The sequence below is a fragment of the Squalius cephalus genome, assembly GCF_949319135.1.
Source record: "Squalius cephalus genome assembly, chromosome: 8".
Taxonomy (NCBI): domain Eukaryota; kingdom Metazoa; phylum Chordata; class Actinopteri; order Cypriniformes; family Leuciscidae; genus Squalius; species Squalius cephalus.
Genome location: NC_137129.1, coordinates 1,814,421 through 1,958,599, shown reverse-complemented (window position 1 = coordinate 1,958,599; position 144,179 = coordinate 1,814,421). Strand labels below are relative to the sequence as shown.

Genomic DNA, 144,179 nt, shown 5'->3' with positions numbered 1-144,179 from the left:
TTTACATCTCATTTAGATAAGCCATACCCCCTGTAAAGCACAGGGGGAGCAGAAAGGTCAGGAAAATGTGCCATTAAAAAAAAAAAAAAAAAAAAAAAAGTACTATATAAATAAATGTCTCTTAGCATCTACCGCTAAAACTGTATAGGCAGCTCTAGTGTACACTGAATAAAAAATTAGATAAACTCTAGACAATGTTCAAATCAAAAACCGGATGTGCTATGTGATATACGGATGGGACATGTTCCCACCACTTTTTAAAACATCTCGCGACATGAATGTACCAATTCTACAAATAAATAAAACATCTTCAGATAACTGGCAGAGCATTCATTTCGTTAGTTTTTTAAAAAAGATACTAGCGCTGAAATGTGTTTTTTTTTAATCAAGTGATCAAAGTGGCGCAGATACAGTGTTTTCTCGTGTGGCTCGCGCACACACCACATTGTCTTCACTCGACGCGCGCTTCAATCCGTTGCATTGCTGATACTCTCTATTCGTTCTGTTGAAATAACAAAACATAATGCATACGTTTGCGTGTTCCTGCTTGATATACAACCACTGATGAAAATAATCGTTTTGATGAGAGAAAAAAACTATACGAGTAAAAAAAACGACACGAGGGCAGATTCGAACTCACTCTCTGACACGTCTGGCGAAAGCTCTACCACTGGATCTCACATCTCATTAGACGACAAATTAAACCCCATGTAAGCTACAATTTAAATCGATTGCTGGACATCGTTATGTTATTGGCGTCCATGTTCATTGAATTTTGAAATCAGATAGAGCCGGCCAGAGCGCTGCATAATAAGTAGCCACGCCGGCTTATTCAGTATGGAAATACACACCGACAATGTCACGCCCCTACTGCGTGCTAGAATCTCCGAAAAAACAGCCGATTTCAAACTCAAAATGTACGCTTTTAAATATACCAATACTGCTATCTCAAACATGAAGAGGCTTCTTCGTGATTCTGCAAAAAAACGAAAATCACCAATTTTAAAACAAAAAAACGATTCTTTCTCATTTTGCTCGAAAGTTGTGCTGCCGACTTGTGTCCCTGGTTTCCGTGACGGGTCACATTTGTCAGAACAAGACATTTAAAACACTGCAAATACTTTTGCTGCTAGTTCAGTTTATTTATTTGAAATGAGTTGCAACATTTGATTTCATTACACTCAATTCACTTAAAATTGTTAACAAATCATGCTTGAGTTGGAATAACATGAATATTTTTTTGTTGACAGCTGAAACTGCACAGTCGATTTCCCAGCATGCTCCGTATGGGATTGGGATGCTAAACTCAAAACATCCTACATTAAATTAAAGTCTGTCAGTATCAGGGGCGGCTGGCCAATAGAGGGCGCTAGGGCTCTTTAAGGACCACGTGTCTGTCCTGCGCAAGAGGTACAAAGACCTGGAGCGCGTCTGAGCCGAGCCCAGCGCAGTGGAGACGGGTCACAGGATGATACTGACTTATCTCTACCGCTACGCTACTGGCTGCTAGCTTGTGATGGCCAGTCGGTGGACAAGAGAGGGGGTTTTGCCTCTTATGACCAGTTCTCAACATATGACTGACAGCTTGATGGATGAGAAAACATCACAGATCTGTCAATCATTCCAGCTGCTGTTTCATTGGAGGAGTTTGTAGCGTTAAGGTGCTGTGGACTAACACACGGCAGCGAGTCGCCAAACAACTGAAGTGGTAATTACATGACCAATAAAATAATTCCGAAATGCAAACTGTGTGTGGATGAATTTGTAAAAATATCTTTTATTTTGATGTTTTCTAAAAAATAAAAAAAATAATAAAAAAAGTACTATCCAACATGGGTCGTTAACAAATAACATGGGCATTTCTCTTTTCAACATCAAGAAATTAGGTAAAAAGCAATTTTTTTTGTGACAAACATTAATTTTTCAGACAGCTTAAAGCTGAATTAGGTTATTAGAATAAATAATTTAAGTACATATATGGGAAAGTGTATCAGATGCACAAGCAAATGACGATTCTTATGAATTGTTCTCCAACCCTGGAGTTACTGGTTTGAATCACTCTGATATCTGACTGAATAAACATCTACTTACCGATTTGAAAACTGGAATTACTTTTAAATGCTAATTCAGTGTTTTGATAAAGCTGTTAATAATCCGAGCATTGGGATTAAACCCTGTAAATGAGGCAGGAGCTGAGTCTGATCTCATCTGTCCAGATGAACGAGCAGTGAACGAAAGACAGTCTTGACTGAAGATGGTCAGGCGTTTATGAATATAGGAGTGTCCAGGGTGCTCAGGGAGTTCAGTCAGATGTTTGAAGGAGCTCTTTGGGGTCGGGATTTCAAACAAATTTAGAAAAGAAAAAATCCAAGGCACTCTTCTTCAAAATTATTTAAAAAGCCTTTATTTTACTGGCTATTTCATAATAGAAAAATTAAAAGACATAGGGAGAAGCAACCCACGCGTAGCGGCGCAAACAGTCTTCATCAGGGTGTGCTTTCCAAACAAACAATTTACCCGTTTGTGTGTGCTAATTACAAACACCTGAATGACATGGTGAGTTACCACATGAAGCGTGCCAAAATAACACATACAGAGAGAGTCCACTAGGTGGCCACATTGCGAATCAAATCCCAAAACAAATGTACAGTATATACAGAAAAAATGATCACAAAAAAGGACTGAAATCTATTTCTTCGGGGTACACTGTGGCCTGTAAATCGTATATATAGAATGTTTCTCTCTGTAAACGTAATTTTTATCGGTCACCACACCGAATATTCTTTTTGATCGTTTCTAAACCCTCATTAGGCCGTCTGGATTGCTGTTGTGCACATTTTGGAAGTGTTTTGCCATAGGATATAATCCAAATTAGCTTTTCTAATGGCATTTCTATGCTCCGACACTCTGTCTTTAGCCCTATTCGCACAGGATAAGTATTACCTGGTGACCTCTAGTAATTTGTAATAATTGCGGAGGTCGTCTGTTATCTTAATCCCGTGCGAATCGGCCATGTCTGTAATTTGTAAAGTAAAAATTCCCCCGCAAATGACCTACCATATTTCGCCGAACACCGAGGTCCTGTGATAATATTAGCCTCGTGCGAATCGGCATCTCTGTGATTTGGCGGGGTCGTTTATAATTTTTTCAAGGTTTTTGTTTCCTGTGCGCTTTTTTATCCAGCTTTCGCGAAGAATGGAGGCTGCATTGTGTTTTGATAGTATTTTGGGTGCTGGGTCGCTATAGACCATGATACGATATACAATCTGCAGAAAAAGAAAGCTGAAAACCATCAGAAGAGCAAAACAAAAATAATGATTAGATGGAGATGGATGACATATAGCAGCATGTGGTAAGGAACATTCTTCTGTTTATGATCATACAGCTAGACCTATAATAACAAGACATTTCCAAGCAATAGCCTATTGACATCCTATGCGGGAGATAAGTCAGTAATTTCGAGTAAAATCACAGGCTTCGTTTATCCCATGCGAATGCGCCACACGGAATTCAGATGTGGGTGGGTAATTTCTAAATTACACGAGGTTCCCAGATAATTCTAATCCAATGTGAATAGAGCTTTTGAGACGTCGCTTGGTCCGGCCTACATAAAAACATTCACATTTACATGATAACCTGTATACCACAAAAGTAGTAGCAATTAATGAATGCTTTTATGTTATACGTCGTATCTGTCTTGAAATTACAAGTCGTATCTGTCTTGAAGGTACTTACCCCATTTGTAAGTACCTTTTTACTTTCTGTACTGCCAAGTAATCTGTTTTTTTGTCAGAAAGATGACTAGGTACTAGCCTATCACGTAATGTGGGAAATCTCTAAGCTAATTTTTGGAGGTGCACAAACACTTCTCTAAGCACAGGTCACTCTTGGTAAGATTCCAGTTTGAGTGTATAATCCTTTTTATGGGATTGGCCAAAAAGCTATATTCTGTCACAAAATAAGCCTGATTTTGTAAACAGGATCGTTTTTTATTTTTCTGGAGTAGCTCTGATCTAGGAATAGACTGGGATTTCTGGTAAGCGTTATGCACAAATTGTGTGATAGCCCCTCTGATTAGACATGACTTTAGCTTGCACTTCATTTTCATTATCAGTATCACAAATACGTCTAAGACGTTGGAACTGGCCAAAAGGTATGTTGTTTTTGAGCCTATTTGGGTGGAAGCTACAGGTATCTGCATTTAACATAGTGTTCCTATCTGTTGTTTTACGATACACGGTAGTATGGAGCTTCCCATCTTTACCATTAGAAATGGTTAGATCTAAAAAGTTAATAGTCGTTTTGGAATGTTCCATGCACAAATTTACATTCCTATCATTATTGTTCAAGCGATCATGAAATTGTAACAATTCTTCATAAGAACCACACCATATCAAGAGAATATCATCAATGTACCTCCCCCACCATTTTATCTTGTCATTGGTGCTGTTTACGTGGACAAAATCCCTCTCTCACAAACCTAACAAAGGTTAGCATAGTTATAGGGGCAAAGCATGCACCCGTTGCAGTGCCCCGAACCTGAATGTATAGTAGGTCTTGGAAAAGGAAAACATTATTTTGTGAGCTGAATGGTCATGTGTTTAATAGGAAGCGTACCGTGGTCATTTCGTCTGCCGGAAGCTAGTTATTTTAGTCGATAAAAGTTTTAAATATGGATATTGATCTTACACGAACACATCGCTTCACTTCAGAAGGCCTTTATTAACCTCAGCAGAGCCGTGTGGAGGACTTTAATCATGGATAGATGCACTTTGATGGACTTCAAAACAGAAACAACCATTCACTGTCATTATACTGTACAAATTTCTCTGATTTTTGGGTTAGTTTTATTGTTTTATTTTTGTGCCAAAACTCTCCCCTGAAGCAATTGCCCCTATTTTCCTTAATATTATTTTTGATATTGATATTTCTGGTTTGGTTATTGTTCCTTTTTTTCCTCTTTATAACAGAAAATTAAAATCTAATATTGGTTGATTTGGTGGTTGTGTTGTTGATTCTGGGACAGAAGGTTGGGGAGGGGGAGGGGGATATGTGGCGCATGCACAAACTGTGGTAATATTGGCAGTCAGATATTACCGACCTTGGTAGTTCAGACTTGCCAAGTTGGACTCAGGAGATGAACTCTCGAGGACTGAAGTCTGGATATCTATACATTTTAAACAACAATAAAACAGATAGGAAACTCCCGCACACTATCGTAACTTGCAATTTAAAAATAATATTTATTAACGCACAACGTTTCGGTCACATCTACTGCAGTCAGATTCACCCGTGTTCACTCTGAAGGAATCACTCACATTGGCTGTGCACTTGTAATGACACATCAAGGATGTTAAGAGGCTAAAAGCAGGTTTAAAACTTGCCCCATTGAAGTCAACAGGGTGCAAATTTTAAAAAGAGGATAACACGGTGTAGGCAACACCGATTTTTGTCGTTGTTCTCTGTACTGACAGCACTCCAAATTTACAAAAAAATGAGCTCAATGTTAAAATTGACCGGAGTTCTCCTTTAAGCAAAAGAAAAAGAAAATGATATAGGTTTGAAAAACCTTGAGGGTGAGTTAATGAAGACATCATTTTAAGTGAACTAATCCTTTAATGGAACCCCGCTCCCTGAAGAAGGGAACGGAGACATTACGTCAGAACTGATTGACACATTGAGATCTCGCCTGAGAGCCCAATCACCTTCAATTAGTAACTAAAACAAGCCAATGCACACTGGCGAGCAAGATTTGGTGGTTAGCCACTCCCCGTACATACTGGTATTTAACCCCCTGAGGTCGGCAATCACGCCGGCGTGATCTGCTCGCTTTTTTCCTTATCAGTGCAAAAGAGACTCAAAATACTCTTTTGATTTTGATTTTACATGCCTGTACTTGTGTTAAACATCAATCGATCCTGTTAAGTGTGTATTTTTTTGTGTATACTCACAATAAAAACAATGTGTTGTGCTTTGAATTCTTTGAAGCTTGAATTCTCTTCTTTTTAATGAAGTAATTTTTATAAAAAACAAATATTCTCAGTTTATGTAATATGTATGAAAAGAGAGAGATGTCAGTTGTTCTCATCTCATCTCATTAAGTTTTAATGTGACCCCGCCCACGGAGAGCACGCGCAAACGCAAATGTGAGGCGATCCATGCACACCTGTGAATGCCCACATCAGCTGGATAACACACACCGCGAGTTCACTTTCAGACTCATGTACTTTACGACGCTGTGAGGAATAATACTATCTTGATAATAATCCTGGAAAATTTACCTCAGAAGTTCTGGAAGTTTCATTTCGAGGAGCAACAGATCCAGCTGAGGAATAGGTCAGTTCTATATTTGCTTTGTTCTATTTGCAAGTGTCTGTACACGCAAAAAGACTGTTTAAATATGAATCGCGTTTCTGTGTGTGAATGAATGAACTTCTTTTACCAAATTATGTTGCTATACTGAGATTATACTGCTATACTGAGTAAAAATCGACTACAAAAATTTGATAGATTATAAAGTTTTTACTGTAAAATACTGCCACATCAAATAAGCTTATAATGTTGCCAATTTCTGCTCATATGTTATATATATATATATATGTTTTGTCATCATCTAAGATCAAATAATCATCTAAGATGTTATTATAGTGTTTGTTCCAATGTAGGCGACTAATGAATTCAAACTAATGAATCCTTAACTTTGAAATACGTATGATAAAATGTATACTTTAGTTTTTACAAAGAAAGATTACACTGGAAATATTGTTAAAATTTTAATTGTTGTAATTGTATAACCTTTTTAATAAAATAGCAAAAATATATACAAGGATAGATGTAAACAAAATCTTAAAAGGTCAATATAAACCTTCTCTTTAAGAAGTGTTCTCTTTATTGTGTTTTAATAGTGACACATTTGGGTAGAGAATATATTCCAAAACTTTCTGAAAATACAGTATGAGAATTAACTGCACAATTACTAGAAATGTTTACCTTGGATATTATACAATTTGCAAGCACAATTTGTGAAAACAACAACTGTGTTTCCAACTGTGAACCAATTATATATATATATATAGTCCTTGCATTCTTTCCTGTGGCTCAGTCACACACCTGAATGAAAGGCTCATTATGTATGCAGCTCCATTATGCGGGGGCATTGTCTCCCTCAGGTGTGAACCACTCAATATTCATGATGGTGTTGCATTGTTGACGCCCCTGCGCATATTGTATTGTATTGATGTAGAAAACAGAAAAACAAAGATAAGTAAATACACAACCCCCTGGACCAAAAGGGTTAAGAATCAGGTTCATTTAAAACCCTTACAAACCTTTACTGAACGTGCACTTGTAACAGAGATATATATATATATAGTGTGTGCGCACATCTCCACTTGCTAATAATGATCTTTTAAATATTCACACTGAAAGATGATTGGATAGAATAAGGGTTAACATGGTTTCCTATTGGCTGGCTGGTTCTCGGTGCACCCTGTGTCGCAACTATCAGTTCACGTGTGGAAGGCCAGAAATAAGTCGTGTGATTGAGAACTCTGTAATTCCAACCCGTTCTCATACCCAAGGCGTCACTTTCAACCATGCTTCAATATCTGACGCTCAAAGCACCCTTTAGCGTCCATATGAGACGCATAACCCTACCACAGACCTAAACCTACCCAACCGAAGCGTCACATATTGACGCTAAAGGGTGCTTTGAGCGTCAGATATTGACGCTTCCGAAAGCGTCAGTTACATGACGCCTAAACCTACCCATAACCGAAGCGTCACATATGGACGCTAAAGGGTGCTTTGAGCGTCAGATATTGAAGCATGGTTGAAAGTGACGCCTTAGGTATGATAATGTGTTGGTAATTCTGTCTGTAATGATCTGTCAATGAAATGTGTGATATATGAGCAACAGCATATTTATTAGAGACCAAGCAAAGTGTTATACATTGATGAAGAGTGTGAAATGTGTGTTTTATTATAGCGCCAGCACGAGGAGTGTCATATGCAGAATTTCTTCAACTCGTTACACAATGTTTTCTCAGGTACATGTTATGTTTTGATTTTGTGAGAATGCATTATTTTAAACCATGGTTTATACGTTTTAATTTGTTCAACTGTGTTGCAGCTATCAGTTCACGTGTGTAAGGCCAGCGCACCGGCGCGAGGAGTGTCGAATGCTGAATTTTCAACTCACTGTTACACTGTTTTCTCAGAGAATAAAATTGATGGGAGAAGATTTCTTGAAGCAAGAGTTTTATTGAAAACGCAGAGAGGACTTTTCAGAGAGACCAGTTACACTGAAACTCATTTATCTTAAGGATAAAAGGTGCATAGGCAAGATGAAAACAATGAAAAAGTGCAATATTAGAATTGCTCAGAAAACAGAAGTTTGGTATTTTGCTTGTAGGATCAGTGGCGTAACATCCTCTCATTCCACTTAATCTGGCAATGAAATCAGAAAACCATTAAGGCAACATGCATATAATATAAATAGTACAAATGTCTACACACCATCTCTCTCTCCATTTATTGCTCACCTGCAAACACCTCAACCTCACACAGTGTGAGATATTCATTGCGCCCAGGTATAAAAATGTTCACATATCGGCCCTTAATAGGATTAAACTTAAATGTTTGAGTGTCTCCAGCTGGGATGGACACAACAGTCGCAGCCCTGTGAAGCATATTAATATTCTTCCGTCAAAGGCAAGTTTGTATTAAAAGGATTTATTACAAGTAATGTTACTCATTCTCTAACCACTTGTGTAATTAAGAGAGAGACAATACTTACAGCGTATTATTGTTGCCATTATTTTCCAGGCAGTTGCCGATACGGATCTGAGCTCCATTTATCCTCTCTGGAACAGCATCTCCACGATTAGTGATGCTAACTCTGGTTACCTCGTAGGCTTCCCCCAAGTCAACTCTCCACCAGGGGTCCCTGTCCCCGTTAGTATGACTGCATGACCCACCACTCATAACTGAATTCATGTTGCCATCGACAGCATTTTGAGCTCCTGCTCCATAGTATGTGGAAGACTGGACAGCTGTGGCTCCAAGAGCAAGATTCCCTGTATAACAATAACTTTTTTTTTGTACTTATACTTTAGTTAAAGTAAAAAAAGATAAATCCCAATAAAATGGACAAATGAATGCTAATCTATGTAATATTTTTACACGTTTCATCACAAATCAATGTCCATATAACTTTATTTGTTGTACATGACTGTACAATATCCCTTAAATGTTCGTCTTGCAAGGAATTTTTTTTTCTCGGAAGCTTTGCGTTTATTACAAGCACATAAAATATTTCTACTCATTTCAATATTTTGTCAAATGACTTCTTTTGTGGCTAGTAGCCATGTAGTAAGCCGGGGTCTTGATCACCCTGTCGGGTTTATTTTGCGATAACATCCGTCTTGATGTACATTATCCCTTATTAGCAACCAAATGTTAGTAAGAATTTTACACATGCGTTATTAACATTGAAAGTAATGAACACTCACTTGGGCCACAAGTGTACGATGATTTGTCCAAATCTGTTAATAAAATAATAACTGTTATACACATTAATAAGTACATAAATTCTATCACAGAGTTTCCAAACGTACCTCTGGAATCAGCGACACACGGCCCAGTAAAAAGTATTAGAAATACAACCACACGTATGGCCATCCTGATAGAAGACATGACATCTCATATCAGCATATGAAAGAATCATTTTCGATTTCTCATTTAAACAAAGAAACATAAATTGCTAATGTAATGATAAAATAGTATAGAAGAACCTCATGACTTAAAGGGAGTGTAATGTGACTAACCTGACTCAGTTCTTCGGTTTTTAAATGCCTTTGCAGAGTTTGCTGTATTTTCATTTTATTTTATCTCATCTTGCTATGATCAAAACAGCACCAATGCTATATTTTCTAAATGTCATAAATTAACAAACAAGTATTCATTACGTCAATGAGCTCATCATATCTGCATTAAATTACTACATTGTTTAAATGAATACATTTTTAGCTAACTGTGACTTAGCATATACATTTTCTTAGTACATTTACATTTCTGAAATGCATAACTTAGTTACCTCTGATAACAGATCAAGTTGTATTATGGACTCATGCACGTTCTGTAAAGCTGCTTTGAAATTATGTGTATTGTGAAAAGCGCTATACAAATAAACGATTGACAAAATTGGACAATTTTAAGGAGTAGCAAAAAACATTCCTGTACTTTTCAAAACTGCCGCTATTGTAATTGGTGGCTCTTGATATGAGATTATCTATGAGAAAAGTTAGAACCATTTCAATGCAACATTTTTGAACTGGTGGTGGCGCTATAGAGTTTGTCCTGGACACTCCAAAGTTTGTCAAAATTACTTTCCTTTACCATAACAAGTTTGCCAAGTTTCAAATTTTTCCTACTTACGGCTGCCATTGACTCCCATTAGGGAAAAATAACAAGAAAACTAATGGATTTGAATTATGTTAGAGTGTAGATTGAAGAGTGTAGAAACATTCAACTCACCTGGAATTCATCAATGTATCAACCTCACAGAAGACCTTCACAATTCAGCAGTTATCTGCTTTTAAACAAAATATTACCGTCACGGAGTGGTGCAGAAGAGGAAGAGGGGTCAAAAGTTCCAATACAAACTGTTACTAACAATTAGTGATGAGAATCTCATTCATTGCGTCTGTCACGTGACAAGTGAACGAAAGACTAGGAAGGTAAAGGTATTTTTGACTGCATTATAATGATTTCTTAACTCAGAATATGATCAAGATTGCACAGGTGGATGTGTTCGGGGAACTTGCCTGTTAAAAGTATAACATTTAAAGCCCCTTAAATGAACAAAATGACTCAGAGATTCACTAATTTTGATGAACAAGAGAGTCAGTAAAATGATCCAAACTTCACATCACTACTAACAATACAGTGCAAACAGGTACAGACAGACAGGAGATACACATACCTTAAATACAACAGAGATCAGAGCAGGACTGACAGAACAGACTGACCTTAAATACAAACACAGATTCCACTGATCAACAGAACACAGGTGAGACAGATGACAATAATGACTAAACAGGTGATACAACTGAACTGATAATGACGGTAACCGTAGAAACAAAGGAGTGGCGGGAAAAGAACAAAGGCAAACAGGAACCAATCAAAACTCAAACTGAAAGTCCAAACAAACGCTGACACGTGACAATTATGTTTTTATATAAACAACAAATAGCAATTGTTTATAAACTATTACTATATTTATTTGTTATCCACTATATTATTCATGTATTATTCCTGTCAAAACATTTCAAACCAAAAATGTGCTATTAAACATAGATATAAATATTGATACGAACCAGCAGTCTGAAGAAGGTTTAGTTGAATAATTTTGTGCTCAGAAATGATGCTCTATTTATTGTTGAATTAAGTTAAATTAATCTGATATCTGTAAAATAAACTTCAAGTGGATCCATTACAAAAGAGTCCCCATTTTATAAGCTGTAACCTTTACATGTCCTCCTACAATATTAGTCTTGGTTAATATGAAGTTAACTTTGTTTGCATATATTAAGTCTTTCTATTTAATGGAGAAAATCACAAAAGTGTGTAATTAAGGTTATTAATTTATGAATTATAAATGTATTTAGACAATTATGATGTGATCATTTCCATGTTTAACCAAGACTAATATTGTAGGAGGACATGTAAAGGTTAGGGTTACAGCTTATTAAAATGGGGACTCTTTTGTAATGGATCCACTTGAAGTTTATTTTACAGATATCAGAGGGTTGTTCCATAAAAGACGCTTAGAAAAGCGGGGATTAAACTCCAAAACCGGACTTGAATGAGCCTAACAAATAAGTTGGGGCTAAAGTGGTTCCATAAAAGGTAACTGAAGTTCACGCAATCTCACTAATTTGATCCAGGTTTATCAAGTCTAGATAATTGCGTGTGCACGCGTTTCTGAAGCAGCCCTAGAGGTCGATCGTGGATCAAATCGATCCACCATCAAACAGCGTATATTTTGTGCTGTTTTATGCGTTTGTGATATGTCCCCCCCCCCCCCCCCCCCCCCCCCCCCTCCCCCCCCCCCCCCCCCCCCCCCCTCCCCCAGTGCAAAACTTACATTTTACAGTTATATTCTCCATCTGTAAATGTTAGAAAGTCATGCAAATGTATCCATTTTGCTGCTAATCTTCATATTGAACGAGCGCTGCTGCGCGCATGCGCGTCAAATGAGCGCAATAATTCTGACTAAAATATACATTTTGCTTGGAAAATTAATACGCAATATTTTATAACACTAGAAATATCTTCTAATTATAATAATTTATCTTTAGGATGTTGGATACGTTGCAGTGAACTTCTAGCGAACAGAAGTACTTCAGTGAACAGAAGTAGCCTAATTCAGGGAAGATTTTTTTTAAGATACAAAATATATAAAGATACAAAATATAGTTTTGGGTATAGAACCTATGCTACTTAATAAAGATGATGTATACTTATTTAGAATGCTGAGAATTACAGCTATTAATGCAATACTTTTTTGGAGAAAGCAAGAATCCTCAGTTTTAAATGAGTAGATTTAGTTTCTAAAGTACACTATGGAGAGGATAACATGAAATTAAGAGCAAATGTATACATTTTGAAAAGATATGTGCAACTCTAAAATCAAAGAATATTCCATAAAATAAAGGAATATATTAGCCTACATTAACTACATTTTTATATAACCCTCCCTCCCTTTTATTTATAGTTATTTGTTTTTGTTTTTTTATAAATTTTTATTAATATTTATTTATTGTTTTTTGTCTTTTCCCCCCTTAAATCATATGTAAAGTGTCTAACTATGTACTTTTTGGTTATTGTTCTAATCATGTGTTTTTTAGGCTATGTGTTGGTGGGTATTATCACAAAAGAAAAAAAAGTAGAAGGAAAAATAAATAATAAATGAATATTTATTGGGGGAAAATATGATGTCTTTAAAGGAACTGTCCATTTGTATAATTGTGTTAAATGTGTTTGAATTGAAAGCCACAATAAAGTACATAATATATATATATATATTTTTATGATAGCAATAACTGTAAAGGGACTATTGTAATGGGGTAAATCAAATGTAGGCTAATATACTGTCAATTACTAAGCTCAGATTCATCTTACCAGTTAAAATTTATACTGTGCTTTTGTGATTATTTATTTTTAATTTTGTGATTTTAACTTCTGCTTTAAAAAGCTTTTTTATTATATATAATAATCATAAACATGTAATACAGCTGCCAAACAAAACCAGAGAGAAATGTATTCATAAATCTTTAAAACAATCTAATTAAATCTTGGGCACAAAACATTCAGCCAGTAAAAAAAGAAAACCTGTAGTATATATAATGCATTTATCTATCTATATATCTATATCTATCTATCTATCTATCTATCTATATATATATATATATATATATATATAGTGTCTAATTTATAATTGTAACCTTATTTAAGTTGATTTTCTGTATAATGTGTATTTTTTTTTGGACTAATAGTGGTTAATAAAGTCCAATAATGGTATGAGAGAGTGTCAGTGGTAATATCATTGTGTTCTTGTCGTCAGTGTTAGAGGATCAGTGTAACAACTGAGGCTTAGCTTGACAGTTAGCCTGCCCTGGACCAGGCTAGTTTCCCAGCATAAGTTGCCGGGGTAACTGAGTTTGAACTATTTTAAGTTTGCTTTATGAAACAGAATCCACCGACAATAAGTCTGACTAACCAAAATAAGCCTGGCTTGTATTCTAATCTTGTTTTATGGAACAGCCCCCAGATTAATTTAACTTAATTCAACAATAAATAGAGCATCATTTCTGAGCACAAAATTATTCAACTAAACCTTCTTCAGACTGCTGGTTCGTATCAATATTCATATCTATGTTTAATAGCACATTTTTTTGGTTTGAAATGTTTTGACAGGAATAATACATGAATAATATAGTGGATAACAAATAAATATAGTAATAGTTTATAAACAATTGCTATTTGTTGTTTATATAAAAACATAATTGTCACGTGTCAGCGTTTGTTTGGACTTTCAGTTTGAGTTTTGATTGGTTCCTGTTTGCCTTTGTTCTTTTCCCGCCACTCCTTTGTTTCTACGGTTACCGTCATTATCAGTTCAGTTGTATCACCTGTTTAGTCATTATTGTCATCTGTCTCACCTGTGTTCTGTTAATCAGTGGAATCTGTGTTTGTATTTAAGGTCAGTCTGTTCTGTCAGTCCTGGTCTGATCTCTGTTGTATTTAAGGTATGTGTATCTCCTGTCTGTCTGTACCTGTTTGCACTGTATTGTTAGTAGTGATGTGAAGTTTGGATCATTTTACTGACTCTCTTGTTCATCAAAATTAGTGAATCTCTGAGTCATTTTGTTCATTTAAGGGGCTTTAAATGTTATACTTTTAACAGGCAAGTTCCCCGAACACATCCACCTGTGCAATCTTGATCATATTCTGAGTTAAGAAATCATTATAATGCAGTCAAAAATAATTTACAGGGAACATAATTACTTTACCTTCCTAGTCTTTCTTTCATTTGTCATGTGACAGACGCAATGAATGAGATTCTAATCACTAATTGTTAGTAAAAGTTTGTATTGGAACTTTTGACCCCTCTTCCTCTTCTGCACCACTCCGTGACGGTAATATTTTGTTTAAAAGCAGATAACTGCTGAATTGTGAAGGTCTTCTGTGAGGTTGATACATTGATGAATTCCAGGTGAGTTGAATCTTTCTACACTTCAATCTACACTCTAACATAATTCAAATCCATTAGTTTTCTTGTTATTTTTCCCTAATGGGAGTCAATGGCAGCCGTAAGTAGGAAAATGATGAAACTTGGCAAACTTGTTATGGCAAAGCAAAGTAATTTGACAAACTCTATAGTGCCACCACCAGTTCAAAATGTTGCATTGATATGGTTCTAACTTTTGAACCATTTGATCTAGAAAAATAAAACGTAGTACACCTGATTCCTCTTATGATGCTGATCACATTAAACCTCTTATATCAAGAGCCACCAATTACAATAGCGGCAGTTTTGAAAAGTACAGGAATGTTTTTTGCTACTCCTTAAAATTGTCCAATTTTGTCAATCGTTTATTTGTATAGCGCTTTTCACAATACACATAATTTCAAAGCAGCTTTACAGAACGTGCATGAGTCCATAATACAACTTGATCTGTTATCAGAGGTAACTAAGTTATGCATTTCAGAAATGTAAATGTACTAAGAAAATGTATCTGCTAAGTCACAGTTAGCTAAAAATGTATTCATTTAAACAATAGTAATTTAATGCAGATATGATGAGCTCATTGACGTAATGAATACTTGTTTGTTAATTTATGACATTTAGAAAATATAGCATTGGTGCTGTTTTGATCATAGCAAGATGAAATAAAATACAATGACAATAAAGCAAACTCTGCAAAGGCCTTTAAAAACCGAAGAACTGAGTCAGGTTAGTCACATTACACTCCCTTTAAGTCATGAGGTTCTTCTATACTATTTTATCATTACATTAGCAATTTATGTTTCTTTGTTTAAATGAGAAATCGAAAATGATTCTTTCATATGCTGATATGAGATGTTATGTCTTCTATCAGGATGGCCATACGTGTGGTTGTATTTCTAATACTTTTTACTGGGCCGTGTGTCGCTGATTCCAGAGGTACGTTTGGAAACTCTGTGATAGAATTTATGTACTTATTAATGTGTATAACAGTTATTATTTTATTAACAGATTTGGACAAATCATCGTACACTTGTGGCCCAAGTGAGTGTTCATTACTTTCAATGTTAATAACGCATGTGTAAAATTCTTACTAACATTTGGTTGCTAATAAGGGATAATGTACATCAAGACGGATGTTATCGCAAAATAAACCCGACAGGGTGATCAAGACCCCGGCTTACTACATGGCTACTAGCCACAAAAGAAGCCATTTGACAAAATATTCATTTTGAGTTGAATATTTGATATGTTTGTAATAAACGCAAAGCTTCCGAGAAAAAAATATTCCTTGCAAGATGAACATTTAAGGGATATTGTACAGTCATGTACAACAAATAAATACACTGCTCAAAAAAATTAAAGGAACACTTTGAAAACACATCAGATCTCAATGGGGAAAATATCATGCTGGATATCTATACTAATATGGACTGGGTAATGTGTTATGAACGAAAGGATGCATCATCGTTTGATGGAAATGAAAATGATCAACCTACAGAGGATTGAATTCAAAGACACCCCGGAAATCTAAGTGAAAAACTGATGCAGCAGGCTTGTCAATTTTGCTGAAATTTCATTGCAGCAACTCAGAATGGTTCTCAGTAGTTTGTATGGCCCCCACGTGCTTGTATGCATGCCTGACAACGTTGGGGCATGCTCCTAATGAGACGACGGATGGTGTCCTGGGGTATTTCCTCCCAGATCTGGACCAGTGCATCACTGAGCTCCTGGACAGTCTGAGGTGCAACCAGGTGATGTCAGATGGACCGAAACACAATGTCCCAGAGGTGTTCTATTGGATGTAGGTCAGGTGAGCGTGGTGGCCCTTCAATGATATCATTCCTTCATCCTCCAGGAACTGCCTGCATGCTCTCGCCACATGAGGCCGGGCATTGTTGTGCACCAGGAGGAACCCAGGACCCACTGCACCAACATAGGGTCTGACAATGGATCCAAGGATTTCATCCCGATACCTAATGGCAGTCAGGGTGCCATTGTCTAGCCTGCAGAGGTCTGTGCGTCCCTCCATGGATATGCCTCCCCAGACCATCACTGACCCACCACCAAACCGGTCATGCTGAACGATGTTACAGGCAGCATAACATTCTCCACGGCTTCTCCAGACCCTTTCCTGTCTGTCACGTGTCAGGGTGAACCTGCTCTCATTTGTGAAAACCACAGGGCACCAGTGGCGGACCTGCCAATTCTGGTGTTCAATGGGAAATGCCAATCGAGCTCCCTGGTGCTGGGCAGTGAGCACAGGGCCCACTAGAGGACGTCGGGCCCTCAGGCCACCCTCATGAAGTCTGTTTCTGATTGTTTGGTCAGAGACATTCACACCAGTGGCCTGCTGGAGGTCATTTTGTAGGGCTCTGGCAGTGCTCATCATGTTCCTCCTCGCACAAAGGAGCAGATACCGGTCCTGCTGATGGGTTAAGGACCTTCTACGGCCCTGTCCAGCTCTCCTAGAGTAGCTGTCTGTCTTCCTGGAATCTCCTCCATGCTCTTGAGACTGTGCTGGGAGACACAGCAAACCTTCTGGCAATGGCACGTATTGATGAGCCATCCTGAAGGAGCTGGACTGCCTGCGCAACCTCTGTAGGGTCCAGGTATCGCCTCATGCTACCAGTAGTGACACTGACCCTAGCCAAATGCAAAACTGGTGAAAAACAGTCCAAAAAGATGAGTAGGGAAAAAATGTCAGTGGCCTCCACCTGTAAAACCATTCCAGTTTTGGGGGTTGTCTCACTGTTGCCCATCTAGTGCACCTGCTGTTAATGTCATTAACACTAAAGCAGCTGAAACTGATTACCAACCCCCTCTGTTACTTAACTGACCAGATCAATATCCCAGGAGTTTAACTGACTTGATGCTATTCTCTGATTAAAAAGTGTTCCCTTTATTTTTTTTGAGCAGTGTAGTTATATGGACATACTGACTTGTGATGAAACGTGTAAAAATAGTATTACATAGCTTAGCATTAATTTGTCCATTTTATTGGGATTTCTTTTCTTTTTTTTACTTTAATAACTAAAGTAGAAGTACAAAAATTGTTTATTTTGTTATACAGGGAATCTTGCTCTTGGAGCCACAGCTGTCCAGTCTTCCACATACTATGGAGCAGGAGCTCAAAGGGCTGTCGATGGCAACATGAATTCAGTTATGAGTGGTGGGTCATGCAGTCATACTAATGGGGACAAAGACCCCTGGTGGAGAGTTGACTTGGGGAAAGCCTACAAGGTAACCAGAGTTAGCATCACTAATCGTGGAGATGCTGTTCCAGAGAGGATAAATGGAGCTCAGATCCGTATCGGCAACAGCCTGGAAAATAATGGCAACAATAATAAGCTGTAAGTATTGTCTCTCTTAATTACACAAGTGTTTAGAGAATGAGTAACATTACTTTTAATAAATCCTTTTAATACAAACTTGCCTTTGACAGAAGAATATTAATATGCTTCTTCACAGGGCTGCGACTGTTGTGTCCATCCCGGCTGGAGACACTCAAACATTTAAGTTTAATCCTATTAAGGGCCGATATGTGAACATTTTTATACCTGGGCGCAATGAATATCTCACACTGTGTGAGGTCGAGGTGTTTTCAGGTGAGCAATAAAAGGAGAGAGATTGTGTGTAGACATTTGTACTATTTATATTATATGCATGTTGCCTTAATAATGGTTTTCTGATTTCATTGCCAGATAAAGTGGAATGAAAGGATGTTACGCCACTGATCCTACAAGCAAAATACCAAACTTCTGTTTTCTGAGCAATTCTAATATTGCACTTTTTCATTGATTTCATCTTGCCTATGCACCTTTTATCCTTAAGATAAATGAGTTTCAGTGTAACTGGTCTCTCTGAAAAGTCCTCTCTGCGTTTTCAATAAAACTCTTGCTTCAAGAAATCTTCTCATCAATTTTATTCACTGAGAAAACAGTGTAACAGTGAGTTGAAATAATTCAGCATATGACACTCCTCGTGCTGGCGCTATAATAAAACACATTTCACACTCTTCATCAATATAACGCTTTTCTTGGTCTCGAATAAATATGCTGTTGCTCATTATATATCACACATTTCATTGACAGATCATTATAGACAATTACAGAGATCTCAATCACACGACTTACCGCTGGCCTTCCACACGTGAACTGATAGTTGCGACACAGGACGCACAGAGAACCAGCCAGCCAATAGGAAACCCTGTTAACCCTTATTCTATCCAATCATCTTTCAGTGTGAATATTTAAAATATCATTATTAGTGTAAGAACTGATTTTCCTGTTAAAACAAAGCTCACCCTGCAATAACGCCATAAAATGCACCCTGGACAGCAGATAACAAAGGCAGAGCACAGAACCTTGTCCTGCCCAAACTTATCTCATTGTCCCCTTGTTTGACTTCAACTCATCCCCCCCTCTCCCTCCTCAAGGAATGTCTATTTAACACATATGGTGTATCTTGTGAATGTTTTTCCTTTTCATGTTTGGTGTCATTTTAAAGGGCACAGTGTGATTGGTAGAATAGTCTTAATTTCATTGCAGTCATTGGTTTAATGAAAAAGATTGAGAACTTAGGAGAATCATGTATCTCTCAGGCTGATATCTCTTTGCGATATCTCAAGAAACCAGGTGCTACCCCCCTGGGGTACATGGATTGTCCCAACCAACTCTAAACAACATTTGTATAACCCCTGTTGTTCTGGTCTGGTATTTAAGGTGAGGGAATAGAATACACTTTGGGAATCTTTTACCAGGATCATCCCCCACACAGTAATGCATGTCAGTATTTTCCTGTTGGAAAATCCTGACACATTACTGTGTGTCTTTGTCAGGAGAACATTGCTTACTTTTAGAGTCATCTTTGAGTAAATTATGTTATGTATTTTCTGAATTGGCTTTTAATCATTTACTTCTGTAATTGGCATGATACATTTTTACCTGAAAAATAAATGTTAACCTTGATTTATTCTGTATTCTTCTGAAATCATTATTTCCAGTAGATTAATGTGTAGTCTGGTGTTTCCGCAAATCTTTGTCCAGAATAGATCAAACTGAAGGCACTTTGAATGGACCATGGGGCACATCTTAGGAAGACCTTCTGATTTCTGACTATTCCCTGACTTAGCATGTTGTATGCTGCAAATATTATATAAATTACACCTATGGGTCTGTAGTGTGCGGCCGCATAGGGTAAAATATTTGTACTGCACCCTCTGACTATTTCAGGACTGGCTAGTTTGTGATCGTGAGCGCGCAGTCGCGACGTGACGTCTCAAAGCGACACTAGGTCCGTAATGAACGAATAATTGAAAGTATGGGATAATCAGAATAATCAATTCATTAATCAATTCAATAATCAATTCATTAATTCTAAATTAATTCATAATCAATATTTATGATTTATTTTCATTTGAAATTGGAGTCAGATTACGCATAGAGCTAAAGTAATACTAAAACTAAGTTCCAATAAATTAAGTGAACTTCACTGGATCGCTGAAAAGACATACACGCTTTAAACCTTCGCCAGGCCGTTGGATTCCGTCGTTGGGCCAATGGATGGTCCTTACAAGAGCTTACGACTGATGTACAGCACCGGCCGCTCCTCACCCTCCTGGGACAGGACCGTGCCCAGCCCTCTGTCCGACGCGTCTGTCTGTAGGATAAAAGGGAGAGAAAAGTCAGGTGCAAGAGCGGTCCGCCACACAGAGCAGCCTTTATCTGAGTAAAAGCCTGCTGGCACTGTTCCGTCCACTGAACCATACAGATGTGGCCTTTAAAAATGCGCGTCTCAGAGAAAAGAATGCCACAAGCACTTCCGAAATTCTGCGGGATCGTGCAGAAGGGGGATTAGGTGTTGGACGCAGGAAATACTAAAACCTGTAGATGGCAGTCGTGTTTCATGTGGCCATACTGAGTTGACGAAGTATGACGAATACAATGTTTTCTTTTGCCAGTTACATAAACAGTCACATATTCTTCATAAAAATCCGACTCAAACGCGCATCATTTGTCTTATTTTTTTTTTCCTGTGTACTTACAGTAGAAGAGACGTGATGTAGGCTATGATAACTGAGTCTTATAACACAATAATTTGCGAAGACCTTTAAAGAGACCGAGATCATTTGCGCAATATCATTATCTAATTTTACATTTAGTTCATTTTTGCATCTTAACGTTTTAAATAGTTTTAACATGGTTGTAATGCGCTTTTCTGCATTACACACAGTACTTTTTATACTATCATGTTTCCCTTATAGGCGTCGATTTCGGTGGGGACGGTGGGTATGCACCCACCAGATTTCGTCATGAGTCATTTTGTACCCACCACTTTTAACTTCAGTCCATATTAATTTGACTTTTGGTTCGATTTTTTTTTTTTTTTTACCGTTTTCAGTGGTTATGAGGAGCTTAATTAATTTAACCTGAGATGTGCGTTATATCGCTTTTTGATCATTCTTTGTGTTGTCGAATTTTGACACAGTTTCATTATTTGTTCATAATAATTTGATTCATAATTATGTCATTTTTTTCTAAAAGTAAAAAAAACAAAGTTTTTTCTAAAAGCAATATTCTAAAGAGATACAAAGACATTGTACGTGTACCCACCAGATTTCGTCATGAGTCATTTTGTATCCACCACTTTTAACTTCCGTTGACCGTTTTCAGTGGTTATGAGGAGCAATATGAGAGAAAAATTTTGTAATCATTGTCTGACACAACAAAAAAATATATAATATTCATTTTATTTTAATTTTCGTGTTCGCATTTATGAGGGAAAAAACAACGTGTCAGTTTACGGTTATGGACGTGAGCGCTCTAAAAGCGGCAATAAAAGTCTGCTTTAAAACTTTCACAGAGACCTCAAACAGAACAGCTGCCTTTCTTTAAATTGAATTTCGTTTTGTATTAATTATATCTTAATTTTAATCAATGTTTCGTGAACCAATTGCCTGGATTTAAGAAGTAAATATAGCAGACAATCACGACATTGGAGGCGCCGGGCGATATCTCATAAATGAACCGAAACTCAGCGTGTAATGCACATTCACATTTACAGTGTATTTAGACACATTTAGACACATTTGAGTGCGGCTATATTACGTAAACGCTCATGATCCATAAGTAGGCTAATTAAATTAATATAAAGGGGCGATTTGTCCACGAATTACTTAAATGAACAACTAGCCTAGTATACTAGTCGACTACAAAAAAAAAAACTTTTAGTCGAAAGCAGCCCGTATTCCACATATTTTCGAACCAGGCAACAGGACATCTGTGTTGAGCGAGGCCGTGGACCCTGAGCGGAATGAACGAGCGGAGCGGAATATTCAGAAATGCGCTCTCCACTCACGAGCTCTGATCGGAACAAACCCGAACCTCACTGTCTGCTGAACTTGCATAATCATCAAAATATAATATTTTCTAAAGAAGAATTTTAAAACTTTATTGGTGGTAGTTGAGAAGAATTCCTCTTTCCATATCTAAATCATTTCGAGTGCAATATAAATGTATCATATTGTTATTCTTATTATATAAGAATAATACGTATTTTTTACAACATTTTTAACATATAGAGAATACAAGTTTAGCGTGTTGTGTGTATTTCCTAATTATAAGCTTTTGGTGAAATTGCAACAAAACTAAAAGAGTAAAAGTGCATAAAAACATAAAAACATGGCGTCGTCTCAAGAAATATCTGCGTACACACTAAACCACTGAAACCGACTCAAAACGATGTAGCCTAGTATACATACCAGACCAGGCACTGTAATTCTGCCACAGACATACACTAAAAACGGAGAAGACTTAAAGCATGCGCATAAACCTTGCGCGCTATACAACAATAATATTAGGCACAGTAGCTTCTTTTTTTTCTTTTCTTTTTTTATCAAGAACTTTGTTGAACAATATGAACAACCATAAATGGTCTGGTACAAAATATGAGTCACGATATTCGATAGTTAACGGATGCATAAAGCTTGCCACAAAGAACTGGCAAAAGTAATCATGTGTCAAATATAGCAAGGAGACATTTTAATTGTTTACTAATCAACTAGTGTTTTATGTGTCAGTCAAAGATGTTGACAATGCTGACTCGTCATCTTCGCAGATATTGTGAACGTGCCTATAGAGAGAAATGCACACTTACAAAAGAGAGTTGTCTGTTTCTTTTCGTTTTGAATTGTTTTGTTTAAAAGTGGACATTTCAAGCTTTCTAGATACATTTCTGAGTTTCGGTTCATTTATGAGACGAGCTCAGTTCACGAGCAATGCAAGTTATATCGCGCCGGTGCCTCCATTTCCTGATTAAATCGTCTTAAATGCGTCTCCGTGTGGACAGAAACCAATGTAATCTTCCTGATTTAATCACGTAAAACACAAGTCTAAACACAAGCACCACTCTTCTGAATGATGGTAACCACAAACCTCCAAGAGTTTGTAAACCAATTGTTTGTAAAACATATTTAATATTTACAAATTCAAAAAAAAAAAAAAAAAAAAAAATGTTTTACAGTGTATAAATAAAACGACATGAAGAAAGTTATTTCCAAAATGTAATTAATTGCACAGTCTTTGTTTTAGCTGCTTGTTTTAGCTGCTACCAATTGCACAGAGTCAAGAAATTACAACCACCCACCCCCCAGGTCTGCCGATTCAACCCCCAATGCTAATCGATCTCCTCTCAGGGAATCAAAAGAAAACCGGTTTTTCCAGTTTTCACCAGCGTGTGGGCGGGGTTTTAATCCCTTGCAGTTCCTTTGTTTAAATGCTATTTAAGCAAATCTACTATACATAGCTTTAAGTTATTTCAAATTAATGTTTATAGCTTAATTTGTTGATATCGCGTGACTTAATTTGACATATGTTGATATAACCAACTGACATTGTAGATTCCATTGCATGCCAGGAAGAGGCTTATGCTTTGTTTTAAGTAATGAGCATTTACTATAATATAGCCGCACTCAAGCGCACGACCGCACGCATAAAGCTTGCCACAAAGAACCGGTAAAAGTAATGATTATGAATGCGTCTAAATGTGTCTAAATACACTGTAAATGTGAATGTGCATTACACGCTGAGTTTCGGTTCATTTATGAGATATCGCCGGCGCCGGTGTCGTGATTGTCTGCTATATTTACTTCTTAAATCCAGGCAATTGGTTCACGAAACATTGATTAAAATTAAGACATAATTAATACAAAACGAAATTCGATTTAAAGAAAGGCAGCTGTTCTGTTTAAGGTCTCTGTGAAAGTTTTAAAGCAGTCTTTTAGTGCCGCTTTTAGAGCGCTCACGTCCATAACCGTAAACTGACACGTTGTTTTTTCCCTCATAAATGCGAACACGAAAATTAAAATAAAATGAATATTATATTTTTTTTTTGTTGTGTCAGACAATGATTACAAAAATTTTCTCTCATATTGCTCCTCATAACCACTGAAAACGGTCAACGGAAGTTAAAAGTGGTGGGTACAAAATGACTCATGGCGAAATCTGGTGGGTACACGTACACTGTCTTTGTATCTCTTTAGAATATTGCTTTTAGAAAAACTTTTAGTTTTTTTTACTTTTACTTTTAGAAAAAAACGACATAATTATGAATCAAATTATTATGAACAAGTAATGAAACTGTGTCAAAATTCGACAACACAAATAATGATCAAAAAGCGATATAACGCACATCTCAGATTAAATTAATTATATAAAAAACAGGGAACATTTTGTAAAAGCAAAACTGAACAAAATGCATACTTAAAATAATTGTATTAGGCTATGTGTTACCGAATATTTAATACCACTTCCCCATAATGTTGTAATTATTTTTTTAAAACAACATCTGTCAAACTGTCAATCAGATACCTCTTATCTGGTCATTTTTATTTTATTTTAGAAGTCATAACTGTTGATCACCCTTTGTATGGAATTTGTGAATATGAATATTTAGAAGATTTACAAACTGTCGGCAAGACCTCAAACCAACCCCGGACATTCTGAGACTAACGTGGAAAAATCTTTATGCTTAATGCATTAAGACAGTTCAATTAAAATATTTATCAATAATGTAATGGCAAATCAGATGCGCCCAAAATATAAATGCTACGCGTTGAGCTGCAACATTACCTCACAAGAAATATCTGCACAAGAACAATCACACAAGAAATATCTTCACGAATTAAGAATCTGGGTAAGTCGCATTATTTAATTGCATTATGTTAGGATGATTTTGTGTATATATATAAAAAATACTGCTGGGTTTTTACAGGCAGAGTCACGTGTATTATGCTCACACTAAATTCTCTGTTGCACTTATATAAATGCGCATTGCATGCACAATCATCTTAATAGTTGTACAAAAAAGTTATGCGCTACTGGCAAGAACGTCACTTTGCTGTTTTAATAAAAGCAATGTTAAATATTCTGCATGCACTCATCTCCTGGAAACCACAGCAATGACAAAGCATATAAAAATTCGTAAACGTTGTCCAATACCCCTTCTTGTCTTAATGAACCTTTTGCATTTACAAATATTTTCAAATGTCTGTATAATACAGTAGCCTACTGTAAATATTTGTGTCTATTACTATTTATAATTTATATTTTATTGTGGATGTTTTCTCACAATCGTGACGTAATGAAGTAAAAGAAAAAATCTAATGTAAAGTTGTTTTTTATGCGCCACCTGGTGGATATTCTGTGAAGCGAAACACATTGAGGGAATTTGTAAGTAGCGCCCCCCGAAAGCACTTGCAGAATTCTGCGAGACTCTACGAGACGAATTGCCGAATGCCGCGGGAGAAAACGCGCGTTTTTAAAGGCCAGATCTGTATCTGGTACTTCCTTTTTAGTTAGATCAGTCAGCGGGCTGGCGAGGTCCGAATAATTAGGTACAAACCTTCTGAAATATCCCGCCAGCCCCAGGAACTGTCTAACCTCCTTTTTGGTCTTTGGTCTTGGACAGGTCGCAACTGCTGCTGTCTTATCAATTTGGGGACGCACCTGTCCATGACCTAAGTGGAAGCCCAGATATCTAACTTCCACACGCCCAACTGCACACTTCTTCGGATTGGCCGTGAGCCCCACCTTCCTCAGTGTCTTCAGGACAGCCCGCAAATGCTGCATATGACGCTGCCAATCCCCACTATAGATGATGATATCATCCAAGTAGGCAGCGGCATATGCAGCATGCGGCCGGAGAATTCTGTCCATCAGATGCTGAAAGGTCGCCGGAGCCCCGAACAAGCCGAAAGGAAGAGTGCCAAATTGGTGTAATCCAAATGGCGTTGTGAAAGCTGTTTTTTCTTTGGACATAGGAGACAAGGGGATCTGCCAATATCCCTTTAAGTCCAGTGTCGAATAAAATCAAGCAGTACCTAGCCGATCAAGCAATTCGTCAACCCTTGGCATTGGATAAGCGTTGAATTTCGACACAGCATTCACATTTCGGTAGTCCACGCAGAACCGTACCGAGCCGTCGGTTTTAGGTACTAAAACTATCGGGCTCGCCCAGTCACTGTTGGACTCTTCTATTACCCCCATGTCTAGCATTGCCTCTAATTCGCTTTGAACCACCTTTTTTTGTGTTCTGGCAAGCGATACGGCCGGCTGCGTACGATCATGCCCTGCTCTGTCTCAACGTGGTGCTGAATGAGGTCCGTCCAACCAGGCAGGGGCGAGAACACATCAGTGAGCTGGGAGGGTGAGAGGTGGTCTCCACCAGGGGCCAGGGCGAGAGATTGAGTTTTTAGACTCGCATCTGGACCGAGATCCTCCTCTCCGTTCACCACTGTCGCCAGCATCACTGATTCTACCTCAGTCCATTTTTTTAATAGGTTGAGGTGATAGATTTGATGTGCTCCGCCCCTATCTGTTCGAGCTAACTCATAGTTGAGATCCCCAATTCGCCGTGTGACCTCGAAGGGTCCTTGCCACTTTGCGAGTAATTTTGAACTAGAAGTAGGGAGTAATACAAGCACTTTATCTGCTGGTGCAAATTGACGAAGTCTAGCCCCCCTGTTGTACAGCCGACTCTGTTTGTCCTGAGCCTGTAACAAATTCTCCATTGATAGCCGCCCCAAAGTGTGGAATTTTGTTCTCAGATCCAGGACATACTGAATTTCGTTTTTACTATTTGAAGGTCCGTCCTCCCAAGTCTCTCTAAGGACGTCCAACACCCCACGGGGCTGACGTCCATAGAGAATCTCTAAGGGGGATAACCCCGTGGAGGCTTGCGGGACCTCCCGTACAGCAAACAAGAGGGGTTCTAACTACTTATCCCAATTTTTGGCGTCTTCTTGTACAAACTTTCGAATCATGTTTTTCAATGTGCGGTTAAACCGTTCGACCAGCCCGTCAGTTTGTGGGTGATAGACGCTGGTTCGAATCGATTTAATGCCCAATAATTCGTAAAGTTCGCAAATTGTATGTAACATAAACGCCGTGCCTTGATCGGTGAGAATCTCTTTCGGGATTCCCACCTGGGAGATTAGTTGAAACAGTGCGCTCGCCACGCTCTTAGCGGAAATAGTGCGGAGCGGCACTGCTTCAGGATACCGCGTTGCGTGATCCACCAGGACTAAAGCAAAGCGGTGTCCCCGTGCTGACCGTTCTAATGGCCCGATGAGGTCCATGCCAATTCGCTCGAAGAGGACCTGCATTAAGGGAAGGGGGCACAAAGGTGCTTTTGGGTTGGCCCGGTGGATTCACCAACTGACATTCACGACAAGACGCGCACCACTTGTGCACATTCTCGTGAATGCCCGGCCAGAAAAATCAGGCCATGAGACGGTTTAGTGTAGCCGTTTGTCCTAAATGCCCGGCCATTGGATTGCTGTGAGCCGCCTGGAAAAGCATTTCCCGGCGGCTTTTAGGTACCAACAACTGAGTTGTATCCTGTTTTGATTGGGTGTCTTGGGTCACCCGATACAACTTATCTTTTAGAATTGTAAAATAGGGATAGGAGAGCGGTTGGTCAGGATGGAGCAGCTGGCCGTCGATAGAGCGGACCTGATCAAAGGCATGTTTCAGCGTTTAATCCTGAGACTGCTCCAGGGGAAAATCATCGCGCTCTGTGAGAATGGTTTTTTCCAGAGCGCTCTGTTCCCTTGAACCAGCTCCCAGCGATCCCGGCTCAGCTTCACCCACCTGAGCAACGGCCTCCTTCCTCGTCTCTTTCTGCCCAAGAGGCATCCGCACATAAATACCCCAATAATTTATTAAATGCTGGCCAATTGGTTCCCAGAATTAGCAGATGCCGGAGGTACGGATTAACCGCCACCTCTACTCTATGCTTTTGTCCCCTAAATTGAATTTCCACAGGCATTATGTGTCCTGTTCCTGTGCCTCGTCTGCAAAGTTCTTCGTCTGGATTTCGTCAGTTTCTTCGTGTCGTCTGGATGTTCCACGGTTCCTGGTTTTTCACTCGAGCACGCTGATCACCGCACCACCACCGGATCGCCATCTCGTCCATGCTTCATTTCCACCTGAGTGTCTGTCCCTGACCTGTGTCTTCATCTGACCTTTATAATAAACTAAGTTTTACTTGCATCTTGCATCCTCCTGTTATTTCCTCACAGAACGATCTGACCTGACCATGGATGCAGCAAGCACGTCCCAGATCAACGACTTCATCGCTCACAGTATCTCACGTATGGACCAACAAGAGGAGAGCATCTCGGGCACAGGTCATGCGGTGCAAGCACTCGTGAAGCAGGTGTCCGAGCTCACCCAACAGGTACAACTTTTATGGACTCCCACTGCGCCCCCCACGCCGCCCGTTCCCCCACCACCAGCACCTGCTGCAGCAGAGAGCCCAGAGCCACGCCTACCCACACCAGAGGGATACTCCGGCGAGCCTGAATTTTGCAGAGCGTTCCTCACGAGATGTTCCATGCATTTCGCCTTACAGCCACGCACTTTCCAGAGTGAACAGGCTAAGGTGGCATTTGTATTAACCCTGCTGTCAGGGAGAGCAGCGCTTTGGGGAACGGCGGTGTGGGAGAACGGAGACAACTGCTGCACCTCGTTCCAGGCACTCTCCGAAGAAATGAAGAGAGTTTTCGATCGTGCAGTGGCGGGTAAGGAGGCGGCCAGATTACTCGCCGAACTGCGACAGGGAGAAGGCTCCGTGGCGGTCTTTTCCATCCGGTTCCGCACCCTGGCCGCAGAGTGCCGTTGGAACGAGGAGGCGCAGTGGGATATGTTCCTGCATGGGCTGGCTGACCGCGTTCAAAGGAGATTTATGCTTTGGACTTACCGGAGACGCTGAACGGACTGGTGGAACTTGCTCTGAGAGTTGACGCTCGACTGAATCGTGTGACCAGATTGACGTGTCCCAGCCGTCCACAGCCCAGCACGGAGGACCACCAGCCCGGTGGTGCGAGTGCGGTCAGCCCCGCATTCGACCACGAGCCCATGCAGGTGGGGAGAGCTCGGCTTTCCCGGGAGGAGAGGGAAAGGCGGAGATCCCAAGGACTATGTCTGTACTGTGGCTGGGCGGGCCATTTCATCCACTCCTGCCCGGTAAAAGAGCAAGCCCGGTAGTAAGTATGAGGCTACTATCGGGTGGGATCTCCGCCGAGAAGACCTCATCACCATCATCGACCCTCCTCCCGGTAAGACTGAGATGGCGAACATCGACGCACTGCACCAACGCACTACTGGATTCGGGAGCGGAGGGTAATTTCATGGACTTCAAACTTGCACTTAAGCTTCAGATCCCCATCACTCCTCTCTCGCACCAGATTACTGTCAACGCACTCAATGGTCAAGAACTTCCCCGGATTACACACTCTACTGAAAGCATCACCCTCATCACTTCTGGCAATCACACAGAACTCATTTCATTCTTGCTCATGGACTCACCACTTGCACCAGTGGTTTTGGGACACCCGTGGCTTTCCAGACACAACCCCCGTGTCGACTGGAGCACTAACACTGTTTCCACATGGAGTAACCACTGTCATGAGTCCTGTTTAGTGTCTGCTTGTCCCTCTGTGTCTGGTTCTGTGTTTCAGAGTGAGGCAGCGGATTTGTCTAACGTGCCCGCGGAGAACCTCGACCTGAAGGAAGTGTTCAGTAAGTCTCGTGCTGCTTCTCTCCCTCCACATCATGACTGTGCGATAGATCTACTGCCAGGTAAATCTCCGCCTAAGGGCAAACTTTACTCTCTTTCTGTTCCGGAGAGGGAGGCCATGGAGAAATATATTTCTGATTCTCTAGCCTCTGGGTTCATCCAGCCTTCCTCTTCTCCTGCGTGGGCGGGGTTCTTTTTCGTTGGGAAGAAGGATGGTTCTCTGCGACCTTGCATTGATTACCGAGAGCTGAACAACATCACGGTAAAGAATTCTTATCCTTTGCCGTTGATGTCTTCAGCTTTCGAGAGGTTGCAGGTAGGGATGTCAATTTTCACAAATTCCCATGATCGATCGTCATTTAAATTAACGATCAATTAATCGATTAATCGTTAGCTTTAATACTGCGATATGCGTCTACTGCAGTGGTGTATGGCCAACAGCATGACAGGGTCTGCAAATGCTGCTCAAAACGCTGTTCCTCACCAAATCAATGAGAATGGTTTTAAATATAAATAAAGGGCTAGTAGGATTGTAAAATGTTTCGATGTGATTGATAATTAAATTAATTATTTAATAATCAAATATAACTACTAATACAACGTGTCACCAACGCCGCCTCATATGCGGTTAGAATGTGTGACTTGTGACTTTAGTTGCTCTTCCTGGAACAACTGCACGCGCTGAATGAATCTGCTACCGTTAAACTGGAGCACTTTGCTAGCACGTTATTTATCTAAAAGAAACACATCCTATATGAGATTAATCAGATATATTCTAAATAAACATAATATTACAAATTATATCTGCACAAAATGACACAAATTCATGCACAAGTGAACTTGAACTAAGTTACGTGCCATTCATTCAGAATGACTCATGTTGTGGACGCGCTCTTCCTGGAGCAACGCGACACGGCAACTAAACCCAAATAATTCACAATGTTTTATTACAATAGTGTTCTCTTTATAATGTTATGTAATATTACAGTCCCAATAGTCATTATTAGTCGTGCTCTGCCGTTTGAGCTGCGCGCGCTGAAGCTGACGCTTTACTACAGAGTTAATTCTTAACCAAATGCATCCTATATGAGATAAATCAGATATAGATAGGCCTACATAAAATAAACAGTATTACAACTTACATTTGCACAAAACAAAAGGCTGCGAATGCACACGCAAACTTATAGTCATGATGAAGGTGTAAAATGGTCCCAAACATAACTCCGGCGCGCTCGCTTTACATGTTTCGCGGTTGAGCAGCGCACACGCGCATGAAGACCTGCTTAATCGATGATCGATAAGTTGTATCGATTAAATGTATTATCGACAATTAATCGATCGTCGATTAATCGTTGACATCCCTAGTTGCAGGGAGCATCTATTTTCACGAAACTGGACTTACGTAATGCATATCATTTGGTTCGCATCAGGAAGGGGGATGAATGGAAAACCGCTTTTAATACCCCTAGGGGGCACTTTGAATATTTGGTTATGCCTTTCGGGCTTTCCAACAGCCCAGCGGTTTTCCAGGCACTCGTTAATGACGTGTTGAGAGACATGGTAGATCAGTTCATATATGTTTACCTGGATGACATATTGATTTTTTCTTCGTCTCTCCAGGAACACGTTCAACACGTCAGACGAGTGCTCCAGAGATTGTTAGAGAATGGGCTTTTTGTCAAGGCGGAGAAATGCGCGTTTCATGCAGTCTGTTCCCTTCCTAGGGTACATCATCTCCTCTGAGGGAGTGCACATGGATCCTGACAAGGTTAAGGCTGTGGTAGATTGGCCAAGTCCAGATTCCCGTAAGACCCTACAGCGGTTTCTGGGGTTCGCCAATTTTTTCCGGCGTTTCATTCGCAATTTCAGCCAACTAGTTGCACCTCTGACTGCCTTGACCTCCCCCTGAACGACGTTCAGGTGGTCGAACACTGCCGAGGCAGTGTTCACCAACCTCAAGAGTCGCTTCGTTTCGGCTCCCATTTTTGTCACCCCTGATCCCACACGTCAGTTCGTGGTGGAGGTTGACGCGTCAGAGGTGGGAGTAGGAGCAGTGCTTTCACAACGCGCTTCCTCAGACGACAAGATGCATCCCTGCGCGTTTTTTTCTCATCGACTATCGCCTGCCGAACGTAATTATGACATTGGTAACAGAGATTTGTTGGCAGTCAAGTTAGCGTTGGAGGAATGGCGTCATTGGTTAGAGGGTTCGGGGGTACCCTTTATCGTTTGGACCAATCATAAGAATCTTGAATACATCAGATCTGCTAAAAGACTCAACTCCAGGCAGGCTCGGTGGGCTCTTTTTTTCGGACGTTTTGATTTTGTTCTCTCGTACCGCCCGGGTTCCAAAAACATCAAACCCGACTTTTTGTCTCGTATTTTTGATCCATCCGAACGCCCGGTGACTCCCGAGTGTATTTTACCTGAGAAAGTTGTCATCTCCACTCTGGTATGGGAGGTCGAATCGAGGGTCAAGACAGCCCTAGAAGGGGTAACGCCTCCGCCTGGTTGCCCACCGGGTCGTTTGTTTGTTCCGGGGGGTTACGGTCCGACGTTATTCGATGGGGTCATTGCTCCAATGTGGCTTGTCATCCAGGAGTGACTCGAACCAGTTTTTTAGTTAAGCAACGATTCTGGTGGCCATTAATGGCTCGCGACATTCACGATTTTGTGTTGGCTTGCTCAGTCTGTGCCACTGGTAAGACATCTAACCAACCCCCAGATGGGTTACTTCGACCGCTGCCTGTCCCTTCGAGACCCTGGTCCCATATCGCTCTAGATTTTGTCACCGCCTTCCCGCCCTCCAATGGCATATGACGGTTGTTTTAACCGTAGTGGACCGGTTCTCGAAGGCGGCACATTTCATCCCCTTGCCCAAATTACCTTCAGCCAAGGAGACAGCGGTCACAGTCATAGATCACGTCTTTCGGTTACATGGCCTCCCGATGGACGTGGTCTCTGACAGAGGTTCCCAATTCATATCCAAATTTTGGCGTGAATTTTGTAAGTTACTGGGGGCCACGGTCAGTCTGTCCTCGGGCTATCATCCCCAAAGCAATGGCCAGTCTGAACGAGCCAATCAGGACCTCGAGAGAATGTTGCGATGTTTGGCCAAGAATCCGTCGTCCTGGAGCCAACAGCTTTCTATGGTGGAGTACCCCCACAATTCGTTACCAGTGTCATCCACGGGCCTCTCGCCATTTAAGTGTAGTTTAGGTTACCAGCCACCAATTTTTCCGAGTCTGGAATCCGAGGTCGCGGTCCCCTCCCCTCACGCATTCGTCCAGAGGTGCCGCCGTACTTGGACTAGAGCCTGTGAGACTCTACTCCAAGCAGGGGGGCGCATGAAGGCCAAGGCCGACCGCCACCGGTCAAAGCCTCCCGTTTACGTCGTGGGTCAAAAAGTGTGGCTTTCTACCAAGAATATTCCGCTCCGCTCCGTGTCTAACAAGTTAGCTCCCAAATTCATTGGCCCGTTTCCTGTCACCAAGATTATTAGTCCGGTGACAGTCCGATTCAAACTCCCTCCTGCGTACAGGAGAATTCACCCCGCCTTCCATGTGTCTAAAGTCAAGCCCGTGTTTTATTCTCACATTAATCCGCCTGCCCCGGTTCCCCCCCCCGGGGCGACTCGTAGATGGGGAACCCACATATTTGGTACATCGCATTCTGGACTCGAGACGGAGGGGACGCGGATTTCAGTACTTGGTGGACTGGGAGGGTTACGGTCCGGAGGAGAGAAGTTGGGTACCTGCTAGAGACATTCTGTATCACTCCCTTATCGATGATTACAATCGACAGGTAAGGATGTCTGGGAACGCCAGGAGGCGTTCCTAGGGAGGGGGGTACTGTCACGGTTCATGAATCCGCTGTCTCATGCTGATGTGTCTGTGTGAGTGTAATTGTGTGGGTGTGGTTACTCGTTGTGTTGATTAGTGTCTCCAGCTGTCATCAATCCCAGTTCCCTTTATATGCCCAGTAATTTCACTCTCATGTTGTCAGATCGTTGTGGTTGTTCCTCGGTGTGTGTCCTGTTCCTGTGCCTCGTCTGCAAAGTTCTTCGTCTGGATTTCGTCAGTTTCTTCGTGTCGTCTGGATGTTCCACGGTTCCTGGTTTTTCACTCGAGCACGCTGATCACCGCACCACCACCGGATCGCCATCTCGTCCGTGTTTCATTTCCACCTGAGTGTTTGTCCCCGACCTGTGTCTTCATCTGACCTTTATAATAAACTGAGTTTTACTTGCATCTTGCATCCTCCTGTTATTTCCTCACAATCCCTAGCAGCACATGAACCGATCATCTCTACTAGCTAAATAAAAGTAAATAAACACGAATGAACAATGTTGAAAGATACAGTACAACTTACCGAAATGTATATTCCTCAAACATAATATCGATCAATCAGTGATTATCAACCGCAGAAAGAGGTAAAACAGCTGGAGAACAATTATGTCACGTAACATTTACCACAGGAAAGCCATTTAATGACCATAATATATAGCCTAGCACGTTAGTTGGCTAGAAAAAAGAGCTATAGAGAGTATTTTGCTAAATATGTGTACTATATTACATATTTATTATATTTTTCATATCATTAAATAAAGTTGTTATAATAAAAAAACGCATTATTTAATTTGAGTTAATTTAACAAAAATTAAACAGTACTGCCAGCTGATAGGGCTCTCTGTATGTTTACAGCATTAGGTGACATTATTTTTTTCTTGAGAAAAATTTTCACCTATCTTGTGTCGCTAATATTTATCCAAATGAGTCAATATTGAAGTAAATCACAAGAATTTAACTGAATTGAAATCGTGAAATTTGTCAAGCAATAATAGAAAACCGTAGCTTAGGCCATCCTTAAAAATATTTTGGTTTGCAGTGTAATAGCAATTTTTATCTCACTGGGAAAAACAGCATCTACAGGTGTAAGGAACACTCAAAAGGCAAAATTGTAATAAAGAAGAAAAGGCTTTATTCTCTGAGGATTCTTTTCACAGACCGCAGCCACCCAGCCATGAAAAACAGACAATCCCACAAACATAATAAAACTAAGACATTTTATACAGGTTTCTAACATCTTGACCACACCTACTTAGTTTTCTGTAACTTTCCAAAAGATACCCCCTATCTTCAACTGGCCTGGACTGGTTTTCTACCCCCCTGTGCAGGTCACACTGTTCTTTGTCCCTGAGAAGCCAAAAGGCCTTCATCTGTTAGAAAACCCTCACAGAAGCACATGGTCAGATGCTACTACACATAGTTAAATGAAATCAACAAGTTTAAATGAATAAACACAAGAATGATGAATTTTTCATTAACATCTCCCCCCTGTTTATCATTCTCTGATAACCAATAAAATAATAAAAATTCATTTCTATTTTCTAAAATTAATTAAACCCATTTTACTATTGAATCCCCAAGAATATAATTACTTCAAGTCTTTACATCACAGTCATACCCTTCATATTTGATTTTCGTATACCTGATCACTCTTCTTTAAACTTGTAGGAAAAGAAAGGATTAAAAATGAAATAAGCTTAGGCTGTTTTTGTAAGGATAGGCCCTTAATTTTGTAGCAAGCAAGTAAAGGTTTATATAAGGCCGGGCTAGGTGAACAAGCACTGTTATTGCACCCCCAAAACTATAGTTCGGACCCTCGGTCACCTCAATATAAACAAGAAATAGTGTAGTTATATTTAGTAGGAAAACAACACATCAGTTCAACACATATCAATTTCAGCAACCTATTACACAAAGAAAAAGGAAAAAGTAGATACAAAAATATCCCTCAATTCAAACCCTGTCCTTGTATGCCACCTCGTAACACGGATGGCTACTGTTTTTAACCCTCTTTATACATTATCATCGTCCTTAGAAAGAAAGAATTTAGAAAGTAAGAAAATAAGAAAATAAGAAAATAAATAATAAAAATAATAGAAAACCCTTCCAATTTTCGTTACATTGAATAGATTCTCTACTTTCCCTCCTCTGCCTAATTTTGTTCATCCTTTGGGATAGGCTGTCATTTTCGCCAATTGAACAGACATTCCAGTTTTCTCGTATTTCCCCCATGAATAACAAAATTATCAGAATAACACATACAATCATAACTCCTACAGCCTACATCCAGCACTTTCCATTAATCCACGCCCATCTACATATTTCCTTAACCGTATTTTGTTAACCTTTAATTTAATCGGGCAATGGTTTTACTTAGTAAGCTCTATTTAATACCCTATTTAATAAGATCTAACCAAAAGAGTCTTATGATTTTATCCATTCTATCCAATGTGGTTGTTAAAAATTAACTTTTACTTTTCCATTACAGACCGACCTTATTTTGCTTATTATTTTCTACTTTTCCTGAAAACATTTGCACCAATCAAATCATTAGATCTATATCAATACTATGCCCTAGTTTGATTTAATCAAATAACATCATCAAAATCATCACAAAACAGATTCTTCTGTTGAACTCAAACCCTCAGTTGATCCACATCCTCCTCCAGGCGTGTTGACCATCTCGTTGCCCCATGAACATTCCGTCTTCACCAGGGTGACTCTTTACGAACCGTTGCAATGGGCTTTCCATCGTTGGCAAGGGAGGGTACGTTACTAGCACGTCCTTGACCCCTCACTGTCCTTCGCGTCGGCGCGTGGGGTTGCTGAGGTTGGTTGGTGTAGTCTAAGGTCAGAGGCTTGGACGGACCCAGATGTCACCCTCTCCGACCATTTTCCCTAGACCTTACAAGATTTTCCCTTAGATCACGATTGCACCTCCACTGGAATGAACCATTTCCTGCCCGCTGTCACCTGTGGATGCAGACCCTAGCTATTTTGTTGTTGACCGCTCGTCTAGCCGGTCGTCCCTTTTGGTGTGACCGGTTGAATCAACAGCCTGAAACATATTGTCACCAGATAATTTTGCTCATGTTAATCAAAACAATATTTATACATTTGGAACAGAATCAGTTCTGTTCGACACAATCCATCCTGACATCCTGCAAAAGGAAAGTTTTAAGTTATGCGCTGCGCAAGGTGTGGCACCTCTCTGCCACAATAATAACCCAGTTTACTGGGCACAGTCTGCCCTGTATCAAAAGTCAGCATGCTCTGTAAAGAAAACCAACGTCGAGGTTATTGTCAGATAGTAAAGTACACATAGTTTCTTTTGTCTTTTGTGCTGCCGCGTCCTTCGCTGCCGAATCTGCACACTTACAGACAGCAATTTTGTTACGGAGAAAAATGACTTCTTACAGGGCTTTTACCCAGTTAAACGCAGTGTCCTCCCAACATTTATTGTCCTGCTGCAATTCCATTCATCAAATTTGAACCCCTTGGTATGGCAATTGTTACCATCCCTTTTGATGCATGATGCACTTAAACTTCTTGCATCAATTTAACATAATGGTGTTTGGGTAAACAAAGTTTGCAACACTTACCCAAATGTTGTCCTTCAACCAAATTTCCTCCAGACATCTTTTTCCTCTGAAACAAAGTATTACGTTCTTCACTCCAAGCCACAATCTCATCTTCTTATCTAATAATTTGAAGGGCACTGGCCCTGAGTCTCTGTTTTTCAGGCCTTTTATCTAGTCTCTTAAGTCAGTCATCTACAAACATTTTCCAATGTCAAAGTCATCAATTGTTTCTATCAGGTCAGGTCGTGGTGTACAGACTTGGTCAGTATCAGTCAAACAACATTCTCCTCTCTTTGTTCACAATAATCTACAGAGCTTGATGATCAAATTTCTTTCAAATTTGTCATTTGCCTTAACCCATCTGTAATGATAAAACTCTCTTTCCAGAGGTTAATGACACAACACACTATGGGGACAGAATAGCTCCCCTAACCTAACACATACCAAACATGAATTAACTCTCACAAAACATACAATGCTGTCACCATCAGACACACACACACACTGACACCTGTCTATGAACTCATATTCATATCTTCTGGTGTTTACTCTAAACATATTTAAAAATTAAACACGATTTTAAACTTCTCATTTTCCTGTAGCTTTTATCTAATTTTACATAGTCTCTTAACCAGTTTCAAAAGCCTGTCTGTTCATTATTCTTTTTCTCTTAGAAAAGTCAGCTGGGTTGTTTTGGTTCGTTATCATTATTTTGCTTCAGCTTGCTTTAGCAGGCCCATAACAGAAAGACAGACAGAGTACCGGCCCTTCCTCCACTCAGCAGTCTCTCTCACTATACACAAATAATCTTTTCAACAGCCTACTAAGACTGTAACTTATACAAAATCTAATAATAAATTAATTTCAATAACCTTTGACCATTAACCTTTATCCAGACTTTTCTTGAATCTACAAGCTGTCTTCACCTTTAGCCACCACCACGTCTAATGACCTTCAGGATTTAAAACTTACAAAACATATCTTACATATCTTAAAGACATATTATTTCAATATCAACTTCTATAATATTTTCCCTTGCCCATAAGGCAACCAACATCATGTTCCTGATAAAAATTAAGTTTTGTTACTGTCTCCACAACAAATAATGACAATCACCTCACGGTCTCAGCTGGCTCTTGAAAGCCCATTCCCATCAGCTCTTTATCTATAATCTTCATCAGGGTGTTGTCCCCTGGCATGGTTGCAAACACTTGTCATAATGAAAAACAAGCCATACAATGAATGCGGTTTCTTGCAAGTGGTATATAGAGGAACTCACATTTTCTGGGTCAGACATGCCGTAACTCCTCACAGCCCATCTGGCCTCTCAATGATCTGCTGATGCTGGTGGCCACTCAGTCAATCAGCGCCACTCTCATACCCAACTCACATAAAACACCGCCATTCTGCAGATACCCAGTGTTGGCGTGACCCTCTGTCTTAGGTTGACCTCTGGCCCTAGAGAATCTTACCCGTCTTTGAGTGATATCACTTCGTGCACACTGGTAACCGCTCTTCCCCATAACAGAATCTTTGACCATTTTCTTCAACATAATCAGTTCTGGAGCTTAGGAAAGGCACATTCAAGAGTCACCAGAGCCATTCGGACTGCCTAATAGTGTTAACACAGGGAGACAGGTTAATAACAACAGTATTTAATCACTTAAATATTTTAAACATCTTCAAATCAGCAAAATCGCAATACTGAGCTTATACTCAGTGAATTTAGTTATCACAACGTCCATTCAGTGTACTGTTACATCTGTGGCCGGAGCCATCGGCCCTGCATGGTGGAGACTAAAATGAGACAAAGTTACTGGTCCTAAACTAGTCAAAAATGTCACTTCTATCGTTTAAGACTTCTTTAAAGTCATTCAGTTTTACTTTTAAAACATTTACAAATTTCCCTTTAAATGTATGAAATCTGAACTGCCTTGTAGCATGATTTCTTTTAACATCCATGTCTATGGTTTTCAACTAAAACAATGTGCCTTGCACAGGCTCAAACAACAGCTTTCAGCTGACATTGAATGAGAGAGACTCTGAGGCATTCAGGACTGGTACTCTGCACTCTCATAAACTTCTAAAATCAAACCTTATCTACCATCTTTTAACTTTAGCCCAGCTTAAGGTATCTTTGCCAGAATTTACATGTATTTTCAAACAACTATATTTTACATTTGTCCTTTGCCCACATCAGGGAATTTAGACATCACATTACAAATTTCCTCTCAGATCGTGTCTCTGTCGCACTGGACGTCTTAGCCACAGCACACACCAGATTCCGATAAGCAAACCATTTCAGCCAATCACAAGCTTATCTTTTGAAAGCAAAACATCAGCTCCTAGTTCTTTCATGGTCAACACCATTTCTCCACGTTCAAAACACTAACAATTAATCTAGTAATACTGCTTCTACTTATTTGATCACATTTCATCTCAATTTTAGTTGTCAGGTTCTCAATTACCATAATTTAATACCTGACTTCAATGTTTTCTCTAGGAGTTTTATCAATCTGCTTCTATGATTCATACTAACTTTTGAGGCTGCGCTCTCTGCTCGTGATACATTTTTTTGTTATCATTATAAATCATTTGTTAGATTCGTCTCTCTATATCATCTAAAAACCTTATCAAAGCGTTTCATTCAAAACACAATCATCCTTTTAGTGACCGGTACTTTTAAAATATTTTACAACTCATTTAGTCTTGTCTGTAATTTTACGTAAACCGGTACTTTTTATAGTTCTTTCCTTTCAAAAGGAATTCCTTACACTCAATCTTCTTACAACTTTCAAAAGTTCCATCTATCAACTTTCCTTTAACTTTCTTTTCTCCCTTGCACATTCTTTTCACTTTCTTTAGCACTGCGTTCACATTCTTAGTTCTTTCTCAGACGAAAACTTTAATATCGTCATTTAAATACTGTTCTACTTTCAAAAACCCACATTAATACACGTCACTTTCACGTTATCACTTTCTTTTCTGAGTGTCCATTTACAATTATGGGCTAAATGGCCCCACTGACCACAATTAAAAAAACTCTCTTTACCTATAGTTTGATCATTGAGCTTGCAAACAGCTCCAACTTACTGCACACCCTTGAAGCAGTGTGTCCCAATCAGGAATGTAAACAGAGCCACTGATAAGCAGTTCTCTGTATTATTTTACAGTCCACCAGTGTGGATTCAATCACAATAGCCAAATCATAATCTTCATCATTATTATTGGCATAAAACATAAAGTTTCATAAGTTGCAACGAAAATCATTCAACATATTCTCAGGGGTTTTCACTAAACATTTTCTTTTTTAACTTCACATTACTTTGAAGTCAAAGCTTCAGGGCACAGCTGCTTACAGCGTTTGCTCTCTTCTGTCCTACTGTTTGTTTCAGGACTCTTCATAAAGTATAAACTCATCTCTCAATCCCTAAATCGCACAGGCAGCCATTATAGCTGCTTGCTCCTTCAACTCTTGTTATGAAAATTCTCTAGACATCATTATTTTACCAGTAAAATAAAATTGTTTCCCATTCTGCTTAATAAAACTTTTGTTCATCTTTATATCATGTTAATCCCTGTTAATCATACTCAATGCCCTATTTTTATCTAAAAACATACCATTTTTAACTTAATTTGACTTAACAGGCGTTCATAAATTGTTCCATGAACTCTATCTTCCCCTACATGCTAGTTCCTTCTGCATCTGTTCTCTTTTATCTGCAATCCAACAATTCTGTTTATAATTTCCATCAGGAAAAACATTCTATCTTTCCCTATCTTTTTCAGTTCAACAAACTACTGTCTGTTCACAGTTTTACACACATGCTGAACACGACTACAACAACCTTTTTGTTAAACAATTATCCGTTTCTCAATTTCTTGCATGCATTTCTAGCTGTAATTTTTCATTTGACACAAAATAGGTGTGTAAAAAATATCTAATTTACTGTTAGATGACCCCATTTTGGCTGAGTCCCCCCCTCCTGGATTTTACTATTCGACACGTGTCTTAGTGTCTGTCAAACGTCTTCGACAGACCCGATCTTTCCCTTACCCCAAGATCGGTCGGGTGGTTTGTAATTACGTTTCACTCAAAAACTTCCTATAAGCACTTTCCAGCGCTCGATTAATTCTGATTTGACGTGGCTCTTCCGTCCACCTAAATCGATTTGATGTGGCTCTTCCGTCCACCTAAATCGATTAATTTTTTTGGGTTACTAGCGCTTTTGAGTAAAAACTAATTAATCAATAACTGTGATTCCCCTGAATCACCTGTGGGCTTTCCGTCCACAAACGAGCTAAGTGAGGTAGAAACTGATCCGAATTCCTCAGATCAATTCTTTCCCTTACCCCAAAAAATTGTGATTCCCCTGAATCACCTCTCGCTCGTACCAAAGGCAGACACTCAGCCAAAATGGTTCACGTTCACTCACAATTATCAAATTACACTCAACTTCAATAAAACAATTTGCCGTGTCTTACCCAGAGATGCTTTTTTCTGTTTTTCCCGCAATCCGCGGATTCTTTATATTCCTGGTGGGAGCTTCCTCCACTGGCCCTGAATGCGTATTGGCTCTCTCTCCCGTAATCTGTTGAGTTTCTATCTCAAACCGTCGAGGTATGAGACGGCCGCCTGGTGCTGCCGAGGTCGTGCACTTTCCCGTCAATCCGTTCTCAGGACCAGGAGAAGAAGCGTCCGCACAGGATCCCAAACTTCTGACACCAGCTGTAATAGCAATTTTTATCTCACTGGGAAAAACAGCATCTACAGGTGTAAGGAACACTCAAAAGGCAAAATTGTAATAAAGAAGAAAAGGCTTTATTCTCTGAGGATTCTTTTCACAGACCGCAGCCACCCAGCCATGAAAAACAGACAATCCCACAAACATAATAAAACTAAGACATTTTATACAGGTTTCTAACATCTTGACCACACCTACTTAGTTTTCTGTAACTTTCCAAAAGATACCCCCTATCTTCAACTGGCCTGGACTGGTTTTCTACCCCCCTGTGCAGGTCACACTGTTCTTTGTCCCTGAGAAGCCAAAAGGCCTTCATCTGTTAGAAAACCCTCACAGAAGCACATGGTCAGATGCTACTACACATAGTTAAATGAAATCAACAAGTTTAAATGAATAAACACAAGAATGATGAATTTTTCATTAACAGCAGTAACAGCAAAAAAAAAAGAAAAAAAAAGGGTCGGTAGGTAGGTCTATATTTTATTTTTTCAAGATTCAATGAAAAAAAAATTGTCATGGTGATTACATAGGTATGAATTTAAACTAATTTGCATATCGTGACGTCACTGACTGGGTCAGAATCAAGAAAGAAGCCACTAGATATCAACTAAAGTGGATTTTCAGAGGGAAACAAATAAATTAAATTGACTTTAGAATTCACAAAATGACAGTTAATTGCATTAACATGCAATGTAATACCTATGAAAAAAACATGTTAATGTGTTACATTAACAATGCATCTCTATTACAGTAGTTACAGTAGCGAAACTCACTGAGTGGTCAGGGGTGTTCCCTGATATGCTCACACAAAAATCGCTGCAAAAGATGCTTTCCAACAGGTTTTATCGTAGTTTTTGTCCAACTCCATTGACTTGTATTGGATGTGCTGTGAGGTACGGTATTACTCCGCCGCCGGAAACGGAAATGGGGTTGTTTGTATTCTTTCTGTAGGGGTGTCTATTATTCAAGCTCTCAACGGAAGAATGTACGGGTGTGAGGCGTTTGGAAAAATAGGTCCACAGTTTTACAACGAATGGTAAAACACCTGTTGGAAAGCATCTTTTGCAGCGATTTTTGTGTGAGCATATCAGTGAACACCCCTGACCACTCGGTGAGTTTCATGTCTTTGTAAACGAAAGTTTAATGCATTTTAGGAAGGATTGTTCCAGTGCACCTATGCACCCATTGTGGAGGTGGGGCGGTGCTACCACAGAAACCAAAAATTCTCGGGACAGCAGCATGTGTCCAAATTTCAATCTTAACCGTTCTATTTCATCAGAAACGATCTGAAAACAGGGCTTTAAGAGTAAAATACCGAACTTGTCCTTTAAACAACAATGAAACAAAATATGTTACAAAACACCACTCTGCCTAATTACGGCTAGATTAAATTACATTAAAAACAGTGCGTTCACCCCCTCCTGGGAAAAAGCTCTACATGCACATCTGGCAAGAAAAGCACGGGGCGGGGCGAGATGATCTTTGTGTCGCGCTCAGATCCCAGAAACCAATCATCCAGCCGCGATTGCTCAGGACGAGTCCAATGCTCGAAGCGGCCCGGGCAAGCACGGCTGTCAACTCTGAATTTTATTCAGCATGAGCAAACACCGCCAAAGCGGAAAGCTCAAGCACCATCTTGCTCTCCAGAGGATAATAGCCCTCTCTCCAATGCAGGTATCGACATTTGATCCTCATCCAATGCGTCGAATGATGCACTTTGTTGCCATGATAGGAACCTGTGCTTTCATCAGCCAGCTTGATGGCACACAACACGCTAGAGGAGCGGGAGAAGAGCTCTCGCTGTAACCCTCAGGTCTCTCAAAGTGTTAGTGTGCTTTACACACACGACGGGCTGGATAACAGCAGAGGGGACTCTAGCCTTTATGAGAAAGACGAGTCGAGTCCAGGTCATGATCAATTCAATTCACACTTATTTGTATAGCGCTTTTGACAATACATTTCGTTTCAAAGCAGCTTTAAAGAAAAGGCATGTGTCTACATTACAATTTAGAGTGATCTGATATCAGAGGTGGCTGTGTCCAAGTTATGTAATTCAGAAATGTACATATACAAATATCACAATGCATTAATTTAAACAATGTATTAATGTAAGGCAGAAACAATGAGCTCATTGAAGTGATGAATCATGATAAGAACATGAACCATCTACGAACACAGTCTCAGCATGTTAACCTCACATATTAGCTTCATGAGTCCATTTCACATCAATATAGTTACATCCGAGGACATATGTTTATTATAGCCTTGTGTTCTATATTTATGAGTATATATTATAATAGATATTATCAGAGATTTAAGCAGCACGGGAACTGTTGAGAAGAGAGACTTCCTTCCATGAGATGATTCCTCCTCCTTCCCAGAATCATGTGTAGGTTTATATTGAGTTGTTTCTGAGTAAGTGAGCTCAGGTTTTTGTGATGCAGGGTTTCTGGATTATCTTTCTCCAGGTAATTTAGTTAGTTTAGTTAGCTAAGTCCAGGTTAGTTTTTTTTTTTTTTTTCATTTTGGCCAGGCTCTCCCCTAAAGCTATCACCTTATTTTCATTATTTTTCTTTTTTATATTGATATTGTTGTTGTTACTTTGTGCCTTTTTTACTCTTTATAACAGAAAATGAAAAGTTAATATCGGTTGTATTGGTGGTTGTGTTGTAGATTCTGGGACAGAGGGTTGGAAATCCTCGTTCTCTCCATGGTTTTCTTTTTCTTTCTCTTTTTTTTTGTAAAATGTAATTCTTTACCTTGTTACCAGCTCTTCATCCCTAGATGGGTAGCTATGTAACACTATACCTCCTCCTCATTGTAAATATCCAAATTTTTGATCCAGAAACATACAATACAACATGCAATGCTGAAGTAATTTATTGATGTAGAAAGCAGAAAGATAAGGAAAGATGGGTAAATACACAAACCCCAGGATCAAACTGGGTTAAGAGTCAGGTCAGGTGCATTTTAAAAAACATTTCAAACCTTTACTGAATGTGCACTGAAACTTATCATTTATCTTAAGGATAAAAGGTGCATATAGATAAAATGAAAACAATGAAAAAAGTGCAATATTAGTATTGCTCATAAAACAGAAGTTTGGTATTTTGCTTGTAGGATCAGTGGACTGTGGCGTAACATCCTCTCATTCCACTTTATCTGGCAATGAAATCAGAAAAGGAAAATTATTAAGGCAACATACACATAGTATAAATAGTACACACCATGTCTACACACCATGTCTCTCTCACTGTAAAATCAAAACAGTGATTCTAACTAACACTTTTTAGTTAACTTACTTAATTTCTTAAAGGGATAGTTCAGGATTTTAGACATGAATCTCTATAGCTTCCCCATAAGCAGTGTGGTGCATTGACCATGACTTACCCCCGACAGCGTCCTGTGAGCCGAGCTCCGGTCCAGTTTTGGTCAAGATGAAATTAGTCCGGCAAGTTTGCTGGGGTCACGGCAATAAAGCTTTTTTCTTCTCAAATCAATATGTGTTCAAAAGAGTGATATATTTGCGTCTCTAAAACGTTGTCTATGGAGAGGTCAGACCTCGTAATGGCTTGGCACTATTTTCTCCCCTGTCATAACACTGCGCGCTGCCGCTACCTACAGCCAGCTGCGAGCTGCGCAGGCGCACACCACTTTTTCAGTTGTTCGGCAGTGTTTACAGCAGTGTTTACGTGCTCAGAACAGCTACACGAACGAGCTAACATAGCTACTCACCAAGAGCGATCAGTTTGTACAAGCTTTGTAGAAAATGGTGCGGAATTGTGACTATCCGGACTGTACAAACAAAGATGTGGCGCTTTCTCCTCACACATTTCAAAGATTTCCTGTGGCAGATGTTGCTCTGAGGCGACTTTGGCTCATTGCTCTGGGCTTCAATGTGAACTCCAAACTGGCGAAGATAAAGAAGCTATCCTTTTGATATCCCAAAAGATATCATTTTGGCTGTGTGTCGAAGTCAATGTTGTCATCGTCGCTGCTGTAGTCAGACATGTTATCGTTCTCTTTACGAGCTGTAAACAAAGTGACACGTGCGCGGCTCGCAGCTGGCTGTAGGTAGCGGCAGCGCGCAGTGATATGACGGGGGAGAAAATAGTGCCAAGCCATTACGAGGTCTGACCTCTCCATAGACAGCGGTTTTGTGACGCAAATATATCACTCTTTTGAACACATATTGATTTGAGAAGAAAAAAGCTTTATTGCCGTGACCCCAGCAAACTTGCCAGACTAATTTCATCTTGACCAAAACTGGACCGGAGCTCGGCTCACAGGACGCTGTCGGGGGTAAGTCATGGTCAATGCACCACACTGCTTATGGGGAAGCTATAGAGATTCATGTCTAAAATCCTGAACTATCCCTTTAACTTAATTGTAAAAATCTAGTAATCAGTACTATTCACATATGTGTTTTTTTTACTCAGAAAACCCAAGTAAAGATTAATTGATTGGTTTGAGTTTGGCTTTTGAGGAGGGGAAAGTATTAATGGACTTTTCACTATAATTTAATCCACTTCTGCAGTTTATTTTTCTCTGCTTGCATTCACTCATTTCCCAAAGTCATCTTGAGTGTTGAATTATCAATACAACTGAAAAATTTGAGAGAACATCACATAAGCTGACTTCATAAATTGATGATGATTTTCCTAAAATGTTTTAGTCACCATTATGGCGATTAGCGTTCCATTTGGTTGGGCACTTGGAATTTAATTTACACATAAACATACACGCACACACACACACACACACACACACACACACACACACACACACATATATATATATATATATATATATATATATATATATATATATATATATATATATATATATATATATATATATATATAAATAATGAATGAATGATGTATAACATAACTATATTTCATGTCAGTTAATGATCTTTTATAATTTTGTTGCTAACACTTTGAAACACCTTGTGAAACTTTTAATTGGGTTTATATAATCCCTCTATATTTGTGGTCAATTATATTACAATTATACAATTGTAACAATTATATTTTATTTAAAGTAAATTATCAAGTACCCTCTACAGTTCTTTTTTAGTTACTATAGAACTCTTGTGTAAGTGAACTATACTAACTAACTAAGCATTTGTCAGTACCACATACTATTCCTTTTTCACTTTACTTGTTTTTTTTTTAAGGCAATCAGTTTGCATGCTTTTTTTCTAACTACAGTGCTCCTTTTATTGCTCACCTGCAAACACCTCGACCTCACACAGAGTGAGATATTCATTACGGCCAGATTGATAGGTACTTTTCTGTTAATAAAATAATAACAGTTATACACACATTTAAATTCCGGCCAGTTAATAATACCTAGAATATCAAAATCGACTGCTGGCGGTAGATCCTTTTCCTATTTAGCACCAAAACTTTGGAACAGTCTTCCTAATATTGTCCGGGAAGCAGACATACTCTGTCAGTTCAAAGCCAGATTAAAGACACATCTCTTTGACCTAGCATTCACATAATACATTATAGACTTCTATAATCCAATGTTAGGCTGCATAGATCAGGTCAGCTGGAACCGGGAACACTTCCCATAAATCCTGATGTACTCGTTACATCATAAGAAGAATGGCATCTACGCTAATATTAGTCTCTCTGTTTATACCGAGGTTTACCGCAGTCCGCCGGATCCAGGCCGTATCCAGATCTGACGAAGGACCTTCGCCTGGACCCGATGACAACGCAGTGCTGAAGTGCCAACTAGTCTCTCCCTATGGAGGATCCCACTACCACTCTACAGATAAAGCGTCGTCAGGAAAATTCGTTTCGCGTACCTACCCCGAAGTGACAAAATAAAATAAAATTCTGTATCAAAATTATAAGGAAACACCAGTACTTTGTTTAGGCTTGGTTTGTAGGGAATTCCAAACCTGCGCACATATATTCAACACACATAACTATAGAACCAATTATTAATGCGCATGTGAACGCCATCAGTGTTTCTCACAGGTTCGCGTTTAAAGTCTGTGTAGAGGGAATGGTGTCGTCTTAGCGGCCCCTAATTTAATAACAAATGATCGTTGCAACGGAAGCGACTCAATCAAAACTAACTTTAGCTGGAAAATAACTTTATTAAAGAACCGCTATAAAGCCAAAACAATCTCTGTTACCTTAAATTATACGTTTATCTCTGTAAAGCTGCTTTGAAACAATCTACATTGTTAAAAGCGCTATATAAATGATGATGACTTGACTTGACATTAATAAGAACATAAACAAATTATATCACAGAGTCTTCTCTCTCTGTCCCTCACCTGCAAACACCTCGACTTCACACAGTGTGAGATATTCATTGCGCCCAGGTATAACAATGTTGACATATCGGCCATTAATAGGCTTAAAATAAAATGTTTTTGTGTCTCCACGTGGGATGGACACAACAGTTGCAGCCCTGTGAAGACACACAGAGAAATAGAGAAGGGCGAATCAAAACGGCATGAAGCATTATAATATACTCCTGTCAAAGGCAAGGATTTATTCAAAGTAATTTGATCTTATTCAGTAATTTTCTAACCATTAGAGTAAGTATTAAGAGAGAGACAATACTTACAGCTCATTTTTGTTGCCATTATTAATATCCAGGCTGTTGCCGATACGGATCTGAGCACCATTTATCCTCTCTGGAGCAGCATCTCCACGATTAGTGATGCTAACCCTGTTTACCTCGTAGGCTTTCCCCAAGTCAACTCTCCACCAGGGGTCTCTGTCCGCATTAGTATGACTGCATGTCCCAACACCCCAAATTGAATTCATGCTGCCATCGACAGCATTTTGAGCTTCTGCTCCTTCGTGTGTGGAAGACTGGACAGCTGTGGCTCCAAGAGCAAGATTCCCTGTTTAACATAAAATAATAAACAATAACTTTTCTTTTTTTACTTTACAGTTAGAGGAAACAGGCAATGACTGTATGACATCAAATTGATCAGAGATGCATCAGAAGAAGGGAGGCAGATGGCATAAAACATATTACATTACAGTATGCCATGTGATACTGTTAACAGATTACCATGGTAGAGACTGCCACATTACTGTAACTCACCCTTCATCTGTAAAGGTCAACTACAGAAGAGATTCAGTCATATGGCACAGTGAAAACATTTACTGTATTGCCAGGAAACTCTGTTCTAGCACAAAACCTCATGGCAGTTTCATAACTTCATCACACCTTTTGATAACACACTAGATAGATACTATTACTATTCATAAAGAGCAGTCAGAACTCCTTAAGAAGGATTTCAATGAACTTTTTGAAACACTTAAAAGACTGAAAGTTCAAACATTCATCAGTGGACCACTCCCAGCAAGAGGAACAAACAGGTTTTCACGGCTGCTTGGGCTAAATACATGGCTGCAAAAAACCTGCAATATAAAAGGAGTAAACTTCATTGACAATTTCAATCTTTTCTGGAGTCAGAGACAACTGTTTCATCGGGATGGCCATCACCCAAACAAACTTGGTTCAAGAGTGTTAAAGGACAATTTCTACTTCTCCCTCAATCATCCTTCTGCAGTTTGTGCCAATCCACTCAATCTGAGCGGCACACACACACCTGGACACAGTATGAATGACCACGGGACTTCACTTCAGCAGCAAAATGGACATGCGGTTGACATATCACACAAGGACAATGATAACACCACTCCGCCACAACAACCTCTGCTCACGGACACAATCTCAGCTGAGCCCTGCCCACAGAGAGACATATCAGAACTGCTTGAAGTTTCAGCACCCAAGGACGACTTCCTGGAAAACAGCCAGGGAAGCCAGGACAGCATATCACAGCCTCCTATAACACCAGAGCAACAGCCCCTTTCACCAGACACGCTATCCCTCTCTCCAGCCTCGCCTCTTCTGTGTTTCTCACAGAAAATGGAAGAACTGGTGTATGCTGGAACCAAACTATCCCACTCTTTTGCTGCAAGCCCCCAGATACCAACCAAAAAACGACAGGCACCATTACCACCCGCACCAAAGCCTGCGGGCCCAGCTCGCCCTCCCCCTCCTGTGAGAGCTCTTCGGCCTCTGCCACAACGCCAGGGCCCACACCCTCCTCCATCTGCTCGAGGTGAACTAAAAACAACTGATACCAGCTCTCAGTGATGTGTTTTGGGTCCCCGCTCTGATAACAGTAACTTTCTCAAATGTTTACAGAACAAGCGGGAACCCAGTGTGCCTGTATCTTTCTCTATTGCTGTTTTATTACAAGATAGAAAATCTAAGGCCTTCAATAGCCGTGCAGCAAACCTAACTAATCTGGTGCCTATTACACGTCAAAGTAAGATTGATGTGGGGACAAAAAGTAAGACTGTTAAGTTAGCACTTTTAAACATTCGTTCACTTAAAAATAAATCACTTCTAGTCAACGATTTAATAACCACAAACAACCTGGATTTTATGCTTCTAAATGAAACCTGGCTAGAAGACAGCTTTAGTGCAACAATCCTCAATGAAGCAGCCCCTCCTAACTTTACTTTTATGAGTGTCTGCAGAGCTGTTAAGAGAGGTGGGGGTCTAGCTGCTCTTTTTAAAGATATCTATCAATGTAAGCAAATATCATTTGGGAATTACCCTTCTTTCGAATATCTGGGTATTGTGTTAAAAGGTGCTCCACGCATTTCACTTATCATTATTTACAGGCCTCCAAAATACTCTCCAGCCTTTGCTGAGGACTTTACAGAACTGTTATCAGCAATTACCTCAGAGTTTGACTGTTTTGCCATTGCTGGAGATTTTAACATCCACATAGATAGTGCAGAAAACAATATGGCAAAAGAAATCAAAAGTGTTTTAAAAACTTTTGATCTGACTCAGCATGTACATGGACCCACACACAATCGTGGACACACTCTAGATTTACTTATCAGTAAGGGTCTAAACATTTCATCGATTGTTATTAAGGATGTAGCACTGTCTGATCATTTCTGTATTTTCTTTGATATATTGATCTCTCCTGCCACTGAAGCTAGATCTGTGTCTGTCAAGAAGAGATGCTTAAATGAGAACACTAGTGTACTATTTATGAAGGCTATATCCTTAACACCAAGCATATCTGCAGACTCTGTTGATTTTCTCCTTGATTCTTTTAACTCAAAAGTTAAAGGTATAATTGATGATATTGCTCCTGTGAAAGTCAGGAAGAAGAGTGGCAGACAAAAAGCACCTTGGAGAAACTCAACAGCAGTGCAAACTATGAAAAGACAATGCAGAAAAGCAGAGCGCATGTGGCGGAAGACTAAACTTGTAGTCCATTATAACATCTACAAAGACAGCCTTCATGCTTTCAATATGGAACTAGGCAAAGCTAGACAGACTTTCTTCTCAAATATTATAAACAGCAATTTAAACAACACACGCACTCTTTTTGCTACTGTAGAGAGACTGACAAACCCCCCAAGCCAGATTCCCAGTGAAATGCTCTCAGACAACAAGTGCAGTGAGTTTGCTTCTTTCTTCTCTGAGAAAATCAATAATATCAGAAAGGTGATCAGCACATCCTTGAGTTGCACTGAGGTCAGACAGATCAAACCACCTGAGAAAGTAGTTACTATGTCTGATTTCAAAGAAATTGATGGCAAAATTTTGGAAGAAACTGTACAGCACCTTAAAACATCAACATGCGCTCTTGACACACTTCCCACATCATTTTTCAAAAGTGTGTTAAACAGTTTAGAAGCAGATCTTCTAGAAGTGGTAAATGTCTCAGTTCTCTCTGGGAGTTTTCCAAACTCCCTGAAAACTGCAGTTGTCAAGCCCCTCCTGAAAAAGAGCAATCTGGATAAGACCATATTATGCAACTATAGACCGATCTCAAATCTTCCTTTCATAGGCAAGATCATTGAAAAAGTTGTCTTCAATCAGCTGAACAAATTCTTAAGCTCGAATGGATCCTTTGACAATTTTCAATCTGGTTTCCGACCGCACCACAGCACAGAGACAGCGCTCATAAAGATAATAAACGATATTCGCTTAAATACTGATTCAGGCAAACTATCAGTGCTGGTGCTACTCGACCTCAGTGCTGCATTTGACACTGTCGATCATAACATACTTCTTGACAGGCTGGAAAACTGGGTGGGGCTTTCTGGGATAGTCCTAAAATGGTTCAGGTCATACTTAGATGGGAGAGGTTATTATGTGAGTATAGGAGACCATAAGTCTGAGTGGACATCCATGACATGCGGAGTCCCTCAAGGCTCAATTCTTGCGCCACTCCTGTTCAACCTGTATATGCTCCCAATGAGCCAAATAATGAGAAAGAACCAAATTGCTTACCACAGCTATGCAGACGACACACAGCTCTACTTAGCCCTATCGCCTAACGACTACAGCCCCATTGACTCCCTGTGCCAATGTATTGATGAAGTCAAAAGTTGGATGTGTCAAAACTTTCTTCAGTTAAACATAGACAAAACTGAAGTCATTGCATTTGGAAACAAAGATGAAGTTCTCAAGGTGAATGCATACCTTCACTCTAGGGGTCAAACAACTAAAAATCAAGTCAGGAATCTTGGTGTGACACTAGAGTCAGACCTTAGTTTCAGTAGTCATGTCAAAGCAATAACTAAATCAGCATACTATCATCTGAAAAATATTGCAAGAATTAGATGCTTTGTTTCCAGACAAGACTTAGAGAAACTTGTGCATGCTTTCATCACCAGCAGGGTGGATTACTGTAACGGACTCCTCACTGGCCTTCCCAAAAAGACCATAAGACAGTTGCAGCTCATACAGAACGCTGCCGCCAGGATTCTGAGCAGAACTAGAAAATATGAACATATCACACCAGTCCTCAGGTCTTTACACTGGCTCCCAGTTAAATTTAGGATTGATTTTAAAGTATTATTACTGGTATATAAATCATTCAATGGCCTAGGACCTCAATACATTGCAGATATGCTCACTGAATATAAACCCAACAGATCACTCAGATCATTAGGATCATATCAGGTAGAAATACCAAGGGTTCACTCAAAGCATGGTGAATCTGCTTTTAGCTATTATGCCAGCCGCAGCTGGAACCAGCTTCCAGAGGAGATCAGATGTGCTCCTACTGTAGTCACATTCAAATCTAGACTCAAAACACATCTGTTTAGCTATGCATTTACTGAATGAGCACTGTGCCAATGTTCGTCCGACTGTTTGTACTGTACTGTATTTTATTTTTTTATTTTTCTTAACTGTTTTAATTATTCTTATTTATTTTTATTATTTTAATTTCTTTTATGTAAAGCACTTTGAATTGCCATTGTGTATGAAATGTGCTATATAAATAAACTTGCCTTGCCTTGCCTTGCCTTATTACAAACATTATGGATTCAGTTTCATAAGTTATGTAATGTAAGTGTATTTTCTAATGTGGCAACAAGGGTGTACCAACAAGGGTGAATTGAAACATGTATCTTGCATTGTTTGCCGTTGAATTAATTGATTGTTAAAAGTACTAAATTTAAAGAAGATCATACTTGTAAAGATCTCATCTTTGAGTTGCTGTTCCCCTCCTGACCAGCAGGGGGTGCTCTCCTTGAGTCTTCTATGCCATGCACCCTCCAGGCCTACAGATGGCACTTATAGGCTCTGTCCCAAATGGCACACTTCATATGCACTTTTTGAAGTGTATGTCCAGTGTATGTATATGTAGTGTATGTATCTCATATGTCCACAGTCTTGTGGACTTACAATGGCCGCCACGTGTGTGTGTCTGTTAAGTCTGCGAGATTATAGGGTGTCCCATTTGTCATTTTAGGTCTCAGAAGGGTGCTTGCGAGCGGACGATTTGTGCCCTCGATGCACACTTTTGCCGAGCCCACACTGATGCGAGATCCGCAGCAGACTTCTTCCCGAAAGTCAAAGCGGCGTTACATCATGAAAATGCAGATACTATTGGGGACTCAGAGGAAGACCGCGAGTGCTTAGGGTGCCATTTGGGACAGGGCCTGCAGATACCGCCAACGTCGCTAACCTTGTTCAGGACTCTGCTCATTAACCCTCAAGTCTGTTTGTTCCCTGCCTTTGTGTTCAGTCTTGAGCCTATGTTCTCTGTGCTTCAGTGCTCTGTGATCAGTTCTCAAGTTATGTTTGTTCTTTATTGTACCTTTGACCCTTGTGTCTATTTTGTTTCACTGTTTTATGGAAGCTCGGCTTTCCTTGTTTATTTGTACTTTGTATTTTTTCTTCAAGTATAGATTATATTTTTGGAAAGAAACACAGGCATCCTGGCTCACTGCTCTTCTGCTCTTGGGTTCAGTTGTTGGGGAGTTAGCTTAGTAGTAAACACCTTGCACTTGAGAATGATATCTCCTAAGGGTAGCATGTACAGAGTGAACAGCAGCGGTCCTAGTACTGAGCCTTGTGGTACGCCATACTGAACTTGTGATCGATAAAACCTCTTCATTTACTGCCACAAACTGATAACGGTCAGATAAGTATGATTTAAACCATGCTAATGCAATTCCACTAATGCCAACATCATTTTCAAGTCTATTAAAAACAATGCTGTGGTCAATAGTATCAAATGCAGCACTAAGATCGAGTAACACTAAGAGAGAGATACAACAACGATCGGATGATAAGAGCAGATCATTTGTGACTCTAACGAGAGCTGTCTCAGTACTATGGTACGGTCTAAATCCGGACTGAAAATCCTCACAGATATCATTTCTTTCTAAAAAGGAACAAATTTGTGAGGATACTGCCTTTTCTAGTATCTTTGACAGAAAAGGTAGATTCGAGATCGGCCTGTAAATTGACTAATTCTGTAGGATTAAGGTTTTTTTTTAACTAGCGGTTTAATCATAGCCAGCTTAAAAGTTTTTGGTATGTATCCTAATGACAAAGATGAATTAATGATATTAAGAAGAGGATCTGTGAACTCTGGAAGCATCTCTTTCAGTAGCTTAGTCAGTATAGGGTCTAACATACATGTTGTAGATTCAGATGATTTAACGAGTTTAACGAAGTCTTCCTCTTCTATAGCAATGAATGAATCAAATTTTTCCTCAGGGAGACTACAGTGCTCTCCCTGATGTGATTCTGTAGTAGATACGGTTGCATAGTTATAATTTTCTCCCTGATATTATCAATCTTATAAGTGAAGAAGTTCATAAAGTCTTTACTGCTGTGCTGCCTGGAAACTTCTGTGCTCGAAGCTTTCTTTTTCGCTAGTTTAGCCACTGTTTCAAATAAATACCTAGGATTATGTTTATTTTCTTCTAATAGGGTTGAAAAATAAGCAGATCTAGCAGCTTTTAAAGCATCTCTGTATGCAATCGAGCTCTCCTTCTATGAAATGCGATATACCTCTAGTTTTGTTTTCTTCCAGTTGCGCTCCATTTTTCTGGCTGCTCTCTTAAGGGCCTGAGTGTGATCGTTGTACCACGGCGTTGGACTATTTTCTTTACTCTTTTTTAAGCGCAATGGAGCAACTGTGTCTAAAGTGCTGGAAAAGAGAGTGTTAAAAGTTTCTGTTGCAATATCAAGTTCTTCTAAGCTATCCGGGATGCTGAGATGATGAAACTGATCAGGAAGATTATTAATAAAGCAATCTTTAGTAGCAGAAGTGATAGGTCTAACATATTTGTAACACGGAGTCGGCTTTGCAGCCTTGGCTAAATGAAGTTTACACGAGACTAGATAATGATCTGAGATGTCATCGCTCTGCTGCAGAATTTCAACGGCATCAACATCTATTCCATATGATAATATTTGATCTAGAGTATGATTACGACAATGAGTAGGTCCTGACACATGTTGTCTAACTCCAATAGAGTTAAGAATGTCTTTAAATGCCAATCCCAATGCATCTTTTTCATTATCTATGTGTATATTAAAATCACCAACAATTAGGACTTTATCTGCAACCAGTACTAACTCTTTAAAGTCAGTAAATTCTTTGATAAAGTCTGTATGGTGCCCTGGTGGCCTGTATACAGTAGCCAGCACAAATCTCAAAGGTGGTTTATCATTTACACTATATATTGCTATATTAAGCACCAACACTTCAAAATAATTATATTTGAAACTAGACTTTTTAGTAATTCTAAAAATATTACTATAAATTACAGCAACACCTCCCCCTTTACCTTTCAGACGAGGTTGACTTATTTAAAATAATGTAATCGTTTGGTTTTAGCCAGGTTTCTGTCAAACACAGCACATCTAGATTATAATCTGTAATCATATCATTAACAATAAGTGCTTTTGAAGTAAGGGATCGAATATTCAGCAACCCAAGCTTTATCATTTGCTCAACTGTATTATAGCTGTTTTTTATTTGTTGAACATCAATTAAATTTTTACCCTTATGTAGCCAGTGGGACTTTAGGACCCAGGAGCGAGTAGCAAGGGCTTAAATGTAGAGGTGTTCATAAGGGCGGGTTTTTGCGTTTTGTCGGCCGCTTAGACAGGAAACGGAGGGGAGTGGAACTGCGATTATAGGTGAGCGTAGGCAGCCAGGTGTTGGCGTCCCGTGTGTTGAAGTGTGTGTGCATGTGCAGTCACCAGTAATTGAATCGCGGAAGCGTTTCGGAGTTTAACGCCGGTAGGTATGCTTCCCTTAAAGAGTGTGGTTTTGATGTGAGCCGTGAGATGCTGTGGTGTGTTTTTATTGTGGTCTATTTTGTAGGATGGGCGGGTAAACAGAACGAAGTTTGATATATTCGCTGGGAACTCTCTCTCTCTCTCGTGTCCAGGTGCGTATAGTCAACAAGGCATTGAGATGGTCCCCTGCTCTACGCGCTGAGTATATTTATATCCCATGGTTTTCAACAGACTGTGCTGGTGTTACAGGGTGTTTGCGTAATTGCTGCCGTGTGCTGGTGCGGGTGGCCTAGCCCAAAGTAGGTATCTGTTAGCCTGATATCCAATTAATTGTTAGACTTTGGCCTTGCAAAGACTCATGTTTGTTTTATGTGTAGTCTGTCATTATACCAGGTCCCGTGCGTTCCTTCATCCGTGCGCACTGGTTTGTGCGCGCTCCGGCGTTTGTGTGCTTCAGCGCACACAGGGTCATTAGGAGCCTTTTGTGAATGAACACCATCTCTCGTGAGTGTTCGAAGGTTTACAAGTGCTTTCAATGTATATCATCAGTAGGGTGTATGGGTGTGGGTTATGGGGATAAATAATTAAGTGTGTTTCTGTCTTTATAGGTCTTTGCAGTTTGTGTACTCTGTTTGGACATCCAGCCACTGTTTTCTCATGTATGAAACTTTTGTATGTTTTTATCATTCAGTTACTGTATATCATGCCTGTGAACTTCTATGATTAAGGTCACGTTCTTCTGATTATTGATATTTTACCATTGAGACAAATTGTTGTATTTGGGCAGTGTGCAATATTAAAGATTGGGACGGGGAAGTGCCAGTGGTATGTGCAATTTGGATAGCTTCCTATACAGCTGATCATAGTAGCACTTTCTGCACTTTACTTGTTCTTAGACCGAAGCGGGCATTGCTTGCGTTCTCGTAGTTAGTGGGCAGGGCTCAATGCTCAATGTATACAGGTGACCACCCGTGTGGTGTGATTAGAATTGGTGTGTACTAACAAAGCACTTTATGGTTGATGCAGTGTAACCTCGGTTGCTGTCTTTGGTGTGCTGAACCCCTTTTGGAGCCTTGTACTCATGGTGAATTAAACGTGGATCCCTGTCAACATTGAGCAATGTGGTCCGGCCCAACATTATTTAGTGTAGTTTTTCATATGAATATTTGTATACGAGAATTCATGTAAGTGCCTCTGATGTATTACTGTCATTAATGGTTGTTTTTATACAAAGGAAATATTTTAACCACTCTGATTGAAGATTGAATAAATAATGTCTATATTGCTTTTGTTACATCAGCCTTCAATTGTTTCATTCACTTGAATATTATTAGCGTGGGGTATATCTTTATTCTGGGGTACTAGTTTTGTCTCCCATCCCAGTCCAAAAAATGGGAGTTGCATAGTTAGACCATATTTGGGGTATACTATAATGGGTTTTTACTCCCAATGGCCACACTTAGATGAGTTTGGAAGTTTTTTGTATGTCCTAATTCGGGGAACAGACATAGTCTCTATGTGATGATATCACGAATGATTATTGCACGGCTCTCTGGAATACTTGAATCTGATTGGTCAGTCGCCACATTCCGAGGTCTGATATTCCCAGATAATGACCGTCATCAACAGTAACGCTGGATAACACACAGCTCATCCGGGTTTCTGGAGCCGGCCTTTCATTAATGTTTCTTGTATCACATTGTGGACCCGCTCTCTCTCGTTTCACACAAACAACTGGTGCCAGTTGCGTCTCTGTTATAGTTGCTGATTGTATTCAAATATTTAGATTATATTGAAGTATTTTTAGTATTAAGACTGAAGTGTTCGTCTTGTTGACCGAATGACTGTTTTTGTATACTGTAACGGATTCTAAGATAATAAACAGGCAAGAATTTAAAACGGTTTCATCAAGTCAGTATGTCCATGTAATTATTCATTTGTTGTACATGAGTGTACATTATCCCTTAAATATTTGTCTTGTTTGAACTTGTTCGTTTGTCTTGCAAGGAATATTTATTTTCTTCACGGAAGTTTTGCGTTTATTTAAGTGAGCTAATATAATATTTCAACTCAAATTAATATTTTGTCCAAATTTATTTATTTGTGGTTAGTAGCCATGTAATAAGAGGGTCCTGATCAACCTTTCAGGGTTTACTTTGTGATAACAACTGTGTTGATTCACATTATCCCTTATTGGTTATCAGATGTTTAGTAAGAATATTATGTTATATTATGTGTTACTGACAACATTGAAAGTAATGAAGAACACTCACTTGGAACGCAGATGTACGGTGATGTGTCTGTTAATAAATAATAACAGTTATACACACATTAATAAGAACATAAACAAATTATATCACAGAGTCTTCTCTCTCTGTCCCTTACCTGCAAACACCTCGACTTCACACAGTGTGAGATATTCATTGTGCCCAGGTATAATAATGTTGACATATTGCCCCTTAAAAGGCTTAAACGTAAATGTTTTTGTGACTCCAGCTGGGATGGACTCAACAGTCGCAGCCCTGTGAAGACACACAGAGAAATAGAGAGGGGCGAATCAAAACGGCAAGAAGCATATTAAATATACTTCTGTCAAAGGCAAGTTTTTATATTAAAAGGATTTATTCAAAGTAATTTGATCTTATTCAGTAATTTTCTAACCATTAGAGTAAGTATTAAGAGAGAGACAATACTTACAGCTCATTTTTGTTGCCATTATTTTCCAGGCTGTTGCCGATACGGATCTGAGCTCCATTTATCCTCTCTGGAACAGCATCTCCACGATTAGTGATGCTAACCCTGGTTACCTCGTAGACTTTCCCCAAGTCAACGCTCCACCAGGGGTCTTTGTCCCCATTAGTATGAGTGCATGACCCATTATAGTAATTTGAATCCCTGTTGCCATCGACAGCCCTTTGAGCTCCTGCTCCAGCGTATGAGGAAGACTGGACAGCTGTGGCTCCAAGAGCAAGATTCCCTGTTTATCATAAAATAAATAGTAACTTTTCTTTTTTTACTTTTATGTGCTAAAGTACAATCCCAATATACTGGGCAAGATAATGCTAAACTATGTAATCCAAATGATTATTACACGGCTCTCTGGAATACTTGAATCTGATTGGTCAGTCGTGACATTCCGAGGTCTGATATTCCCAGATAATGACCGTCATCAACAGTAATGCTGTATAACACACAGCTCATCCGGTTTTGTTGATACGGATTTTATTTTACTGGTAACAGCCATATAGTAGTGCTTTATCATTCTAACTGAATTGATCGATCAAAATTAAGACCTTGACATACATGATGATTCATATATTTCATAAGGTTTAAAAAAATGCCCCTGGAAATCAGTTTATAGCAGAAATATCACCTCTTTATGGGAAAGTTTGTTTCTATTGGTGTCAGCATTGTTTTTGGAAGATACATTAAAAATGCAGTTATCTTCTGTGTACGCATCTACAATGCATAGGATGAGATGTGTGTCTCACTAGCTGCGCTTACATGATGCACCTTTTAACAGTCTCTAAGAGCAGCATCTTTGGAATATGCGTTATATTTTTAACCATTCAAATTGTCACGTTGCGCATGTTTCAAACGCATTGTTCAATAGACTTCAGTGAAATGTGCGCTGGTTTCTCTCCTCGTTCTGAGCTGGTGAGCGAGTCTCATCGACAATAAACACAAGCTCTTATCAGCCTCATCCAGCACATTTACATGAAATGTGTTTAAATAGTTCAGTTGATAATTTCACGTTCTTCCGTGTCAAAGTGTTTGTTATCAGCTGCTTCTGTTCATGTGTGCCAAGACATTTTAGGATGTTTTACGGCCAAGTCCGGAATAAAGAGTATAGGCCTATGTATGGTAACCCTATATGCATACAGTTAGGGTGATATTAAAGGACATACCGGTAAACCATGATTTAAGATTTTGGCCATATTGCCCATCTCTAAGTAATTCATTCCGTTTAACCTGTAGAGCAGGGGTGGGGAACGTCGGTCCTGGAGAGCCACTGTCCTGCAGAGTTTAGCTCCAACCCTGATAAAAACTCATCTGATTGTAGCCTTAATGATCCTAAATACATTGATTAGCTGGTTCAGGTGTGTTTGATTAGGGTTGGAACTAAACTCTGCAGGACAGTGGCTCTCCAGGACCGACGTTCCCCACCCCTGCTGTAGAGGCACGTCCACAAACCGTTAAAAAGTTGCGTGTCGTTTGGTCACACCACTAGGTGTCACTGTGGCCTTAAATCTTCAGCACTGCCACTCTGAGCTCAATTGCTATGTCTGAGGTAAAACACGCCCCCCTCATTAGCATACAGAGGAAAAAAATGTAGAAATAAATAAATGTGGAAATAAATAAATGTATAAATAAATGCAGACATAAATACATATATACAAAAATAAATAAAAGTGGAAATAAATGCATAAAAAATGAAAAAAATGTGGGAAAAAATACAATTATACATAAGGGAAAAAAGTATAAATACTCATTTATTTTAGTTTTTTTACATTTCTTCATATATTTATATTTATTTACGTATTTGTTTATGTTTTTTTTTTTACATTTATTTATTTATTATGTTAGGTCTGGCATTCCCTATTTCTGCTGCGGAGCGATTGGTGGGTTTGGTGTCTTGATCAAGGGAAGAGAGCGCTGTTCATTCACTCCCACTTATACATTCTGAGACTCAAAAAATCCCGGTGTTCTGCTGCTCTGCTTGTCTGCAGAGCTATTTAGGCTACCTCATCTCTGGTGATGGGCTTCTGCAAACTGCACACAAAAAAGAAAAGCCTTGCATACACGCAGCGTAATGAAGTGAGTGGCTTTTCTGTCAGGACCACTATCGTCAAATACGATTGACACGAATACGATAATTAGCATTAATTTTGGATTGGCGGTATGGTTCCGTTCTGGGCGAGAACTCCCTGCGCATCCACGAAGCCTAGTGTTGGATGACGAGCGGCAAGGCAACGATTCGTTTAACAACATATGACCAGAGAATGTCTAATAAGGGGAGAAGTTCCACTCTTAGTAAACTTCCGGCTTCTGAACTGGTTGCAGTTCCACTCTGGCTCCACATGAGGGCGCTCACAGGACGAGTGCAGAATGAATGGAGGTCTATGGCGCTATACCCCTCAAAATCCACTTTTCTCAGGATATCATTTTTTGTCTAGTAATTTGAATGTTGTATTCGAAAGGAGATGCAAAGAAATTACAGATTGCTGGGTGTTAGATTTTTTAGAGTCACTTATTTGCTTTAAAAAGTATTTTAAACTGTCAATGATGTCAGACACATCGTACGACCAGATACTGCTTTACGGCAATCCTTCAGTCACTCTGAGTTCACGCTCTGCACTTTCTTTTCTCTCGAGGCATCGACAACACAGCTGACACAGGGAAATACACGTGCTAGAAGAGACCATCAAGCGGTATCTCTGGTCGTAATCAGTCCTTCACTGACCAATCAGCGTTCATTAGCAGAATGCTAGCGTGTTATGGGCAACAACAACTCAACCTGTTGGAAATCAAAAGGACATAAGTACTCGTTCATTCAACTTTCGACCTATAACCCATGATGAACTTGCAAAACCTACAATCAAATCTGAGATTTCTCAACGGCAATCGGGTGAAAGAGACAAATTTAGCCGTCTAGCGCCATAGACTCCCATTCATTCTGCACTCATGGGCGATCGCCCCCAGTGAAACTCTGGTGGAACTACAACCACAATTCGGTACAATAGGACTTAATAGGGAGTGGCCAGCCTCTCCGTAGACGGGCTCTGATATGACTTTACTAGAGATGCAGGAGTTGAACATGCAAGCATATAACTTCATCACCGTAACACATACTCGCGCATGCGTAGAAGCCAGCTTTTACAACTTAGTCTGTTTGGATTTAAAGCTACAGAGCACTATGTTCTACACCTAGCATGGATAAGAGCAGGGAGAGCAAGGGTAAACAGAACAGAACCAACATGAATGTATGCAGATATCATTAATTCAAGATTTTAAAGTACAACATAATTCGAGAATGTATTCTGATTCAAGGGGAATCAGAATGCCAAATCCTGACTGGCGAGAGGAGGAGCTGGGGGATGGAGGAGGGTAATCACTAATCAGCTCCTGAGAAACACAATATCAGCTGATAATACTGAAGGAGCTTGTATACAGTGATAGGCGTCATATTCCTATAAGTAGAAGTGGATCAGCTGAGAGTCAACTGATGCGAGCTTGACTAACGTGACCTGCCAGAACTGGCTACGCTTGATTTATGTGCGTTTATCAAAAATGCACTTGACATGAACGCGCAAGTATGCGCTGAAGTGCTGGAAAGTCCATTACTCAGCACTGTTACCTCATTACATCCTATAACTTTTGGCTTGATGTTATTTACCTTACCATAAGATGATTCAAGTTTATTTTATTTAATCCATGATGACGGCTCTCGTTAAAACGGCAGGGAAAATGTACGGAGCAACTGAGTCTAAATGCAGAGGTGCGGATTCAGAGAGAACTTAGAAAAAGTGAGATAATAATGTTGGCAGAAAATTGTTTTAAAATTTAGATAATAAAATTTTGTTAAATACCCGACATAGTTTAAAAGAATTTGGGTATTCTCGGGTCCATTCTGAAAAAGCACATTTTAAATTAGGCTACCCGAGACGATCTATAGGCTAGACCTTATGCGCCAGAGCTGAAAGGGGCGGGGCTACATAAGGTCTATACCGAACCCGACCCGTGTCCGAGGCACTCGTCGAATGTTTTGGACCCGCTTGGGTTGGACCTTGGGTTTTCGGATCCAGGTGGACCCATGAAGACCTCTTCTGTAGTGTTCGTCTTGTTGCTCGAATCGTTGTTGTTTTTTTACACTGTTTAATAAATCTTTAAAATTTAAAACGGTTTAATCTCAAATCAATATGTCCATGTAATAATGAATTTGATGTACATGACTGTAGGCTACATTATCCATTAAATGTGTGTCTTGTTTGAATTTGTTCGTTTGTCTTGCTAGGAATATTTTTTCGTCACGGAAGATTTGCATTCATTACAACAAGTGAGCTAATAAAATATTTAAACTCAAATCAAGCCTATTTTGTGTACAACATGATTTATTTGTGGCTAGCCACGGGTTATTTTGCGATAACAACTGTCTTGATAATGTAGACATTATCCTTTATGGGTTACTAAATGTTCAGTAAGAATATTATTTATGTGTTACTGACAACATTCAAATGAATGAAGAATACTCACCTGGAACACAAGAGCACGATGGTGTGTCCATTACTGTTAATACAATAATAACAGTTAAACAAATTAAAAAATCTAATCAGTCTTCATAAATAAATAAGTAAATAATAGATTTTTGATAACTATATTTCAGCCTATAATTTTAATAAATTATTGATTAATATGTAATTAATCAGATTTTTTAATCCAGGCATTTTTACTTGTATTATTCTAAACGTACCTTTGGAATCAGCGACACACATCCCAGTAAAAAGTGTTAGAAACAAAACCACACGCATGTCCATCCTGATATAAGACATAACAACACATCTCATATCAGCATATGAAGGAATCATTTTCAATTTCTCATCCTCATTTAAACAAAGAAACATATATATTGGTATTGTAATGATAACATGGTATATGCTCGGAGAGGATGACATAGCAGCCAAACTAGCTGCAAAATATGAATAGCCTATATAATATTTGTTTGCCATCTTCACACATTCTTTATTGTATATAATTGTAATTAATTATATTAATGTTTTAATTAATGTTTGTATGTTTATTTGTTTGTTTTTCTATACCAATTCTGCAAAAGGGAGAGCGCAAAACTTGTCACTTGAAAGCGAAAAACAGTGTTTGAGTCTCAAGCAGTTGTAGTTTCGTACTTGTGTTTGTCCTAGAAAAACATCCAAGACATTTGTGAGAAAATATTCTACAAGTGTGCAATTCTCATTGGATGAATTCACAAACTGATTTGAGGATGTGCAAAATTTCTTCACATTTTTTGACGCGGGTGTGTGAATGCGTTTTGCACCATATTCACTGCAGCAACAGCAGCAAAAATGTGAGCGTACGGGTTTCTTAATTTGTGATTTGTAGATTAGGATTTGTGCACCTGCAATGAAGAATTTGAGAAGGTGTAACTGTTGTGTTTGTGGGAGAGAGAAAAAATCTACAAGTTTGCAACTCTTAAAACATTTCTCTCTGTGACTTAAAATTGACTGATACACGTGTGGCTATTCTCTACAACTACACATTCCACTGTCACAGGTGTTCAGTTGATTTGCACCAAAAATACCTCCATACTAATGGACGTCTCCAATAGTCCACACTACAGAACAACATGCATGAAAGTAAACATTCAACTCACCTGAATTTCATCAATGTATCAACCTCAGTCACAGAAGACCTTCACAATTCAGCAATTTTTTGCTTTTAAACAAAACACATTTTAATACATAAATGGAATTGATAATATTTTTATAACAATTGCTATATTTATTATGTATCCATTATATTATTCATATGAGGAATATTATGACCACTCATACGAATAATATTCAATTTCATAATTATATCACACAAACTCGCCAAAAAGAGACATATCAAAATATCAAATTAAAGCTTTCTTAAGAATATCACTGTGTTATTTCACCGATCTAACAGTTAACAGTAACACAATTAACAAAAGAATCACGAAGATGGAAGTGATTCCTGCGTCACACTCCTGCTCTGATCACTTCTAGCCTCAAACGCACCTCTTTCTTTAGGTTTTTTTTTTCATCAAAATGAGACGACATTCACTTGTCTGTGAGCATGCATGGCCAAACCACACTGTAATATGTCTCAGATGCGCAGATCAAACATGCGATGCGAATCAGCCAAAAACTTGTATTACCTGCCCGTAGTTAGTGATGAGTGATTTCGAAACACTGCTTCTTGAAGCTTTGAAACCTACAGATCTTTTGTTTCGAATCAGTGGTGCAGAGCTTTTATAAAACTGCCAAAGTCATGTGATTTCAGTAAACTAGGCTTCATTACATCATAATTGTTTCGAAATGTCCATTTCATAATATCAAATAGGCCTATGCAAAGTTGAGTATTGCGACCTTGGTAGTTCGGACTTGTCAAGTTTGACTCAGAAGAACGAACTGCCGAGGACTGAAGTCCGGTTATCTCTATATGAAATATGTCAAAAAAGACCACTCTGCCTAATTACAGCTAGAGTAAATTACATTAAAATCATCACAGTTACTCATTGCACAATCAGTTTCATTAGGGTGGCAATTGTTCAGTCTATCGAATGGATCAGTTATACATATTAAATTGACAATTGAATAAATTTGTAATTTAATGCAATATGTGCTATAAAATAATACAAATGACTATCAATCCGTTTTTATTAATAAAAACTGTTCTGACAAAGAAGACCTTTAGTGAAGAAGCTGTTAGTTGAGTTTCTTTGAGAGCATGATATGCAGTGGAGGTTTTACTAAACTAAACTTTTGTTTAGTAATGACATAAGAACATTCAAGAAGAAGAAGTTATTTACTTTGTGGCTAATAATTAGGATTTGTTTTTGTTTTGTTTTTAAAAGGGCAAAATACAGCTAAACAATATTTATTGCTAATTATTCTAAATAACATTTAATCATTTTCAGTTTCCAATACTCTTAAATTATCTTATTTATTCTTGTAGATTTCATTAATCCTCAAAACAAAAACCTTATCCAAGGAATCAGAAAAGGGCAATCAAAGGGTGAAAAGGTGAATCATTTGTGCAACAAAAACACAAACAGTCATCCGTACAGCAAACAGAGAGACAGCATTGGTACATTTGTTCAGGGTTTGAACAATGTTTACAGAATGTAAACAGAGCAAAACAGCAAAAGGCTAATTAAACAAACATGATATTCAGTTCTTAAATCTCAGTGAGATCATCTGCTTAAATAAAGGTGAAATAAAAAATAAATAAAAATTGATCAAATCATCTAACTTGGTATCGTGGGCGTAGAATACGCAGGGGAATTAAAGTTAAAATTGCCCTTTTAATAAAATGTAAATTCGTGCCTTGCACTTTTTCATTGGACAAGAGTGTTCACATAGAGGTTTTCATGGGGCTATGTGTGTGTATAAATCTAGATTAAAATTTTTAAAATACAGTACGTGACATTTCCATGACAATCAGTCCCTCACGTGTGATACCCATGCTCACACCGCGCTTTATCCAACATTCAGCATCAAAAAACCTTCTCCTTTTCCACTATTAAGTTAAGCAGTGCAAGTTGCCTTGGCATGTGGTATCCATATTGTGTTGCACAATGATGAATAATTTTCTACATATTTAACCCTCTGGGGACCAAGCTGTTTTTGGGGTCCTTGAGATGTTCTGACATGCCTTGATATTTGTGCTTTTTTCAGTTATTTATAAACATGTTAAATGGCAAAGGTGTAAATTCACTCTATATAGCACAAACAGGGCTACCATAATATGTGAGCAACGTGCATGTAGATGTTTGTATTTTTAAGAGAATAATGTTTATGCGTGGTTATTGAAAAAAAAAAATGAAAGTTGCTGATTTAAGAACACAAAACACATAATAAATATGTGTCCACAAGACTTTTGACTAATTGATGTTGTCCCTTTGAGTTCTAGCTTCAAAATTATGTGAAAATCATCCTGCCTGATTGTTCACATGAAACACTACATTGATTTAAACATTGTAAAACAGTTTTTTTGTCAGAAGAGGTTTATGCGTGGGAGTGGTAATGGGTCATCAATATTAATGAGATTCAGACCAGGGGTGTGACATAGACGCTCCCCCAAGTGTTAATGGGCCATCAGTGAGGCAGCCTGAACAAAGAATGAGGAGATTCAAATGTTTTGTTTTTCAATCTGTTTTATTGTAATTTTGTAAAAACAAAAGTAAAGGCAGGTATCTCACAGTAAATGCTTATGCCCCGTTGATGCGGGCTCTAAGCAAATCAAATGTGACCATATATTACATATATGTGACCTTTTATATTAACATTACCAATCAATAATTGTTATATTGTGCATGCATAACAACACATTTGTTGCAAAGCCACACAGGCACATATAGGCTACATTTGTATCATCACTAAGTATATAAACAAAATGTAACTAACATCTGTAAAATAGTAGGTAAATATGTACTTACTCTTTTTGATTTTTGTTGCTGCGTGTCCTCGTTGCAGTGGAAGGCGAGAGTGAACAAGCTACATTCCTTTTAAAAAAAGTTACAAAACATATGTAACATCAACCAATCTCCAAAAATAAATAATAAAGTCATACAGGCTCATATTATTAACACTAAGTATAAACAAAATTGAACTAACACCTGTAAAATAGTGGGTAAATATGTACTTACTCTTTCTGATTTCTGACTGTGTTGCTAAGCGCACTCCGAGTTGCAGGCGGAGGTAGTGATGACGCTACATTCCTTTTAAAAAAGTTGAAGAATATTATTACATAAATATAACTATAGTAGCATTAGTCTATAATGAATTACTGATGTAAATAATTTTAGACGCGTGCAATAAGCCTATATGCGTGTCAATGGGCCATTACCGGAGAGGCACACCGCAAACATTAGCCTAACACATTTGTGCACTTCATTAACTGGGTATATTTACACATTTCAGCACATTTACACACATTTACAACTGATATTTGCGAGCATGCATCGTTAATGATAATGAGGCAGCATTTATATAGTCAAAATATAATCTAAACACCTACTAGGCCTACTTTCTAAAATAATTTCTAAATTCTATCTTTCATACATAATGATCTAAACATATAATTTAGGCTACACATACAAATACAAATTTCCTAACCAAGGGGTGTAGCATATGTAGGCTACACAAAAAAAAAAAAAAAAAAAAAAAAAAAAACATTTTTAACATTGAAATGGTACGAGATATTAAATTCATGGTATAGATATGCACTTTCATTAGATCGTGTTGAATATAGGTAGATATAAAATGTCAGTACTCTGGATGGCAAGTACACCCAGTATAATATGTAAGCTCATGTTTTGAATAGCTTGTCAACTAATGCAAGTAAGAATAAATACTTACTCATCCGAAATTCTATCCACGGCTGGATCAAGTCGCTCTTCAAAATACAAACGGTCGTCATCAGAGTAGTCGCGCTCCTCTTCTGATGAAAATCTGGACTCTTCGTCGCTAGTATCCAGGACGAACTGAAGGGCTTCCGCACCGGTGTACCGTGTCATCTTCCCAACGCGCAGGTGACGAAATGCTGAAACTTGAAGCGTTTAATGCATTTGCTTGGGGGCGTTTACCTGTTTTGCATAGATGGCTTAGCACATTATCTTGTGAATAGTGCGCTCCGTAAGTAGGCGTGAACGAATTAAAGTCAATGAGCTCGTAATGAGCTCGACTGGAATCGCTCTCTTTTTATACAGATTACAGAAGCTGAGAATATTTGTTTTTTATATAAATGACTTCATTTAACAGATGCGATCTCAAGCTTTATGCCCGTGGGTCTGTTTGCCTGTTTGACTGAATTTTCGCGGAGTTATAGATCATTTTCGAACGCGTTTCAAATGGGAGTTTACTGACAGAGAGAAGGCAGAAATCGCATCATGTTAAAGTTTCTTTATTTGTCAAAAAGCAAAACACTTTATTTTTATTGTGAGTATACAGAAAAAAAATAGAAACTGAACAGGATCGATTGATGTATAACACGAAAATTAAAGATCAAAATTAACAGAGCATTTTGTGTTTATTTTTCATTGCTAAAAAAAAAAACGAGCAAAACGCGCCGGCGCGTTTTTGGTCCCCAGAGGGTTAACAATTATCAAGCTTTGTTGGCTATTAAAATATCAGCTACATTAGTAAACAATATTAGAAACAACATTAGAAAACATGGCATTGGTCTTCACGGTTACACTGGTGATACTCAGCTCTATATTTCTCTGCAGCCTGATGAAACATACCAATTCACAAAACTAATGGAATGTATAGTGATATAAAAAAAATGGATGACTTGTAACTTCCTATTGCTAAATTCAGAGAAAACAGAGCATTTAATTATTGGACCAAAAACATCGACATGTAATAACCCAGAATACTCTCTAATATTACAGATCTTCTTCTCCACTCGAAATGTCCTAGGCCCTTAATTTAACCTCGTTTGGGAGTCACACTTGTTATCTTCACGGTTATACTGTAAGTGACCGGACACCTGAAAATGAAACTTCCTCCACACAAAACCAATGTAATAGATAATATGAATGTAATTCATAATTGTAACGTCACCAGCTGGAGTGCCCTTGAGAACCACCAGAGGGCACTCCACACCCGACTATTGTCACTCTCTCACTAACTACATTTCCCATAACTCACTGCCCGGACTCATCATCAGTAATTGCATTCACCTGTGTCTCATCATCCTTGTTAGTTTCAGCCTATTTATTCCTTGTTCATTTATTCAATCATTGCGAAGTTTTGTTTAGTGTCACACTGCAACTGAGCGTTTTTCTTGCCTGTTCCTTGGATTACTCTCTTGCCTCTGACCCCTGCCTGTCTTGTTTTGTTTTTGTTTGGACTGCCTACCTGTGTTTTGACCCACTGCCTGTTATTTGGATTACGTGTTTGGATTGCCTCTTAAATAAAGCTGCATTTGGATCTACCTTCTTGTCTCGGAGCAGTTTCGTGACAGAAGGTAGATCCAAATGCAGCTTTATTTAAGAGGCAATCCAAACACGTAATCCAAATAACAGGCAGTGGGTCAAAACACAGGTAAGGATGGCTGACGCGAAACAGTCGTTCCGAAGCTTTGCGAGATCCCGAAGCGCAGATGTGTCGAAACACTGATCCGAAGCGTGATTCGAAACACCCATGTCACGTGACTATGACCAAACGAAGCCTCGAAGTGTTTCACTAAGTGTTTCATCAGGTGTGGTCCGCCGAATCAGCGTTTTGATTGACACGGTCGGGAACAGACCACACAATCGCACATCTGTATAAAAGTGAAATAAACGCATTTTGACCTCGTGGGTTTTTGTGAGAGGAGTTTGATTTTGAGATAGCGTATTTTTGGTGATATAGTGACATAGTGCGATTTGATTAGTTATAGGCAATTTAGGCTTACATTTAAATTTACACAACACATTGACTGATAGGCTAGAGACAGACAGAGTAGGCTATACATATAGTGACACATTAATAGATACATAGATATAAATATATATAGACAGCTAGATTAATAGATAGATACATATATAGATAGATTACAGATACATATATAAATACATATATTATAGATAGATACATATATAGATAGATTACAGATACATATATAAATACATATATTATAGATAGATACATATATAGATAGATTATAGATACATATATAAATACATATGTTATAGATAGATACATATATAGATACATAGATTATAGATACATATCTATACATAGATAGATTCATATAGATAGATAGATAGATAGATAGATTTGGATAGATAGATAAAATGGAGGCTCCCCAGAAGAGATGCCGTACATCTGTGGTGTGGGAGCATTTCCATTTAGAAACCCCAAATAAAGTGAGATGTGTGTATTGTGATCGGCAGCTAGCCTACTGCAACAATACATCATCCATGATGCGCCATTTGAGGAGCACTCATCCTGCCATTTTGCAGGTGCAGAGGATGGCATTCCCCCTGTACCTAGGCCTGCTACTGACACTGTTGGGCCATCTATATGGAATGTATTGTTTGAAATATAATTATAATTGAAATATAATTACAACCTTTTGGGACACTGTTTAGAAAGTCCATAGCCCAATGCCCTACAACCTAATGTCCCAATCACAACTGCCAATCATGTTAAAAATAGCTTCAATGTGAATATAATATAATATAATATAATATAATATAATCTTGTGTGAATATACATTTTATAGGTCTACATATGAGTACCCAATATACTGCAGCTGATGCCACAGTGGAAGTGAAAAAAATACAAAAACGATGCGTATTTGCCCAGAACTCATGATCCACTAACTTACTGGAAAGAGACAGCAGTAATCTTTCCTCATTTGTATGTCCTTGCTAAAAAATATCTTTGTATGCCAGCAACAAGTGTCCCTTGTGAGAGGATTTTTTCAAAGGCTGGAGAAATTATCTGTAAAAAAAGAAGTAGGCTAAGTCCTTCCACAGCAGAGAAATTAATATTTTTTAATAAAAATCTCTAAAAAAGTGAGACATTGTGGCTTGATTTATTTTATTAATATTCATTTTTCATGACCAAAATAACATTATGCACAGTGAGGAGCCTATAGGTTACAAGCTTCACATATTAGAAAATTATAATAATAAAAAAACAACACATTTTTTTAATGGCTCGTCAAGGTTGTTTCAGATCAACACCTGCAAGTGACCACTAGGTGTCACCGTTGAGACGGGTGTCGGATTGATTCGAAGCCTCGAAACAATATGGCACATTTGGTTCAACTGTTTCATTGCTTCACGAGGCCTCGATCTGGCCATCACTAAACACAGGTAGGCAGTCCAAACAAAAAAACAAAAACAAAACAAGACAGGCAGGGGTCAGAGGCAAGAAAGTAATCCAAGGAACAGGCAAGAAATCCGAAAACCAGGAAAAACGCTCAGTTGCAGTGTGACACTAAACAAAACTTCGCAATGATTGAATGAATGAACAAGGAATAAATAGGCTGAAACTAACAAGGATGATGAGACACAGGTGAATGCAATTACTGATGATGAGTCCGGGCAGTGAGTTCTGGGAAATGTAGTTAGTGAGAGAGTGACAATAGTCGGGTGTGGAGTGCCCTCTGGTGGTTCTCAAGGGCACTCCAGCTGGTGACGTAATGTAATATATATATATTACTGATTGATTCACAAACCCTGGACAAATGTGCCAATGCTGTCTCTCTGTTTGCTGTACGTGGATGACTGAATGTTTTTGTTGCACAAATGATTCACTTCACCCTTTGATTGCCCCTTTCTGATTCCTTGGATAAGTTTTTTGTTTTGAGGATTAATGAAATCTACAAGCAGACTAAGATCATTTAAGATCTATAAGATTCATTTTCAACCAATTATTTTGTCTATCTCTAATAAACATGTTCCCATTAAGAAGTTTAGGATCAGCGGTAGAGACAATCCCTGATTTTCAGAGCTAATTCATTTGAGAAATAAATCATGGGCGCAAGCCAGATTCTCAAATGCCCCTGCTGATTGGTCTACATTTAAAACACTGAGGAATAAGTGCACATTGATGATTAGAAAGTCTAAGTCTGAGTTTTATTTAAAGTCGGTTTCAGAGAATTTAAACAACCTCTCAAAATACTGGAAATTATTTAAATCCTTGTCAGTTACTCGTGTAGCCTCTAGTCTTCCTGAATATATTCATGTTGACGTAGATAAAATAAAGGATAAAGCTGCTATGATCAATCAGTTAAAGAAACACTTCATATATACATATACATATTTATTTTGTATTTTGAGAGGATTTGATGGTACTTATTAATATTTATGCAATAATTATGGTTAATTTTTGCTATTGAAAATAGTAAAAACAAAAATTCTATTTTTTTTTTTCAAATATGTTTTCAATTAATAATGCAGTATTTAAGATCAATATAGAGACTAGGCCTTTTAAATCCAATTTTTGAAGTGAAAATTAGCGTCATCTGTTGAGAGAGAAAAAATAAAACATGTCATTTCATGGTGTTTCCACTAGATGTCTGTATTGCTCTCTATGGAGAGGCTTGTGAATTCACTAATCGTTTTTGGACAAAATTACTTACTTTTAAGAAGTGGATTTGAATGTATTTTTTTTTTTAGAAATTCTCAAATAATACTTTTTGTCAAGGTTTATAAAAAATAAAAATACATTTTAATGTAAACTGTACATGTTTTTACATTATTATTACTACAGTCAAACCTGAATACAGTGAAAGCATTTTGTTACACGTAACTTTAAAATTCAATAAAAACAATTACAAAAATAAACAGGAATGCTTTATCACAGCTTAATCCATCTGGATCTGATTTCAGTCTTCTGACTCAATTATGCTGTATAGTATTTGCCCTTCCAGCTCATCTGTGTTTATAATTGTGTACGTGTGTGTGTGTGTGTGTGTGTGTGTTGGGGGGGGGGGGGGGGTCTGTTTTTCTCTATTGATGTTTTAGAGTTTCATCCCTTCATTGCTGAGCACTTTTTTTCTGCATCGTAGCCGATTTGTAGATTGTACACATTTCCCATTCATTTCCTATGATCGTCATTTTTGACCGATGAGAACAAGTGTGACTTTTGTTTTTACGACCACTTAGCCTGCTCGAATCATGCCCTCAATTTTTTTAGTGTGTTCATATTCCAAATGCCATAAAAGTCACCAAGTTTCATACCGTTTCGACAAAGCTGTGATTTCTAGAAATTTAAACAATATTTTCCAGTCAGAAATGAGTACTTGAACGCATACTTTGATTAAACATACTCATACATTCACAACTTGTAACTAATTAAAGAAAAGTTAACAAACAAACACATTTAACACACAAAATCCCTAAACAATAAGTAATTAAGAATATTTAAGCACTTTTTTGAGGAGCTGATAAAATCATACCTCTCATCGTCATGACATCCCGCGAAAAGAGAGCGCGCTCACGCTGACACATGACGTAACTTACGTAACGGCGCTTCCAATTTTACAGGTTACAGGTAACCATTTTATACAGGTTAACACATTTATAAGAAGAGTAAAACAAAAACATAGAAATACAAAAATACATAAAGAAATGTATAAAGAAAAAAAAACAACACTCAGCATATTATGCTTATGATCACATGACCAGATTCCTCAAGAGTAACGCTGCCTTCATGTACTATCAGAAATTTCCTACTTACCACTTCCGAAGTCGTGATTACGAGCTCACAGCATTTCAATTTTGACTTGAGAGGCAGTATTTACGATAATTCTGCAGAGAGCACGGGAAGGTAGTAGCCTGGCTAACGTCAGACCACTTTCTCTTTGAGACGTGGTCTGGAAACCACATGTACATTTTCTCGTATTTGAGGCGTGGTTTACGAATGCCCAGAGCCGTTTATTGGGCGCTACGAATGTCTATCAAATGCGCCTGTACGCAGCTCATAGCCAATCATTTCAAATTATACCAGATGACGTATGTAGAGCGACAGATATTCAAAGAAGACGACGATGGGTCAGAGATTTATGTGTACACCAGAGAGTCCTGCACGGGTCCGATTTTGTAAATCCGCACCCGACCCGTTTTCCAACAGCAGCACTAATAAAAATCTGCACCGACCCGCTTAAAATAGAACCGACACCCGACCCGCACCCGAAATAAAATCAGTTTAGACTATCACATTATAGACACACTTACAAACATTTTTATTGCCAGGTCATACAGAAGTTATTACACGACCATTATAGCCGAAGCTGTCAAAAGGCCGATACATGAAGAACATGGCTAACGTTACCACACAAATCGAACAGACGCGGCTACACCACTATATGCCACACAATTTCGTCTAGCCTACATCTGACAATTTTGGGTTCAAACACACCCTGCACACCACACATACTTAACAGTGTTAAATATGAAAAATACCGTTCGATAGAGCTGCTTTGTTACCAGTTATCTGCGTGCTTCCTCAGGGATGAAGTTCCACATTTGCGGCTATCCAACACGAAAATGTTTGCAGCAAAGCCTTTCACAATATTTTCTTCAGATAACTCCAAATTTCTCCCACACACTAGACTTGATTTTTGATGACGTATTGTCGACAACTTTACAATCTCCACTAGCTATTCTTTTCTTCAACTCCTCAGCATCCATCTTGACGACTGCAAGCAGAACGCGCGCGCGGTTGTGATGCATTTTTAAAAGTGGAAGTAGCCTTGGTAACGTTATAGATCCTGGGAGGGCGTGGCGCGTCGGCACAAATAAACTGATGTGGATTTTAAATTATTTTATCAACTTGAAATACAGGCATATTTTTGTAGATGTGTTCCTAAAAATATGCATATATTTTTACGTCTGTCATGTTGGATCCATAGATAAACAAACTGCTTCGGTGTGTCGCATATACTTCGTCATCGTCTTCCTGCTCCCTCCCCGTTCTGTGATTGGTTCCCTATTTCAGGGGAAAAATTAGTCCATGGTGTCCAGACCATAGATATCATATAAAGGCTAGATGTCTTAAGGCGGAGTCACTTCCGGCATCACCGGCGGCCATCTTAGGACAGGACTCTGTGAATTAAGGTGAGTGAGCAGCACGCACACAAATCCTCTTATCTCGCTGAAATCTGGACAGATTTACAAACGGTTTGGTTTCTTACAAACGTTATTAACGTGGCTATAATTCTGAATGCTTAAACATTTTGAACATAATTATTCATATGTATGCAGTATAATAGCTACATCTCTGACGTTTATAACAAACCAAACCGTTTGAAAATCGGTAGAAAATTGAGCAAGTTATGGTTATTTAAAAGTACATGCACCATGTTATGAGTGAGCGAGCATCCTGTCGTAAGATGGCCGCCGTGTGCGGATGTCGAGCTCCATTGGCCAGCAGCGCGGACGAGACATCTAGCCTTTATATGATATCTATGGTCCAGACTACCTTGCAGCGTGAATAAAATCGCGCTGCTCAAGGCAGTATGGGGAAACCCAGGCTAGGAAGGTAGCAAAAATTCTCAGAATACAAATGATTTCAAAATAAATGCCCTTAAATAAAATAAAAAAATAATATTTTTTTCAATAAACATACACTCGTCACACACAATCACGTGGTGCCGGCGCCGTTTCAAGTTTAAGTCTCATAGTTGTGTAAACTTCTATATTGATGAATAAGAGAGCTATATTTTTAATATAGTTTCCATTTGCTCAAATAGCAAAAGAAAACTCCTCAATAATGTTTTCACAACTTTCAAAACAGAGATTTATAAAGGCAGTCGGAAGAGAGAAAGATGTCAACTTTACCGTCACTCCTTCAGCCGCTGTAGAAACACCCTCATATAAAATGTAGGTGATGAGACAGCGCTTTCACCCATCTGTATGTTTAATAATGTTTTTTTTTTCTCATGCTCTGTAAAGTGTTGATAATTGATAACTTTTCATGTATACAAATCATACTCTTTTTTAATAATACATAATTATTTATAAATCTTGTTTCAACACAGGAAGACGAAGTATTGGTACAGAATGCATTCACTCATATTGTGGTTGAGTAAATTGATTTAGTGGCAGTTGTGTCTTCTCACAACAAAATAAAAGAAATGCGAAAAGATTGATTTCATTATTACATGTGCACATTTTGCAGATGCTTTTATATTAAGTACATTCAAGTTAGACATTTCATCAGTTTATGCATTCCTTGTTTCTTGTGAACAGAACTTGCTTATGCAGGAACTTCTCATCATGTAATCAGATTCTTAATGTGTGATCTTGTGATCAGGATGTGATCATCAATTCTGCGAGTAATTTCACAACTTCAATTGTGTTTATCTTTGTTTGCATTAATGTCACATGTGTTGCAGGAATAGCATGGATGTTTTGGTCTGAATTACAGATTTGATTTACAGTTTCAATTACAGTTTTTCTAAAAGGATTTATTCAAAGTAATGTTATCTTATTTAATCATTTTCTAACTATTTGTGTAAGTATTAAGAGAGAGACAATACTTACAGCTCATTATTGTTGCCATTATTTTCCAGGCTGTTGCCGATACGGATCTGAGCACCATTTATCCTCTCTGGAACAGCATCTCCATGATTAAGGATGTTAACCCTGGTTACCTCATAGACTTCCCCCAGGTCAACTCTCCACCAGGGGTCTCTTTCCACATCAGTATGAGTGCATGCAGCATTACACCAATTTGAATCCATGTTGCCATCGACAGCCCTTTTAGCTTCTCCTCCATAGATTGTGGAAGACTGAACAACTGCGGCTCCAAGAGCAAGATTCCCTGTTCAACATAAAATAATTAACAACTTTTTTTTTACTTTAATGTGCTAAAGTATAATACCAATAAGATCGGCAAAATAAAGCTAAACTATGTAATCCAAATGATTATTACACGGCTCTCTGGAATACTTGATTCTGATTGGTCAGTCGCCACATTCCCAGGTCTGATATTTCCAGATAATGACCGTCATCAACAGTAACGCTGGATAACACACAGCTCATCCGGGTTTCTGGAGCCGGCCTTTCCTTAATGTTTCTTGTATCACACTGTGGACCCGCTCTCTCTCGTTTCATACAAACACAACTGGTGCCAGTTGAGTCTCTGTTATAGTTGCTGATTGTGTTCAAATGTTAAGATTGCATTGAAGTATTTTTAGTATTAAGACTGAAGTGTTCATCTTGTTGCCAGAATAATTGTTTTGTTTTACACTGTAATGGATTCTAAGATAATAAACAGGTAGGAATTTAAAATGGTTTCATCACAAATCAATATGTCCATGTAATTATTTATTTGGTGTACATGAGTGTACATTATCCCTTAATTGTTTGTCTTGTTGAGGACTTCCTGCTCTGCTACTCTTCGGACGCTCCTTCTTACTGCTCCGCGCTTTGCTCTATCGCTTTTATATTTTTATATTTTATCTCCTTTTATATTTTATCTCCTTTTATCACCTAATTTTAACTTCGGCACAGTGCTCAAACGACAAAGCTTGGAATACTACAAAAAAGCTGAATTCTTTCTATCCGACCAGCCTCCCACTGAAAGCTTACATTCCAGGGAAGGGAAACACAACTGCCTACATTCAAAAGGATAATAGAGAAAATGAATCTTCTGGTTCAAGAATCTACTTGCTGCACTAACTGCCACAGACTTTTACAAAGGATTGCAGTTCTTGAAACAAAGTTACTTACGGGACCACCAAACCAGACGGAGCACACAACAGAGCTTCTTCATGGACACCCTCAGCATATAGCCGGTGAGTCCCATGAATCTAGGGCTCCTCGACAGGCCATACTGAGTGTAGAGAAGCAAGCCGATCGACTTACAAATCGATGGCACAAACAGGGAGCGAGACCCAAAGGCACTCGAGACATCAGATTGTCACAAGCATCACATATTGCAGCAGTAGCATCCTCTACCCCAGATACAGCTCTGACAAGGATTGCAAACACTGGTCTCCAACCAACACCTATACATCTTGAGAACAGATTTGAAGTATTAATGAATGTAAATGAGGAATCCCCAAACGTGATGAATGTGATCGAACACAGACTGAATGGGCCAGTAGCTAACACTGATGCTAACTGGCGCTCAAGGTCGAGCAGACAGCGGCACTCAGCTCAGAGAGCAGCCGAGCCCAGGACTCTGATAGTGGGGGACTCCATAATCAGAAACATTAGCAGCAGGGATACAACTACGTGCTGCCTTCCACAAGCAACAACTTCTGATGTAAACAGGGAACTTCAGAACATTCTGATGAAACATAAGACTGCAAATCGACTCATCATTCATGTGGGGAAGAATGATATTCATAAAGCGGAGTCAGAACTCCTAAAGAAGGATTTCAATGAACTTTTTGAAGCACTTAAAAGACTGAAAGTTCAAACATTCATCAGTGGACCACTCCCAGCAAGAGGAACAAACAGGTTTTCACGGTTGCTTGGGCTTAATACATGGCTGCAAAAAACCTGCAATATAAAAGGAGTGAACTTCATTGACAATTTCAATCTTTTCTGGAGTCAGAGACAACTGTTTCAACAGGATGGCCATCACCCAAACAAACTTGGTTCAAGAGTGCTAAACATTAACTTCTCCCTCCATCACCCTTCAGTAGTGGGTGCCAATCCACTCAACCTGAACGGCACACACACACCTGGACACAGTATGAATGACCACAGGACTTCACTTCAGCACCTGAATGGACATGCAGTTGACATATCACACAAGGACAATGATACCACCACTGAGCCACAACAATCTCTGCTCACGGACACAATCTCAGCTGAGCCCTGCCCACAGAGCTCACCACAGACAGACATATCAGAACTGCTCCAAGATTCAGCACCCAAGGACGACTTTCTGGAAAACAGCCAGGGAAGCCAGGACATCATATTACAGCCTCCGTCCCTCTCACCAGACACGTTATCCCTCTCTCCAGCATCTCCACTTCTGTGCTTCTCAGAGAAAATGGAAGAACTGGTGCATGCTGGAACCAAACTATCCCACTCTTTTGCTGCAAGCCCCCAGATATCAACCAGAAAACAGCAGGCCCCACAACCACCAAAGCCTGCGGGCCCAGCTCGCCCTCCCCCTCCTCCTGTGAGAGCTCTTCGGCCTCTGCCACAACGCCAGGGCCCACACCCTCCTCCATCTGCTCGAGGTGAACCAAAAACAACTGATACCAGCTCTCAGTGATATGTGTCGGGTCCCCGTTTTGATAACAGTAACTTTCTCAAATGTTTACAGAACAAGCGGGAACCCAGTGTTCCTGTATCTTTCTCTATTGCTGTTCTATTACATGCTAGAAAGTCTAAGGCCTTCAATAGCCATACAGCAAACCCAACTAATCTGGTGCCTATTACACGTCAAACTAATATTGCTGTGGGGACAAAACGTAAGACTGTTAAGTTAGCACTTTTAAACATCTGCTCACTTAAAAATAAATCACTTCTAGTCAACAAATTAACCACAAACAACCTGGATTTTATGTTTCTAAATGAAACCTGGCTAGAAGACAGCTGCAGTGCAACAGTCCTCAATGAAGCAGCCCCTCCTAACTTTACTTTTATGAAAGGTGGGGGTCTAGCTGCTCTTTTTAAAGATATCTATCAATGTAAGCAAATATCATTTGGGAATTATCCGTCTTTCGAATATCTGGGTATTGTGTTAAAAGGTGCTCCACGCATTTTACCATTATTTACAGGCCTCCAAAATACTCTCCAGCCTTTGCTGAGGACTTTACAGAACTGTTATCAACAATTATCTCAGAGTTTGACTGTTTTGCCATTGCTGGAGATTTTAACATTCACATAGATCAGTGGTTCTCAACTCCAGTCCTCGCGACCCACTGCTCTGCACATTTTGTATGTCTCCCTTATTTAACACACCTGAACCAGATCATCAGCTCATTAGGAGAGACTCCATGAACTGAACTGAGTGTGTCAGATAAGAGAGACATACAAAATGTGCAGAGCAGTGGGTCCCGAGGACTGGAGTTGAGAACCACTGACATAGATAGTGCAGAAACCAATATGACAAAAGAAATCAAAAGTGTTTTAAAAACTTTTGATCTGACTCAGCATGTACATGGACCCACACACAATCGTGGACACACTCTAGATTTACTTATCAGTAAGGGTCTAAACATTTCATCAATTGTTATTAAGGATGTAGCACTGTCTGATCATTTCTGTATTTTCTTTGATATATTGATCTCTCCTGCCACTGAAGCTAAATCTGTGTCTGTCAAGAAGAGATGCTTAAATGAGAACACTAGTGTACTATTTATGAAGGCTATTTCTTTAACACCAAGCATATCTGCCGACTCTGTTGATTTTCTCCTTGATTCTTTTAACTCAAAAGTTAAAAGTGTAATTGATGATATTGCTCCTGTGAAAGTCAGGAAGAAGAGTGGCAGACAAAAAGCACCTTGGAGAAACTCAACAGCAGTGCAAAATATGAGAAGACAATGCAGAAAAGCAGAGCGCATGTGGCGGAAGACAAAACTTGTAGTCCATTATAACATCTACAAAGACAGCCTTCATGCTTTCAATATGGAACTAGGCAACGCTAGACAGACTTTCTTCTCGAATATTATAAACAGCAATTTAAACAACACACACACTCTTTTTGCTACTGTAGAGAGACTGACAAACCCCCCAAGTCAGATTCCCAGTGAAATGCTCTTAGACAGCAAGTGCAGTGAGTTTGCTTCTTTCTTCTCTGAGAAAATCAATAATATCAGAAAGGTGATCAGCACATCCTTGAGTTGCCCTGGGGTCAGACAGATCAGGCCAGAACCTGAGGAAGTAGTCACTATGTCTGATTTCAAAGAAATTGATGGCAAAATTTTGGAAGAAACCGTACAGCACCTTAAAACATCAACCTGCGCTCTTGACACACTTCCCACATCATTTTTCAAAAGTGTGTTAAACAATTTAGAAGCAGATCTTCTAGAAGTGGTAAATGCCTCACTTCTCTCTGGGAGTTTTCCAAACTCCCTGAAAACTGCAGTTGTAAAGCCCCTCCTGAAAAAGAGCAATCTGGATAAGACCATATTAAGTAGAGCCCGACCGATAAAGGATTTTTAAGGCCGATACCGATACAAATATTTGGCGATTCAAAAATCCGATATTCCGATATATCGGCCGATATATATTTTTTAAAAATCCAGAAACGCGTAACAAAACATGAACAGTTCTGATAAATATAATATATAAAAATACAAACATATGAAAACAACCTTTGAACAAAAAAAAAAAAAAAAATCAACTATTATTAATATTGACAGTAATAATTTAAAAAAATCAATGATGATGATATTAATATCATCATCATTTGTATTATTATTAAACAAGACAAAGGTCATTCCGTGTGTGTGTGTGTGTGTGTGTGTGTGTGTGGTCATGGGTTCAAAGCAAGAACTGATAAGATTTTAAATGTGTACCTTGAAATGCAATGTAAGTCGCTTTTGATAAAAGCGTCTGTCAAATGTCCGTTTGCATTTTGATTATTTCGAGAACCGTTCATCCAATCGACTTCACAAGGGAGTGTAGTGTCACGTTTTGTGCAATAGCCTATAGATGGACACGTGAGACGCCACACGTTCAGAATTAATAAACTTTTAGTAAACTACAGAACAGCGCGAGCGGGAAGCGGCGCACCTCACGCGGGCAGGGCTTATGCTCCGAGAACGGACACTGCAGTGATATAAAACGCACACGTCTGTTAAATTAAGCAATACTTTTAAGGTAGTCTAATATTTTTCTGACTAACAAATTACTGACACAGTAAAGGGTAGATTTAAATAAAGAGAAACGAAATTTAAATAAAGAAAAACGAAATTTAAATAAAGGAAAACGAAATTTAAATAAAGAAAAAACGAAATTTAAATAAAGAAAAACGAAATTTAAATAAAGAAAAAACGAAATTTAAATAAAGAAAAACGAAATTTAAATAAAGAAAAACGAAATTAAGTTAAATTAAAAACGAGATTAATTTACACTCACCTAAAGGATTATTAGGAACACCTGTTCAATTTCTCATTAATGCAATTATCTAATCAACCAATCACATGGCAGTTGCTTCAATGCATTTAGGGGTGTGGTCCTGGTCAAGACAATCTCCTGAACTCCAAACTGAATGTCAGAATGGGAAAGAAAGGTGATTTAAAGGGCACCTATTATGCAAAATTCACTTTTACATGGTGTTTGAACATAAATGTGTGTTGTTATTGTGTGAGCAAAACCACCCTAGAATGATAAAAATCCACCCAGTAGTTTTTTTACTATCTCAATAAATCACAAGCACTGTCTCATAACGCCCTGTTCTAAGATTGCTCTCACTGTGACGTAGAATTGCGCTAAGCCCCACCTACGTGGTTTGATTGACAATCTGGTTTTGGCATAGACCCCGCCCTCGGTGATCTGTATCAACGACAGCCGATAATGTCTTCTAAGAAGAGTAACGTTAGGTGTTCTGTTGTGGGATGTAAGAATGGACATAGTAGTCTTCACTGACATCAGAGCCACTGAAAACGCAGCGGATGGATTTTATTTATGAAGAAAAGGAGCAACTTAAACTTCCTAAATACGTTTATGTTTGCGCGAATCATGTTCTGACTGACTGTTTAGTGAACGAGAGTCAAAGTTAATCCTCAAGTGTGGATCGTTGCCTACTGTTCGCGATCCAACGTCACCTCCAGAAGAAGTAAGTGTATTTTATGATTTTTGAGCAAATTCATCATTTCAATCGATGACAGCCAGTTCAACAACAAATGCGTCTAAAGCTATTTATTGTCGTCGTCATAGGATGTCTCAACAAACAACGTCAGACAGTTTTATGTCACGTATAATTTTTTGCAGCAATTACAAATGTAAATAAATTAAGGTCTGCTCTATCTCCATAGACAGTATATAAACATATCTCCCTGCAGCATATGTTTTCTGGTTCTCACATTTGCCACATAAGCACCTGTACACAAGTAATGTCAACATGACAGCACCCCTGGCATAAATATAATTTCGTTTGTACTTAGCAAACGTTATCACAGTATTTGTGTGTGTGTAGTTTCAAAAAATTGCGCAAACGTTATCACAATTCGTGTGTGTGTGTTGCACATCCATAATTGCAAAGGGGACGCGATTAAAACTTTGCAAGTACATAAATGTATCAAATAACCATTCCGAGACGTTTAGTCCATTCTCATTCGTGTTTATTCTGTGCCGGACTCTCTTCATCATCTGGGTCCAGCAGCAGGGCGGGGATATGCAGCTCATTTACATTTAAGGTGGTACACACCAAAACAGCTCTTTAAAACAGGCCCCAAAAATGACATTTTCAAATGGTTATAATAAATTAACTGTGGGGTATTTTGTGCTGAAACTTCACAAATACATTCTGGGTACACCCAAGACCAATATTACATCTTGTAAAAAGGGGCATAATAGGTGCCCTTTAAGCAATTTTGAGTGTGGCATGGTTGTTAGTGCCAGACGGGCCGGTCTGAGTATTTCACAATCTGCTCAGTTACTGGGATTTTCACGCACAACCATTTCTAGGGTTTACAAAGAATGGTGTGAAAAGGGAAAAACATCCAGTATGCGGCAGTCCTGTGGGCGAAAATGCCTTGTTGATGCTAGAGGTCAGAGGAGAATGGGCCGACTGATTCAAGCTGATAGAAGAGCAACTTTGACTGAAATAACCACTCGTTACAACCGAGGTATGCAGCAAAGCATTTGTGAAGCCACAACACGCACAACCTTGAGGCGGATGGGCTACAACAGCAGAAGACCCCACCGGGTACCACTCATCTCCACTACAAATAGGAAAAAGAGGCTACAATTTGCACGAGCTCACCAAAATTGGACAGTTGAAGACTGGAAAAATGTTGCCTGGTCTGATGAGTCTCGATTTCTGTTGAGACATTCAGATGGTAGAGTCAGAATTTGGTGTTAACAGAATGAGAACATGGATCCATCATGCCTTGTTACCACTGTGCAGGCTGGTGGTGGTGGTGTAATGGTGTGGGGGATGTTTTCTTGGCATACTTTAGGCCCCTTAGAGCCAATTGGGAATCGTTTAAATGCCACGGCCTACCTGAGCATTGTTTCTGACCATGTCCATCCCTTTATGACCACCATGTACCCATCCTCTGATGGCTACTTCCAGCAGGATAATGCACCATGTCACAAAGCTCGAATCATTTCAAATTGGTTTCTTGAACATGACAATGAGTTCACTGTACTAAAATGGCCCCTACAGTCACCAGATCTCAACCCAATAGAGCATCTTTGGGATGTGGTGGAACGGGAGCTTCGTGCCCTGGATGTGCATCCCACAAATCTCCATCAACTGCAAGATGCTATCCTATCAATATGGGCCAACATTTCTAAAGAATGCTTTCAGCACCTTGTTGAATCAATGCCACGTAGAATTAAGGCAGTTCTGAAGGCGAAAGGGGGTCAAACACAGTATTAGTATGGTGTTCCTAATAATCCTTTATGTGAGTGTAGATTGATAATAAGGGATAAAAAGGCTAATACATTTTGTTTCTACTATTATTCTATTTTCCACAATGTCAAAGCAACGCAGCTTAACCCAAAACACAACCTCAGGCATGCACTTCGGTCCATACAAACTCCCCTGTTCTGCGCTCTAGCCAGAGAACAGTCCAGTTGCTGGAACACGGCGTCGGTTCTATTTCTAGCATGCACGCGTTTTCCGCATGGCTCGAGACGCATCTGAGACGCGTGTCTCACACAGGCAGTGTGCAAACTCCAACCTGTTAACCCTCTGAAACAAAAATAATACACATTTAACAGAATCGATTGATGTATGAAACTCCTATGGAAAATCAAAGTCAACAGAGTATTTATGAGTTTCTTTTACACTGATGAAAAAAAAAGCGAGCTGGTATCGCCGGCGATACCGTCGACCTCAGGGGGTTAAATGTGTATTATTTTTGTGTATACTCACAATAAAAACAAAGTGTTGTGCTTTTTGCCAAATAAAGAAAAATAAACACGAAGCGAGTTCTGCTTTCTCTCCGTCAGTGTAGTCCATTCTGAAACGCGTCCGAAAATGAACAATAACTCAGAGAATACTCAGTCAAACAGACATACAGACACACAGACACACAGGCATGAAGCTTGAATTCTCTTCTTTTAAATGAAGTAATTTATATAAAAAACAAATATTCTCATCTTGTGAAATCTGTATTAAAAGAGAGCGATTCCAGTCAAGCTCATTACAGCTGATTCAAATGTAATGTGACACGCCCACGGAGAGCGCGCGCTATTCAAACGCAAATGACTGAGGCAATCCACGCAAACCTGTGAACGCCCCAATATCAGCTTGAGAAAACACAAGTTTATTCAGATCATTACTTGTTTACACCGTCTTGCAGCGCTGTGAGGAATAATAATAATGGAAAATACCTCAGAAGTGCGGGTATATCGAGGAGCAAGGATCAGACTGAGCTGAGGAATACAGTAGTAAGTTTTTTTTTCCTTCTCACGTGAATCGGGTTTCTGTTTATGAATGAATGAACGGCAGAGATGCGCTGTTTACCACAGCTGGCAAAAAGACAGTTTAAATTTAAATCGCGTTTGTGAATGAATGATGATGTTTTAGCAAATTGTATTGCTATACTGAGATGAGTAAAAATCGACTGAAATATGTTAAAATAAAATGTAGGCTATTTGTATAAGCAACGTATTAAACTGCAAATTAACATTTATATGCCCTAATATTTAATAAAAACAACGTTACAGTCAGGCGAAATATGAAAGACAACATTTTGTTGACTAGATTTGGGTACAGTTTTTACTGTAGAATATACTGTAAGATTACACTTGAATTGTTGTTGTAATTGTAACCTTTTTAATAAAAAAATATATTTACAAGGTAGAAGTAAACAAACTATTAAAAGGTAAATATAATTTTTTTCTTTAAATAATTTGTATTGTGTTTTATTAGTAACAAATTTGGGGAGAGGATAAATATTCCAAAACTGAAAATACAGTATGAGAATTAACTGCACAATTACTAGACATGTTTATCTTGGTTATTATACAATTTGCAAGCACAATTTGTGAAAAAAAAAAAAATGTATATAAAAAAATATAAAATTTATTTTTGTGTATAAATATACACACACACACACACACACACACACACATATATATATATATATATATATATATATGTGTGTGTGTGTGTGTATGCATATATATTATATATATATATATATATATAAATATATATATATATATATATATATATTAGGGCTGTCAATAGATTAATTTTTTTAATCGCGATTAATCGCACCCTTTTTGTGCGATTAACTGCGATTAATCGCACACTTATCGTGAAAAATTTAACATACACTTTTTATTTTGTTTAACATGTTTATTTTTGTCATCATTTCACAAAATTGTTATATCTAGCAAAGAGAACCATCAGAACAGTTTCAATCTCAATTCAATTACCTGCTTGCCAAACTAAAACAGAACAGCTTACTTTTCTAGTCTGCATTTAATCAGCTGCTAAGGCATACAACATGTTTATTTTTGTCATTTCACAAAATTGTCATATCCAGCAAAGAGAACTATACCAGAACCGTTTCAATCTCAATTCAATTTGAAGTTTTAAGAAGACATTTAATATTGCAAACTAGTCTGCCTAGAGACCCAATTCAGAATTAAAAGTCACTTTAATATGAACATTTATCATCAAATTAAAAAGCAAATGACCTGAACATACATTTGGACAGGAAACACACTGAAATTTTACAGATCTCATCTCAGTTGATTCTAGACAGAAATGAATTATCTGAACTGAAGAACAAAATTCATATCTCTGTAGGACAACCATTTGTATGTCTTTCTTTCAGAAGTATCTCGGGCAAAGTTAATACTTAACTATTCCTGAGCATTCCTGACAGATAAACCTTTGAGCAAATCATATTACTTTTGCACATTTGCAATACATGTCTCTCCGTTTTGAATGTGGTGTTTTTTGTATGTGTGTGTTTATTTCATGGATGTAGTTTTTTTTTTTTTTTTTATGTATTTAGCAAGTCTGGTTCCCCCTCTTGTTTAAAGATTTTTCTGTTCTTATCTGTGTGCATGTCTTTCTCTCAAATATCTCGCTTTCTCTTCATTTAACACATAACCCAGAAAATCTTCCCAGATTCCCTTTTTTCTTCTCCTCTCAATATTCCATATTTGTCCTAAAGTGGTGCTTATTTTTCTAGTCAGCATTCAACCAACTGCTAAGGCATACAAGTTTGTTAACATTCTCAGGTGCCAGAGCAGCCCTCTTCTTGTGCACTATGTGTCCTGCAAGTGAAAATAGTCTCTCGCATGGCACTGTTGAAGCAGGAGTTGGTAGATATTTCAGTGCAATGGTCGCCAGCTTGTCATGACTTCTGCTGTGTGCAGACCACCATTGCAGAGGGCATTGTTCAAGGCTTATGCTAGGCTCTGCTCTGTATCTAGCAAGAGGACTGGATTCCAGTGATGTTTCATCGTCTGACTCTGTATCAGAGCCCATCAAGAGGAGACCAATTTTCTTTTGCGGCCCTGATCCCGCATCTGAGGAATGTGGACAAAGTTCCTCCTCTTTTAGCATCTTGTCTAATGTTTCCCAAACTTCAGCTCTTTCTGCTTTAGGAATGCATTTCAGGTTTTTGAATCTGGGATCAAGAGCTGATGCGATTTTGAGCCAAGCAATGTTTGTGTTTTCTTTGCGCTTGGTCAAATCCTCTTTGAATGCATCCTTAAAGCGCACAACATAAGCAGGGTCATCTTCTGTGACAGCCATCTTCAGGGCCAGGTGGCAAAGGGCAGGCAACACAACAGAACAGGAGACATACTTTTCACCCCCAAGAAGTTCCATGACATATCTGAATAATAAACACACATCCAATTAATAGATTGCATTTGCTAACAATTTAAATAAAAAAATAAAAAAATTGTAAATGCTGACATTAAATGATAGGTCATTGTTAGAATGACCTATCATTTAATGTCAGCATTTACAATTTTTTTTATTTTTTATTTAATGTTACAAGTATTAGTTAACTATAAACAAAGATTAACACTAAACAATACTTTGCTAGTAATTGGTTACTGTAGTTACTAACATTACTCACAATAACAACATGACATGAGCCATTTAAAATATACAGGACTTGTTTTAATCAAAAAAAAAAAAAAAAATCAATAAATCAATAAATACTGTCTAAAAATAACATATCAAATAAACTGAAGTACCAACCTGCATGGTTCCAGTAGTTTCTCCAGCCTGGCAAGCTTATCAAACTCTGCAGATGTTAGAAGGGTTAGCTTGTGGTTTTGATGAGCCAAGGTTGCCATCAGGGGGTCTTTGTTCCGTAGTATCCGGCTGACCATCTCGAGGGTGGAATGCCACCTTGTGAGAACATCTTGCACTAGAGACTCTTCGCCCAGGCCATGAGCAATTTGCTGTGCTTTCAGGTCTATCATATTAGACGGGCTATGTTTAAAATGTCCGACTAATTTACGACATTTCACTAAAACGCCATCAAAGCCGCCTTCACGAAGAGCCATGACGATTGCCCTCTGTATAATGTGCGCTATACACGGCATATGCTCGAAAGGAAGCAATCTAGATGCAGCGATCATGTTTCTTGCGCTGTCCGTACCAACAGTAGTGATTTTGCTCTCTATCTCCCACTCCTTCGCTACTTGTATAAACTGTTCGGCGCAGGCCTCAGCAAAATGCCTTTCTTCACTTTTAAGCACAGTTAATGCAAATGAATGCATATGCCAGTCTTTATCGATAAGATGCGCAGTTGTACCTAAGTAATTATGCTGGCTTACCGATGTCCAGTGGTCCCCAGTCAATGCAACACTGTTTGATTGTGATAGCAGCTCTACTTTGCATTTCTTTTCGTTAATGTACAGTTCGTTAATCCTGGGCATGATTGTTGATCTTGACGGTAGCTCGAACGATGGGTCGGAAGTGGCAATCCTGATCACTTCTTTCAGGCCCTGGTCAGTTACGATGTTGACTGGACGGCAGTCCTTAGCAATCCACTTCGCTATGGAAGTAGTAAGCCTGGCTGACTTTTGACTATTCACACGCCGTGGTATACACTGATCCAGTGTGGGTTGTTGCACAAGACTCGTCAGATTGCTAGTAACGTTAGAACCTGTGATATGTTTTGCTTTTAAATGATATTTTAAACTCGATGAGCTTCGATGGTAGGCCAGTTCTTCCTTACAGTGTATGCACACAACTTTGCGTTTATCCAGAGTGCCATCCAATTTTCTTTTAAAAGAGAAATGTCCGCCTACCAGAGTTACTGCTTTCGCCATTATAGATGCTGATTAGACTCCCGCCCCCGCGCAAATTACGTTAATGACGCACCTTTGTGTATATCGTTTTTTTTTTTTTTTTTTTTTTTTTTTTTTGGCGGTAATTTATTTGCGTTAAATTATTTTAACGCGATAAGGATTTTTTATTAATCGCATGCGTTAACGCGTTAACGTTGACAGCCCTAATATATATATATATATATATATATATATATATATATATATATATATATATATGTATGTGTGTGTGTGTGCATGCATATATATATATGTATATGTGTGTGTGTGTGTGTGTGTGTGTGTGTGTGTGTGTGTATGAAGAGTTCAGGTGTGTGTGTGTGTGTGTGTGTGTGTGTGTATGAAGAGTTCAGATGCAAAAGCCTCTAAATGCCATCTGAAATTTTCTTCTAGAATGATAATTTTTATGAAGCTTGTATATTTAACCCTCTGATGGTCTTCGTTTAGCAGTCACACTGGGGGCCTTCCCGGTCATAAATGACCGGACACCTAAAAATGAAACTTCCTCCATCCCAGTAAAAAACAATGCAATTTATTTTTGTTCTATAATATTTATTCTTTTTAATTTAGAATTTTGAGACAATTTGATTGAACTTATTAATATTTATGCAATATTTATAGTCCATTTTTTGCCTTTGAAAATAATGATTTTTTTTTTTTTTTTTTTTTTTATTCTATGCAGTATTTTCGGGTAAAATAGAGACTAGGCTTTCAGAAAAAAAATAAAATAAAAAAAAATTAATCAATTTATTAAACATAAAATTAAATAAAACATGTTATTGCATGGGTTTACCACTAGATGCCTGTATAGCTCTAAATGGAGATGTTTGTGAATTCTAGTTGTTTTTGGACCAAATTATTTACTTTTAAGATGTGGATTGAATGTATTTTTTTTAGAAATTCTCAAATAATACTTTTTGCCAAGGTTTATAACATTTTATTAATTATTATTTTAATAATTTTAATAATTATTATATTAATTATAATACATATATTAATTATAATTATTAATTATGTTATGTTTTTCACTCTTGATGTTTTAGAGCTTCACCCCTTCATTGCTGAGCACTTTTTTTCTGCATCGTGGCTGATTTGTAGAGAATTTTTGTGTTTTTGTCAATTTCCCATTCATTTCCTATGGGGGTCATTTTTGACCGAAGACCACGAGTGTGACTATTTTTTTTATGACCACTTAGCATGCTCGGATCATGAACTCAATTTTTTTTGTGTGTTCACATACATAATGCCAGAAAAGTCACCAAGTTTCGTAACATTCTGATGAAGCTGTGATTTTTAAAAATTCAAAACAGATTTTTGTAATCTGAATTTATTGGTGTGTATGTGTATAAACGTGTGTTTGTATGTGTGTGTGTGTGGGTGGGTGTGAATTTTTTGCACTCTTGATGTTGTAGAGTGTCACCCCTTTACTGCGGTGTACTTTTTTTTAGAATCGTGTACGATTTGTAGATTGTACAGACAAAAATTCAGAGAATTTTTGTGTTTTTGTAAATTTCCCATTCATTTCCTATGGGTCGGTCATTTTTGACCGAAGACCACGAGTGTGACTCTTTTTGTTTACGACCACTTAGCATGCTCGGATCATGACCTCAATTTTTTTATTTTTTTATTCACATACCTAATGCCAGAAAAGTCACCAAGTTTCATAACCTTCCGATGAAGCTGTGATTTTTAAAATTTCAAAACAGAAAATTATTCGGTCAGAAATGACCGAGGACCATCAGAGGGTTAAGTTAGCTATAGGTGACACACCTGAATGAATGGCTCATTAAGTATGCAGGGGCATTGTCTCATCAGGTGTGAACTACTAAATATGCATGATCGTTTACGTCCCATCCACATATTGCCTTTCCAAACTAAGTGTTTCACAAAACTTAAATCAATGTATCGTTTTATGTAAATGATTAGGCAGGATGATTTTCACATCATTTTGAAGAAAAAACACTAGGCGACGACATCCATTAGTCAAAAGTCTTATTGACATATATTTAGTATGTGTTTTGTGGCCTTATTTCAGAAACTTTCATTTTTAGTTTTTTCATGCATAAACATTCTCTCAAAAATGAAAACATGTACATACATGTGGCTCACTATCATGGTAGTCCTGTTTGTGCTAAATAGAGTGTAATTTTTTTTTGCCATTGATATGTTTATAAGCAACTGAAAAAAGCACAAATGTCAGGGCATGTCAGAACATCTCAAGGACCCCAAAAACACCCCAGACCTCAGAGGGTTAACATGGGAGTCGAAATAAAAACGGACAAGCCACGCAGCTAAGACGCTAACGCCACGCAGCGAGTGTGTCGCCGGCCTTATTCAAGCGCGAATGAGAACCGAAAAAAACGAATATTCGAATGTCAAATTTTCAAATCGAATACCAACCCACTGAACGAATATTCGGGTTCAGCCCTAGCTGCTTTTATTTTATTTTTTAAATATTCATTTATCGGCCATTATAAATGCCGATACCGATAGTTTGGAAAATGCCTAATATCGGCCGATAATATCGGCCCGCCGATATATCGGTCGGGCTCTAATATTAAGCAACTATAGACCGATATCAAATCTTCCTTTCATAGGCAAGATCATTGAAAAAGTTGTCTTCAATCAGCTGAGTAAATTCTTAAGCTTGAATGGATACTAGTCTGGTTTCCGATCGCATCACAGCACAGAGCTCATAAAGATAATTAACGATATTCGCTTAAATACTGATTCAGGCAAATTATCAGTGCTGGTACTACTCGACCTCAGTGCTGCATTTGACACAGTCGATCACAACATACTTCTTGACAGGCTGGAAAACTGGTTGGGGCTTTCTGGGATAGTCCTAAAATGGTTTAGATCATACTTAGATGGGAGAAGTTATTATGTGAGTATAGGAGACCATAAGTCTGAGTGGACATCCATGACATGCGGAGTCCCTCAAGGCTCAATTCTTGCGCCACTCCTGTTCAACCTGTATATGCTCCCAATGAGCCAAATAATGAAAAAGAACCAAATCTCTTACCACAGCTATGCAGACGACACACAGCTCTACTTAGCCCTATCGCCTAACGACTACAGCCCCACTGACTCCCTGTACCAATGCATTAATGAAGTCAACAGTTGGATGTGTCAAAACTTTCTTCAGTTAAACAAAGACAAAACTGAAGTCATTGCGTTTGGAAACAAAGATGAAGTTCTCAAGGTGAACGCATACCTTCACTCTAGGGGTCAAACAACTAAAAATTCAGTCAGGAATCATGGTGTGATTCTGGAGTCAGACCTTAGTTTCAGTAGTCATGTCAAAGCAATAACTAAATCAGCATACTATCATCTGAAAAATATTGCAAGAATTAGATGCTTTGTTTCCAGACCAGACTTAGAGAAACTTGTGCATGCTTTCATCACCAGCAGGGTGGATTATTGTAATGGACTCCTCACTGGCCTTCCCAAAAACACCATAAGACAGTTGCAGCTCATACAGAACGCTGCCGCCAGGATTCTGAGCAGAACCAGAAAATATGAACATATCACACCAGTCCTCAGGTTTTTACACTGGCTCCCAGTAACATTTAGGATTGATTTTAAAGTATTATTACTGGTATATAAATCATTCAATGGCCTAGGACCTCAATACATTGCAGATATGCTCACTGAATATAAACCCAACAGATCACTCAGATCATTAGGATCATATCAGCTAGAAATACCAAGGGTTCACTCAAAGCATGGTGAGTCCGCTTTTAGCTACTATGCTGGAACCAGCTTCCAGAGGAGATCAGATGTGCTCCTACAGTAATCACATTCAAATCCAGACTCAAAACACTTCTGTTCAGCTATGCATTTACTGAATGAGCACTGTGCCTCTGTGCGTCCGACCGATTACACTGTATTTTATTTCTAATTAATTTCCTTTTGTAACTGTTTTAATTTCCTGTGCTTTTATTTTGTTTTTATTTTCTATGTCCCATGCTTTTATTTTGTTTTTATTTTCTATGTCCCATGCTTTTATTTTGTTTTTATTTTCTATGTCCCATGCTTTTATTTTGTTTTTATTTTCTATGCAAAGCACTTCAAATTGCCATAGCCTTTTTAATAACTGTTTTAATTTTTCTTGCTCTCATTTTGTGATTATTTTGTATTCCTTTCTATGTAAAGCACTTTGAATTGCCATAGTGTATGAAATGTGCTATACAAATAAACTTGCCTTGCCTTGCCTTGTTTGAACTTGTTTGTTTGGCTTGCTAGGAATATTTTTCTTCATGGAAGCTTTGCATTTATTATAAAATGTGCTAATATAATATTTCAATTCAAATTAATATTTTGTGTCCAAAATTATTTATTTGTGGTTAGTAGTCATGTAATAGACGGGGTCCTGATCAACCTTTCAGGGTTTACGTTGCGATAAAAACTTTGATGATGTACATTGTCCCTTATTGGTTATCAAATGTTCAGTAAGAATATTATATGTAAGAATACATTAAGTAAGAATTTTATGTTATATTATGTGTTACTGACAACATTCAAAGTAATGAAGAACACTCACTTGGAAAACATGTTGGTGTGTACTTTTCTGTTAATGAAATAATAACAGTTATACACACATTAATAAGAACATAAACAAATTATATCACAGAGTCTTCTTTCTGTCTTTTACCTGCAAACACCTGGACTTCACACAGAGTGAGATATCCATAGCGCCCAGGTATAACAATGTTGACATATCGCCCCTTAATAGACTTAAAATCAAATGTTTTTATGACTCCAGCTGGGATGGACTCAACACTTGCAGCCCTGTGAAGACACACAGAGAAATAGAGACGGGCGAATCAAAACTGCATGAAACATGTTAAATATTAGGGCTGCACAATTAATCGCACTGAAGCCGCACACGATTTGGCAAAGGCTGCGATTATTTTATGCCCAGTTTGTCAGTGCAGCAGCTGATCAGTAGTAAACACCTGAAGGTGTCTCTCACACACACACGACATATATCACTCTGAACACCAGAGGGCGTCTCACACACACACGACATATATCACTCTGAACACCAGAGGGCGTCTCACACACACAACATATATCACTCTGAACACCAGAGGGTGTCTCACACACACACAACATATATCACTCTGAACACCTGAAGGCGTCTCACACACACAACATATATCACTCTGAACACCAGAGGGCATCTCACACACACACAACATATATCACTCTGAACACCAGAGGGTGTCTCACACACACACAACATATATCACTCTGAACACCAGAGGGTGTCTCACACACACACAACATATATCACTCTGAACACCTGAGGGCGTCTCGCACGCACACAACATATATCACTCTGAACACCTGAGGGCGTCTCACACACACAACATATATCACTCTGAACACCTGAGGGCGTCTCTCACACACAACATATATCACTCTGAACACCAGAGGGCGTCTCACACACACACACACACACACGACATATATCACTCTGAACACCAGAGGGCGTCTCACACACACACACACACGACAAAAATGCCCTACCGCAGAAATATAACACATGTCATTCCCTATCAGACATCACTGTATCTGAATAAACAGAAGATTGAAATGCTCTGATTGATTAAACATGACTAACAAACACACAACTGCCTTATTCTGTGTAAGAAGCTCATCATCATCTTTAAAAATAATAATAATAATTGCAGCCTTTCCGTTTTTAAAATCGCAATAAGCCAACTCGATTTAAGTGCGATTACATGGAAATTGCGATTAATCGTCCAGCCCTATTAAATATACTTCTGTCAAAGGCAAGTTTTTATATTAAAAGTATTTATTCAAAGTAATATTATCTTATTTAATAATTTTCTAACTATTTGTGTAAGTATTAAGAGAGAGACAATACTTACAGCTCATTATTGTTGCCATTATTTTCCAGGCTGTTGCCGATATGGATCTGAGCTCCATTTATCCTCTCTGGAACAGCATCTCCACGATTAAGGATGTTAACCCTGGTTACCTCATAGACTTCCCCCAAGTCAACTCTCCACCAGGGGTCTCTTTCCGCATTAGTATGAGTGCATGCAGCATTATACCAATTTGAATCCATGTTGCCATCAACAGCCCTTTTAGCTTCTCCTCCATAGATTGTGGAAGACTGAACAACTGCGGCTCCAAGAGCAAGATTCCCTGTTCAACATAAAATAATAAACAATAGCTTTTCTTTTCTTTCTATTTAATGGAAGATTTGCATTTATTACAAATGAGCTAATAAAATATTTAAACAATATTTTGTGTCATGTAGTCATGGGTTATTTTGAGATAACTGTCTTGATGATGTACATTATCCCTTATAGGTTACCAAATGTTCAGTAAGAATATTACATAAGCCTGTGTGTTACTGACAACATTCAAATTAAAGGAGAACTCAATTTTAACATTGAGCTCATTTTTTTGTACATTTGGAGTGCTGTCAATACAGAGAACAACGACAAAAATCGGTGTTGCCTACACCGAGTTATTGTATTTTTAAAATTTGCACCCTGTTGACTTCAATAGGGCAAGTACTAAACCTGCTTTTAGCCTCTTAACATCCTTGATGCGTCATTACAAGTGCACAGAAAATGTGAGTGATTCCTTCAGAGTGAACGCGGGTGAATCTGACTGCAGTAGATGTGAAAGATATGTATAAAAATGATGTTATTTAAGCCAGCGCAAATACCTGTGTTTACATCCTGTTTTCGGATGAAGTCCAAAGTAGTCGATTCCCGAGTTGACGCGAGTGATCATAACTAAACCTATGCGCGTGAACTCGCCAATCGACTACTTTGGACTTCAACCGAAAACAGGATGTAAACACAGGTATTTGCGCTGGCTTAAATAACATCATTTTTATACATATCTTTCACATCTACTGCAGTCAGATTCACTCGTGTTCACTCTGAAGGAATCACTCACATTTTCTGTGCACTTGTAATGACGCATCAAGGATGTTAAGAGGCTAAAAGCAGGTTTAGTACTTGCCCCATTGAAGTCAACAGGGTGCAAATTTTAAAAATACAATAACTCGGTGTAGGCAATCGTTGTTCTCTGTATTGACAGCTGTTCTGCCCTTTATCTCAAACGCCTTGCTTGAGTATGCAGTCAGATAACGCCTCCCAAAGACAACAGACACAGGGATTGTTTCCAAGGTTTACTGCTGCCCAAGGAATAACGTAAAACTGTAAAAATACAAAATACAGAATCCTAAATGTACAGAGTCAATTGCATGTTTGCATAAGCACAACAAAGGCTTCACATTGCATATAGTAGTTAACCCTCTGGGGACCACAAACGCGCCCGCGCGTTTTGCTCGTTTTTTTTTTTTAGCAATGAAAATAAACACTAAATGCTCTGTTAATTTTGATCTTTCATTTTCGTGTAATACATCAATCGATCCTGTTCAGTTTCTATTTTTTTTCTGTATACTCACAATAAAAATAAAGTGTTTTGCTTTTTGACAAATAAAGAAAAATTAACATGATGCGATTTCTGCCTTCTCTCTGTCAGTAAACTCCCATTTGAAACGCGTTCGAAAAAGATCTATAACTCCGCGAAAATTCAGTCAAACAGGCAAACAGACCCACGGGCATAAAGCTTGAGATCGCATCTTTTAAATGAAGTCATTTATATAAAAAACAAATATTCTCAGCTTCTGTAATCTGTATAAAAAGAGAGCGACTCCTGTCGAGCTCATTACGAGCTAATTCACTGTAATGTGACCACTCCCCGGAGAGCGCGTGCTATTCAAACGCAAATTCTGAGAACTATTTCAGATCTGTGAAACGCCCACATCAGCTGTAAACAAAGCGCGTCGCGACTCCTCGCGAGTGAGACATTATAGCCTACCTTATGGAGAAAAGATTCCTCAGAACAGTGCTGATATGAGGAGCAATATCTCCTGATATGAGGAGCAGATCCCGCTGAGGAGTGAGGTAGGCTGTTTTCTTTTCTCACGTGTGGAATAACGTTGTGGAATAACGTTAGTGTAGGCCTATGTAAACCGCAAAAAGATGAATCGCATTTCTATAATATGACTCGCCTTTCTGTGAGATGAATGAAGGGGACATATTTGTAAAGACTGTTTAGCCTAAATATGAATCGCACGTCTGTGTGTGAAAGAATAAACTGCTTTGCTATAGCCTACTGAGATGAGTAAAAATCGACTGGAATATGTTGAAATAAAATGTATTTGTATAAGCAACGTATTAAACTGCAAAAAAATACTATTTTTGTCAAAAATAAATTCATAGACTAAGATGTTAGATGTTCCAATGTTGGCTATATTCAAACTAATGAATACATATGATAAAATGTAGGCCTATAATTTTTTTTTTTTTTTTTTTTTTACAAAGAAAGAGTACACTTGAAATATTGTTGAAATTGTAATTATTGTTGTAATTGTAACATTTTTAATAAAATAGCAAAACATATTTACAAGAGAGATGTAAGCGAAATCTTAAATGGTCAATATAAGTCTTCTTCTAAATATATCTTTTGTCCTTGCATTGTGGCTCAGTCAGTGTCACACCTGAGTGAATGGCTCATCATTATGCAGAGTGGGTGGGACACTGTAATCTAAGGTGTAAACTACTCCTCCCCCTCGCATATTGGCTTTCCAAGCAAAACCTGTTTTACACCATTTAAATCAATGTATTTTTTTTTTTGTGAACGATAAAGCAAGACTATTTTTACATAATTTTGAAGCTAGAACTCAAAGGGACAACATCCATTAGTCAAAAGTCTTGTGGACACATATTTAATATGTGTTTTGTGGTCTTAATTCAGCAACTTTCATTTTAATTTTTTCCAATAACCACGCATAAACATTATTCTCTTAAAAATACAAACATCTACATACACGTTGCTCGCATATTATGGTAGCCCTGTTTGTGCTATATAGAGTGAATTTACACCTTTTCCATTAACATGTTTATAAATTACTGAAAAAAGCACAAATGTCAAGGCATGTCAGAACATCTCAAGGACCCCAAAAACAGCTTGGTCCCCAGAGGGTTAACATCAACTATAACAGAAACAGATTGTGCATTCACAAAACAAAGAAAACTAAATTTACATCTGGTATATAAGATATAACAATTAAATATGCATAGGAATTATAATGTAGCAACATCTACATACCGAAAGTGCCTTCAAAACAACTTAAATAAAGGAGCAATAGTAGCCATGACCGCATGCTCTTCTTTGCTGCTGGGCTCACATTTGTGATGTCATCACGTAAGGACAATATTACAATATTATATGCAATACCCAACTTTGAACAGAAGGTGTCACTTTACTGCAACTTTTATATCAAATAAATGCAGAATGTTCATAGAACAGCACACTCCCCGTCTGGTATTCAGGAAATACCAAACCTTCTTACTTGAGTGTAAACCTGAACGGTCTATTCCGAATCTTCATGGAGGAGGAGTACTATCTCATTAATGGGTCTCAGAAACAGTTTGGGTCCATCTTTCCCAATGATTTTTACTTGTACTTTTCGAACTCGCCCATCTTGGCTGGGGTACGTTTCCGTTATGATACCCAGGGGCCAATCATTCCGTTTTGACTGAGAGTCCTTGAGTAGAACTATGCATCCTTTTGAAACGTTGGGCTGTTGATGTTGCCATTTTCGACGATGCTGTAGGGTCGAAAGATACTGTTTACTAGAAATGTTCCGATACCATTTTTTCCCTCCCGATACCGATTCCGATACTCGTGCTAAGGGTATCGGCCGATACCGAGTACCGATACCAGTGTGTAAAAAAAAAAGAGAAAGATCATACTACCTGCATGACTTTGATATGATTATCATTCTGGTAAGGCCTGGCTCAGGTTAAACCCTTTGTAAAACATGAATGAATACTGCAAATGGAAGCCATTTATTTTTAAATTTATTTTTAAATAGAACAGTATAAAACAGTAGTGCAACAGCAACTTAAATAAATATAGGAATAATTATAAAAAAAATGTTTAAAGTGCAGCCACAATATTTTAAAATAAAAGGCATTTAAATTTTTAAATAGAACAGTATAAAACAGTAGTGCAACAGTAACTTTAAAGATTCCTTTAAAAAAAAAAAAACTTAAAGTGCAGCCATTATGCACTAAAATAAAAAGGCATTTAAATCTTTAAATAGTGCAGTATTTAACAATAGTGCAACACCAACCTATAAAGTAAACATAAAAAAAAATACAAATCAAAAGAGCAGCAGCTGCACAGTAAACAAAAAAAAAAATACTTTAAAACAAGTAGGCTACACATTGCAGTAGCATTTTAGCAATTTAGTATTGCTCATAATTTCAAGAGCAAAGGCAGATTCTTCTTCAAGAAGATGAGCATTTCTGCCCTCTCTCCTCCTAGCCTGTTCCTTCTTGCATCAACAATGTTGGACGCTGCACTGAACAGTCTCTCACTGTCAACACTGGTACAAGGAGCACAGAGAAACTTTGCAGCAGTGGCAGCCAGGGTGGGAAACCGAATTTGGTTGACTCCCCAGTACTGGAATGGGCTGTCTGAGCGTGGTACTGTTTGCTCTGTCAGATATGTCTGTATTTGATTTTGAACTTGTGTGCTTGTGCTACTTGCCCCACGTTCCTCATCATGCTCCTGCAGGATTTCCTCAAACAGGCCTTTCAAGCTACTCTTTCTGCTGCTGCTGCTGCTGTCTGGCTGTGCTTCCATACGTGGGGCTTTATGGGGTTTTTCTGGCACTGTCTCTGCTCCCTCAGGTGTGGTCCTGCTCAGTAACGCCTCCATCTTGTCCACCTCTTGGGTCAGAGCATCCTTGGCTTGCTTGATGCTGTCTGCTTCTGTGAAGTATCTAAAAAAAAAAGAAAAATAATAAATAAATGTCTTTATGTGTAAAATAAACAAATAAACAACCTCCTCCATAGTAACTTTTAGTGGTAACATTATTAATGCAATAGTAATCAATAATAATGCAATATCTAGTTATCCAAAACACCATTTCAAAATTTTGTTTATAATATAGATACTTAATAAAAATATTAGACATACCTGTCTTTGAATCGTGGGTCTAAAAGAGTGGCAACTGCATACAAGGGCTCATTCTCGATGGTCTTGAATCTTTTCTGGACAGCCTCAAGAAGGGTTGTTTTCATGGTTTTTATACCCGTGTCCCCCTCGTTCTCCCGAGCAAGCAGGCGTTTCAGCACTGTGACTGAGGGGATGACTTCAGCTGCAGAAGAGGTGGAGGAGCTAATCTGTCTGGTCAGTTCTTCAAATGGTGCCAGAACAATGATTATTTTCTCCAGTAAAGCCCACTGGTTAGCCGTAAGGGTCACTGGCAGGTCGTGGTCAGCTCCATATGCTGAAATTGACCGCTTCTGCTCCAGTAAACTCTCAACCATATAGTAGGTACTGTTCCACCTCGTTGCTATGTCTTGGTGCAGACGTTTGGTGGGCATTTGGAGATCTTTTTGAATATCTTCCAGGCGTGTAGTAGCCAGTGGCGAGTGTTTGAAATGCCCTACTAACTTCCTACCATTCGCCAGTGCATCACTCACACTTCTCTGTGACATTAGCCCTTCATGCACCACTAGCTGGAGAGTGTGGGCGAAGCATCCCAAACTTGGTACATCCATCTCGTCCATGGCTTTCTTCATGTTGCTAGCGCTGTCGCACAAAACAACATGAACGTTGGACTTGGGGATTTTCCACTTTACCAGCATCCCCTCAATTGCTTCGGCAATTAATGTGCCAGTGTGTGACCCTCGGAACTCGTTGGCGTGCAGCACCGCACTTCGAGGGCTAAATGTTGACTCTCTGTCCACCCAGTGTGATGTTAAACTTAGCAAAGACATGGGGCACACGTCGGAGCTCCAAATGTCCGTGGTAAAGCTGATTGCATGCACGTCTTTCAGCATACACGAAACGTGTTCCCTAACTGTCTCGTATAATTTGGGTAGCACCCCTCGAAATTGATTCCTTGCATATGTTGCATGTCGCCGTCTTACTGTTGGGAACATCCACTGTAAAATACTGCCAAACCGCCGACATAATGCGCTAACGTTAGTTTCTTTTAAGGAGGCGTCACGTGATCAATTCTTCTTCGCCCCTCTAAAACAGCAGCTGCCGATGGCAGCACAGCGCAACTGTTTTAAGAGCGGCGAAGAAGAACCGTGTTAGAGCTAACGGAGCTAACCAGTAAATAGATTCCTATTTCTAATAAATTGCGTGGTATCGGATCGGTGCCTGGACTCCAGTACTCGCCGATACCGATGCCAGCATTTTCGGCAGTATCGGACGCATTTCCGATACTGGTATCGGAATCGGAACAACTCTACTGTTTACGCCATCTGTCCCAGAAAGTGGTTGCGAGGCTTTGCACAGTACGCCACTGTTGTTTGTACAGATCAGGCTTTCCAAAGTCCCCAGGTGGAACTGAGCTAGGACCAGACTTTTGGGTAAGTAATGTGGCAGGTGTTAGGATGAAAGTATCTGTTGGATCGGTAGACACAGGTATCAGTGGTCTGTTGTTTATAATGGCAGTAACTTCAGCCATGAAGGTGGAGAGTACCTCGTGTGTGAGTTTAGAGGATGACATCTGAAGAAGCATGGAGTCCAAAATCCTACGAGCAATACCAATCATCCTTTCCCATGCACCCCCCATGTGTGACGAATGTGGAGGGTTGAAAGTCCATATGCAGCCGTGATCTGACAAGAATTGTTTTACCGCCTTTTCATCAACATTGGAAGGAATTTGCAGGTCTTTACAAGCTCCAATGAAATTGGTCCCTCTATCAGAGCGAATCCGTTTCACTGGACCCCGGATTGTCAGAAACCTCCTTAAAGCATTAATGAAACTGGAGGTATCTAGGGACTCGATCACTTCTATATGAATGGCTCTGACACTTAGACATGTGAATAGCACCGCCCATCTTTTGCTTTCTGCATAGCCGCCTCTTGTCCTACGAGCAGATACTGACCAGGGGCCAAACACATCTAATCCCACATGTGTGAAGGGAGGCTCTATGCTGAGCCTGTCAGCGGGCAGATCTGCCATCTTTTGAGTTTCGCAGCCCCTCCTGAGTCTGCGGCATACAACACAGGAATGGATGAGACTGTTCACACGTCTTTTGCCTCCTATTATCCAGTAGCCGGCAGATCTTATCGCTCCCTCCGTGAAGTGACGACCCTGATGATGTGTTTGCTCATGAAAGTGTTGTGTTAGAAGTAATGCTACATGGTTCCTACCAGGTATGAGGAGGGGTCTCTTTTCTTCAGAACCAAGGTCTGCTTTGACCAGACGACCTCCGACCCTCAACAGTCCGCTTTGATCAATGAAGGGATCAAGTTTTCGGAGTGTGCTAGTTTTGGGAAGTGGTTTGTTCCGTTTAAGGCACTCCAACTCGTCAGCAAAGGTTTCCTGTTGTACTGCTCGTATGACAACTTCTGTGCTCTGACGTATTGTGTCAGCACTAAGAGGAAGTTTGCAACAGTGCCATCCTTTGCATGCCTGAGGGGTGTCGATTTGACCCTGCTTATAAGAGTGTGCAATATGAATCAGCTTTTCAACAGCTCGGATCAGACAGCTCCAGTCCGAAAAGCGTTCAAAGCGATGTGAGACAGTGGTATGCAACACTGTTACTTGTGGACGAACTTCTGAATCTCGATCAGGATCAACAAGTGCGAAGGGTTCTCTAGGGAAAGTCTCTGTTTTTGGATGATGCAAGAATGCTGGTCCACTGAACCAGATAGTGTCCTGCAATTTGGTAGGAGCTATTGGTCGTGTTGCGACATCAGATGGATTATGCTCTGAGCTCACATAATGCCATTGTTCTGGATTAGTGCTTGTCCGGATTCTCTGTACACGATTGCTTACATAGACATGAAATCTACGTTTCTCGTTGTAGATATAGCCAAGGACCACTCTACTATCTGTGTAGAAGGTGATCTCATTGAATTTGACAGCAATCTCTGCAATGATGGTTTCCATCATGTTCACTGCCAAGACAGCCGCACAGAGTTCCAGACGAGGTATAGTGTGCTCTGGTTGTGGCGCTAGCCTTGCATTGCCTGTGATGAACCCCATATGACAGCTACCATCTGAATCAACTGTTTTGAGGTAAGCAACTGCTGATATTACTTTCTCAGAAGCATCTGAAAAAACACAGAGCTCCTTGAACTTGGCGCCTGACAACGATGTGGGCCCATAGCTTCTTGGGACTTGTACATGTTGCAGTTCCTGCAGATAATCTCTCCACTCCTCCCACACCTTTTGTTTGTTCACAGGTAAGGGTGCATCCCAGTCAGCAGCATTTTCAGTTAGCTCCCTCAATAGTACTTTGCCCTGAACTGTGATGGGGGCCACAAATCCTAGTGGGTCATACAAACTGTTTATAACTGACAGCAGTCCACGCCTAGTGTAAGACCTTCTATCCTTTTGGACGTGGAAGTTGAAGCAGTCTGTGTCCAGATTCCAAAGCAAACCAAGACTGCGTTGCATAGGAAGTGAGCTAACACCTAAATCCAGTTCTTTCATTGAATTGGCGTAATCCTCAGATGGGAATGCTCCCATAACTTCCTTGCTGTTTGAAGCCAGTTTATGCAATTTCAAGTTAGATCCAGCCAGCATGTCTTGTGTCCTTTTTAACAGGTCAATTGCCATCTCTGCGGAAGGTAAGGACTTCAATCCGTCATCCATATAAAAGTCTTGCTCCACGAACTGTAGGGCGTCTTGACCGAATTCCTCTTGTCCTTCTTGAGCTGCACGACGAAGACAGTAAATGGCCACTGTCGGAGAGGGACTGTTCCCAAATACGTGTACCTTCATACGGTATTCCGTGACCTCGTTCTCTGGGTTATTTTCATGAAACCAGAGGAACCTGAGGTGGTTCCTGTCTGCAGGTCGCACTTTAAAGCAGTGGAACATTTGCTGTATATCTACCATGAAGGCGACAGGCTCTTTGCGAAACCGCATGAGGACACCGAGGAGGCTGTTGTTGAGGTCGGGACCCGTCAAGAGAACCTTGTTCAGTGATGCCCCTTTGCATTGAGTGCTCGAGTCAAAGACCACTCGGATCTGGGATGGCTTTTTTGGATGGTACACAGCAAAAGAAGATAGATACCAACATTGTTCATTGGGACCAACTGAAGGAGCTATTTCTGCATGATCATTTTGGAATAGCCTCTCCATAAAGGCTACATAGTCTTTCTTCATCTCAGGCTTCTTCCTGAAAGACCGTAGAAGTGAATTGAAGCGTTCCACAGCTTGTGGACGATTGTTTGGAAGATATTGCCTTGGCTGCTTGAATGGGAGTGGAGCAACCCATGAATTTTCCTCGTCTTTATAGACTTCTCTGTCCATGATCTGCAGAAAGAGTCCGTCCTCGATAGACTGAGCTGTTCTCTCGTCATCTTTTGTTCTCTGAAATACATCCCATTCTGTTAGTCTTCGAGTCCGCTCCTTGATAAGGGACTTGGTGAGTGATTCGCTTTGGGATCTATCCTTTACAGTGTAGTTGTTAGGACATGGGTGAAAGTATGTAGACTGACCGTTTTCCATAATGTTGGTGTGGTAAGTTTGGATGAAAGTCGGTTTATGAACTTTCGAGGCACATGTCTCCGATGATTACCCACCCGAAGTCCAACTTTTGTGCAAAGGGAGCATTTGGTGGCCCATTCACTTGCTTATGGGCTTTGTGGACTCTGATCATATCTCTTCCTAACAGATCGAAGAATTCTGATCTTGCGAGCGATCTGTTGCTTTGATCATCTAGTATCACATATGTTTTGACTGCCTTTTCTGGGTGGCCTTCAGGAAATACTTTCACGAGACATACCTTGGAGCATGAGCGTGGAAGTTGACCGTCTCCACACACCTCTGTATAAGCTGAGAAAACCTCAGATTCAACAGGTACGTCCTCACTCACTTTGTGATCCTCTGATGACGGCCATTGTGGTTCTTTCGTCCATGGTGCTGGGCCTGGATGGAGCGCAGCCATGTGGGTAACGCTGCCACATTCTGAACACTTAACATCCTGATCACAGTTCTTTGCCATGTGGGATATGGAGCTGCAACATTTAAAGCATATGCCTTGTTGTTTGAGCAATGACTTTCTCTCTTCCATAGGTTTCATCCTGAATCCTCTACATCTGAACAGAGGGTGAGGCTTATTGTGTATAAAGCACTGTTTTGCTGGATTTACCTTATTTTTTAGTTCGCTGGCAGCTGATGAATTCTCAGAGGAGACCTGTGTCTTGTGTGTGATGACAGCTCTGGGAAAAACAGATTTGTTGAACTGTTTGTTTGGTTTGCGAGTTTCTTCCTGTACAGCTGTGAGAAAGAAACTTGGATCGTTGCGCATTTTAGCTTGCTGACACACAAAGTCTACTAAAAACTTGAAGGGTGGAAAGGAAACTCTGCAGTCCTCTTTATACTTAGATCCCACCATGAGCCACTTCTCTTGTAAGCTGAATGGCAATTTCTGAATTATCTGATTTACTCCCCGTGGTGTGTCTAGATAGGAAAGACCCATTAGATTGCCATCCTGCTTAGCTGCTTGGACCTCCATGAGCAAATCTCCCAGCTCACGCAGTCTGTGACTGTCTCTGTTTGCTATTTTTGGGAAGCTCTCCAGTTTAGCGAATAGAGCACTTTCTACCATTTCTGGCGAGCCATTTGTTTCATAAAGTCTGTCCCAAATCAGCCTGAGCCCTTGTAACGGATGGTTAATGTGCACAGCTCTGATCCGTTTTGCATGTTCAGCTGACTCACACCCAAGCCATTTCACTAGCAAGTCCATCTCCTCGCTAGGTGAGAGGTTAAGATCTTTAGTGGCATTTATGAAGGATGCCCTCCATGCTCTGAAAGTCTCTGGATGATCGTTAAACTGTGTAAGGCCGGTTGATACTAATTCACGTCTTGCGATAAACTTGACGACATCAGACATTTGATTATTTGCATACAGATTACCTTGATACTGTCCAGCTTGTAAAGGTGTAGCTGACTGAGTCTGATAATAGTCGAGCGGCACCCTTCTGTCTCCTCTCCTTTCCTCACTGCCTGGAAATGGTGCAGATCGTGGGTGATGCACATCTCGAGGTGACCTGAAGTGTGACTCATGCTGAGCCGGGCATGACAACTGTACATCCTTAGATTGCGAAATGGTAGGGTACTGCACACACTCTGCATCGACAGGCTGAGACTTGAGTGGTATGGCATAAAAACCACGCTGGTCCTCCTGCTGCATGTAGGATTCAGTTGTTTGTGGTTGTTGCACTTCTGACACGTTTATGCGTCCGTTATCATAAAACGGCCCATCCAGTACTGGCATTTGTGAATCTACAGCACTATCCGCTTGTTCCGATAAGTAAGCCTGTGTGCGTTCTGTTGTATCCTCTATAGGTAGGTCTATTACGCTTGAATTCCCCCTACTTTCTTGCTCTGCAGCTGTTTCTAAAGCCTCTGCCTTTGCTTGTATGGCTGCAGCTCTTTTTTGCAGCCTTAAAGTCTCTAGTGATGCCTCAAGCTGTGCTTGTTGTATTTTAAGTTCACTTTCCTTCTTAGCAAACGCTATTTCTGCTTTAGCCGCTTTAGCCTCTGCTCTAGCCATTGCAGCAGCTGTGGTTACGGCCGATGAGCCTCGTGAGCGCCGTGACGAACATGATGCATCAGATGCTTGCCTCCGTGATCCAGACTTGGAGTTTGACTTAGACATCGTAGGAGGAATATCACCTTAAGGGCTAGCTTGCTCCCCGCCGTGGAGTTAGAAACTAGAAGTTGGTCACTGAAGATTTTCGTTTTACTGTTCTGCCCTTTATCTCAAACGCCTTGCTTGAGTATGCAGTCAGATAACGCCTCCCAAAGACAACAGACACAGGGATTGTTTCCAAGGTTTACTGCTGCCCAAGGAATAACGTAAAACTGTAAAAATACAAAATACAGAATCCTAAATGTATTCTGCCTAAATGAGTCAATTGCATGTTTGCATAAGCACAACAAAGGCTTCACATTGCATATAGTAGTTAACATCAACTATAACAGAAACAGATTGTGCATTCACAAAACAAAGAAAACTAAATTTACATCTGGTATATAAGATATAACAATTAAATATGCATAGGAATTATAATGTAGCAACATCTACATACCGAAAGTGCCTTCAAAACAACTTAAATAAAGGAGCAATAGTAGCCATGACCGCATGCTCTTCTTTGCTGCTGGGCTCACATTTGTGATGTCATCATGTAAGGACAATATTACAATATTATATGCAATACCCAACTTTGAACAGAAGGTGTCACTTTACTGCAACTTTTATATCAAATAAATGCAGAATGTTCATAGAACAGCACAACAGCACTCCAAATGTACAAAAAAATTAGCTCAATGTTAAAATTGACCGGAGTTCTCCTTTAATGAAGAATACTAATTTGAAACACAAGAGCACGATGGTGTGTCCATTATTGTTAGTAAATTAATAACAGTTATACAGACATTATTAGATACAAAAACAAATTCTGTCACAAGTAAAGAGTCTTCATAAATAAATAAATCATAGATTTTCAATATTTCAGCCTAGAATTTTATTAAATTAATCTGATTAATATGTAATGATAGTATACACAACGATTACTTTTTTGATGATTTTTAAATCCAGGCATTTTTACTTGTATTATTCTAAACATATACCTGTGAAATTAGCGACGCACATCCCAGTAAGTGTTAGAAACAAAACCACACGCATGGCCATCCTGTTATAAGACAAAACACATCTCATATCAGCATATGAAGGAATCATTTTCAATTTCTCCTCCTCATTTAAACAAAGAAACATATATGGACAGAAAAATATATATTTTTCAAACACAAGAAAAATATATATTTTTATCTTAATGATAAAATGGCCAACAAAACAAAGCCAAGCTAGCTGCAAAATATAAATAGCCTATACCTTACACTCCATACTAATATTTGTTTGCTATACTACAAATATTCTTTATTCTAAATAATTATAATTAACTATAATTAATATAATGAAAGATATATTATCTGCTGTTTTTTGTATCTACTGTTCCTCTTCTGATTGTTTGTTTGTTTTTCTAAGGTGGTGTAATATAATTATCCCACTTTCAGATTCCTTAGATTAGTTTTGTTTTGAGAAACCAAAGTATTGTAATGAAATCTACTAGCAGACATAAAAACAATTTAAATGTTAAGTGTTATCACACTGACTTGAATTGTCCAAACAAAAGTTTAGTTTTATTAGTAAAACCTCCATTGGATGCTATAAAGTGCATAAACATTCAACTCACCTGAATTTCATCAATGTATCAACCTCAAAGAAGATCTGCTCTTAAAATATAATATTATATAATAAAATTAATTGATAATATTTTTAGAAACAATTGCTATTTATTGTTTGTCCAATATAGCCTATTATTCATATGATGAATATTATGACCACTCATAATTCAATTTCAGAATTATATCACACAAATTCAACAAAAAGAGACAGGCTATATCAAATAAAACTTCTTAAGAATATCACTGTCATTTATTTCAGCGATCTAACATTTAACAATAACATAATTATTAAAAGAATCATGAAGATTGAAATGATCCTGCATCACATTCCTGCTCGATCACTACTAACCTCAAACGCTATCTTTAGGTTTTGTCTTCAAAATTAGATGATTTTCACTTGTCTGTCAGCATGTATGGCCAAACGACACTGTAATATATCTCAGATGCGCAGATCAAAACATGCGATGCAGCCAAAAACTTGCATTACCTGTAGATAGTGATGAGCGATGTCGAATCACTGCTTCTTGAAGCTTCCAAACCTACGAATCTTTGGTTTGGAATCAGTGGTTCAGAGCGTTTCTAAAACTGCCAAAGTCATGTGATTTCAGTAAACTAGGCTTCATTACATCATAACTGTTCCAAAATGTCAGTTTCTCAATACCAAACAGGCCTACGCAAAGCTGGGTCTTGCGGCCTTGGTAGTTTGGACTTGCCAAGTTTGACTCAGGAGAACGAACTCCCGAGGACTGACTGAAGTCCGGTAATTCTACAAATGGAACTGAGGAGTTCTTGATAGAGTCACTCAACTCACTCTACTCCGGTTATCTCTTTATGTATATTTTAAACAACAATAAAACGAAATGTTTTACAAAACACCACTCTGCCTAATCACAGCTAGATTAAAAACATTACATTAATGTACATTAAGTTTCATTAGGTGGCAATTGCTCAGTCTAATGAATCAATTATACATCATTAATTTGACATTGTGAATAAATTGAATAAATTTGTAAATTATTCCAACATCTGCTACAAATAGTACAAATGACTACTTATACTTATTTAAGTCAGTGTGTAAATATACTAGTCTAGAAGCATCTTGTTGCCAATACAATACAAGAACATTCAAGAAGAATCAGTTATATTGACATATTTTGCCCAATATAAAATATGGCTAAATATGGCTAAACAATATTTATTTCTTATTGTTCTAAATAACACTGAACATTTAATATTTTCAGGTTTCCAAAACTCTAAAATTATCTTATGTCTGCTTGTAGATTTTATTACAATACCTCAGTTCCTCAAAACAAAACTTATCCAAGTAATCTGAAAGCGGCAATCAAAGAGTGAAGTTAATTATTAGTGCAGCATTTACTGAATCACAACAACATTCAACCATCCACGTACAGCAAACAGACAGACAGACAGACAGACAGACAGACACCATTGGTAGATTTGTTCAGGGTTTGTGAATGTAAACAAAGCAAAAGGATAAATATGTATGATGTCCACATGAGCTACATCTACTTACACAAACTTTGATCATATTCCAAAATTAGTAAATAATGCAGCCAAAGATAAATTATTATGTTAAATAAAGACAAATAAACAGTCAGTAATAAAATAAGAACAAATGAACAAGTTAGCAATACCACAAATAAATATAATAAAATAAAGATACAAATTAAACAATCAAGTTCTTCAGGTCTTACAGTATTCAAGTACAACATACTATAAAGTGTAAATGAAATATAGATTAATCCTTATCAAAGCTAAAGTTATTAATTTAAGAGCAGATTTGATGTGGGTTTTTTTTTTTTTTTTTTCAGCTGCTATTTTAAGCGATGAAAATGTTCGTTGTTAGATAACTATAATAACACTGTTGTAATGTTTGATCAAATTGTCTTTCTTGGTATCATGAGCATAGAATACGCAGGGGAATTAAAATTGAGCTTGATGACGTAGATGTGACGTGAGTAACCTGTCTGTCAGCTGTAAGCGTTCTAGTAGCTGTGCCAAGAGAAATCTGAATCATTCCCTTCCGAATCTTGCAGAGATGGAGAGCGTGAATAGGATCTGTCCATGAGCTAAGAGCAGTATTCTAAGTATTCTGATTAATTATTTTGTCATTTTGCCTCCACATCCCCCCGGTCTCAGTGCAACAGACTTTAGTCAACAATACTTGTGTTTCTGAGAGAGTTTGTGGAAGTAAACTCGCTGAGGTTTTACATTTATTATCTTACATTATTCTGTCACTATTGTGTCACTATTCCTCAGGTTCCGTCCACGGTTCGGACGGTGTCCCCGGACCGGGTTCTGGCTCTCAGACAGCAGACACAGATGCTCTGGGACGCCTACTTCTCCTCCGTGGATAAGATTGTGCTCACCACACTGGAGGTGAGCTGGGTCAGACGAGGTGTGTGTGTCTGACAGAGAGGAAGGTCTGCCAGGGGAAATTAACCAGCACAGGAAGCCATACATCATTAACACATACTAAGTTCCCTGCCCTTAGGTTAACTGGCGAATGAGTTGTCAAGTATGCATTCTACATTATATTAAAGATACAGTATGTAGTTTTGGTCGCCGCTAGGGGTCGTTAGCCTCTTACAATAACAAAGGCGTACGGTGATGACGCCAAATTCCTGCGGAATTATGGATCTTGTCGTCAAGCAGAAGGATCTAATAATGTTTATGGATAAGTGAATACATTGATGTTTTTAACATGACTGTGGTGTGAAGCAGGGCGAGATTGCTAATCAGAGGCAGATATCAGCGCCACACGCAAGTCCCGCGGATATAAAGGAATAAGGACATTTCATTCTACCGAACGCAAGTGCTGAATAATACTCACACAGGTCAGTGTATTAGACGAATGAAGCTCGTGAGGGAACAGCGCTGTTTCACTTGCTCTACACTATCACACTAAACTGCATTTGAGTGTGTTGAAGTTATGTTATTCTATGTGTTAGTTTGTTGGCTATATGAGACTAGCAGTAAACTATACAACTATACTATACAATAACTATACTATGAAGGGCCAAAGCCGGCGGCACCGCCACCCCGGTGCCTTTAGGTAACTAAAGGCACCGGGGTTGCGGTGCCACCGGCTTGGGCCCGTAATCGCTGCTCACAGCTATATTTTGTTATAATTATATTGTTTCCGTAAGGATTTTTTTTTTTTTTTTTTTCTTTTTTTTTTTTTTTTTGCCTTTTTGCCACTTTTGGGGCCCTTAACATGCTCAAAAACTCTTTAAATTTTGCACACACGTCAGAACCTGCGGCCATCAGGGCCGGGCTGAAGCTGGTACCGGGGCGTGGCAGGGGGGCTCGACAGCGCCCCCTGGAATGGGGTCCGAAAACTTGGTCCATAAATCAAACACGCTTGCATGTAATAATATGAAACTCAGTACACATATAGATCTCATTGGGCCGAACAACTTTCGTGCTCTAAGTTTTACAAAAGCCCAACAGGAAGTCGGCTATTATACGTTGTTTGGAAAACCCATACAATGGAATGTGAAATACTCCTCCTAGGGATTTCATCCGATCGCCACCAAACTCGGTGAGAATAAAGTCAAGACATTGAGGATGAATTCTTGCTAACGGATTTTTGATATCTCGAACGGTTTGGCCGTGGCGAGGAAACAAATTTATGGCGAATAATGGGACACAGGAAGTGTGTTATAACTTCTGCATACATTATCTGATCTTGCTGAAACTTCAGCAGTGTATTCGTTGTAAGAGGCCGATCACATGGATGTGACTATTGTGAGTCAAAGTTATAGCACCACCAACTGGCAGCAGGAAGTGTGTCACTTTCAAAATGCTTTGAAGTCACCCTCTTACTTTTACCTGATTTGCTTCAAACTTTATGTGTATAATGTAGACACACGGCAGATGTAGACCTGTGAAAGGATTATTGATATCTTAGATACTGTTGCCGTGGCAACGCATCAAATTTTAATATTCTTTTCGGATGCGTTTGAGACTCTTAGCATGCTTGAAATTGGATGAAACTCGACAGACACATAACACTTATTAGCCAGTAGACATGTGAAAAGTTTCAGAAACGGACGGGGCAGGGGGGCTCAACAGCGCCCTCTTGAACAATGTCTGAAAACTTGGTCCATATATCAAACACGCTTGCATGAATTAATATGAAACTCAGTACACATATAGATTTCATCGGGCCGAACAACTTTCCCTCTGTCAAGTTTCACGCCAGCCCAACAGGAAGTCGGCTATTATGGGTTGTTTGGAAAACGCTTGCTGTGGAATGTGATGTACTCCTCCTAGAGAATTCATTCAATCACCTCCAAACTCGGTCAGCATGAAGTCAAGACATTGAGCATGCTAAATTGCGGACGGATTTTTGATATCTCGAACGGTTTGGCCGTGGCGAGGAAACAAATTTATGGCGAGAAAAGAGAGGAGACGAAGTGTTATAACTTCTGCATACATTAACTGATCTTGATGAAACTTTAGCAGTATGTTCGTGGTAAGAGGCAGATCAGATGGATGTAACTATTGTGAGTCAAAGTTATAGCGCCACCAACTGGCAGCAGGAAGTGTGTCACTTTCAACATGCGTTTGACAAAAGTGGGTGGGTTAGTTTTACCAACAGTTACAAAAATCAGTATATATATTGGTCTCACCGAGCCGGACAACTTTCTAATTTACAGTTATTAGCTCAGAGCAAAAGGAAGTCAGATATTTTGGTTTGAATGTGGATTTTTTGGATATTTCAGACTCTGAGTTTTTAGCTACTCTTCCTAACTGGTTTATTTTATTCACACCAAACTTTTTCAAAATGATAAAGATACATTAAAGATGCTAAATTGTGAACGGATATTAAACATCTCAAACGGTTTTGCTATAGTGAGGGACTAAAGTAAAGTAACACTTAAAGCCTCATCTTCTAAAAATGTAATTAAACACCATTTATTTCTATATAAAAGTATAAAAATATCACAACTAAACCCATTTTATTCTTTTTTTTTTTCAATTTAATAAATATTTATAAGTTTAAAAATAGTAATTGTACTATTTAGTCCCATAAAAGTCAAGTCATACATAGGGCTATACTGCCCTCTTGTGTTCAAAATCAGGTAGGCCTATTGTATCTACATAAAAATATACTAGGTATGTGACGGTGAGAATATTTTACCACCGGTTAATCGACGTGTGACACCGCTGGGGGCTTTTGAATCGCCAACTTAAAAACGAAAGTAAAATATGTTCGTCCACACTGACATTGATAGTGGTTGAGCGAGCGTTTCAAATGAATTCCTATGGAAGTAGGAATTAACTGAAAAACGTTCACTCTGTTCTGCTCGTTCCTCGCCGTGGATGCGCACCGTTATGAATGCCCGTGCAGCCATGAGCATTTTAGTTTAATTTTAAAATTAGCGCCTTTCGGGGGTTGATTGCTTGAAATTATTTTACAAAAGCACAATGTTGTGTTTTATTGCGACTGTACACAAATATAAGTTAACACTTTGCAGTTTGAATGTCGTCCTGTATAATGACGGAGTATGTTTTTATGTGTCCACTGTTCAATCGCGCCCACGCCACACACACACACCCACCCACACACACACGGTTTACTATCTTTGTGGGGACTCTCCATAGATTTAATGATTTTTATACTGTACAAACTGTATATTTTATCTCCTTACACTAACCCTACCCCTAAACCTACCCATCACTGAAAACTTTCTGCATTTTTACATTTCCAAAAAAACTCATTCTGTATGAAGCTTGTTTACCCATGGGGACCTCTATTTAGGTCCCCACTGTGATACGAGTCCCCATGAGTCTGTGTGCATTCAGGTTAAAGTCCCCACCGGGACAGAAAAACATGAACACACACACACACACACACACACACACACTCCAGCATTGCAATCTTGACATTGCAGCCTGTTCATTATAGACTTAATAAAATATAATAATAAAATGGTCAACCTAACATATAAAGATTACACTGCTCTAAATAGTCAGTAGTACAATTCGTACAATCACAGCAAGCACCGCTCCACTGTGAATTTTCCAAGCACATTTTTGCGCATGTGAAGAGGATCATTTTTCCCTTCGATATTGGAACGTGAGTGAAGTACAAAGCATATAATAAACAATAGTTTAGCATCCAAAAAAAGGTAATTATATATATATATATATATATATATATATATATATATATTAAAAATAGGGGAAAAAATAATATATATATATATATTTTTTTTTTAAGTGACAAGACAAAGAATATTACTTGTCTGATATATATATATATATATATATATATATATATAAATATAGCTGCGAGCAGCGATGGAGGGCCCAAGCCGGTGACACCGCCACCCCGGTGCCTTTAGTGTAACTAAAGGCACCAGATTGGCGGTGCCACCGGCTTGGGCCCGCAATCGCTGCTCGCAGCTATATTTAGGGCCCAAGCCCTGAAAGGGCGAAGGCCCTATTGTTTCCGTAAGGATTATTTTTTTTTTTTTTCTTCATTATTTTTTTTTTTGCCTTTTTGCCACTTTTGGGGCCCTTAACATGCTCAAAAACTCTTGAAATTTTGCACACACGTCAGAACCTGCGGCCATCAGGGCCGGGCTGAAGCTGGTACTGCGGCGTGGCAGGGGGGCTCGACAGCGCCCCCTGGAATGGGGTCCGAAAACTTGGTCCATAAATCAAACACGCTTGCATGTAATAATATGAAACTCAGTACACATATAGATCTCACCGGGCCGAACAACTTTCGTGCTCTAAGTTTTAAAAAAGCCCAACAGGAAGTCGGTTATTATACGTTGTTTGGAAAACGCATACAATGGAATGTGAAATACTCCTCCTAGGGATTTCATCCGATCGCCACCAAACTCGGTGAGAATAAAGTCAAGACATTGAGGATGAATTCTTGCGAACGGATTTTTGATATCTCGAACGGTTTGGCCGTGGCGAGGAAACGAATTTATGGCGAATAATGGGACACAGGAAGTGTGTTATAACTTCTGCATACATTAACTGATCTTGATGAAACTTCAGCAGTGTGTTCGTTGTAAGAGGCCGATCACATGGATGTGACTATTGTGAGTCAAAGTTATAGCGCCACCAACTGGCAGCAGGAAGTGTGTCACTTTCAAAATGCTTTGAAGTCACCCTCTTAATTTTACCCGATTTGCTTCAAACTTTATGTGTATAATGTAAACACAGGGCAGATGTAGACCTGTGAAAGGATTATTGATATCTTAGATACTGTTGCCGTGGCAACGCATCAAGTTTTAATATTCTTTTCGGATGCGTTTGAGACTCTTAACATGCTTGAAATTGGATGAAACTCGACAGACACATAACACTTATTAGCCAGTAGACATGTGAAAAGTTTCAGAAACGGGCGTGGCAGGGGGGCTCAACAGCGCCCTCTTGAACAGGGTCTGAAAACTTGGTCCATATATCAAACACGCTTGAATGAAATAATATGAAACTCGGTACACATATAGATTTCGTCGGGCCGAACAACTTTCCCTCTGACAAGTTTCACGCCAGCCCAACAGGAAGTCAGCTATTATGGGTTGTTTGGAAAACGCTTGCTGTGGAATGTGATGTACTCCTCCTAGAGAATTCATTCAATCACCTCCAAACTCAGTCAGCATGAAGTAAAGACATTGAGGATGCTAAATTGCGGACGGATTTTTGATATCTTGAACGGTTTGGCCGTGGTGAGGAAACGAATTTATGGCGAGAAAAGAGAGACATGAAGTGTTATAACTTCTGCATACATCAACTGATCTTGATGAAACTTCAGCAGTGTGTTCGTGGTAAGAGGCCGATCAGATGGATGTGACTATTGTGAGTCAAAGTTATAGCGCCACCAACTGGCAGCAGGAAGTGTGTCACTTTCAACATGCTTTTGACAAAAGTGGGGGGGTTAGTTTTAAATACAGTAAAAAAAAAATGTTTTTATATTGTTCTCATCAAGCCGGACAACTTTCTAATTTACATTCATTAGCTCAGAGCAAAAGGAAGTCAGATATTTTGGTCTGAATGTGGATTTTTTTGCAAAATCAGCCTATGAATTTTTAGCCACTCCTCTTAAACTATTTATTTTATTCCCACCAAACTTTTTCAACATGATGAAAATACATTAAATATGCTAAATTGTGAACGGATAATAAATATCTCAAACGGTTTTGCTATGGCGAGGGATTAAAGTAATGTCCAAAAAGGAAAAACTAAAAGCCTCAAATTTTCTAAAAATGTAATTATATACCATTTATTTCTATATAAAAGTATACAAACATCACAACTAAACATTTTATTCTTTTTTTTCAATTTAAGAATGAATTTTAAGTTTAAAAACTGCCAGAATGGTTGTTTAGTCTAAACAATACATAAATAAAGTCAAACATAGTGCTATACTGCCCTCTTGTGTTCAAAATCAGGTAGGCCTATTATATCTATATATAAATATACTAGGTATGTGACGGTGAGAATATTTTACCACCGGTTAACTGACGTGTGACACCGCTGGGGGCTTTTTAATCGCTAACTTAAAAACTAAAGTAAAATATGTTCGTCCGCACTGACATTTATATTGGTTGAGCGAGCGTTTCAAATGAATTCCTATGGAAGTAGGAATTAACTGAAAAACGTTCACTCTGTTCTGCTCGTTCCTCGCCGTGGACGTGCACCGTTATGAATGCCCGTGCAGCCATGAGCATTTTAGTTTCATTTTAAAATTAGCGCCTTTCGGGGGGTGGATTGCTTGAAATTATTTTACAAAAGCACAATTTTGTGTTTTATTGCAACTGTACACAAATATAAGTTAACACTTTGCAGTTTGAATGTCGTCCTGTATAATGATGGAGTATGTTTTTATGTGTCTACTGTTCAATCGCGCCCACGCCACACACACACACACACACACACACACGGTTTACTATCTTTGTGGGTACTCTCCATGGACTTAATGGTTTTTATACTGTACAAACTGTATATTCTATCTCCTCACACTAACCCTACCCCTAAACCTACCTATCCCATAAAACTTTCTGCATTTTTACATTTCCAAAAAAACTCATTCTGTATGATTTATAATCTTGTTTACCCATGGGGACCTCTATTTAGGTCCCCACTGTGACACGAGTCCCCATGAGTCTGTGTGCATTCAGGTTAAAGTCCCCACCGGAATAGAAAAACATGAACACACACACACACACACACACACACACACACACACACACACACACACACACACACACTCCAGCATTACAATCTTGACATCGCAGCCTGTTCATTATAGCCTTAATAAAATATAATAATAAAATAGTCAACCTAACATATAAAAATTACACTGCTCTAAATAGTCAGTAGTACAATTCGTACATTCACAGTAAGCACCGCTCGCTCCACTGTGATGTTTCCAAGCAAATTTTTGCGCATGTGAAGAGGATGATTTTTTCCATCAATATTGGAACACGAGTGAAGAACAAAGCCTATAATAAAGAATAGTTTAGCATCCAAATACATCGCAAATGTTGAAACATTTTGATTCTGATGAGAGGGTTACGTGAGCCCAACACTGCTTACTTTCATTTTTACTTTTACATTAAATTTAAAGGATTTGTTGTGGAATATTTTGAGTGTATCATAAAATCTGAATAAAAAAAAAAATAATAATAATAAAAAAAAAAAAAAATGAATGAATGAATGAATAAATAAATAAATATATATATATGTATGTGTATATATATATATATATATATATATATATATATATATATATATATATATATATAGCTGCGAGCAGCGATAAAGGGCCAAAGCCGGCGGCACCGCCACCCTAAAGGCACCGGGGTTGCGGTGCCACCGGCTTGGGCCCGTAATCGCTGCTCGCAGCTATATTTTTTTTTCTTTTTCTTTTTCTTCATTATTTTTTTTTTGCCTTTTTGCCACTTTTGGGGCCCTTAACATGCTCAAAAACTCTTGAAACTTTGCACACAGGTCAGAACCCGCGGCCATCAGGGCCGGACTGAAGATGGTACCTGGGCGTGGCAGGGGGGCTCGACAGCGCGCCCTGGAATGGGGTCCGAAATCTTGGTCCATATATCAAACATGCTTGCATGTAATAATATGAAACTCAGTACACATATAGATCTCATCGGGCCGCACAACTTTCGTGCTCTAAGTTTTACAAAAGCCCAACAGGAAGTCGGTTATTATGGGTTGTTTGGAAAACGCATACAATGGAATGTGAAATACTCCTCCTAGGGAATTCATCCGATCGCCGCCAAACACGGTGTGAATGAAGTCAAGACATTGAGGATGAATGCTTGCGAACAGATTTTTGATATCTCGAACGGTTTGGCCGTGGCGAGGAAACGAATTTATGGCGAATAATGGGACACAGGAAGTGTGTTATAACTTCTGCATACATTATCTGATCTTGATGAAACTTCAGCAGTGTATTCGTTGTAAGAGGCCGATCACATGGATGTGACTATTGTGAGTCAAAGTTATAGCGCCACCAACTGGCAGCAGGAAGTGTGTCACTTTCAAAATGCTTTGAAGTCACCCTCTTACTTTTACCCGATTTGCTTCAAACTTTATGTGTATAATGTAAACACACGGCAGATGTAGACCTGTGAAAGGATTATTGATATCTTAGATACTGTTGCCGTGACAACGCATCAAATTTTAATATTCTTTTCGGATGCGTTTGAGACTCTTAGCATGCTTGAAATTGGATGAAACTCGACAGACACATAACACTTATTAGCCAGTAGACATGTGAAAAGTTTCAGAAACGGACGGGGCAGGGGGGCTCAACAGCGCCCTCTTGAACAGGGTCTGAAAACTTGGTCCATATATCAAACACACTTGCATGAATTAATATGAAACTCGGTACACATATAGATTTCATCGGGCTGAACAACTTTCCCTCTGTCAAGTTTCACGCCAGCCCAACAGGAAGTCGGCTATTATGGGTTGTTTGGAAAACGCTTGCTGTGGAATGTGATGTACTCCTCCTAGAGAATTCATTCAATCACCTCCAAACTCAGTCAGCATGAAGTCAAGACATTGAGGATGCTAAATTGCGGACGGATTTTTGATATCTCGAACGGTTTGGCCGTGGCGAGGAAACAAATTTATGGCGAGAAAAGAGAGGAGACGAAGTGTTATAACTTCTGCATACATTAACTGATCTTGATGAAACTTTAGCAGTATGTTCGTGGTAAGAGGCAGATCAGATGGATGTAACTATTGTGAGTCAAAGTTATAGCGCCACCAACTGGCAGCAGGAAGTGTGTCACTTTCAACATGCATTTGACAAAAGTGGGTGGGTTAGTTTTACCAACAGTTACAAAAATCAGTATATATATTGGTCTCACCGAGCCGGACAACTTTCTAATTTACAGTTATTAGCTCAGAGCAAAAGGAAGTCAGATATTTTGGTTTGAATGTGGATTTTTTGGATATTTCAGACTCTGAGTTTTTAGCTACTCTTCCTAACTGGTTTATTTTATTCACACCAAACTTTTTCAAAATGATAAAGATACATTAAAGATGCTAAATTGTGAACGGATATTAAACATCTCAAACGGTTTTGCTATAGTGAGGGACTAAAGTAAAGTAACACTTAAAGCCTCATCTTCTAAAAATGTAATTAAACACCATTTATTTCTATATAAAAGTATAAAAATATCACAACTAAACCCATTTTATTCTTTTTTTTTTCAATTTAATAAATATTTATAAGTTTAAAAATAGTAATTGTACTATTTAGTCACATAAAAGTCAAGTCATACATAGGGCTATACTGCCCTCTTGTGTTCAAAATCAGGTAGGCCTATTGTATCTACATAAAAATATACTAGGTTTGTGACAGTGAGAATATTTTACCACCGGTTAATCGACGTGTGACACCGCTGGGGGCTTTTGAATCGCCAACTTAAAAACGAAAGTAAAATATGTTCGTCCACACTGACATTGATAGTGGTTGAGCGAGCGTTTCAAATGAATTCCTATGGAAGTAGGAATTACAGTTTTTTTTTATTCGCTTTGGTACTATTTTCACAAGTTACGTGTACATTTTCCAAACTCTTAGTGCTAATATCACAACAGATCATCAAAAGTGCACTTTTTTCAAACATTTCATTATGTTTTCAATTGTGTTAGCACAATACACAAAATCACAAAGTATCATTTTCACTGCACAAAACAAGTGTTTCATCTACATAAATGTTTCATTCACAGTCACTGCCTTTCATAAAGCTCTTACTATCAAACTTTTGATTTGCATCTCTTCTTGTTCAGTTTAATACATTTGTCTATTATTTAATCAAACTGATCTTAATGGTTAATCAATGAATAATTTGGTGCACCTGTAGATTTCTATAGATATTGATTCTATACAGTTTCTATAGAACTTGTTTGAAATTTCCGATATGGATAACCAAATGTCATGAATTATTTTTACATAAGTGATTTATAGATACAGTAATAACCACCACCATGATGTTCAAAGTGTGTGAACACGCATGTATGTGTGTGTGTGTGTGTGTGTGTGTGTGTGTGTGTGTGAGAGAGAGAGAGAGAGAGAGAGAGAGAAAGATAAAGAGAAATTTGCCATTTGTGCAAATACTGTAAAGCAGAATAGAGTATAAGGTCGAGGAAACAGTCAATGACTGTCAAACATCAGATTGATCAGAGATGCATCAGTAGGGAGATGGGTGGCATCAAATACAGCATTTTACATTACAGTATGTATGCCATGTGATACTGTAAACATGGTAGAGACATTACTGTAACTCAACCTTCATCTGTAAAGGTCCACTACAGTATATTCAGTCAAATAGTCAAAATCATTTACTGTATTCATTGCCAGCAAACTCTGTTCTAGCACAGAACATCATGGCTGTGCTTCATCACAGCTTTTGATAACACACTGGATAGATACTATTACAAACATTATGGAATCAATTACATCAGTTAGGTTATGCACGTGTATTTTCTAATGTGGCATAGCCAGTATTACTGTAATTAATTCAGAAACAATGGTGATTTGAAACATGTATCTTGCATTGTTTGCTGTTGAATGAGCTGATTGTTAAAAGTACTAAATGGAAAGAAGATCACACTGTTGTGTTTCTGTGATTAAAGCAAATGTTCTCATTACATATTACAATAATCTTGTGTTTGAAACAGTGATTATGTGGACTGAAAACATGTGCAACTGACTGAAAGCATTACATCAGGTTTTGAAAGAATGACTAGCTGTGTTACAAGTGTGATCAGTTTGGATTTTTGTACTAAGAGTTTTGAAAATGTACACCTTAATTGTGAAAATAGTACCAAAGCGAATAAAAAAAACTGTAACTGAAAAACGTTCACTCTGTTCTGCTCGTTCCTCGCCGTGGATGCGCACCGTTATGAATGCCCGTGCAGCCATGAGCATTTTAGTTTCATTTTAAAATTAGCGCCTTTCGGGGGTTGATTGCTTGAAATTATTTTACAAAAGCACAATGTTGTGTTTTATTGCGACTGTACACAAATATAAGTTAACACTTTGCAGTTTGAATGTCGTCCTGTATAATGACGGAGTATGTTTTTATGTGTCCACTGTTCAATCGCGCCCATGCCACACACACACACCCACCCACACACACACAGTTTACTATCTTTGTGGGGACTCTCCATAGATTTAATGATTTTTATACTGTACAAACTGTATATTTTATCTCCTTACACTAACCCTACCCCTAAACCTACCCATCACTGAAAACTTTCTGCATTTTTACATTTCCAAAAAAACTCATTCTGTATGAAGCTTGTTTACCCATGGGGACCTCTATTTAGGTCCCCACTGTGACACGAGTCCCCATGAGTCTGTGTGCATTCAGGTTAAAGTCCCCACCGGGACAGAAAAACATGAACACACACACACACACACACACACACACACACACACACACTCCAGCATTGCAATCTTGACATTGCAGCCTGTTCATTATAGACTTAATAAAATATAATAATAAAATGGTCAACCTAACATATAAAGATTACACTGCTCTAAATAGTCAGTAGTACAATTCGTACAATCACAGTAAGCACCGCTCCACTGTGAATTTTCCAAGCACATTTTTGCGCATGTGAAGAGGATAATTTTTCCCTTCGATATTGGAACGTGAGTGAAGTACAAAGCATATAATAAACAATAGTTTAGCATCCAAAAAAAGGTAATTATATATATATATATATATATATATATATATATAAAATAGGGGAAAAAATAATACTATATATATATATATATATATATATTTATTTATTTATTTATTTATTTATTTATTTTAAGTGACGAGACAAAGAATATTACTTGTCAGATATATATATATATATATAGCTGCGAGCAGCGATGGAGGGCCCAAGCCGGTGGTTACACTAAAGGCACCGGGGTGGCGGTGTCACCGGCTTGGGCCCACAATCGCTGCTCGCAGCTATATTTCTGGATTATCTTTCTCCAGGTAATTTAAAGAGATTTCTGGGTTCGTTTTTTTTCCATTTTTTTCCCCATTATTTGGGCAAAACTCTCCACTAAAGCAATTGCCCCTATTTTTATTACTATTATTTTTGATATTGATATTTCTGGTTTTGTTACTGTTCCTTTTGTCCCTCTTTATAGGAGAAAATTAAAAGTTAATATTGGTTGAATTGGTGGTTGTGTTGTTGATTCTGGGACAGAAGGTTGGAAATCCTTGTTCTCTCCATGGTTTTCTTTTTCTTTCTCTTTTTATATTAAAATATAATTCCTCACTTTGTTACCAGCTCCTCAACTCTAGATGGGAAGCTGTAACACTATACCTCCTCCTCATTGTAAATATCCAAATGAGCATTTTTGATCCAGAAACATACAATACAACATACAATGCTGTAGTAATTTATTGATTTAGAAAGCAGAAAGATAAACAAAGATGGGTAAATAGACAAACCCCTGGATCAAACTGGGGTTAAGAATCAGGTGCATTTTAAAAAACATTTCAAACCTTTACTGAATGTGCACTGAAACTTATCATTTATCTTAAGGATAAGATCTGCATAGGTAAAATGAAAATGAAAAAAGTGCAATATTAGTATTGCTCAGAAAACCGTAGTTTGGTATTTTGCTTGTAGGATCAGTGGACTGTGGCGTAACACCCTCTCATTCCACTTTATCTGGCAATGAAATCAGGGGAAAAATCATTAATGCAAAATACACAAAGTATAAATAGTACAAACGTCTCTCTACTTTTATTGCTCACCTGCAAACACCTCGACTTCACACAGAGTGAGATATTCATTGCGCCCAGGAATAATAATGTTGACATATCGCCCCTTAATAGGCTTAAACTCAAATGTTTTTGTCTCTCCAGCTGGGATGGACACAACAGTTGCAGCCCTGTGAAGACACACAGAGTAACAGAGAAATTAGACGGGTGTATCAAAACAGCATGAAGCATATTAAATATACTTCAGTCAAAGGTAAGTTTTCATATTAAAAGGATTTATTCAAAGTAATGATATCTTATTTAAGTTTTTTTTTAATTATTTGTGTAAGTATTAAGAGAGAGACAATACTTACAGCTCATTATTGTTGCCATTATTTTCCAGGCTGTTGCCGATACGGATCTGAGCTCCATTTATCCTCTCTGGAACAGCATCTCCACGATTAAGGATGCTAACCCTGTTTACCTCATAGACTTCCCCCAAATCAACTCTCCACCAGGGGTCTCTTTCCGCATCAGTATGAGTGCATGACACATCATACCAATTTGAATCCCTGGTGCCATCGACAGCATTTTGAGCTTCTCCTGCATCCCATGTGGAAGACTGGACAGCTGTGGCTCCAAGAGCAAGATTCCCTGTTCAACATAAAATAATAAACAACTTTTTTTTTTTTTTATGTGCTAAAGTATAATACCAATAAGATCGGCAAAATAAAGCTAAACTATGTAATCCAAATGATTATTACACAGCTCTCTGGAATACTGGTACTTGATTCTGATTGGTCAGTCGCCAAATTGGTCAGTGGCCGTCATTAACAGCAGCGCTGGATAACACACAGCTCATCCGTTATATCACACTGTGGACCCGCTCTCTCTCGTTTCACACAAACACAACTGGTGCCAGTTGCGTCTCTGTTATAGTTATTGATTGTTTCATTCTTTTTAGTATTAAGACTGAAGTGTTCATCTTGTTGCCAGAATAATTGTTTTGTTTTACACTGTAATGGATTCTAAGATAATAAACAGGTAGGAATTTAAAATGGTTTCATCACAAATCAATATGTCCATGTAATTATTTATTTGGTGTACATGAGTGTACATTATCCAAGTCAAGTCAAGTTTATTTATATAGCGCCTTTCACAACATAGGTTGTATCAAAGCAGCTTCACAGTATTAAATTAAAACAATACATCAATGTTTGTTTCTAGTGGAACGTCCACGTTTGGTAATGCTGATCAATAGTATCGTTGATTGATTAATTAAATTAAATATCCCCAAATATCCCCAACTGAGCAAGCCAAAGGCAACAGTGGCAAGGAACCGAAAAACTCCATCAGGTGACCTAATGGAGAAAAAAAAAACCTTGGGAGAACCCAGGCTCAGTCGGGGGCCAGTTCTCCTCTGGCGTCTATATGAACTAGAGGTTGGATTTAACTGTAAGATTAAAAGTATTATATGAATGCCTGGCTGAAGAGATGTGTCTTTAATTTAGTTTTAAACTGGGAGAGCGAGTCTGAGCAACGAACTTGTTTGTTTGGTTTGCTAGGAATATTTTTTTTCACGGAAGCTTTGCATTTATTATAAAATGTGCTAATATAATATTTCAATTATATAATATTTTGTGTCCAAAATTATTTATTTGTGGTTAGTAGTCATGTAATAGACGGGGTCCTGATCAACCTTTCAGAGTTTACTTTGCAATAAAAACTGTGATGATGTACATTATCCCTTCATCAAATGTTCAGTAAGAATATTATATGTAAGAACACATTAAGTAAGAATATTATGTTATATTATGTGTTACCGACAACAATCAAAGTAATGAAGAACACTCACTTGGAACATATGTTGGTGTGTACTTTTCTGTTAATGAAATAATAACAGTTATACACACATTAATAAGAACATAAACAAATTATATCACAGAGTCTTCTTTCTGTCTTTTACCTGCAAACACCTCGACTTCACACAGAGTGAGATATCCATAGCGCCCAGGTATAACAATGTTGACATATCGCCCCTTAATAGACTTAAAATCAAATGTTTTCATGACTCCAGCTGGGATGGACTCAACACTTGCAGCCCTGTGAAGACACACAGAGAAATAGAGACGGGCGAATCAAAACTGCATGAAACATGTTAAATATTAGGGCTGCACAATTAATCGCACTGAAGCCGCACACGATTTGGCAAAAGCTGCGATTATTTTATGCCCAGTTTGTCAGTGCAGCAGCTGATCAGTAGTAAACACCTGAAGGCGTCTCTCACACACACACGACATATATCACTCTGAACACCAGAGGGCGTCTCACACACACAACATATATCACTCTGAACACCTGAAGGCGTCTCTCACACACACAACATATATCACTCTGAACACCTGAGGGCGTCTCACACACACGACATATATCACTCTGAACACCAGAGGGCGTCTCACACACACACAACATATATCACTCTGAACACCTGAGGGCGTCTCACACACACACACAACATATATCACTCTGAACACCAGAAGGCGTCTCATACACACACAACATATATCACTCTGAACACCAGAGGGCGTCTCACACACACAACATATATCACTCTGAACACCAGAGGGCATCTCACACACACAGCATATATCACTCTGAACACCAGAGGACATCTCACACACACACAACATATATCACTCTGAACACCAGAGGGCGTCTCACACACACAACATATATCACTCTGAACACCAGAGGGCGTCTCGCACACACACACACACAACATATATCACTCTGAACACCAGAGGGCGTCTCACACACACACACAACATATATCACTCTGAACACCAGAGGGCATCTCGCACACACACACACACAACATATATCACTCTGAACACCAGAAGGCGTCTCATACACACACAACATATATCACTCTGAACACCAGAGGGCGTCTCACACACACAACACATATCACTCTGAACACCAGAGGGCATCTCACACACACAGCATATATCACTCTGAACACCAGAGGACATCTCAGACACACACAACATATATCACTCTGAACACCAGAGGGCGTCTCACACACACAACATATATCACTCTGAACACCAGAGGGCGTCTCTCACACACAGCATATATCACTCTGAACACCAGAGGGCGTCTCACACACACAACATATATCACTCTGAACACCAGAGGGCGTCTCGCACACACACACACACACAACATATATCACTCTGAACACCAGAGGGCGTCTCGCACACACACACACACAACATATATCACTCTGAAAACCTGAGGGTGTCTCACACACACACACACACACACACACACACACACACACACACACACACGCCAAATATGCCCTACCGCAGAAGTATGATAACACACATCATTCCCTATTGGACATCATCACTGTATCTGAATAAACAGAAGATTGAAACGCTTTGATTGATTAAACATGACTAATAAACACACGACTGCCTTATTCTGTGTAAGAAGCTCATCATCTCACAGAAGGAGCTCAACTGTCGTTATGAAGTGAGTTTATGAAGCGAGTAAAAGCCTGTTATTAAATATAGTTTTTTTGTTGGTCAAGAGGTTCATAAATGCTTCTCATATTTGGAAAGATGTTTGACTCGTGTTGTTTTTTCAAATGCCCGTTATAAGTGACTCAAACTCACAGTGCTTTCAGATGGAGCAGCGTTTACAGAGCCGTACATCACTGACAAGCTGCACATTAAAAAAATAATAATAATAATTGCAGCCTTTCCGTTTTTTTTTAAATCGCAATAAGCCAACTCGATTTAAGTGCGATTACATGGAAATTGAGATTAATCGTGCAGCCCTATTAAATATACTTCTGTCAAAAGCAAAGGATTTATTCAAAGTAATATTATCTTATTTAATAATTTTCTAACTATTTGTGTAAGTATTAAGAGAGAGATAATACTTACAGCTCATTATTGTTGCCATTATTTTCCAGGCTGTTGCCGATACGGATCTCAGCACCATTTATCCTCTCTGGAACAGCATCTCCACGATTAAGGATGTTAACCCTGGTTACCTCATAGACTTCCCCCAAGTCAACTCTCCACCAGGGGTCTCTTTCCATATCAGTATGAGTGCATGCAGCATTATACCAATTTGAATCCATGTTGCCATCGACAGCCCTTTTAGCTTCTCCTCCATAGATTGTGGAAGACTGAACAACTGCGGCTCCAAGAGCAAGATTCCCTGTTCAACATAAAATAATTAACTTTTTTTTTACTTTAATGTGCTGAAGTATAATACCAATAAGATCGGCAAAATAAAGGAAAACTATGTAATCCAAATGATTATTACACGGCTCTCTGGAATACTTGATTCTGATTGGTCAGTCGCCACATTCTGAGGTCTGATATTCCCAGATAATGGCCGTCATCAACAGTAACGCTGGATAACACACAGCTCATCCGTTATATCACACTGTGGACCCGCTCTCTCTCGTTTCATACAAACACAACTGGTGCCAGTTGAGTCTCTGGTTGTAGTTGCGTATTGTGTTTAAATGTTAAGAAGTATTTTTAGTATTAAGACTGAAGTGTTCATCTTGTTGCCAGAATAATAGTTTTTTTTTTACACTGTAATGGATTCTAAGATAATAAACAGGTAGGAATTTAAAATGGTTTCATCACAAATCAATATGTCCATGTAATTATTTATTTGGTGTACATGACTGTACATTATCCCTTAATTGTTTGTCTTGTTGAGGACTTCCTGCTCTGCTACTGTTCAGACGCTCCTGCTTACTGCTCCGCGCTTTGCTCTATCGCTTTTATATTTTTATATTTTATCTCCTTTTATATTTTATCTCCTTTTATCACCTAATTTTAACTTCGGCACAGTGCTCAAACGACAAAGCTTGGAATACTACAAAAAGCTGAATTCTTTCTATCCGACCAGCCTCCCACTGAAAGCTTACATTCCAGGGAAGGGAAACACAACTGCCTACATTCAAAAGGATAAGAGAGAAAATGCCTCTTCTGGTTCAAGAATCTACTTGCTGCACTAACTGCCACAGACTTTTACAAAGGATTGCAGTTCTTGAAACAAAGCATACATACCGGTGAGTCCCATGAATCTAGTGCTCCTCGACAGGCCATCTTGAGTGTAGATAAGCAAGCCAATCGACTTACAAATCGATGGCACAAACAGGGAGCGAGACCCAAAGGCACTCGAGACATCAGATTGTCACGAGCATCACATATTGCCACAGTAGCATCCTCTACCCCAGATACTGCTCTGACAAGGATTGCAAACACTGGTCTGCTACCACCGCCTATACATCTTGAGAACAGATTTGAAGTACTAATGAATGTAAATGAGGAATCCCCAAACGTGATGAATGTGATCTAACACAGACTGAATCAGCCAGTATCTAACACTGATGCTAACTGGTGCTCAAGGTCGAGCAGACAGCGGCACTCAGCTCAGAGAGCAGCCGAGCCCAGGACTCTGATAGTGGGAGACTCCATAATCAGAAACATTAGCAGCAGGGATACAACTACGTGCTGCCTTCCACAAGCAACAACTTCTGATGTAAACAGGGAACTTCAGAACATTCTGATGAAACATAAGACTGCAAATCGACTCATCATACATGTGGGGAAGAATGATATTCATAAAGAGCAGTCAGAACTTCTTAAGAAGGATTTCAATGAACTTTTTGAAACACTTAAAAGACTGAAAGTTCAAACATTCATCAGTGGACCTCTCCCAGCAAGAGGAACAAACAGGTTTTCACGGTTGCTTGGGCTTAATACGTGGCTGCAAAAAACCTGCAATATAAAAGGAGTGAACTTCATTGACCACTTCAATCTTTTCTGGAGTCAGAGGCAACTGTTTCAACAGGATGGCCATCACCCAAACAAACTTGCTTCAAGAGTGCTAAACATTAACTTCTCCCTCCATCACCCTTCAGTAGTGTGTGCCAATCCACTCAACCTGAATGGCGCACACACACCTGGACACAGTATGAATGACCACAGGACTTCACTTCATCACCTTAATGGACATTCGGTTGACATATCACACAAGGACAATGCTAACACCACTCCGCCACAACAGCCTCTGCTCACGGACACAATCTCAGCTGAGCCCTGCCCACAGAGCTCACCACAGACAGACTGTGACATCAGAACTGCTCCAAGATTCAGCACCCAAGGACGACATTCTGGAAAACAGCCAGGGAAGCCAGGACAACATATTACAGCCTCCGCCCCTCTCACCAGACACGTTATCCCTCTCTCCAGCATCTCCACTTCTGTGCTTCTCAGAGAAAATGGAAGAACTGGTGTATGCTGGAACCAAACTATCCCACTCTTTTGCTGGGAGCCCCCAGATATCAACCAGAAAACAGCAGGCACCGCAACCACCAAAGCCTGCGGGCCCAGCTCGCCCTATCCCTCCTGTGAGAGCTCTTCGCCCTCTGCCACAACGCCAGGGCCCACACCCTCCTCCATCTGCTCGAGGTGAACCAAAAACAACTGATACCAGCTCTCAGTGATATGTGTCGGGTCCCTGCTTTGATAACAGTAACTTTCTCAAATGTTTACAGAACAAGCGGGAACCCAGTGTTCCTGTATCTTTCTCTATTTCTGTTATATTACATGCTAAAAAGTCTAAGGCCTTCAAAAGCCATACAGCAAACCCATCTAATCTGGTGCCTATTACATGTCAAACTAACATTGCTTTGGGGACAAAAAGTAAGACTGTTAAGTTAGCACTTTTAAATATCCGCTCACTTAAAAATAAATCACTTCTAGTCAACGACTTAATAACCACATACAATCTGAATTTTATGTTTCTAAATGAAACTTGGCTAGAAGACAGCTGCAGTGCAACAATCCTCAATGAAGCAGCCCCTCCTAACTTTACTTTTATGAGTGTCTGCAGAGCTGTTAAGAGAGGTGGGGGTCTAGCTGCGCTTTTTAAAGATATCTATCAATGTAAGCAAATATCATTTGGGAATTATCCGTCTTTCGAATATCTGGGTATTGTGTTTAAAGGTGCTCCAAGCATTTTACTTATTATTTATAGGCCTCCAAAATACTCTCCAGCCTTTGCTGAGGACTTTACAGAACTGTTATCAACAATTACCTCAGAGTTTGACTGTTTTGCCATTGCTGGAGATTTTAACATCCACATAGATAATGCAGAAACCAATATGACAAAAGAAATCAAAACTGTTTTAAAAACTTTTGATCTGACTCAGCATGTACATGGACCCACACACAATCGTGGACACACTCTACATTTACTTATCAGTAAGGGTCTAAACATTTCATCGATTGTTATTAAGGATGCAGCACTGTCTGATCATTTCTGTATTTTCTTTGATATATTGATCTCTCCTGCCACTGAAGCTAGATCTGTGTTTGTCAAGAAGAGATGCTTAAATGAGAACACCAGTGTACTATTTATGAAGGCTATATCCTTAACACCAGTTGACTCTGTTGATCTTCTCCCTGATTCTTTTAACTCAAAGATAAAAGTGTAATTGATGATATTGAGGAAGTAGTCACTATGTCTGATTTCGAAGAAATTGATGGCAAAATTTTGGAAGAAACTGTACAGCACCTTAAAACATCAACCTGCGCTCTTGACACACTTCCCACATCTTTTTTCAAAAGTGTGTTAAACAGTTTAGAAGCAGATCTTCTAGAAGTGGTAAATGCCTCACTTCTCTCTGGGAGTTTTCCAAACTCCCTGAAAACTGCAGTTGTCAAGCCCCTCCTGAAAAAGAGCAATCTGGATAAGACCATATTAAGCAACTATAGACCGATCTCAAATCTTCCTTTCATAGGCAAGATCATTGAAAAAGTTGTCTTCAATCAGCTGAATAAATTCTTAAGCTTGAATGGATACTAGTCTGGTTTCCGACCGCACCACAGCACAGAGACAGCGCTCATAAAGATAATTAACGATATTCGCTTAAATACTGATAGAGGCAAATTATCAGTGCTGGTACTACTCGACCTCAGTGCTGCATTTGACACAGTCGATCACAACATACTTCTTGACAGGCTGGAAAACTGGGTGGGGCTTTCTGGGATAGTCCTAAAATGGTTTAGATCATACTTAGGAGGGAGAGGTTATTATGTGAGTATAGGAGACCATAAGTCTGAGTGGACATCCATGACATGTGGAGTCCCTCAAGGCTCAATTCTTGCACCACTCCTGTTCAACCTGTATATGCTCCCAATGAGCCAAATATGAGAAAGAACCAAATCTCTTACCACAGCTATGCAGACGACACACAGATCTACTTAGCTCTATCGCCTAACGACTACAGCCCCATTGACTCCCTGTGCCAATGCATTAATGAAGTCAACAGTTGGATGTGCCAAAACTTTCTTCAGTTAAACAAAGACAAAACTGAAGTCATTGCGTTTGGAAACAAAGATGAAGTTCTCAAGGTGAACGCATACCTTCACTCTAGGGGTCAAACAACTAAAAATTCAGTCAGGAATCTTGGTGTGATTCTGGAGTCAGACCTTAGTTTCAGTAGTCATGTCAAATCAATAACTAAATCAGCATACTATCATCTGAAAAATATTGCAAGAATTAGATGCTTTGTTTCCAGACAAGACTTAGAGAAACTTGTTCAGGCTTTCATCACCAGCAGGGTGGATTACTGTAATGGACTCCTCACTGGCCTTCCCAAAAAGACCATAAGACAGTTGCAGCTCATACAGAACGCAGAGCAGAACCAGAACACATGAACATATCACACCAGTCCTCAGGTCTTTACACTGGCTCCCAGTTACATTTAGGATTGATTTTAAAGTATTATTACTGGTATATAAATCATTCAATGGCCTAGGACCTAAATACATTGCAGATATGCTCACTGAATATAAACCCAACAGATCACTCAGATCATTAGGATCATATCAGCTAGAAATACCAAGGGTTCACTCTAAGCATGGCGAGTCTGCTTTTAGCTATTATGCTGGAACCAGCTTCCAGAGGAGATCAGATGTGCTCCTACAGTAATCACTTTCAAATCCAGACTCAAAACACATCTGTTTAGCTATGCAATTACTGAATGAGCACTGTGCCTCTGTGCGTCCGACCGATTACACTGTATTTTATTTCTAATTAATTTCCTTTTGTAACTGTTTTAATTTCCTGTGCTTTTATTTTGTTTTTATTTTCTATGCAAAGCACTTCAAATTGCCATAGCCTTTTTAATAACTGTTTTAATTTTTCTTGCTCTCATTTTGTTATTATTTTGTATTCCTTTCTATGTAAAGCACTTTGAATTGCCATAGTGTATGAAATGTGCTATACAAATAAACTTGCCTTGCCTTGCCTTGCCTTGTTTGAACTTGTTTGTTTGGTTTGCTAGGAATATTTTTCTTCATGGAAGCTTTGCATTTATTATAAAATGTGCTAATATAATATTTCAATTCAAATTAATATTTTGTGTCCAAAATTATTTATTTGTGGTTAGTAGTCATGTAATAGACGGGGTCCTGATCAACCTTTCAGGGTTTACGTTGCGATAAAAACTGTGATGATGTACATTATCCCTTATTGGTTATCAAATGTTCAGTAAGAATATTATTTGTAAGAATACATTAAGTAAGAATATAATGTTATATTATGTGTTACTGACAACATTCAAAGTAATGAAGAACACTCACTTGGAACATATGTTGGTGTGTACTTTTCTGTTAAGGAAATAATAACAGTTATACACACATTAATAAGAACATAAACAAATTCTATCACAGAGTCTTCTTTCTGTCTTTTACCTGCAAACACCTCGACTTCACACAGAGTGAGATATCCATAGCTCCGAGGTATAACAATGTTGACATATCGCCCCTTAATAGACTTAAAATCAAATGTTTTTATGACTCCAGCTGGGATGGACTCAACAGTTGCAGCCCTGTGAAGACACACAGAGAAATAGAGATGGGCGAATCAAAACTGCATGAAACATGTTAAATATTAGGGCTGCACAATTAATCGCACTGAAGCCGCACACTATTTGGCAAAAGCTGCGATTATTTTATGCCCAGTTTGTCAGTGCAGCAGCTGATCAGTAGTAAACACCTGAAGGCGTCTCTCACACACACACGACATATATCACTCTGAACACCAGAGGGCGTCACACACACACAACATATATCACTCTGAACACCAGAGGGCGTCTCACACACACACAACATATATCACTCTGAACACCAGAGGGTGTCTCACACACACGACATATATCACTCTGAACACCAGAGGGCGTCTCACACACACAGCATATATCACTCTGAACACCAGAGGGCGTCTCACACACACATTTACATTTACATTTATTCATTTAGCAGACACTTTAATCCAAAGCGACTTACAAATGAGAACAATAGAAGCAGTAAAACTAACAGTAGGACAACAATATGCGAGTGCTATGACCCTTCTCAGTTTAATCTAACGCAGAATTATTTTTTTATTTTTTTTTCCAAGAACAGAATAGAATAGAGTAGTAGAGAAAGTGTTAGTATTACTGGATCAAGTGCTGTCGAAAAAGAAGTGTCTTCAGCCGTTTCTTGAAAGTGGCTATGGACTCATCAGCTCTGGTTGAGTTAGGCAGATCATTCCACCAGCAGGGAACAGTCATGGTAAAGGTCCGAGAAAGAGATGTTGTGCCTCTTTTAGATGGCACCACAAGATGTCGTTCACTTGCAGAGCACAAGTTCCTGGATGGCACGTAAGTCTGAAGTAAAGAGTTAAAGTAAAAGGGAGCAGAACCAGTGGTCGTTCTGTAGACAAACGTCAGTGACTTGAATTTGATGCAAGCGGCAACTGGCAACCAGTGCAATTTTGTGAGGAGAGGAGTGACGTGTGCCCTTTTCGGCTTGTTAAAGACCACTCTTGTCACAGTGTCTGGTTTATGTTCCTTGGGTCACCACTAGATGTCCTCCTTCCCCACGGTGTCCATCACACTCTTGAACTACATCCCCCATGATCCTTGTCTTTTCATTGCACTCAGCTGTCCCTTATCACTTATCATTGCACTCAGCCTGTTCCCCATTAGCATTGTTATTTCCTTGTGTATATATATACCCTGTCTGTTTTAGTGTTTGTCACGGAGTCCTTGTCTTTGTCCCCACACTTCTGTTTATATTCTAGTCTGTTTGCCTGTGTTTACCTTTTATGTTTTGGATTGCCTTTTTGGATTTGACCTTTGCCTGGACTGGTTGTGAGTACGGATTACCCTTAAAATAAAATACTGCAAATTGGATCTCTCTTGTTTCCTGTGTGTGTGTGGATCGTGACAGAAGGACTCCGTCATGCAAGGATCCAGCAGTACGGGTTTCCGAATCTGTCCCCCTACCACCAAAGAAGAGAGGAGGGGACGACTCAGTAATTTAATGGCTTTACGCCAACAGGGACAGTCGGTGGGTGGACTAGCTCAATTTTTTTGGACTCTCTCAAGAGGTATGGGATACAATGAGGCGGCACTAAAAGACCTTTTTAATAATTGCCTTGATAACCCATTACCTCGCTGTGAGATGATGGGGCTGGAGACTCTGGACTTCTGGGGGTTCACTAATTATCTGCAGAGACGTAGCCGGTGGATTATGTCAGACCGGTTTGTTTTTTCTGACAGGATGACTGAGTCCACATCTGCGTTTCCTGACGGGAGGGCGGACCCTGCACCTGTGTCTCTGGAGAAGATGGCCACCGCCGAGCCAGTGTCTCTGTCGGCCGCAAAGCGAGACCCTCCATGGACTGCCTCATCAGCCAGCATGGCTGCCTCCATTGGACCCGTCCGAGGGTGGAGTGGACTGATATCCAAGCTGGCCGATCAGCCGCTGGCATCTGTCCGAACAGCCGATAGGCTGGGAATTTCACGGGTCTCAGCGCTATCAATTCCCCAGCCCGCCAGACCAGAGTCTCTTTTTGCCGAGACTATTGTTCCAGAGGTCGTGCCTGAACAGCCCGCTGTCATCCCGGAGGCCGCGCCCGTGCAGCCCGCTGTCGTCCAGGAGGTCGTCCTCGAGCAGCCCGCTGTCGTCTCAGAGGTTGTCCCCGAACAGCCCGCTGTCATCCTGGAGGCTGTCCTCGAGCAGCTCACCCTGTCGGCCCCGTCCAAGCTGCTCACCCTGCCGGCCGCCGCCGAGCCTGTGTCTCCGGACAAGATGGCCACCGCCGAGACTGTGTCTCCGAACAAGATGGCCGCCGCCGAACCTGTGTCTCCGGACAAGATGGCCGCCGCCGAGCCTGTGTCTTCGGACAAGATGGCCGCCGCCGAGCCTGTGTCTTCGGACAAGATGGCCGCCGCCGAGCCTGTGTCTTCGGACAAGATGGCCGCCGCCGAGCCTGTGTCTTCGGACAAGATGGCCGCCGCCGAGCCTTTGTCTTCGGACAAGATGGCCGCCGCCGAGCCTGTGTCTTCAGACAAGATGGCCGCCGCCGAGCCTGTTCACGTCACGCTTGCCGAGCCTGTGTCTTCGGACAAGATGGCCGCAGCCGAGCCTGTGTCTTCGGACAAGATGGCCGCCTCCGAGCCTGTTCAAGTCACGTCTGCCGAGCCTGTGTCTTCGGACAAGATGGCCGCCGCCGAGCCGGTGGTGTCTGTTCCTGAGCCGGTGGTGTCTGCTCCAGTTTCTGAGCCGGTGGTGTCTGCTCCAGTTCCTGAGCCGGTGGTGTCTGCTCCAGTTCCTGAGCCGGTGGAGTCTGTTCCAGTTCCTGAGCCGGTGGAGTCTGTTCCAGTTCCTGAGCCGGTGGAGTCTGTTCCAGTTCCTGAGCCGGTGGTGTCTGTTCCAGTTCCTGAGCCGGTGGAGTCTGTTCCAGTTCCTGAGCCGGTGGAGTCTGTTCCAGTTCCTGAGCCGGTGGAGTCTGTTCCAGTTCCTGAGCCGGTGGAGTCTGTTCCAGTTCCTGAGCCGGTGGAGTCTGTTCCTGTTCCTGAGCCGTTGGTGCCAGTTCCTGTTCCTGAGCCGGTGGTGCCAGTTCCACCGCCCGAGGGGTCGTTTCCAGTTCCTGAGCCGGTGGAGTCTGTTCCAGTTCCTGAGCCGGTGGAGTCTGTTCCAGTTCCTGAGCCGGTGGAGTCTGTTCCAGTTCCTGAGCCGGTGGTGTCTGCTCCAGTTCCTGAGCTGGTGGTGTCTGTTCCAGTTCCGGAGCCGTTGGTGCCAGTTCCAGTGCCTGAGCCGTTGGTGCCAGTTCCAGTGCCTGAGCCGTTGGTGCCAGTTCCAGTGCCTGAGCCGTTGGTTCCTGTTCCTGAGCCGGTGGTGCCAGTTCCACCGCCCGAGGGGTCGTTTCCAGTTCCTGAGCCGGTGGAGTCTGTTCCAGTTCCTGAGCCGGTGGAGTCTGTTCCAGTGCCTGAGCCGGTGGTGTCTGTTCCAGTGCCTGAGCCGTTGGTGCCAGTTCCAGTGCCTGAGCCGTTGGTGCCAGTTCCTGTTCCTGAGCCGGTGGTGCCAGTTCCACCGCCCGAGGGGTCGTCTCCGCCGTGGCCGCCCGAGGGGTCGTCTCCGCCCTGGCCGCCCGAGGGAGAGTCTCCGCCCTGGCCGCCCGAGGGAGAGTCTCCGCCCTGGCCGCCCGAGGGAGAGTCTCCGCCCTGGCCGCCCGAGGGAGAGTCTCCGCCCTGGCCGCCCGAGGGAGAGTCTCCGCCCTGGCCGCCCGAGGGAGAGTCTCCGCCCTGGCCGCCCGAGGGAAAGTCTCCGCCCTGGCCGCCCGAGGGAAAGTCTCCGCCCTGGCCGCCCGATGGACTGTTTGCTCCGCCCTGGCCGCCCGATGGACTGTCTGCTCCGCCCTGGCCGCCCGATGGACTCTCTGCTCCGCCCTGGCCGCCAGATGAACTGTCACTCCCTGTCCCCATTTCCCTCCATGGACCTGGCCCCCCATCCCTCCCCCTGATCCTCCACCAGTCCACCTCCCGCCTGGACTTTTGTTTGTCTGTCACGTCTTGGAGCGTCTGGTAGCCGCTCCGTAGAGGGGGGGTTATGTCACAGTGTCTGGTTTATGTTCCTTGGGTCACCACTAGATGTCCTCCTTCCCCACGGTGTCCATCACACTCTTGAACTACATCCCCCATGATCCTTGTCTTTTCATTGCACTCAGCTGTCCCTTATCACTTATCATTGCACTCAGCCTGTTCCCCATTAGCATTGTTATTTCCTTGTGTATATATATACCCTGTCTGTTTTAGTGTTTGTCACGGAGTCCTTGTCTTTGTCCCCACACTTCTGTTTATATTCTAGTCTGTTTGCCTGTGTTTACCTTTTATGTTTTGGATTGCCTTTTTGGATTTGACCTTTGCCTGGACTGGTTGTGAGTACGGATTACCCTTAAAATAAAATACTGCAAATTGGATCTCTCTTGTTTCCTGTGTGTGTGTGGATCGTGACAACTCTAGCTGCGGCGTTCTGGATCAGTTGCAGAGGTTTGACTGTGCAAGCTGGAAGACCAGCCAGGAGAGCGTTACAATAGTCAAGTCTGGATAAAGCAAGTGCTTGGACAAGGAGTTGGGTAGCATGTTCTGATAGGAAGGGCCTGATCCTCCTAATGTTGTACAAGGCAAATCTACATGACCGGGCAGTTATAGCAATGTGGTCTGTGAAGTTCAATTGATCATCAATTACCACACCAAGGTTTCTGGCTGACCTAGATGGAGTTATGGATGACGAGCCTAGCTGAATGGTGAAGTTGTGGTGAAGTGTTGGGTTGGCCGGGACCACGGGTAGCTCTGTCTTCGCAAGGTTTAGTTGAAGGTGGTGGTCCTTCATCCAGCCAAAAATGTCTGTCAGGCAGGCTGAGATACGATCAGCTACCGTCGGATCGTCAGGCTGGAATGAGAGGTAGAGTTATCACACACACAACATATATCATTCTGAACACCAGAGGGCGTCTCACACACACACACAACATACACTCACGTAAAGGATTATTAGGAACACCATACTAATACTGTGTTTGACCCCCTTTCGCCTTCAGAACTGCCTCAATTCTACGTGGCATTGATTCAACAAGGTGCTGAAAGCATTCTTTAGAAATGTTGGCCCATATTGATAGGATAGCATCTTGCAGTTGATGGAGATTTGTGGGATGCACATCCAGGGCACGAAGCTCCCGTTCCACCACATCCCAAAGATGCTCTATTGGGTTGAGATCTGGTGACTGTAGGGGCCATTTTAGTACAGTGAACTCATTGTCATGTTCAAGAAACCAATTTGAAATGATTCGAGCTTTGTGACATGGTGCATTATCCTGCTGGAAGTAGCCATCAGAGGATGGGTACATGGTGGTCATAAAGGGATGGACATGGTCAGAAACAATGCTCAGGTAGGCCGTGGCATTTAAACGATGCCCAATTGGCACTAAGGGGCCTAAAGTGTGCCAAGAAAACATCCCCCACACCATTACACCACCACCAGCAGCCTGCACAGTGGTAACAAGGCATGATGGATCCATGTTCTCATTCTGTTTACGCCAAATTCTGACTCTACCATCTGAATGTCTCAACAGAAATCGAGACTCATCAGACCAGGTGTAACGGAGTTAAAAAGAACATTAATTATAATGATATTAATGGATGTAGAATTCCATGAAATTAGAAGGTAAATTTAAATCTAACGGTATTTTGGTGCCCCCTAGTGGTTATTTTGTCCTTGCGTGCTTACCGTAGTTCAGCAGAAAATGGTTGACACTGCTGCGGTAAGCGTGTTTCTCTTTTCTCCTGTTTATGGTGTTTTAAAAAAGTGATAAAAGTGTGTTTAATAAGAGTTTTTCAGATGTAAACGTTTGTAGTGATTATATTAACAAATGTGCAGTGAGTTGGATGGGTTTATATGTCCGATGGAAACCTTGAGTGTTTTTCGTTGTCCCTCGTGACTCATGCGGTGAAATTAACGTGCTACTGCTGATGCAACATCAGATAGCTTAATGGAATACACACAGTCACCCTCATTTTAAGTTTTTCTTATTTCAGTGGTTTATGTCTGCAGTGTTATCACCCTGTCTAATAATACATTTTGATGTATTTATCAGGTATGTGATTTTCATGTTTATTTTTGTCATTTTGTTAAACATGAAATTGTTACAAGTTGTTCCGAGTTCAGCAGAAAATGGTTGACACTGCTGCGTGGTTTATGTCTGCAGTGTTATCACCCTGTCTAATAATACATTTTGATGTATTTCTCAGACACACGAATATCATTGCTGCGGAGAATAAAAGAAAAAACAGACAACCAGAGTCTTGTGTGCGTCGTCCATTTGAATTTTGTGACGGTTGTGTGGGATGTGTTAAGGCCACATTGGGAACAACAATCGTTACACAGGCAACATTTTTCCAGTCTTCAACTGTCCAATTTTGGTGAGCTCGTGCAAATTATAGCCTCTTTTTCCTATTTGTAGTGGAGATGAGTGGTACCCGGTGGGGTCTTCTGCTGTTGTAGCCCATCCGCCTCAAGGTTGTGCGTGTTGTGGCTTCACAAATGCTTTGCTGCATACCTCGGTTGTAACGAGTGGTTATTTCAGTCAAAGTTGCTCTTCTATCAGCTTGAATCAGTCGGCCCATTCTCCTCTGACCTCTAGCATCAACAAGGCATTTTCGCCCACAGGACTGCCGCATACTGGATGTTTTTCCCTTTTCACACCATTCTTTGTAAACCCTAGAAATGGTTGTGCGTGAAAATCCCAGTAACTCAGAAATACTCAGACTGGCCCGTCTGGCACCAACAACCATGCCACGCTCAAAATTGCTTAAATCACCTTTCTTTCCCATTCTGACATTCAGTTTGGAGTTCAGGAGATTGTCTTGACCAGGACCACACCCCTAAATGCATTGAAGCAACTGCCATGTGATTGGTTGATTAGATAATTGCATTAATGAGAAATTGAACAGGTGTTCCTAATAATCCTTTAGGTGAGTGTATATCACTCTGAACACCAGAGGGCGTCTCACACACACACAACATATATCCCTCTGAACAACAGAGGGCGTCTCACACACACAACATATATCACTCTAAACACCAGAGGGCGTCTCACACACACACAACATATATCACTCTGAACACCTGAGGGCGTCTCACACACACAATCTGAACACCAGAGGGCGTCTCACACACACACAACATATATCACTCTGAACACCTGAGGGCGTCTCACACACACAATCTGAACACCAGAGGGCGTCTCACACACACACAACATATATCACTCTGAACACCAGAGGGCGTCTCTCACACACACAACATATATCACTCTGAACACCAGAGGGCGTCTCACACACACACACAACATATATCACTCTGAACACCAGAGGGCGTCTCACACACAAACAACATATATCACTCTGAACACCAGAGGGCGTCTCACACACACACAACATATATCACTCTGAACACCTGAGGGCGTCTCACACACACAATCTGAACACCAGAGGGCATCTCTCACACACACAACATATATCACTCTGAACACCAGAGGGCGTCTCTCACACACACAACATATATCACTCTGAACACCAGAGGGCGTCTCACACACACACACGACAAAAATGCCCTACCGCAGAAGTATAACACACATCATTCCCTATCAGACATCATCACTGTATCTGAATAAACAGAAGATTGAAACGCTTTGATTGATTAAACATGACTAATAAACACACGACTGCCTTATTCTGTGTAAGAAGCTCATCATCATCTTTAAAAATAATAATAATAATTGCAGCCTTTCCGTTTTTAAAATCGCGATAAGCCAACTCAATTTAAGTGTGATTACATGGAAACTGCGATTAATTGTCCAGCCCTATTAAATATACTTCTGTCAAAAGCAAGTTTTTATATTAAAAGGATTTATTCAAAGTAATATTATCTTATTTAATAATTTTCTAACTATTTGTGTAAGTATTAAGAGAGAGACAATACTTACAGCTCATTATTGTTGCCATTATTTTTCAGGCTGTTGCCGATACGGATCTGAGCTCCATTTATCCTCTCTGGAACAGCATCTCCACGATTAAGGATGTTAACCCTGGTTACCCTGTAGACTTGCCCCAGGTCAACTCTCCACCAGGGGTCTCTTTCCGCATTAGTATGAGTGCATGCAGCATGATACCAATTTGAATCCATGTTGCCATCGACAGCCCTTTGAGCTTCTCCTCCATAGATTGTGGAAGACTGAACAACTGCGGCTCCAAGAGCAAGATTCCCTGTTCAACATAAAATAATAAACAATAGCTTTTCTTTTCTTTCTATTTCATGGATGATTTGCATTTATTACAAGTGAGCTAATAAAATATTTAAACAATATTTTGTGTCATGTAGTCATGTAGCCATGAGTTATTTTGAGATAACTGTCTTGATGATGTACATTATCCCTTATAGGTTACCAAATGTTCAGTAAGAATATTACATAGGCCTGTGTGTTACTGACAACATTCAAATTAATGAAGAATACTCATTTGAAACACAGGCACGATGGTGTGTCCACTACTGTTATTAAAATAATAACAGTTATACAGACATTATTAGATACAAAAACAAATTCTGTCACAAGTAAAGAGTCTTTATAAATAAATAAATAATAGATTTTCAATATTTCAGCCTAGAATGTTATTAAATTAATCTGATAAATATGTAATGATAGTATACACAACGATTACCTTTTTTGATGATTTTTAAATCCAGGCCTTTTTACTAGTATTATTCTAAACATATACATATAAACATACCTGTGGAATCCGCGACACACAGCCCAGTAAGTGTTAGAAATAAAACCACACGTATGGGCATCCTGATATAAGACAAAACACATCTCATATCATCACATGAAGGAATCATTTTCAATTTCTCATCCTCATTTAAACAAAGAAACATATATATTTTTATTTTAATGATAAAATGGCCAACAAAACAAAGCCAAGCTAGCTGCAAAATATAAATAGCCTATACCTTACACACCATACTAATATTTGTTTGCTATACTACAAATATTCTTTATTCTAAATAATTATAATTAACTATAATTAATATAAGGAAAGATATATTATCTGCTGTTTTTTGTATCTACTGTTCCTCTTCTGATTGTTTGTTTGTTTTTCTAAGGTGGTGTAATATAATTATCCCACTTTCAGATTCCTTAGATTAGTTTTGTTTTGAGAAACCAAAGTATTGTAATGAAATCTACTAGCAGACATAAAAACAATTTAAATGTTAAGTGTTATCACACTGACTTGAATTGTCCAAACAAAAGTTTAGTTTTATTGGTAAAACCTCCATTGGATGCTATAAAGTGCATAAACATTCAACTCACCTGAATTTCATCAATGTATCAACCTCAAAGAAGATCTGCTCTTAAAATATAATA

General features: G+C 39.4%; 3 protein-coding genes and 1 long non-coding RNA gene across 11 annotated transcripts in view; 1 reads left to right on the top strand and 3 right to left on the bottom strand.

Moving 5' to 3' along the window:
* The first annotated feature begins 14,718 nt into the window (after nucleotides 1-14,718).
* Nucleotides 14,719-17,878, top strand: LOC307163473. The gene is made up of 3 exons (XR_013822087.1): nucleotides 14,719-14,779; nucleotides 15,666-15,730; nucleotides 17,865-17,878. It is a non-coding gene; the product is annotated as an uncharacterized lncRNA (long non-coding RNA).
* Nucleotides 17,879-44,910: 27,032 nt separating this feature from the next.
* On the bottom strand, nucleotides 44,911-110,324 carry LOC307162657 (uncharacterized protein). Of its 4 annotated transcripts, none has more exons than XM_079878123.1 (16): nucleotides 109,922-110,324; nucleotides 109,581-109,620; nucleotides 108,958-109,019; nucleotides 96,167-96,446; nucleotides 94,921-95,057; nucleotides 94,810-94,836; nucleotides 77,382-77,661; nucleotides 64,104-64,168; nucleotides 63,887-63,919; nucleotides 59,330-59,609; nucleotides 59,018-59,154; nucleotides 58,906-58,932; nucleotides 48,647-48,929; nucleotides 48,351-48,487; nucleotides 47,282-47,345; nucleotides 44,911-45,208 (listed from the first exon to the last, which is right to left on the bottom strand). In XM_079878123.1, exons 2-15 carry the CDS (start codon nucleotides 109,589-109,591, stop codon nucleotides 47,320-47,322), a joined length of 1,785 nt encoding a protein of 594 aa, XP_079734249.1. In that variant the 5' UTR covers nucleotides 109,592-109,620; nucleotides 109,922-110,324; the 3' UTR covers nucleotides 44,911-45,208; nucleotides 47,282-47,319. The 4 variants fall into 4 exon arrangements, with proteins under 4 accessions (XP_079734249.1, XP_079734248.1, XP_079734247.1 ...); XM_079878122.1 differs by having other exon boundaries at nucleotides 109,581-109,615; XM_079878121.1 differs by having other exon boundaries at nucleotides 110,060-110,324.
* LOC307162668 (E3 SUMO-protein ligase ZBED1-like) lies at nucleotides 87,285-89,756 on the bottom strand. Its single transcript, XM_079878159.1, has 2 exons — nucleotides 89,164-89,756; nucleotides 87,285-88,789 (listed from the first exon to the last, which is right to left on the bottom strand). Exons 1-2 carry the CDS (start codon nucleotides 89,688-89,690, stop codon nucleotides 88,135-88,137), a joined length of 1,182 nt encoding a protein of 393 aa, XP_079734285.1. The 5' UTR covers nucleotides 89,691-89,756; the 3' UTR covers nucleotides 87,285-88,134.
* A 14,149-nt stretch (nucleotides 110,325-124,473) lies between the features above and the next one.
* The window catches only part of LOC307162664 (uncharacterized protein), a 20,257-nt gene continuing 551 nt past the window's right edge, over nucleotides 124,474-144,179 (bottom strand). The window contains exons 2-12 of one of the 5 annotated variants that reach the window (XM_079878147.1): nucleotides 144,126-144,165; nucleotides 143,545-143,606; nucleotides 142,743-143,022; nucleotides 134,624-134,760; nucleotides 134,513-134,539; nucleotides 128,777-129,056; nucleotides 126,787-126,923; nucleotides 126,676-126,702; nucleotides 125,195-125,474; nucleotides 124,875-125,011; nucleotides 124,474-124,788 (exon numbers count right to left, since the gene is read on the bottom strand). In XM_079878147.1, the coding sequence (XP_079734273.1) occupies nucleotides 124,775-124,788; nucleotides 124,875-125,011; nucleotides 125,195-125,474; nucleotides 126,676-126,702; nucleotides 126,787-126,923; nucleotides 128,777-129,056; nucleotides 134,513-134,539; nucleotides 134,624-134,760; nucleotides 142,743-143,022; nucleotides 143,545-143,606; nucleotides 144,126-144,136 (1,392 nt within the window). In that variant the 5' untranslated portion in view covers nucleotides 144,137-144,165 and the 3' untranslated portion in view covers nucleotides 124,474-124,774. Of the gene's footprint in view, nucleotides 124,789-124,874; nucleotides 125,012-125,194; nucleotides 125,475-126,675; nucleotides 126,703-126,786; nucleotides 126,924-128,776; nucleotides 129,057-134,512; nucleotides 134,540-134,623; nucleotides 134,761-139,469; nucleotides 139,646-142,742; nucleotides 143,023-143,544; nucleotides 143,846-144,125; nucleotides 144,166-144,179 lie in introns of those variants that run through there. The other 4 variants (XM_079878146.1, XM_079878148.1, XM_079878149.1 and 1 more) reach the window with 4 other exon arrangements.

Coding starts and splice junctions, on each gene's coding strand:
- LOC307162668 (XM_079878159.1), bottom strand. CDS start 89,690: ATGCATTCATTTGCATTAACTGTGCTTAAAAGTGAAGAAAGGCATTTT. Junction 88,790..89,163: donor AAACTACTGGAACCATGCAG/GTTGGTACTTCA, acceptor TTTATTATTCAG/ATATGTCATGGAACTTCTTG.
- LOC307162657 (XM_079878123.1), bottom strand. Junction 96,447..108,957: donor GTGCGTCGCTAATTTCACAG/GTATATGTTTAG, acceptor TATGTTGAACAG/GGAATCTTGCTCTTGGAGCC. Junction 77,662..94,809: donor CACACCAACATGTTTTCCAA/GTGAGTGTTCTT, acceptor TATGTTGAACAG/GGAATCTTGCTCTTGGAGCC.